The sequence below is a fragment of the Phoca vitulina genome, unplaced genomic scaffold, assembly GCF_004348235.1.
Source record: "Phoca vitulina isolate PV1807 unplaced genomic scaffold, GSC_HSeal_1.0 scaffold7, whole genome shotgun sequence".
Taxonomy (NCBI): Eukaryota; Metazoa; Chordata; class Mammalia; order Carnivora; family Phocidae; genus Phoca; species Phoca vitulina.
Genome location: NW_022589710.1, coordinates 17,676,733 through 17,820,911, shown reverse-complemented (window position 1 = coordinate 17,820,911; position 144,179 = coordinate 17,676,733). Strand labels below are relative to the sequence as shown.

Sequence of the window (144,179 nt, the reverse complement as noted above, 5' to 3'; positions counted from 1 at the left end):
TGAAGTTTCTCAAAGGCAAGCAAACGTAATTAACAACAGTTAAAAACAAAGGTAAAAAAATACTCCTAAAGATGTTTATATGCCTTGAAACAATTTTTCTCAAAAGGTGAACTTAAGACCAATACATTGGATCAGCTCACTTACCTGTTCACAATGCAAACATTTAGGCTCCCCAACAAGCCTACTGAAGCAGTCTTTGTGTGTGGGACCCCTGAACTCTGTTTTATACCTTTCTGGTGATTCCTAAGTATATTAAATTTGACAAATATTGACTAAAAAACAAAACATATTCTATTGTTGTCATACAAAACAAACCTATGTCCTCATCACTGATAGTTGGTTGAAAAAGAATTAATTTTCTCAGCCAAAAATGATCCAAATAGGTCTTTAAAATATCTCAGAATACCACTTCCAGAGACAAGCCATGATCTCTGCCCTCTATGAATTCTGATTCTTTCAATTTATGAACTTTATGGGAATATACCGCTCTGCGAATTCCTTCTGGGACAGACAAGAGTATACCGCCTGACTTCTTCTCTTTTTATGGCAGTCACCTTTTCACAACCCTGCTTTCATTTGACTGAATGCTACAGGAAAATTTTCAGAGGTACAATATGCTCTTAGACCAAGTAGTTTTTAGAACTGGCATTTAAAAGGGGAGAGACTAAAACTATGGAAAACTATGGAAACTTGGTTTCAGTTCCAACTTTTCTGTCAATTAATGTAACCTTGGGGAAGATCACTTAACCCTTCTCATCCCAAATTTGCAACATGAAACAGCTAGACTAGAATATCCCAAATGTCCCCTCCACTTCTAACAGTCTATGATTCTAAATAAAATGGTTTAAATAAACTAATTCTGTTAAGCAAATGGGGGTTGTTTTCTCTATATTCTTAAAACATCTCACAAAAGAAAATTCTTTTAGGATGATTTATATTAGAAACTTTCGATACAGACTTTTTCAGGTGTCTCCTTTTTAAGCAACATATTTATATCCAGTTACTGCTTGGGCTAGGTAACTAGTGGAACTTTCCTTGGAGCTGAAGGTGCTGAATTTCTCCAATAACCACATCTCTGTTCACATGAAGTTCAAGGTGGCAACCTCACAGCTATATACCACAATACAAGGTTTACAGTGGATTGAGGTCCTTTTTTAAAAATAATTTTGTATGCCTTCAGATTAAAAATCCCTCCAATAATCCAGGCATGGAGCTCTTCAAAGGACAAAATTTTAGCCAACTTTTCCACACATGAGGGAAATTGGGCTATACTTTTCTCGTTTTATGAATAATTTATCATCTTTACTACCACTGCAATTTGGATCTCAAAGTACAATTTGGGAAATAGTTACTTGTTTTTCAGTTCCCTAAAAGTTAATTGCAAGATTATTCTAATTCTTTGTTTAAAAGATGCCTAGAGACCTAGAGAACTCCTTATAACACTCTGGGGCCACTGCTGCAGGATCAGTGCTGTGCGCCAGGGCCTCACCCCCACCCCAGCCCCGCGACAACTCCTCCACCATAGAAGACATGAACAAATACAGCAACATAGAACTAGAGGGATTCTCAGAGAAATCCAAGATCAACACCAGTAAGAGTCAGCAGAATGACAGTAAAATGTTTACTGGAGGCTTGAGCTGGGATAAAAGCAAGGAAGATCTGACTGAATATTTGTCTCAATTTGGGGAATTTGTAGACTGCACAATTAAAACAGATGCAGTGACTGGAAGAGCAAGAGGATTTGGATTGGTGCTTTTCAAAGATGCTGCTAGTGTTGATGAGGTTTTGGAACTGAAAGAACACAAACTGGATGGCAAATTGATAGCCCCAAAGGGACCAAAGCTTTCAAAGGGAAAGAATCCCCCCAAAAGGTTTTTGTGGGTGGGTTGAGCCCAGATACTTCCGAAGAACAAATTAAAGAATATTTTGGAGCCTTCGGAGAAATTGAAAATATTGAACTTTCCATGGATACAAAAACAAATTAAAGAAGAGGATTTTGTTTTATCACATATACAGATGAAGAGCCAGTAAAGAAATTGTTAAAAAGCAAATATCATCAAATTGGTTCTGGAAAGTGTGAAATCAAAATTGCACAACCTAGAGAGGTTTATAAGCATCAACAGCAATAACAAAAAGGAGGAAGAAGTGCTGCAGCTGGTGGACCAAGTGGTACTGGGGTGGTGGGCAAGGTCAGGGCCAAAACTGGAACCAAGGATTTAATAATTATTATGATCAAGGATATGGAAATTACAATAGTGCCTATGGTGGTGATCAAAACTATAGTGGCTATGGCAGCTGTGATTATACCCAGTAGTGATACTGGGTATAACTATGGGAACTATGGATATGGACAAGGATATGCCGACTGCAGTGGCCAACAGAGCACTTATGGGTCTCAAGGGCGTGGGAATCACCAAAACAATTACCAGCCATGCTAAAGGAGCATGTTGGAGAAAACAGGAGGAGATTGCTAAAGTTAACCCATCTTGTAGGATGACACTGAAGATTGGTCTTCTGTGGATCTAAGGTGATTGTTTTGTAAGACTTTCTAGTGTACAAGACACAACTTTATCCATCTGTATATAGCTGCCAATTAGTTCTCTTTGTTTTTACTTGGTCTTTTGCTCTCTGTGTTATGACTAGATGTGGATTTGTGTTTATACAAATTTTATTTATATGATTTAATGTTAAACCTCAATGCTTCCTTATGTGATTGTTCAAAAATTTAAAAAATAAAAGATGCCTAGATAATCATGACAGGCTTTTTAATGATTTACTTTCTTTATATGAGCATTCAAATTTATTTATTTTTACCTACATTTTGGTAAGTTTGCTATATATATATATATATATATATTCTCATTTAGAAATTAACATTTTCATCATGATTGGTTAGTCATGTTATCTAGTCTTGGGACTTCCATAAATTCACTAAAAAATGAATAATCATGGGCCTTTAGACTAGACTAAATGGGGAAAACTGAACTAGAAAGCATGGAGCCTTCTCTGCAGAGGTTATACTTGTGTAGGGGGTCTCAGTTTCAACTTCTTGCCTCCAGCAAACAGTCTTTATCCCCTATCTTTGCATATGTTTAGAATCTTTCGGTTAACTCCTTCCTCTCTCACCCAGGACTGCTGTGTCATTGGTTTACGTGCTCAGCACTTGGGTTCTCAGCACTTTCTTCGTTGCTAGCACTGATTCTTCTCCTAATTTTCTTTTAAGTGCAGAACATTATTTTAAACATTGCTCCATGTTACCCAATATTCCCAGCTTTTTGAAACAGAGACATGTGCTTTATCTTTTTGTAAAGTGTACATATAAAATTTTACATATATTTATACAAATTATGCACTTACATATATACACTAAAATGGAGAAAGATACACACAAGCCTGTTTGAGTATAGATTATCGAGGAGAAAACTTGAAGATAAACATGAGATGGTGACTGTATCTGAGATATTACACTTTTACATTATTTAAACTGTTTATAAACAGGAATACTTATTGAAATCTTAACAGAATTTAAATATAATCAATGCAGGCATACAGTTTTATAAAATCAGACTATAAGTACACTGAAGAGGAAATGTGTGAATGCCCCAATTTAAAGGCAATATTTTAGTTATGTTTCATAAAATAATCATACTTCACAAGGAATGTAGAGATCATGAAATATAATATATTCAGAACTGTGATTCACAGTTTTAATAATTCTGGTGGAGACTAAGAAAGATCAATAGATATTTGTCCCATTCCCTTTCAATTAGCATAACCCCATTTATACTCCCCCCACCCCCAGGCCTTCTATCATATACTACCTAAACAATAAGATTATGGCTAAACTGGAGCTTGAAAATCATTTAGGTAGACCAATGTTAGAAGATACTTTTTTTCGGGTGCCTGGGTGGCTCAGTCGTTAAGCATCTGCCTTCGGCTCAGGTCATGATCCCAGGATCCTGGGATCGAGCCCCACATCGGGCTCCCTCCTCGGGGGGAAGCCTGCTTCTCCCTCTCCCACTCCCCCTGCTTGTGTTCCTGCTCTCGCTATCTCTGTCTCTGTCAAATAAATAAATAAAAAATAAAATCTTAAAAAAAAAAAAAAGAAGAAGATATTCTTTTTCTCTTTGGTCTTATATTTCTATTCTACTTTGACCACAAGATCTGTTTTCCATATAATATATATTTCTGGGAAAGTCTGACTATGTCCCCATATTTCTCCACAGCAAAACCATGAATACAAATGAACATTTTATGTATTTATATTGTTGTGCTCATAAGTCTAATTTTTAAAATTTTCCGACTTTAGTAATCATTCTAATAATTATAAGTAGAAAGCAGTTGATCAAAACATTTTTTCCCTCTAAATGCTTATGACTTAAGGAGACAAATTTAATTTCTTCAAATATAAATAAACTTCAAACCAACATTATGCTGCCAATCATCTTCCAAATAATAGTGAAGAGGAATAGGGAATTTGTTTGTGTGTAGTGGGAGGCACGGGAAGGGGATAGCAAAAGGGACTGTTAAGTAATACGGCTTCTCACCATCCCTAGAAGGATTTAGTGATGCAAAGGTAGGAACAGTCATTCTTACCATCTATGCATCATCACAAAAACATGTTATACATATCCTGTTGGTTCTGTGTTTTTTTTGTTTTTTCCTGAAGAACTCTAATACATGGTTGTTTCCTGGTTGCTCAGAGAAGTAGAAGTGCTCCTGCAGCGAGTTACAGGATATAAAACAACCCAATGTGAATTCCATTGGCATCCTTTTGGGGATCACTTGGTTGCAGTCTTACAAACGTCTACAGGGTTGTAAGGTATTTATTCACCATACTGATTAATCAAATTAAAGTTACATAGGCATTGAGGTGTTGAACTATCCAAGAACTAGTGATGTAGTAATGAGTTTCAAGCATATGGCAAAATACAAATCAGCATTTACATATCAAACAATTAGTAGTGTTTAAGGAAGAACTGCCAAATTGTTATTAGTTTCATCTAGTTATTTTATAATTAAACCATATGATTCAAATACTTTAGGTCACAAATGAGGAAATGAATTAAAAAAAACTCATTGCAAAATGTGATCTACTATAGCTCCTTAAGAGTGAGAGATGGTGTAATACAGATAATTTGTGAAAAATAACTGTAATTATTTTTGTATCCATGTACCTTCATTTGTGCTTCTTTCCACGAAAAAGTATTGTCTATTTTCTAACCCCTTGAGGTTGGGCTTCAGTTTTCTCTCTCAAAACTCTGACTACCAACTGAACAAGTTCCAGCTAGCCCATTGGGTAAAGAGAAACTCTTGGAGGAGAAATCCTGAGGCCTTCTTAAACATCTTAGCCAACCCCAACTAACCTAGCAGCTGACTAAAGAAGCATGAGAACACAGCTGAGATCACAATGGCCTGGCTGAGCCAAACACAAATTGCCAATCTATGGAATAGTATGATAAACAAATTTTTTTTTACTTTATTCCATTAAGTTTTTGCTCAGTTATTGTACACAATTATCAATGGCAATAGGTGTCTGAGATAGAGGGATTTTTCCACTGACCTGGTAATATTATGCAGCCATAAAAAAGAATGAGATCATGTCATTTGCAACAACATGGATGGACCTTAGGGTATTATGCCAAGAAAAATAAGTCAGACTGAGAAAGATAAATACCATATGATTTCACTCATATGTGGAACCTAAAAAATAACTGAATAAACAAACCAAAAGCAGAATCAGACCAATAAATACAGAGAACAGACTGATAATATTATGGCAACCTGTTTTGTAAAACCTTTTTTATCATCAAATAAGCTCATCTTTGATCACATTTTCTATAATTTGCCAATTTTCTTTTATATGATTATATGGACTATAAAATATCTGTTTCCTAACTACTATAAATAGGAATTTTTCTTGCAAAATGCATTCTTCAACCATCTTATCCATCTTAGCTTCTGTATCTATTTTCTCTTTCTCTCTCTCCATTTTGCTGTAATTTTTTTCACATGCTTCCCATACCTTTGAATAATTGTTATATAAAGTTAATTCATTAGTTAATTTGTAATTCAATTTGTTAATAGAATTATCAGTTCAAATTAGTTTGTTCATTGTATATTGAGTCCTTCTAAATGCACAGTAATAGTGTGGGGGATGCCTTTTTCCTTCTAACCTCTGGTTAACAAGGACTTTTTCTTATTACCAGGTCAGTGGAAAAATCCCCTGTATATCAGATACCTATTGCCAGAGGGGAGGGAGGAGGAGGATAGGCAAAATGGGTGAAAGGTAATGGGAGATACAGGCCTCCAGTTATGGAATGAATAAGTCATGGGAATAAGACCATGAGAATATGGTCAATGATACTGTAATAGTGTTGTATGGTGGCAAGTGCTAGCTACACTTGTGGTGAGCAGAGCACAACGTATAGAGTAGTTCAATCACTATGTTGTACACTTAAAACTGATCTAACATTGTGTGTCAACTACTCAAAAAGGAAATTAAAAAAGATATTGCATTATTTTATGAGTGCCTTTAACATCGGGACTAGTAACAGAAGCAATATTAAAATAGTTGTAGGGTTTCAATTAGGAAGCCTTCTAACATAACCATGGTAATATTCTTCTGGAAATTCTAATTGACTCCATATTAGATAAAAAAAAATAGAAGTATAAATATTGGAAAAGAATAGAAATCATATGATTATTTTCAGATAATATGATTAAATATTTGGAAACATTAGAGAATCAACAAATCAACTATTATAATCAGCACAAAATTCAGGAAGGCAACTGCAGACAAATTAATGTACCAAAGTTTGTAACATTTATATATACAAATACAAACTACTTAGAAAATATATTAAAAATTTCATGGTAATATTAGGTGACATTAGACAGGCCCTGTTTTAAGTGCTTTACATAACTCATAGGTCTTATAATAAATATTCTTATTATCCTCAATTTGCAGGTGAGGAGACTGAGGCTCAGAGAGTTAAATGGGCCATCACCACATAACTATTCAGGTGGCAATAAGATCCTGATCCCAAGCTGACTGATTCTAGAATCTATTTCCTAAACTTCCTACACTCTCCCCTGATCTCAACCACAGAGGCAACACAAAATATGCAATGCCAAAGCCAAACGTAATAACTTTTCAGGATTCATCAAGAAAAAAATAAAGTGGTCATAAGAGGATAACTGGAAACATGGAAGGCAGACACCATATTACTTTTGTCTATTTTCCTATCCTTATAATTAGCACAGTGCTGGGCACACTTATTAAGCACTTAGTAAATGTTAGTGAATATATAAACTGATAACATTTGATATTGTAGCAATGTAGGAAAACAAGCATTCTCATTTGCTGTTGGTGAGGTGTACATTTGCATAACTTTTTAAAGGAAAATTTTACATTAACGTTTATAATTGAAAATGTGTGTACTCTTTGACCAGGAAATCCTCTGTTTACAATTTTATTCTACATAATATTCTATACGATGTAAGAATGCCTTTGCAACAAAGAACTGAAAACTTGATAAATCATGCCTTAAAAACAGAGGTTTGTGTTTTCCACATATAATTGGACATAGGCGATGTTTGCCGTTGGTGAAGCAGTTTTGCAAACTAGTTCTGAGGCTCTATCATTCTTTTCTGACATCCTTAGCATCTTGTGTCTTTCTCCCTCTACTTGTTTCATTATGGTTTCAATATGCCAAACTCTGCTCCAAGTACCAAGTCTGCTTTCCAGAGAGGAAGAAGGGAAAAGGAGAGCAGCAATACACTCTCTTCCCACACCTGTCACTTCTATTAGAGACTAAGCTATCTTTCCAAGTAGCTCCCCAACAGGTCTATATGGTCTGTGTTTAGAAATGAGTTACTCTAGGGGCGCCTGGGTGGCTCAGTCGTTAAGCGTCTGCCTTCAGCTCAGGTCATGATCCCAGGGTCCTGGGATCGAGCCCCGCATCGGGCTCCCTGCTCGGCGGGAGGCCTGCTTCTCTCTCTCCCACTTACCCTGCTTGTGTTCTCTCTCTGGCTGTCTCTCCCTGTCAAATAAATTAAAAAAAAAAAAAAAAGAAAAGAAATGAGTTACTCTAAATGCAGGAATTTACCTGGCTTCCAGTTCCCAGTTGATACTGTCTACTAGGCTCTCACAATCAATGCTGGAATACATATGTAAAATAGCTAGCCCTGTGCCATCTACAGGATAAGAAAAAAGCTAGAAAAACATCTTGGTAACTATTGATAGGAGATCAATGATCATGTGGCCATATACAGAGAAGGATGGAGAAGGAAGAAGTAGGAGAAGCCCCTTAATCACACCCTTTAGATTTTGGGTGAAGCGTTGCAATAGCTGACTTTTTTTTTTAAGATTTTATTTATTTATTTGAGAGAGTGAGTGAGTGAGCATGAGCGGGGCGGGGAGGGGCAGAGGGAAAGGAAGAAGCAGACTCCCCACTGAGCAGGAAGCCCACTGAGAAGGAGCCTGGGCTCTATCCCAAGACCCTGGGATTAGGACCTGAGACCAAGGCAGATGCTTAACTGACTGAGCCACCCTGGCACCCCGCAGTAGCTGATCTTACCTCTCTTTGTTATGATGATAGGAAAAAGGCTAAAATTAGGAGAATACAGTAAGATATTGAAAAGCATAAATGATATTCTCATACTCATTCTGCTCTATTTTCTGTTAAACTGAAGACTCCACATTTTAACTCTCAAGACCGCAAACATCAAAAATATCTCTGAAGAATCTGGGAGCCAGTATGGTCCGGCCCCTGGTATACTGCACAAAGACCCAGTGTCACAAGCTACTGAACATGGGGAACGGATACCACTAAATAAAACACTGATACATATATTTCTTTTTCTCTCATCTTCCATCTTCTTCACCCCAAAATTACTTTTTTTTTTTTTGGTTAGCCAGGATTTTTAGGTTAACATGCTTGCCTGTCTGTACATTCACATTTTCAAGTATTTATTACTTCAATATTTATAAACTAAAAAGAACAAAGAAATCTACAATGTTCTATTGCTGCTTAAAAAAAGAATAAAGCTTTTCTTCCTATCTATAAATATTCTAACCCAAACTGAACTAGTCATAGAAAGATAGATTCCTAAGTCCATATTCTAGCATCATAAATTGATGGTAATCTGAGGCATGGTCCATTAGATGTGATTTATGCTTCTCATTAAATATAGCTATAGCAATATATTTTTTTTTGCAAAGAACAGTTAATAGTAAACAAGTTTACTCTGATGAAATTTAGATTCTCTATAAATAACACTTCTAGGGGACTTCAGCACTTCTGCTTCTGTAATGCTAATTAGTAGACCAACTCATGGTATGTTTTGAAATATCTAACAAACAACTTGTTTAATATTCTTTGTCACAAACTAAAGCAATGCAAAGAAGTTATAAAAAGCTGTTTAAAATCTCTTTAAAATCCTGAAATCAAAAGAGGCTAGGTTTGAGGGAAATACAAACAAATGTTTCTGAAATATAACATTTTCTTTCGTTTTTTTTAATGAATAACATGATCCTAACAGTAGTCATGCCTGAAAATTGCAGGTATTTTCCACAAGGAAAATTTAGCTGACTATAGAGTCATACTTACATAGTGTGGTATATTATGTTATGATTCAGAAAATATTCATCCTTCTTCGCCCCTTCTATAGAAGTATTTTATTTCTCCACCCCGTGGATGTTGCATTTGGTTATGTGACTCACTTTGGCCAAAAGAATGTTAGGAGCTATGACATATGGATACATCCAAGCAGAGACTTATCTGTCCTTGCATGGATTGGTTTGTTCTCTCTTATGCTCCCGTGCACAGACATGAGAATTTCACTTCCTAGGTAAGGTATGATCTTTCAGTTTGGATCTAAATATCAATTTAGAGCTAACTCACATCTTGGAGGCAAACCTCATTGAACCACTACAGCTTAGCAGAGTCAAGCCAAGATGCAGCTGATCCATAAGCCCAAGAGCACAAAATAAATGGTTGTGCCTTTAAACCACCTATTTTCTAGGTTGTTTGTTATGCAACATTGCTACAACCAAAAGATAACTTACACAAACATATAAGGGAAACATATATAGTCAAAATCACTTTTGTAAATTTTTCAATCTTTTATTCCTAAAATGTTTTTTAGGAATAAAAATTGAAACACATGTAGTTTTGTGTAAACACCTCTATAATATGTCCAGATAAATGCACATTTCAAAAATATGTAAAATAACGTGTATGCAAACTATAATTTTATACCACTACATTTTAAACATCAGAAATGCATATCCTATGGAAGAAACTTAAAGTGATAGCCATTGAAGAATAGCATGACTTCTGTCTCATGAATACTCCTGGACATGTATTCATCTAGTAGGATTGCTTCCCTAATAAATGGCTATTTTCCTCTTTTCCTCTTTTTTTTTTTTTTTTTTGCCTGAGTGTGCATCAAAACTCCTCTAAATAATTCAACACCCACATGAGATCAATATATATGAACTAATATTTTCCTCATGTTTTGTGATTCTTAACAAAAACTATGTACACATTTAATTATGCAATCATAGTTTTATTAAATGGTATTACTGTCAAGAATTATAATCCATGTGCAATTCAATTTTAGATTTTATTCCTAAAAATAGTTTGGTCATATTTCATAGTGATCTGTATACACAATATAATTTCAATCAAAATCACTATATGATAGTTCATGAAACTAACAAGGTGATTCTGATATTTTTATAAGGTTTAAGAGTAAGAAGAAAACAGACCTAAGAATTACATAGCCACTCAAAATGAGCAAGTTGCTGGTAGAGGGACTCCGTATAGGATATAGAGATATTATGAAGATCCAGTAAGAAAATGTGGTATTGGCACAGAGCAATAAAATAGTAAATGGTTTAAAACCAAATCCTTTCATATATGTAAATTTGGTTCAACAGAGAATCCATTGTAGATCAGAAGGAAAGGATGAATTATTCAATAAATTTTGCTGGGTAAATTGGTTATCCATAAAGAAAAAAAAATAATTGGAATCTCTCTCTATTTTGTCATACAACTTCAGATGGATTTAAAAAGTGAATATGGAAGACTATTTTTTTGTGTTTATAAGAAAATATAACATTTTAATGACAAAATTATCATAAAAGGTATCAATCAGGGCAATGTAAGCTAAACAATTTCCAGAGCTCAAACAGGGCACAGAGATACTTAAGCTCCAGCCAGCCAAAGCTGGGAGTGGAGATTCTTACTGATCACCTGAGACATTCAATAGAGCAAGTGCACACATGTATCACACAGGAGTAGCAGAGCTAAACTACCACAGAAATAAAGCTAGGGCAGGGACAGATCTGGAGTAGCTTTACTCTAGGGGTAATTTTTGCCATTTTTACCCTTTGCACCCATAGTTTATTATTCTGTAGATACTCCAAGGAAACCCTATGCACATTTCTGGAATTCTTTTCCTGCATAGCTTTCTCTTTTGGGGAACACTGTCTCACAACATCTAGCTCCCTGAGCCAACTTTGGCTGTGATCTCAAGTTTCCTCACCTCAACAGCACCACCCCCTGGAATTCCCCTCTACAGTAGTCTTGAGTGTGCTCCTAGGAAGAAAACCAGGGCAGTCACTTGGCCCACTTCAATCGCCATCTTTCTCTCAGAGGTCACCGTTCTTCACAGACTATTGTCCAGTGCCCAAAAACTTTTGTTTCACATACTTCATATGGTTTTTCAACTGTTTCTGGTGGTAGAGAAAACTAAATTTTTACAATGATTATTTCCTCTGAAGGAAAAGTAAGGCGAGGTTTATGTAACTGATCTAATAATAGTCATTTGATGATGGGTTTATGAATGTATTTTTATTTTCTAAACTCCTATATCATGCACATAAACACACACACTTATATACTCATACACTGTTTTATCAAATATTACAAAATGTGAAAGCCTAGAGGCAGGATAACAAGTTTGATAATTGCCACATATAGGAGAGAGAACACTGATTTGGCAGCCTAATGAAGGTGGAGGTGATACATATGACTAATTTCATGACCTGCTTTAAGGGCAGTTTCAAGATTGGCCAGTAAGATAATGGAGAAAGAGTTTAGAGAAAGAAAACTACAGGCTTCTGCCCCCAAGAAATAGGGTTAATGTTTGTGCTTTTGCAAATTTATGAAAGATTAAGCCATGCACAGATTTGAAAAGGGAATCAATCAATACTTGGATTTTGACATAAGAGTTTGCCATGCTCATAAGACTTTAAAGTAGAGATATTTTGAGTGAGGTTGGGGTAAAGAATTAATTTGGAAGTATTTGTGCATAAATGTGATTTAAATCTAAACACTGAGAGAAAATCATCTAAGGAATAAGAATAATGATGTAGTCAGAGCTCTTGTGCACTCTTCCATACAGAGTTTCTGTAGCGTGAGGAGTTAGGAAAACAAAAACAAAAACAAAAACAAAACCTGAAAAGCAGGGGGCCATATAGAAGAAAAACTAGGAGAATGTGATACAGTGTAAGTTTTTTTTAAAGATTTATTTATTTGAGAGAGAGAGTGAGTGAGAGAGAGAGCACAAACCATGGGGAGAAGCAGAGGGAGAAGCAGGCTTCCTGCTGAGCAGGGAGCCCGATGTGGGACTCGAGCCCAGGACCCTGGGATCATGGCCTGAGCTGAAGGTAGATGCTTAACCGACTGAGCCACCCAGGCCCCCGATACATTGGAAATTTGAAGAAAGAGAAGAAGTTGCTAAGCAGTTATCTCAGAAAATAGATAATAAGGAAAGATGAGGAAACTAAATAAACTAGACCCCATTCTATGCCAATCGTTTTGACAAAAAAAAAAAAAAAAAAAAAGCCCAATAAGACATTTGACTGAAGTGCCAAACCTGTTTAAATGTGATAATAGAACTAGTAAGACAAGACAAAAATTGAGTGTTTTGGAAACCATGTAATTTATTATGTATATTAGAGTTTAATTTTGTAAACATAATAATTTATCACTGATGGTGCTTAAATTTATTTATTTATCATCTGGAGCTTTGTAAAGGAGCCAATTATTCACAGAGACAGGCTCCATGCATTATTATATAACTTTTTCGTTATAATGTAACTTTGTAAAATGGAGTCAGTCATTCAGATTGTCAACTTATTCTCCAACATAAAATCTATTTCCCTTGGTAGTGCTAATAATAACACAACAGTTCTCCTAGGGAGACAAACAGATTGTGCAAAGTCATTTACTTCTGCCTCTATTAAAGGATGCTACAACAACTGTTATCTCCTACCTGAAATATCCTAAAGGAAAAGTTTTAATTTTAAAGTCTAAAGCAACATTCCATCTTTTTTATCTACACACAGGTATTGTTCATGCTCTCAAGAGCCTCTTTATTTTGGTTTACTGGAACAACGACTAAAATTTATGAATTTCCAAATAAAGTTCATGCCTTTCGGTGGTCAATCTACATGACTATTTGAAATGTTCATCACAATGAACAATAAGAGGGCTTTGTTCTAAGCAAGTAGAAATTTACTTTCACTCATTATAGTGTTACACTCATTCCAACTAAAATGTTAGCTCTTTAGTGCTTTTTCTGTTTTAAAGGCTTTTAACGAGGTGATCTTACAAGGACTTAAAAATCAAAAAGGAAGAATTATATAAAAGATGGTGAGCTCCATGAGGCGCCTGGGTAGCTCAGTTGGTTGAGCGTCTGCCCTTGGCTCAGGTTGTGATGGCAGGGTCCTGGGATGGAGCCCTGCTTCATCGGGCTCGCTGCTCAGCAGGGAGTCTGCTTCTCTCTTTCCCCCTGCCCCTCCACCCCGCCCATGTTCTCTCTCTTACGCTCATTCTCTCTCTCAAATAAATAAATAAAATCTAAAAAAAAAAAAAAAAAATGATTGGGAGCTCCTGAAAGAAAAATAAAAAGACTGGACATCTGAGATAACTAGCCTGATTGGTGAGGGTCTTTCCCAGTCAAAGCCAGGGAGAGGTGACTATTTTTTCAAATGTGCAAACACAAATGCAAAGCAACAAAGAACATGAAAATCTGGAAAACACAACACAATCAAATGGACAAAATAAATCTCTATTTACCAAGCCTAAGGAATTAGAGATCTAGGAATTACTGACAAAGAATTAAAAATAAGTATCAACTCAGTGATTTCCAAGAGAACACTGATTAAAATACCAAGTAAAATCAGGAAAATGATATATGAACAAAATGAGAGTATTGATAAAGAGAAACAATTAAAAAGAACAAAGCAGAAATTCTGTTTTATTTTCTATGAAATGATAACCAAAGGAGAACAAGGGTGACTATATTTATCAGACAAAACAGACTTTAAGTTAAATATTCTCACAAAAGACAAAGAAGGCTATTATATAACTATGAAAGAGCCAGTTCATCAAGAATATAACAATCATAAATATATATGCACTAATATCCAAGCAACAAGTATGTAAAGCAAATATTCACATATCTGAGAGGAGAAATAGATAGCAGTGCAGTAATAGTAAGAGACTATTACCCTATTTTCGACAGTATATAGCACATTCAGATAGAAAATCAATATAGAACAGTGAACTTGTACACCACCACAGCCCAAACAGACCTAATTGATATATACAGAATATTCTACCCAACAGCAGCAGAATACACATTCTTCTCAAATACATATGGAACATTCTCTGATAGATCACATGTTACGTGACAAAATAAGTCGAAATAAATTTAAGATGATTGAAATACCAAACATCTTCTCTGACTACAATGGAATGAAACTAGACATCAATAACAGGAGGAAAACTGGAAAAGTCACCAGTATGTGGAAATTAAACAGCACATTTTTTCAGCAACAATTATGTTAGTGTAGTTCTGCCACAACCTTGATTTTAGCCCTGCAAGACCCATATCAGTTTTTTGACTTGTAGAACATTTGTTTTAAGCCTCCAAATCTGTGACTATTTGTTACAGCAGTAATAATAAACTAGTACAGAGTAACTACCCATTTATTGCCAAATTCCCATTTTATAGAAAAATTTCTCTAGTGAACCTGGCATACTATCTCACTGCAGTCTGAGTCTTCACCATATAAAAACTGAGAAAGCTCACATGATTTATTAGGTCCCATCATAGAAGGATAGGATCTTTTATTTAAGAGTTTTATTGGGAAAAAGATATGTTCTTTTTAAGAGCTTTAATTTCCAAATTTCCTATGTATTATAAAATAAAAACAACAGTAAGATTCTTTATTCTAAAAATCAATGTACCAGAGAATGGAGGACCTAATTCTATTTTGGCAAATCCTCTAGCCAAAGTCCACTGAACCATCCCATTACCAAAATAGGTCAGTGTGGTCTTTTTGCAGATGCTTATGCATATGGTACATATATAATGTACTGAGAACCTCAGAAGCAGCTTTTGGAACCATTCCATATAAAAATGGATGATTGTATATTCCATATTTAAGGTTCATAACCAAGAACTTCACTTATATCTTTACCCAATCACTATAGGACATTGCAGCTGGTGAAAACAAAAATGGAACTTTGTCTTGAAAATTTATCATTGCCCAATGTCTTGCATGAAAATACTTCATGGGGTTTACCAAAATGTAGAATCACTGCAGAATAATGTATGGCATAACATGCTTTAGAACATCCTCAAGCAGTTTAGAAGAGTAAGTCCAATAGGAAACCAGTGCAATCTTCCTACTGTGTGGGAGACTTTTCCATTGCTAGGCTCCCGCAATTTGGGTAACTTCCCTCTGCCTCCTGTAGTACCTGGTAGCCAACAGCATCCACCACCTGTCAGCTTTCATCAACAACTCTTTCAGAGTGCCTCTGATAAGTTATATACCCTTGAACTGCTTTCTCTCATAACCTAAATGTGAACTTGCATCAATTTGCACTGGTGCAGCACCATGGTGACTTCTCTTTCAGTGAGTCATGGTTGTACCTTCAGCATCACTGTCTAGATCTCAGCATGGGGTAGGGAGCTCTTCATTGGGCCTTCTCCAAGCCCTAGTGTAGTGAATGCTCTTTATTTTTTTTTTTAAAGATTATTTATTTATTTATTTGACAGAGAGAGACACAGCGAGAGCAGGAACACAAGCAGGGGGAGTGGGAGAGGGAGAAGCAGGCTTCCCGCGGAGCAGGGAGCCCGATGTGGGGCTCCATCCCAGGACCCTGGGATCATGACCTGAGCTGAAGGCAGACGCTTAACGACTGAGCCACCCAGGCGCCCCAGTGAATGCTCTTTAAATCTGCTGTTTCTGTATTCTTTAGATGTTTCTTTTCTTCTAACTAGTCAATTCATTATTACTCTAGTTCCCTGTTAATATTAACAATTCTATATACATATATGTTCTATATATTCTATTTTATGTGTGTGTGTGTGTATAGATATATAATTTTCTCTCTCTCTCTCTATATATATATATTACTAGGTAGTTTCTGTTTCAATTGGATCAGAACTAAAAAATCATCCCAGTGGTTAGCACACCCTAGGGGCTCAACTAATATTAGTTGAACAAGTAAATGGATGAATGAGGAATGCTCACTAATTTTCAAACCACCAGTGGAGGGGATGGGGAAAACAATAGCAACAACAGTAACAACACTACCACCACCAACAACAGCAAATCTTTTGGGCAATGGTTCATTGACAGCTTGGGCAATGTAAATGTAGCATGTTGCACAAATTCATAGCTATTTCTGAATAGGACCAAGGAAATCAGAGACTGATAACATAATGCTTCTTTTCAGACAGATTTGGCAATAATCTCAGTTGATTTGTGAGTAGAACTTCTACCAGGTGAAAACCTGGCATGAAAAATTATACCTTTGGAAGGGTCATCTTTAGTTCTAGATTAAAACCACTAAACCAGCACAATCACTGAAACTGATCTGGGGTGAAAATGCTTATTTAACTACACCTAACAAATTATGTTTGAATAAGTTTTTACTGATTTTTTTCTTCTGTGCTATTTGAAGTGCAAACTCAAATTCTGTTCAGAATTTCTGAAGTATTCAGCTAGTTGGCTTTAACCACAAAAGTTATCTGGGCATAGAGAGGCCTCCTGATATTTCCAAATGAATGGAATCTGTTTGCATACTTGTTGGCCACAGGCTCTTGAAAAGAGAGGAATCTTTAGCCTCCCATAGAGTTAAATGCTTTGTTCTTCAGTGTCATTTTGCAGCATAGTACATTTTGAAAATTCTGTCTCTAACTGTATTGAACAGTGGTTGATCAAGGTATATCCCGCCAGTTTGTTTATAAATATTTAAGGGTAAAATTTTCTAAATAAAGTGACAAGATACAAGAGAAATACAAGAGAAAAAGATGAGACAAATGTATTGTGTATTTAAAATAAAAGATGAAGTCTCTTCAGTATATTAAAGATTGATAGGTAATATCAATAGTTAAAATCATATGATTATAGAACAAATCACAATAAGGACTCAGTAATGACTGAGGTTGGTGAGGCCTAAACTATAAAACTGTTGATTGCCAAAAAAAAGAAAAACAACATAAAATTGTTGATTGCTTTTATTTCATATCTTTCCCTTTTCAAGGACTCTTTTTTTTTTTTTTTTTGAAAGAAATTATTTATTTATTTGACAGAGACAGAGATAGCGAGAGCAGGAACACAAGCAGAGGGAGTGGGAGAGGGAGAGCAGGCTTCCCGCCGAGGAGGGAGCCCGATGTGGGACTCGATCCCAGGACCCTGGGATCATCACCTGAGCTAAAGGCAGTTGCTTAACGACTGAACCACCCAGGCGCCCCTGAGAGAGAGACTCTTAAGCAGCCTCCACACTCAGCACAGAGCCAGTTGAGGGGTTCCATGTGGGCCTCAATCTCAGGATCCTGAGATCATGACCTGAGCCAAAATCAAGAGTTGGACACTAAACCAACTGAGCCACCCAGGCGCCCCTCCCTTTTCAGTTTTACGTTAGCTTGCTGGTAACAGGTTTCCTTCACTATCAGAGAGTAGAGCACTCCTATGAAAACTTCCATAAGCAAAAATGGCGTAAAGCAAAGAAGCAGTTACCGCTAATTTATATGGAAAAATTTTTGAACATTCTCAGATCCCCAAAAATAACCTCTCTTAGGCTTTTCTGATACTTTAGGACACATATTACTAATGGATCCACAAAATAAATTGAGATAAAGCACAGGTGCTCATAGACACAGTTCAAAGCTATGGCAGCTTGATGCCGAGATACTGAGTGTAGTTCCTAGAGAGAGAGCTTGGGAGAGCCACACTCACTGCTCAGGGCGCACACTGCCTCCAGAACGGCTCACTACAAAACAAACACTGACCTCTATTTTTCATTTCCTCTTTTTTTCATAAAAGCAAACTCCTCTTTGGATTTCTTTGGTTAGCAAAAAAAAAAAAAAAAAAAGGTGCTAATGTAAGCCTTTTGCAAGTGTGAAGTGGCATAACATGAACTTCCAAAAGTAGGGAAGAGCTGTGTAGAGATTACTGTTTTCCATTGTCTTGGGACATTACTAATAGTTCAATATGAGATATGACATCTACTGGTTAAAGGTTTCTAAAAAGAGTCTAAAGAGAAAAACATGAAGGCATTGAGAATGTAGGGGGGGAAAGTTCAAAGAACAGAGGAAAAGAAAAGTAGAGCTATAGAGGAAAAGAAAATAATTGCATTTCTAATTAAGAGTTGACATCAAGCTCACACCATGCAGGATGCTTCCATAATTGAAAATCATCTAAAATCTATGCATGATTTTCATTTTTAAGTTACATATCTTAGACATGTGGAGAATCACCTGACATACTTTTAAACACTGTAGTAAACTGGCTTTTGCCATGTATAGATTCCTCATTCCCCTTAAGGTGGGATATTTGAAATAAATATTTTCTTTCAATAAGAAATGGACTTTTTTGTCCCCTGAGTCAATCAAAATTTGTATAAATTCAGAAGAGAGGACATTTCTCATTAAATGTACATTTTATATTCATATTTTAGGAAAGCACTCAATTTTTTACTGCCACAGATATCTTTTGAAGGGCTAAGAGACACAATTTTTATGTTTACTCTTACAACTATATTACAGCAAGGAAGGATGTAAGAAGGGGATTATTAGAAAAAAATGTTATTCAAGATGGCAGAAATATATATATATATATATTGTATGATTTACAAAGTTCTGAGCTAAGTAGAGTAGTTAAAGTCTAGAAATTTTTTCTCCCATTGTTACTTTCAACTATGATCATTAAATCTCTATTTCCTGATCTACAAAAATATATCTGGATGAACTCACAGGTTATTAGTCACTCCCTCACATTAAATATAAAAAAAAATATATGTTTAAAACCCCAGTCTCACTGTTGATTTAATCCTATGAAGTCCACCCCACTCACGCATACCCAGGTTGGTTTCTTACAGTAGCTGAAGTAGAAAGAGAGCATTGGCCACTCTTTCACTTCTCTTCTTCCTACCCCAGCGCACAGCATAGGAAGAGGGTGGGTATCATGGTCTGATTTTGAGATACAGTCTTCCTCTCTGTTTTGAAGATTCTTACCACTCTGGGATTGAGGTTGAGATGAGCAAAAGAAGAGGCAAGTAACTTCATTTACAATCTGTTCATTTTGCTTTGGTAACAAGGTATCTATGTTTTCACTCCTGCTTGTGTTGCTTATGTCTCCTACTAGTGGCTTCAGCCCACAATGTCCATGAATTTCTAGGAACAATGTTTAGCTTTACTCTGTTCCTTCTCTCTGTGGGGAGCTCTTTATAATGGAGCAGTTCTGTCTAAATATGGCTTCAGGAGTTGTCCATTATAAACCATCTCTGGGTTGTGTGCCACTTACACTGGTGCAGCCGACCCTTGAGCATTCCCATGAGCCATCTCCAACCTCTATGCCCAAAAATGGAGCCAAAGGACCACTAAGTAGTTCTCACTGCCTTCTTCCCAGAGATGCTATAGATTCTTCTTGTTCCTCTGCTTTAGGCTTCTATCTCAAGCTACACTGCCTTAAAAAAAAATGCACTAAACACCAAGTCCAGGAACATGTGTCAGGTTACCCAAAGTGCTCCCTTAGAGCAGCATAAGGAAGATTCTGAGATTCAATGCTCACTTATCTTCCAGTGAGAAAATGAGATACCAGTCTCCTACCTTGCAGAAACCTCCAATTTCTATGTCTCTAAGGTGAGTCTCTACCTATAAATTCTTACTCTGCTTGGTGAGGAAAGAATCTCACTTCTTTCCCAAATAAGCAGGGTAAGTAAAACCACTTTATTTCTCATCAGTGGTAATCTAGCACTTTCTCTCTATACTTCCCCTCCATAGTGCTTTGATTACATATCCTAGTGGGGAGTAGGGTGGAGTAGGAGAGTGAGGAGAAAAGGAGTTCACTGTGAAAGACATGGTTTAGTCTGGTTTTGTAAGCCTCAGAGATAGTGTCTGGCTCTATTGATGAGTGGACTTCTAAAAAGTATGTGGCATTGAGTATTCATTGCTTACGACTATGGACTTTAGTGCTATTTTGCAGGGCATCAGGAAAATTCTCCATTCAATATCTGTCACATACATATCCCTTCAACTTAGGCTAGGTTAAATGTTTTTTAAATGTGTGACTTCTGTTGTCACTGGTCTCTATGCTGTCTTTCCTGCCTTGGTGAGTGGTAACTTCACTTTACATTTTTTCTGGCCAATTTAGAATTATCAACCCTTCCAATTTTCTTATACTTCACGTCAAAATTAATCAGAAGATACTCTCAGCTGTACCTTGACCATGTCCAGAAACTGAAGAACTCTGACCTGGAATACCTGTCCTACATTGGTTTAAGCTATCTTTTTTTTTTTTTTTTTTGGTTTAAGCTATCTTTAACTCTCTTCTGAATTATTGCAATAGCCTCCTAACCAGCCTGGTTGCTGAAGCTCTAGCTTTCCATCCTTCAGCCAATTCTCTGCAAAGCTAATAGAGTAATTCTTTTAAGTCGTAAATCTCATATTTTACTTCATTAATGTATTTTTAAATCCTCCGGGGATTTCCAATGTACTTCAGAGTGAATCTAAGGCCATTAGAGTCTGTCTCCCTGCCCTACTAAGCTCTTTGCTATTCCTTAAATGGTTGGCACATTCTAGCTTCAGGACGTTTGCACTAACTCATCTTTTGATTTGGAATTATATCTCCACAGATATATACATGACTCATTTCCACAATATCCTCCAATATCACCATCAATATCAAACCATTACTGATTCCCTTACTTAAAATTTTAATTCTACCTTACCATCTTCATTCCTAACCTTTATCACTATTTTATTTTTCTCTATAGGACTGATTATCTCAAGGCTCCTTATTTGCTTAGCACAAGGAATGTTACTTATTAATGACTGCTTAGTAAACAATTACCAAATCTCAGTGGCATCTAACAATCCAATTTTCTTTTTCATGTGTCTGGGGTCAGCTGTAAATTGGCTTTCTTGCTTACTTTTGGTTGCCACTTATGTTCTGGTCTACTATGAGTTTTTGTTGGAGACATAACATGGAAGCTAACTGAAAGAAATTTTTCTTTGCAATGACAAGTGATCTAAGAAGTCATAGTTTCTAAAAGGTGTACATACTGACTTCAGACATACATTTTGAGCATCTATTTGCATTATATCTACTAACATCCCATTGTCCAAATTAACCTCATGTGATTTAGACCAAATTCAAGGGTGGGGAGATACATATGGAGATGCACACACTCTGTCTATGGAGACAAAAGAGTGTATTTTTAAAAATTATTTAATATATCACATATATGCAGATAGAATTTAACCAATTGCAATAGGTGAAAATATTTAGATCCCATAATTATAAAAATATTTTACCTTCTAGTATATTAACCAAACTTTATACAATTAAATCAGACAAATATAAGGAATTTTAAGTTCCTACTAAAGTTTCTAATGAGACTTCTTTTGACCCTGTCATTGGTACTTGCTGTCAAAGGATACATGGGATTTAGAAGAGTGAAAGAAAAGACAGAAGAAAGTCTTCAGCAAGCAAGTTAGTTAAGCAAAGGTTCAGAGGAATAAAAACTTCAAATAGTATCTAAGTTTTCCTTTAGTCTTACTCCCCAAATAATTCAGTCCAAAACTGTTAGATAAGACTGGCAGGCACAGGCTTTGCAGGAGCCCCAGTAGGGGAAGGATGTCTACGTGGGAGAGAAAAACCATATGTTAAGATTACTTTTGAGAATAATCCATCCCGGCTTTTTAGTTCTATTTTCCTTACTACTTCTTCTTTCTCACCCATGTTACTTGACTAAATGTCAACGTTTCCTGATAAATTTGCTTGTTGCACCTTATCATTTTATATATTCTCTGGTTCATCATTTTGCTTTTTGCTTTAATGTTACTCTTTCTCTGTGTCTATATGAAAGCCTACGTGAACCCTACCTTAGGAAGTCCCTTGATATCCAGAATATTCACAAAGATGGAATTTTTTTTGATTCTCAGTGTTCTGAATGTAAACAGCCAACCTCATGATGTGAGAACCTCAAAATGCAAGTATATGTTAAATTCTTCTACCAAAATATTTCATTAATTGAGCTAGTAACTCTCCTACAAGGCAACTCAACTGCAGGATGATTATATAGGCTGCTGGTCAGAGTAAGAGGTGGCTGTTTTGAGGTCCAACAATGTTTGCTAGTCTAATCATTAAGTTGTAGTAAAATAATTTGGTACAAATTACATTATCCATTCATAAGGAATCCTTCACAAAAGGGTTGTAGCCATGCCAGACAGTACAAATCTTCTAAAGTTGGCAGAGTAACTGCCAGGTACATTTTCACTTCAGAACCTTAACAAACAGATACTGTATCCCACATTCTACAATTCCCTAGGATTGAAATATTCCCTGTTTCTCCTGTTTCCCCCATGACACTTCCCATACATATTTTGTGTGAGAGAGAAATCATAGCTATATTTCTTCAGAATGTATTAGTTTAAACTTACCCTTATTTTATTTTTAGTATATGCCCTAAATTTACTTGCACTATTAAAAATGAAGACACATTAATGAATATATGAACACAAAAAATAGTTACTTTTGCCCATAGATCATACAAAGAGATTATAAGTACATTATTTAAAATTACTTGATACTGATAATAAAATTTGATTATATTCTAATTTTAGAGGGGTGTAATGAAAAGTACTGAAGAGGATGCAGGGATGTTAATTGCAATTTGATCTCTGTCTCCAAAGAACCAATGTTTTATGGGTCAGAGGCATTTTAAGACTTCTTGTCCAATTTTATAAATTTTATAATAATAAAGATCAAAGAGGATAAGTTACTTACCCTAGAGTAATATGCTCATTGTTTTGATTCCCAGACTTTCTACTATACTACTTATGTCATTAAATAGTTGTGTTTTTCATATGGGTCCTAATTCCTAATCTTTAGCTTAAAAGATAAAATCTAATTTAATTTTATTGTCTTTCTTAAAGTATTTGCTATACTTGATGTCTTCCTAGAGTGCATTCAGCATATCACTGCTTATAGATTTATATAAATAAATCCTTATTGATTTTTCTGTGTGATGGGGTATGCAATTTGTATCATCTTTCTTAGGTTGCTTTATTTATTTCCTTCCCCTTTATCAATTTTCTGAGAGAAAAAACATTTCCCATCTGGGTTGGAAAACCTCTCCAGTTACATGCCTAATCCCTATCACTTTTCTTTAGGTTCACTATACTATTCTTAAATTTGTCTTATGAAATATCATTCATAACATCTTGAATATAGTAGCTTCTGGAGTAGTTGTTTAATACATTCCTGTTTTAGAGGATTTTTACTTTAATAGGTAGAAGTGAAACAAGTAGCAATCTCAACTCTCCCGCATATTCGCCATCATTTTCATATTAAGCATATAAGACCAGACATTTTTTTATTATTTTATTTTTTTGAGACCAGGAATTTTAAATTGTAATAATTTTAAATTGTAATAAAGTTTCCTAGAACAGCAGAGTAAAACTGTCTCTTAAACTAAATGTTATTTCCTGACTAACTACTAATCAGTGGGATTTCATAAATTTAAATTTCATTCTGGTAAAATATTCATAAAACCATATGTTATAAAATGTTATCCTATGAAACATGAGAATATTTAGAAATAGGAAAAAGTGACCTGTGCTGTCAGCCAGAAAAAAAAAAAAGACCCAAAGATTTCTCTTTCATTATCCCTTCAACAGCTAATAAGCTAAGATTTATATAGATCATAGCACAATAGAATTTCAAGACAAAAAATAACACTAATCAGTACAAACTCTCAAGTTACTGGTAAGGAATATGAAAACTAGAGAGGTAAAATACCAATAATATTAACAAAAAAAAACTATTGAAAACTAGTGTTTATTGAACACATAACACAATTACACACTTAGCTTGTATTATTTTATATACAGAATAATCTTTGAAGTAGTCACTTTATTAAAAAAGAACTACACATTAACATAGTGGAAGAATTAGAAACTGGGTTTTCAGAATCTCAGCATAGTGTCACTTTTAACTCACTAGTTTACATACTAATTATAAATATTTTTGAATCATTAAAATATTTTGCTAGTTTCTGTGGATTGCATGAGGCATTTATGCTTAATATAAATAGCCTATGTTATATTAAAAGTAAAACAAAACCATGATCTACTATAGGTTTGATTTACAAATACAAAACCATAATGACTAAATCTTCCTTCTAATGAATTTAGTGGAAGAAAAGGATTCTCATGATTACCATTCAAGCTTACAGAAAATCTATCCTACACTCAGCTCAGGCACAGACACAAACATTTCTGAAAAATATTATAAAGTTATGACCCAGTAAGAAAATGCTCTTAAAAACAAAAAACAAAAACAAAAAGCCTCTTCCAGATATTCATGACTGCCTCATACCAATGATATTTTAATTAACCATGGAATAATTTGGCAACTGGTAATTTTGGAAGTGTGAAATGCAGGTATTTTTGACTGAAGCCAGTGAATTATACTAATTTATTTATCTAAGAGAAAAACTACATCCTAAAACCCATAGTTAAATTTAATTTAGAGTTCTGTGATGTGCTAAAAATAAGAAAAAAGATAGGATATAAAATAACATTTCTAAAAATTCAAAGCAGAGCTTTTAGATTTCATTTACTTCCATTAAACTTATATGAAGCAAGACTTATTCTTGTAGTTTTATATCTACCAAATCAATTTTAGTAGTTTACAGTAAGTCTTTATTTTCTCAAAGATAAATCTAAAAGACAAAATTCACATGAAACATGATATACTTTGGGTAATTACCATTGAAATGATTTATACATCCATGTACTGGTTTAACATTGTTTGATGAAATCTATAAACACTAGAGTATGATAAACATAGTGTATGCGTACTATGGAAAGAGGGATATTGGAAAGAATTGGGTGTCTGTGGGGGATCTTACAGAGGTGAAATAGAGTCTCTACCTTCAAGCAGCTTACATTAAAGAGGGTGTGTTAAAATAACTATGCAGGTAACAATTATACAAGTTAAAGAGCAACATCTGGAATAAGAAACTATGGCATAATACAAAAAAACAAAAACAAAAACAAAAACAAAAAACCGAAACCAAAGCAAAAAAAAAAACCCACAAAACTGTAGAGATAAGAAAGTCTCCCTCACATCCTTAGCAGCTCTAGAATTTTTTTGTAGGAAGAACTTAGCGGTGGACCTCTGTGTGCTCAAGGAAGATGATAAGGCAAGGGCGGGTTGGAGGCTTACCTTAGAGATATGCTTTCTATAGCAACAGTGACAGGTATCTCAAGGAATTGCAGATATCTGAGGAAATGACAGGGAAGAATATGGTGATGGGAAACAAAAGGTAATATTTTAGGAGAAATCATTTCACAGAGACGTAGAGATATAAGAAGTGCTCTATTAACAAAAGAAATTAGTTTCTTCCATTTGGGAAAAATATGAAGCAGGCCTAATCCTAACTTTTTCAGGATTTTGCATGAGATTACCAAAAGAGATTTACATATCATATATCCAGATATATAAATGTATAAATGTTATAAATGCATAAATTTTATTACTATTAAATATGCTCTATTCTTGTCCCTTGATAAATTTACCTGATGTTTTATGTAACAGTGTGTTAGATAGATTTACTTATTGCATGCCTCTTTTTTCATGGAAGCAGGGAAGGAAGAGCCATTTACTAATCCTGGCCCATACTGAGTCTTACTTTGCCCCATAGGAATCTCACATCCATGTGTGTGGACATAGCTCACATGAGTAAACTCCATCCAAACCCTCACTATTTGAGTTCAGGGGTACCCAGACCAGCAGTAATTATGACCTTTGGGAAGATAAATCTGTGGAAGACAACTGAGAAGATGCTAGACATTGAGCTGAAATGAAATGAAAATATTAGGAATATTCTCTTGCCCATACCCCAAAAAAAATGACTGGATAAGAGCTAGAAATTATAGATGAAGAAGCTTAGATATTCTGGTAAAGATACAACCAACCTGATTCAGAGACAAGTGTACAAATGTTAGCACATTCAGTATAATTCTGGAAAAATCAAGTGTTTGTGACTTTAATATAGAAGTAAGTTTATACCACCTATGAGGTGTCACTGATTATCAGTCATTTTTTCTCATATTTTTTAGCAATTAACCATCACACTTATTTTGAATTAAATATAATTGATGAATATTAAATAAGTAATTATTTTCTGAAACAATGTATCTGAAATGTTGCAATAAAATCATCCTTATTGCTTATAAATTTACAGTTAATAAATTATTTTTGTTTTATTAAAAAATCCTTAAAGTAAGGTTAAGTATCTTATTAAATATCTTCCATTTTCATGGGAATATAGTTAACTTCTAAGTCCTAGAAATACACACTAACTTAAAAACTTTTCTTAGAAAAGCCACTTTTAGAGATGCATCTATAAGATACATTGCCACAAGTTATAACTCAAACACAAATTCTTGGTTCATTTTTTATACATTTGTATAGTTAGTAGCACAGCATAAAGAATCAGGTAGATTTGAATTCCTATCTACAACTGGACACATTCTAGTTGTGTGATCTTGGGCAAGTAACAGTCTATATATCAGAGATTGTTAACTAGTCTTCAGAGTCTTTGGGGTCCCTGGGTGGCTCAATCATTAAGTGTCTGCCTTCAGCTTAGGTCATGATCTCAGGGTCCTGGGATTGAGCCCCACATCGGGCTCCCTGCTCTGCAGGAAGCCTGCTTCTCCCTCTCCCACTCCTCCTGCTTGTGTTCCCTCTCTCACTGTGTCTCACTCTGTCAAATAAATAAATAAAATCTTAAAAAAAAAAAAAAAACCTAGTCTTCACAGTCCATTCTCTTCTTCTCTATACTACATATGTATCAAAGGACATGATTAGACTATATTTAATATGCCCCACCCCTCAGGATAAACAGAGCCGCCTGTGGGAAAGAGCACAGCTTGGACACTGGCTGCCTAACTTGCTTACACCAAGCCCCACACCCACTGCACTCTGGCAGGACTGCCCTTCTTGGTCAAGTCTGCCTCTGTCCCAGGCATGGCAGGCCCCTCCCCCAGAAGACCAGCACAAACCCTGCCCACACCATGTCTTCTGACCAGAGGGTTCTGCAGGTCCTCAGTTCTGGTGGAGTTGGTGTCAGGTCTCATTTCACAAGCAGACTGGAGCACACCTAGTTAAAACTCACCACATTCAGACCAGGGACCAAACACTGCCCACAGCAGGCAAGGAGAGCCTCTGCAGATGGCTGGCCTGAATGACAGAGAAGCCACAACACAACAGCAGAGCACATGCAGCACACACTAGAGACACTCCCTGAATTGCCAGGCCCTGGGCACTCCATGACTTCTTCATAATGTCATTACTTTCAGGAGCAGAAGACATAACTGGATTTTCTAACAGAGAGAAGGCAGAGACTTAGACAAAATGCCAAAACAGAGGAATTTACTGCAAATGAAAGAACAAAATAAAACCACGGACAGAGATCTAAGTGAAACAGATTTAAGTAACATACCTGATGGAGAATTTAAAGCAACAATCATATGGATATTCACTGGGCTTGAGGAAAGAAGATATCAGTAAGACCCCTACTACATAGATAAAAGAGTTAGAACTGATCAGAGATGAAGAATGCAATAAACAAGGTTGGAAGCAGGCTTGATGCAATGAACAGCAGGCTGGAGGAAGCAGGGGAATGAATTCATGACCCAGAGGACAAAATAATGGAAAATAATGAAGTTGAACAAAAGAGAGAAAGAAGAATACGCAACATGAGAATACACTAAGGGAACTCAGTGACTCCATCAAACATAATAATATTAGTATTATAAGAGTTTCAGAAGAAGAGAGAGAGAAGGGGACAGAAAATTTATCTGAAGAAACAATAGCTAAAAACTTGTAATTAATTATTGTAATTATATTTATAAAATATAGTGATAAAGAGAAAAGTCTTAAACAGAAACACAAAAGTCAGTAATTTACAAGGGAAGACCTGTAAGGCCAGCAGGAGATTTTAACAGAAAATTGGCAAGCCAGAAGGGAGTTGCGTGATATATTCAGTATGCTGAATGGGAAAAATTTGAAGTAAAAAATATAATATCCAGCAAGGCTATCACTCAGAATAGAAGGAGAAATAAAGAGTTTCCCAGACAAACAAACACTAAAGGAACTCATGACCATTAAAGCATCCCTACAAGAAATAGTAAAAGGGATCTGAATACAAAGGAGAGACCAAAAGTGGCAAAGACAACAAAGGATCAGAGAAAATATCTAGAAACAATGACAAAACAAGTAGTTAAATGGCAATAAATACGTATCTATCAATAATTACTTTGAATGTAAATAGATTAAACTCTCCAATCAAAAGAGGTGTCAAAATGGATTAAAGGAATGAGAGCCATCTATATGCTGCCTACAAGAAACTCATTGTAGACCTAAGGACACCTGCAGATTGAAAGTGAGGGGAATGGGGAACCATTTATCACACAAATGGATGTCAAATGAAAGCCAGAGAAGCAGGGGCGTCTGGGTGGTGTGAAAAATGCTGGTGGTAGGGGCGCCTGGGTGGCTCAGTTGGTTAAGCGTCTGCCTTCCACTCAGGTCATGATCCCAGGGTCCTGGAATTGGATCGAGCCCCAAGTTGGACTCCCTGCTCAGTGGGGAGCTAGATTCTCCCTCTCCCTCTGCCTCTGCCTCTGCCTCTCTCCCTGGCTTGTGCTCTCTCTCTCTCTCTCTCTCTCAAATAAATAAATAAATAAAAATCTTAAAAAAAGGTCAGAGTAGCAATACTTATATTGGACAAACTAGACTTTAAGACAAAGACTGTAACATGAGACAAAAAAAGGGTATTATATAATCATAAAGAGGACAATCCAACAAGAAGATATAACCATCGTAAATATTTGTGTTAAGATCTTTGTCTGTACCTAGGAATAAACCTAAACAAAGAAGTGAAATGCTCTGAAAACTATAAAACACTAGTGAAAGAAATTGAAGATCACACAAAGATATGGGAAGATATTCCATGGTCATGGATTGGAAGAACAAATATTATTAAATGTCCATACAAGCCAAAGCAATCTACACAGTTAATGCAATCCCCATCAAAATACCACCAGCAATTTTCTTTTTTCTTTTTTTTTTTTTTAAGATTTTATTTATTCATTTGACAGAGAGATACAGCAAGAGAGGGAACACAAGCAGGGGGAGTGGGAGAAGGAGAAGCAGGCTTCCTGCGGAGCAGGGAGCCCAACATGGGGCTCGATCCCAGGACGCTGGGATCATGACTTGAGCCAAAGGCAGACGCTTAATGACTGAGCCACCCAGGCGCCCCTACCACCAGCATTTTTCACAGAGCTAGAACAAACAAACCTAAAATTTGTACAGAACCACAAAATACCTCAAATAGCCAAAGCACCTTGAAAAAGAAAAGCAAAGCTGGAGGCCTCATAATTCTGGACTTCTAAGTTTTATTATCAAGCCATAGTGATCAAAACAGTATGGTATTGGCACAGAAACAGTCATATAGATCAATGAAACAGAATAGAAAACCCAGAAAAGAATCCACAACTATATGCTCAATTAATCTTTGACAAAGCAGGAAAGAATGTCTAATGGGAAAAAGACAGTCTCTTCAAAAAATGATGTGGGAAAATTGGATAGCCACATGCAGAAGAATGAAGCTGGACCACTTTCTTACCATACACAGAGATAAATTCAAATTGAATGAAAGACCTAAATGTGAGATGGGAAATCATCAAAATCCTAGAAGAGACACAGGCAGTAACCTCTTTGACATCAGCCATAGCAATTTCTTTCTAGATATGCCTCCTGAGGCAAGGGAAGTGAAAGCAAAAATGAACCATTGGGACTTCATCAAAATAAAAATCTTCTGCACAGTGAAGGAAACCACCAACAGTACTAAAAGGTAACCTACAGAATGGGAGAAGATATTTGCAAGTGACATATCTGATAAAGGGATAGTATTCAAAATCTATAAAGAACTTATCAAACCCAACACCCCAAAAATAAATAATCCAGTTAAGAAATGGGCAGGAGACATGAATAGACATTTTTCCAAAGAAGACATCCAGATGGCTAAGAGACACATGAAAAGATGCTAAACATCACTCATCATCAGGGAAATACAAATCAAAACTCCAGTGACATACCACCTCACACCTGTCAGAATGGCTAAAACGAACAACATAGAAAACAACAGGCGTTGGTGAGGATGTTGAGAAAGGGGAACCCTCTTAAACTGTTGGTGGGAATGCAAACTGGTGCAGCCACTCTGGAAAACAGTATGGAGGCTACTGAAAAAGTGCCAAATAGAACTACCCTATGATCTAGCAATTTCACTACTAGGAATTCACCAAAAGAATACAAAAGCACTGATTTGAAAGGGCACATGCACCCCAATGTTTATAGTAGCATTATCATCAATAGCTAAATTATGGAAAGAGCCCAAATGCCCACCGACTGATGAATGGATTAAGAAGAGGTGGTGTGTGTGTATGTGTGTGTGTATGTGTGTGTGTGTGTGTGTGTGTGTGTGTGTGTATAATGGAATATTACTCAGCCACTAAAAGAATGAAATCTTACCATTTGTGCCAACATGGATGGAGCTAGAAAGTATTATGTTAAGTGAAAAAAGTCAGTCAGAGAAAGACAAATAGCATATGATTTTATTCATATGTGAAATTTAGGAAACAAAATAGATGAACATATGAAAAAGAGAGAGAGAGGCAAACCAGGAGGCAAACCTGTCCAGTGGGGAGTCTGCTTCTCCCTCTGCCCCTTACCCCCCACCTCCCAGCTCATGCTCTCTCTCGCTCACAATCTACACCCCACTCTCTCTCTTTCTCAAATGAATAAATAAAATCTTTAAAAAAATAAAATAACTTTTGATACCTGCAATTGAGTATCAACTAAAAGCAAGGTCTGGATCATCAATATTTGCTGTCTTAGAATATTTCCATCAAAATAAGGAGTTTAAAAATTTGGTTTGTTGCTTCTGACTGCACTGGAGAAAGGGGGGAAAGAATAATATACTATCAAATTTATCAAATTTCTTTGCCAGAAAGCAAAAAATCTGAAGTACTACTACAAAATAAGTGTCTATGTGTAAAGTAGGCTGCTTTATGAATACAAACTATCAACAATATTTTTTTCAATCAACAATGTCAGTGGGAGAATTGAATTACTTTTTATTATCTATATAAAAAGATGATCAAAAATTGTAAAGTGAAACATCCTAGGAAGGTAGATATCAAGCAGTTAATTAATGAACATATTGTTTTATTATTCTGAATTCTGTGGTTTTTTGGTATTTTCAACTTTAATATATTTGTTGTGATTTCTTTTATCATTTTAACTAAATATTCATTTTCATAACTACTATATTATTGGTAATTTTATATTCCTTTTCTTAATGTGGACCCCAAAAATTATATCACCTTCAGGCCTCCATAAAATCTGTATTTATTCTTTTCTATGCATGTATATGAAAGAATGAGAACTAAAGAAACAGAGTATGGTAAAGTGTAAAATCATGCCCTAGACTGAGTTTGAAACTCATTCCTATCGTTTATTAGCTGTGATACCAACAAGTGATGTAACCTTCTTGTACTTGAATTCCCTCGTCTGCACACTGAGGATAACAACAAAAACTTATAGTATCAAGCTGTAGCAAAGATTATATGGAGTGTTTAGAACAGAAATGCCTAGCATACGTGAATATTTTCTGGAATTCCAGGATTAGTGGGAATTCTCTGCAGCATATTTATTGATATGAAATAGAATATCTTTTATAGATCCATGTCTTATATTAAAAAATCTAATAGAAAAAAATAATAAAAAATGATAAAGTAACGATAATACAGTATTTTTATTCTGGAATTCTGAGAAATCTGAAAGGAGCTATTATGAACTATTTTCCACATTTGCTTGCATGTTCTTACAGCCAATAGAAATCCTCACAAAATAGGATTTCAAATATTTTGGTGGAAAAATGCAAGCAATTAACTTCAAACGATGACACAGTGGACTGACATCGATACCATGTTCTTTTCTGTTAAATACAATTATTGCTATATATTTTTCATTTTAATTGTGTGCCATGCCTGAGATTACCTTTGGTGTTCATGTCTCTATTCTAATATAGCAAATTTGCTATTTCAAGTACTGATATTATATGAAATGAAAATTATATATTGGAACTGTGACAATAGCATTGGGATATAGACAATACATTAAGATAGAAAATAATCTTATTCTGAATAATTACAAACTACACATTCCTTTTGGAGTAGGAAAAAGTGGACTTTAGGGGAAAAATGTGAAAACTACACAAATGAATAATTCAATTGAACTTTACTCTTAAAGATTGATTGATTGATTGGTGAGAGAGAGAGAGGGAGAGAACAAGCAGAAGGGCAGAGGTAGAGGGAAAGAGAGTATTAAGCAGACTCTGTGCTGAGCACAGAGCCTGATGTGGGGTTCGATCTCACCACCCTGAGATCATGACTTGCGCAGAAACCAAGAGTCGAAAGGTTAACCAACTACCACCCAGGCGCCCCTATCCTTCTAATTTTGGAATATATGTTATTCTTAAAAGATTACTTCGAATAAATTGAAAGCTATAATAAAACTAGATTACTATCCCAATGATGTTATTTTAGCAAATTAGAGCAACTTGAAAATGTCAATTAATATAAAAATACTAGATTTATAATTCAGAAAAGTGATATTTTCAAAACTACATTTTAATCCTAGATGCTTGTACAAACAATATGAATTGTTATATATTTTTAATTAACTAAATAATTAATTTACTAATGAATTTATTTATTATACTGGGGGGAGAGAGAGAGAGAGAGAGAGCCAGAGAGCAACAGAGGGAGAGGGAGAAGCAGGTTTCCCGCTGAGCAGGAAGACCCACATGGGGCTCAACCCCAGGACCATGGGATCATGACCTGAGCTCTAGGCAGACACTTAACCACCCAGGTGCCCCTGAATTGTAATATTATAAGAGTAATGCTAATAATAAATACACAAAAATTAGCTAAGATATAAAATCTAAGGTCAATTGATATTTTGATTGAATATATGTCTTTCTTTTTTGTAGAAACATTTTTCTGGAGAGTAGAACCCCTAAATGTGCAAGACAACTAAATCTGAAAAGACACAGTGTGCCCTCAGGATGGGAATTCTATTAATCCTTTGTATTGGCCCTCTTGCCATTACTTCACTCCCTCTTTTTAACTAGAAACTAATTACTTGAGAAACATGCCAATATTGATAAAACATAATTTCACAGTATAAAATTAATTCTTACATTTTACTCTGAACTACATTTATTCACAATAATTTTCAAAATTTTACTACCTATCAAAATTCTTTATATAAAATTAAATATATATAAAATGTAAAATATGCAAAATATAAAATTCCATATATATGTATGATGTATGTATGTATATATAAATGACCCCCCCACATATATATTTCTGCACCATACTATATTTGGATAACACTTTTAATTCCTAGAATATCAATGATATGTTTACAATGAATGTAACTTGAACTATCATTCCTTTTTTCCCCGATGGGAAAATAAGAAGCAATGAAAACTAAATCTTTTCCTTTTTTCTCTTTCCCACATGATAAAAATGGAAATATATTGCTGCCTTTAATAAACTTGGATAAGATTAAATGCTCTTTAGAAAGCATTGATAGTTTCTTACATTCTGTGTTTTTATGTACAATTAAAATCACCATCAAGTTTACAAAACTCACTGTCATTTCATTAATGACAGCTCTGGATTAAAATTATGGATTTGGTGGCAGGTGTGAGACTTTAAGACAATTTTGTAGAAATTTCTTTCATTTTTTAATTATCATAAATTCTCAAATAATGATCTAATGAACTTAAATAAATCATTGTGAATTGTGTAAGACTGTTGAATCACAGACCTATACCTCTGAAACAAATAATATAGTATATGTTAAAAAAAAAAAAAAAAGATAGTAGGAAGGGAAAAATGAAGGTGGGGAACCGGAGGGGGAAATGAATCATGAGAGACTATGGACTCTGAGAAACAAATTGAGGGTTTTAGAGGGGAGGGGGTTGGGGGGATGGGTTAGCCTGGTGATGGGTATTAAAGAGGGCACGTACTGCATGGAGCACTGGGTGTTATACGCAAACAATGAATCATGGAACACTACATCAAAAACTAATGATGTAATGTATGGTGATTAACAAAACATAATAAAAAAAAAAGTATACTTAGCAAAATATCCAGCAATTTCACTACTAATTATATAGCCATGAGAAATAAAAAAAATTGCTTTGTAATTAAAAACCTTATAATAATAACTGTGTTATATTGTGGTTTAAAAAAAAGAGAATCACTCAAAAATTCTAGCTTGTGGTTTTCCTTTTCATGCTTTAATTTTCAATGTTAGAGATATGATTTATATGCCCAAACTGACAATGTATTTACTTTGTATTCTTTCTAAAATTACTTATCACATATTACCTCAATAATTTGATATAATTATGCATATTCTAAGTGTTCTGTGATCCAGAAAGAATTTTAAATATGCTTACAGAAATTATTAATAGTGTTGGAAAGCAGCTATTTTATATGTAAATACTACTAGATTTTTTTGTTTAGAACTTCTTTTAACCATCAAATCATAAGTATATGAATTTTATTTCATTGTTTTTTTTTCTTCCCTTAGCTTTTTCTTTCTTTTATCAAAGCCATTTTTAGTGCCTACTTTGTGACCAACACTCTAACAGGCGTTATCTGCCCTTCATCTATTCATAGTCAGGCTGGACAAATATATAAAATAATCAGTATTCATACATACCTCCATAAAGCATAATTATAACAGGATCTAATTATAAGTCTATAAAATATGTACCTGTCTTTTTAGATATAAAGACATAAAGGGCACAAATAATACTGCATTATCCGAACTGAACTGAAGTTAGACAATATCTTATGCATGGGAGAATGGCAAATAGAACTAGGTATACACACGAAAAATACAAATCTTCACATGGAAATTATAAAGATCAAATTGTCAAATGAATATAAAAATACTATATTCCTGGGGCGCCTGGGTGGCTCAGTCGTTAAGCGTCTGCCTTCAGCTCAGGTCATGATCCCAGGGTCCTGGGATTGAGCCCCACATCGGGCTCCCTGCTCTGCGGGAAGTCTGCTTCTCCCTCTCCCACTCCCCCTGCTTGTGTTCCCTCTCTCACTGTGTCTCTCTCTGTAAAATAAATAAATAAAATCTTTAAAAAAAAATACTATATTCCTATTCATTATCATATGATTAGGAGGAATGATTATAGCTAATTAACTTTGAATTTACCCACTTAACCATCCTGTTTTCATTTTGCCCATTTGACATCTGTTTGTAGCTATTTACAAACATGTCACTTTCCAAGGCTGACCAATCTCATGGTATGACTGTACAATAACAGAACGGCAACATAAAAGGAGAAACATTCAGTATACATCATAGAAGACTTAAGTTTTTGATAATATCTAATAAAGTAGATTGTTAATCTCTTTCTGAGCACTGAAGTTAAATTGGAGGAAAGAATGTTTTATTGAAAGGAGATAGCAACCTTTGTCATCAGGGAGTCATAAGTTTGTATTGAGGCTTTTTCCTAGCTACTTTCCACTTTTGCTACTTTGGATATGTTTTTAAATGGCAGGATTCAGATTTTTCTTTATAGAATTAAGAAAGCAACTCACCCAATTGTTGAGAGTACTATATGAGATAGATACATGTATAATATATAACACTGATGTGAAAAATGAATGATTTTAAAAGTATATAGTGCTGAATATAGTGCAGGACACATTCTAGGCATCCAACACCTTTTTATTTCATTTTATCTCCCAACATATATTAGGAAAAAAACATTCAACATTATCAATGTAAAAATGTTAGAAAAAAATGAATGAAATAAGGAGTTCATTGTTTTTGTGGGCAGAATGCTACTACCCCTAACTGATTTCCTTTTTTTTTTTTTTTAAGAGAGTGGGTGGGGGGTGTCAGGGGCAGAGGGAGGGAGAGGGAGAATCTTAAGCAGACTCCACACCCAGTGAGGAGCCCAATGCAGTCTGGATCTCAGGATCCTGAGATCATGACCTGAGCCAAAATCAAGAGTCAGAGGTTTAACAGATTGAGCCACCAGGCGCCCCATGATTTACTTTTTGTTCAGATAGTCTGGTGTTCTCTCAGGCATATTTTGGTCTAAAATATTTGCATCCTATAAGAGAGAGAGAGAGAGAAGCATACCAAGAAACAGATTCTTAACTATAGAGAACAAACTGGTGGTTACCAGAGGGGAGGGAGGTGGAGGGATAAATAGGGGTTGGGGATTAAGGAGGGCACTTGCTGTGAGGAGAACCTGGTATTGTATGGAAATGTTGAATCACTATAATGTACCCCTGAAACTAATATAACACTGTATGTTAACTAACTGGAATTAAAATTAAAACTTAAAAAAAAAGAGCGGTATAACTCTAATGCGTGCCTGTGATTTTGTTACTTATTTGCATTTATAGTATTTAAGTCAAACTAGATGTTCAAACATATTGAAATTATCTAAAAATCTTAATTTTTTTTTCTGGCATTAGTTCTAAAGCTTAATGTGGCTAAATGATCTGTGGAAATGACAGATTTGCCACAAAAATATTACTATACTAAATACCAACATCTTAAATACCTTATGGCAAGTCTTAAAGAAAGGTAACATAATCTGTTTTTTAAAAAAGCATAATTAAATATAATGTTAATACAGGCATTCAATGAACTTTTAATCTTTTCTTAAGGAATAGAGTAGTCTAGGTAGAGGAGGAAAATTTATTTGATTTTCAAAAATAATCATGTATGTGTGCTATCTTACAAATGCATCAATTATTACTGTCAAGGGTAAAAGGAAGATTGGACCATCATTTTGGTATTTCTCACATGTTATTTAGCGGGAAATCGGAGTTTACAAAATAAGATGATTAAGAATATCTAACTGCTGCTTTCAGAAACAATCATGATAATAATAGTTAACATTTGTCACTTACAACATACCCAACTCTAGGCTAAACATTTTACATGGCTTATCTTAGTTAACTCCCCCAACACCCTGGGATGCAAATCTCTAGTATTATGTTGATATTATATAGTAGGAAACTGAAGAGTAATTATCCCAACTGCCATGGCTAATAGAATTAAAATTCAAAAAAGGACAGATTAGAAGAGTTTAATTAGGAAATTTGTGTGCCTTGCTTTGTATTCACAAGTAAGTTACATTCTGAACTTATATAGAGAAAGACAACAGAATAACCAGTTTTGTAGACAAATAAATATGTGAATGTGGTCCAGTTTACATGGTGTTTATTTATCCTACAATATCCCAAACTAGTTTCTTGACCTGTCATGATTTTGTAAAACTAACTTGGAAATAAGCATATTCTTTTCCTGTTAATTTTATTTGTTAACCAATTTGCAATGCAGAGTCATTCAGTCATTTAAAAGTATTTACTGTATATTTTAAATGAAATACTGACAGAAAATCCCTTCCTCTATGAGAACATTATGCTGTTTGAAGTGGACTAGATGAAGTGGTGCTAATTAAACATCTGGCATTCACCCTCACTTCACTGTTTTTGCTTATCCAAACAACATTTTGGAAAGGGAATTGAGTACTTTAAAAGATTGATGAGTAGAAGTACCATCCAAAAGCATGAGCATTTCATTTCAATGAAATTTTAATATAAATTTTAAGTTACCATCATTATTAATCAGACTAATTTGCAAGGTTTTGCCTTTTTTTGTACAAAAACATAAATAGATTTCAAATAGAGCTGTAACTCATTAAGCTGAAACTATTACCTTTGTAAGAAGAGGCAAAAGTTATTTGTAAAATAATAGCCTATGTTCTTCCTTTTAGGACTGTATAACATTAGAAATAGAGCACATGAGACTCTTTATCCATGTATGGGTATGTTTAGCATATGCATAACATAGAGATCCTATAAACTTTAATCAGTAAGTAGTATGGCCAAATATGCATGTTAAAGATTTAACACACAAAAATTTATTTTCAGAGTGTGACAAATTATTTAGATAAAATCATAACCTCTTGGATCATGACATGGTACTGGAAAATTAAGTTTCCTTTAGCTTTATTGTCTGGTGTGTGATTTTATTTTATTTATTTTTTTTAAGATTTTATTTATTTATTTGTTGGAGAGAGAGGGAGAGAGAGCACAAGTAGGGGGAGTGGCAGAGGGAGAAGGAGAAGCAGACTCCCTGCTGAGCAGGGAGCCTGATGCAGGGATCCATGCAGGGCTGGATCCCAGGACCCTGAGATCATGACTTGAGCCAAAGGCAGACGCTTAACTAACTGAGCCACCCAGGTGCCCCTGGTGTGTGATTTTAAATCAGCTAATTAGTGAGATCTCTTAACTATTGGTTCTGAACCAAATGAATATAGAGAAAGGAGTCCAGAATGGTAGATTAGACATAGGGATGCCTAAAATATATCTTCTTATAAATGAACATAAGGTATCCCTCTGGCCTTTGCCCTACAGGGCACAGGATTTGGAAAGTCAAGCCTGGGCTGTATTTTAGCCCTTAGTGGCCTCTGAACAAGATGCCTTGGTGGAGGGCAAAATGGCACAAAATATGTGACTGCCCTGCTTTGTCCTAAGACCAACATGGACCTTCTAGTACTCCCAAACCCTTGATAAATGAACTCCCAAACCCTTGATAAATGAACTTCTACTACTACAACTGTCACAAATAGAGCAGTTAGGAAAATGCAATTTTCCTTAGGTCTTAGGACAAAGCAGGGCAGTCACATATTATTTCCATTCTGCAAGAATGGAAATAATAACAAATGCTGTTTTAGGAAGGCAGATCTTAGTGAATGAAATGGAAGAAGAGTCTGAACCCCAGAGGTCAATGTATTTCAGGTGCACTACAGGTACAAGCATTTCTCTAACCTGAGGAGGAGCAGGTTAGGGATGTGGAGAAAAATTAAGGTAAGTAATAATCTTTCAATATTGTTCCTTAAAGGGGAGTGCAATTAATTATCTCTCTGTGGAAAAAAAAAATGCACATAAGTATCTCTCTACCAGGAATGAGAACATGCAAATATAGAGAGTGACAAGATTTCCCTTAAAAAAGCCATAGTTTCAAGTAAACAATACACCTTTTAATTAAATAGAAGAAATGTATTATCATTGTTATTACAGACAATTAGTTTAAAATAAGCTATCTGGGGGCGCCTGGGTAGTTCAGTCAGTTAAGCATGTGACTTCAAGCCAGGTCATGATTTTGGGATCCTGGGATTGAACCCTCCTCTCCAGCAGGGAGTCTGCTTTTCCCTCTCCCTCTGCCCCTCCACACGCTCATGCTTGCATTCTCTCTCTCTCCCTGATAAATAAATAAAATCATTAAAAAATAAAAATAAATAAAATAAGGTATCTGAAAAAGATAAAGTATTAGGATATAGTAAAACACTCTATAGGTTAATCTTTATTGACAAAATAATTTTATAGAAAGGATAGTGACCTTTCATTGATATATGTGCTAGTTAATAAATCATTCTTAAGAATTCATTGCAAACTGCAAACCCATCGTTCTGGCATTCATTCAATAAATTTTTCTTGTGCATAAATATTGTGTGTGTTTTGTGCTAGTCCTAGGTAATTCACAGATATGATTTATAGCCTATGTCTTCAAAGAGCTTATATTCAAATACAGGAAGACAGACAAGTTGATAATTACCAGAGGATGTCTTAAGTGTTTTGATGGAAATAAATCAGTGTAAGAGAGAATATAAGTGGAGCATTCAAGAGAGACTACCTATCAGAAGTTTGAGTTGACTTGACTGGTTTCTCTGCTCTGGGTTTTACAAGACCCACACCAGGGTGTTGACCTTTAGGGCTCTTATCAAGAGGCTCTGGCAAGAATCTGCTTCTAAGCTCATTCTGGTTGGCAGAATCCAGTTTCTCATGATTCTGAGACTGAGGTACCATTTCTTTGTTGTCTGTCACTTTGTTCCTCTATACTGCCTACATTCCTTCTCGAATTTTCCATGTCAACCCCATCAGCAATGGAAGGTTCAGTTCCTCTCAAGCTTTGAATCTCTCTAATTTCCCCCTTCTACCTCCTTTCATCTGCATCTCTCTTCTGTCTTCTCTTTTTCCTTTAAAAATTCATGTGATTAGATTGGGGCCACCATGATAATCCAGGATAATCTCCCTATTTTAAGATCAGCTGAATGATAACCTAGTCTCTTCATAGCAGTATGTAGATTAGTGTTTGATTGAAGAGCCAGAGAATGATCTTGGGGGGATATATTTACTATTCTAACTGGCACAGAAGGTCATTTTTTGCATGTGAAATCAACTTCATCTTAAAGGGAAATAATTCTGTGCACAGAAGTAACAGAACCAACTCCACATTTTAGAAAGATCACTAGGACAGCAGTGTACAGTTTGAAAAATTAGGGGGGAAGGACTGGAGGCTTCCAAGAGACCAGCTAGAATGCTCATTAAGTAATTAAGTTTAAAGGTAAGTGAGCAGGATCATAAGACAATAAGAGTAAGAAGATATCAGAGGGGATAAATTTTAATTGCACTAAGAAAGTAAAATATGCTGTACTTTGTTCCTTATTGTACATAAGAGAATAGATTCAAGAATAACTGTCATTTTTGGTTTAAGTAACTAGATCAATAAGATTAACATTTACTAAATGTGAGTAACACCCAGAGGAAGAACAGACTTCAGTAAAAATGAAATATTGTATTCAGGTTTAGAGAAAATGGATTCATTCTTGTTTAGAAATACTGATTTTCATATGCCTACAGGATTGGACAACTTCTAATCTGTTACCAGACACATAAGATTTGAACATAAAAAGTGGACTGAAATTACTACAAAGATTTGTGAGGAATCAGCGATTGGTACTTCAGAAAATGTATATCCACTGAGAATAGAAATCACAATTATAGGGTGCCTGCCTGGCTCAGTTGGTAGAGCATGTGACTCTTGATCTTGGGGTTGTGAGTTTGAGCCCCATGTTGGTGAAGAAATTACTGAAAAAATCTTTTTAAAAAATCAAAATTATAATTTTCTGAAGCATTAGCAGTAGAGAGAAAATGAATCAAATAGAGAATGGACATGGTAGAGCATGAGAAATGAAAAAAAGTATAGCTTGGGAATATTATGTAAACATTAGAAAATATGGGGTGCCTGGGTGATGCAATTGGTTAAGCGTCCAACTCTTGGTTTTGACTCAGGTCGTGATCTCAGGGTCTTGGGATTGAGTCCCACATTGGGCACTCAGCATGGAGTCTGCTTAACATTCTCTCTCCCTCTCCCTCCACCCCTTACCCCTGCACTTGTGCTTTCTCTCTAAAACAAATAAATAAATCTTAAAAAAGAAAATACTAGCATTTTGTAAAAGTAAAACATGTAACATATAAAATCATCGAGAGAGATAATTTAATTAAAACAGAACTGCTCAGCAGAGGGTATATAATTCTCTATTTGTGTTGATAGGAAGGGGATTATATCAAAGATATTCCCCAAATACTGTAGAATAGGAAAGGAGTCACTTTTCATTATTTTCATGTCCATTTAAAACAAAAACATAAGCACTTGCATTATTTTGAAAATGTTATATAACAAGGAGGGATATATGTACATCCCTATGCTTAAATTATCTATTGAAGTACTCATGTATTAAAAGAATATTTGCTGACATGAGACAAATTCATGATCTATACTAATAAAAAATGTATGAACAAGATTAGTGTACAGTGTGAACTTTGTGAGATGTAATACACACAACAAATACAAAAATGTTTTTGAAATGATTTCCCTAGTTTTTATTTTTAAAATATATTCCTTTTAAAAATAGGGAAAAAAACACTAATCTTAATTAAAAGTGAGGCAAAATATATGCAATATAAGGTAATACGTGAAAAAGAGAATTACACAGATGGTATAATGTACCCGAGAAAATGGGAGGAGATGAGATTCAGACAACAATTGCAGTTATGGCTGTCTATAGCAGTAACATCTCTTCTACTAAAATGGGAAGGAAGGCTATAAGGATGATTGATGATGCTGATAAATTTGGAGGTGGAAGGCCTGGGAGCCATTATGTTCTCTATTAGGTAGGACTTAAGGTATTTAGCTGAGTGTGATGGGGAACATGACCAGAACAAGGGCTTTGAGGAATGTGTAGTGATGTTTAGAAATAGCCACTGTATGGGCTGGTAGAGGATGGTGATTAGGGGAAAAGTACTAATTGCCTGTTGAGAGTTTTATAAATTTTCAAGAACCATGATAGAAATATAGTAATTAAGACCACTTGAAAATGATGTAAGAATAGACAAAACAGTGGCATATAATAAAAAGTCCAGAAACAGACCCATACACATAAATATCTTACAAGAAGTGCCACTGTACAATGGGTACAGTTAGGCTTTTTGATAAATAATATTAGGACAGGTAGTTATCTATAGCTTAAAAAATGAAACTAGATCAATTCTAGGGATATCAAAAACTTAAATTTGAGAGAAAAGCTATAGAGAATTTAGCTATTATTATGGAAGAATATTTTCCTAACTTCAGGGTAGAAAATGATTTATTAATTTAATTTAAGTATAATTAATAGAAAATAAGCTCTGTAGATTTTAAATGTTCAATATGTTCTGATCATGATATACACGTGTGCAATTATTACAACAATAAAAGTATAAGATACTGTCATCACTGCAGAATGTTTGCCTGGGCCTACCAGTTCCCAGTATCTACTCTGATTAGCAACCACTTTCTGATCTCAATCATTATAGATTAGTGTAGTCTTGACTTAATATAAATGGAGTTGTAAATTATGTAACCATGTGTGTCCAGCTTCTTTTGTGGCAGCTATTTATTCTTTTTTATTGCTGGTTAATATTCCATCATACAAACATACCATGATTTATCAATCCACTCCTTTTGAATTGTAAAGGACTACAATTCTTTTGTGAACAAATATTTTTATTTCTCTTGGGTAAAACTAGGAATAAATTCTTGAGTCAAAGGAATTGAGATGTAATACTACATTAAGCAGTTTTCCAAAATGAATGACAGGTTTATACTCCCACTAACAATATATGAAAGGCCCAGGTAATCTACATCCTTGTAAAAAGTTGGTATTGCCTATATTTCTTTAAATTTTAGGCTTTTTGATTAGTTTATAACTGCTTCTCATTTTAATTTTAACTTACATTTACCTGGTAGCACTGTTGCATTGCACATCGCACCATACGTTAATATCCTCTTTTGAGATGTATAAAATATGTGCCATTTCTTTTCTTATGGGTTTACAGGGGTTCCTTATGTATGTGATACTAGATTTTTGAAAGATACATATATTGCAAGTATGAGACTTGTCTTTGCATTTTCTTATCTCTGTTGTCCATTTTACTGTGGTTAGTGTAAAATCCCTGTTTGATCATTTCTAAATTTGGCCCATCTTTAAGTGTCCTGCTGTTGACTCTTCTCTGAACTGTGGTATACATTTTCTTGCCTTATTTTGGGTGTCTTGTAATCTTTGATTTTAAAATGGGCATTTAGTATAAAAATAACAGTAGAGAACAGTGTCAATAATATTTACCTCCACAAAAGAGTATGCATTCTTTCCTCTTAGATCACTATAGTGGGAGCTGAATCCAAAGGATCTGTAGATAAACTAAATACAGATTTTGTTTATGCTTTAGTTTTATATAGCTCACCACTGGATTCAGTTTTTTGAACACGGAATCTGTACCCAGTGAATAGTTCCTGGAATTGGAGCTCTTCTCTAATTCCAGTGTTCTGCTTTATAGCTGAACTGGCAACTTCTGAACTGTGACTGATCTCTCCCTGATCTGAAGACTGGTTACCAAGTGTTGAGGATACTATGGGGTTTCTCTGCTCCTCAGTTGCCATCTCCACTGTCTGTGCCTTGAAATACCTTGTTCAGCTCTGTTGTTTCTCCCCAACTTTAGCAAGCCAGCTGTTCTATACTTTATCAAGACCATGAATGTCTCATATGTTTTCCTTCACAACCTTCCCACCTTGCAGGTTTTGAAGGACTTGTCAGAGATCCTACTTGGCTCAGACTGCTTTAGTTTTTATTTTTTGTCCACCCCACTTGAGAAAAATGTGGTGGCTTGGCACAGAGTTACTTTGTGTGTGGGATCTCTCCACATTTTCTGAGGTTTGGTTTATTTAGGGTTCTTTGTGTCTTCCATTTTTTTTCTTAATGGGTTTCAAAATTCTGATGTTTAATTTATCCTATTTTTTTAATTACTTATTTTTCAAAATTTTGTTTGTTGCATTGGTCATCTTTTTATTATTCTTTGAACTATAAATGTATAGTACAAATTCTATATGAAATACATATTTCATATTATAAAATGGATAATAGGAGTTTATAACTCAGGCAATTGTTACTTAGATATTCATTAGCTGCACAAATAATAAATGCAATAAGAGGCACTGTTACTCAAAAAAAAAAAAATGGAATTCAATGCATTTGCAGTTGTAGACTTAGTAAGAACATGTCAGTTTCCTTCAGGTATTCTGCCATCACATTCTATTTTCTCCCTAACTTGAACCAATTGAAATCTATCTGAAGATCCATCCATAATGGACTATATAGAATCAAGTCATTTCTTTAGATAAAAGACCTGTAAAAAGCTTTAGCCCCAAAAATGGAAATTCACCATCAAGAACTCTTTAATACTAATTAGTTAAAAATTTTAAACAATTTTCAAATTTTGTGCTTTCTGACCTGTACTCTGAAAACTATAAAACACTGATGCAAGATGGACACCTGGGTTGCTCAGTTGGTTAAGCAGCTGATTTTGGCTCAGGTCATGGGATTGAGCCCTGCCTTGGGCTCCATGTTTAGTGAGGAGTCGACTTGTCCCTCTTCCTCTGCTGCTCCCCCAGCTCATGCTCTCAATAAATAAATAAATAAATACACAGATGAAAAAAATTGAAGACCACACAAAATATGGAAAAACATTCCATACTCATGGATTTCAAATATTAAAATGTCTGTAGTACCCAAAGCAATCTACACATTTAATGCAATCCCTACCAAATACCAATAGCATTTTTCACAGAACTAGAACAAACAATCCTCAAATTTGTATGGAAGCACTAAGACCCCAAATAGCCCAAGCAACCTTGAAAATGAAAAACAAATCTGGAGACATCACAATTCTAGACTTCAAGTTATATTACAAAGCTGTAGTGATCAAAACAGTATGGTACTGGTGCAAAAATAGACACATAGATCAATAGAACAGAATAGAAAAGCCAGAAATAAACCCACGACTACATAGACAATTAATCTTTGACAAGAAGGATAAATTATCCAATAGGTAAGGGACAGTCTTCAACAAATGGTGTTGGGAAAACTGAACAGCAACATGAAGAATGAAATTGGACTACTTTCTTATACCATACACAAAAATGAATTCAAAATTGATCAAAGACCTAAATCTGAGACCTGAAACCATCAGACTCCTAGAGGAGAACACAGGCAGTAACTTTTTTTAACACTGGCTTTAACTACATCTTTCTAAATAGGTCTCCTGAGACAGGAAAACAAAAGCAAAAATAGACTACGTCAATATAAAAAGCTTCTGCACAGTGAAGGAAACAATCAACAAAACTAAAAGGCAACCTACAGAATGGGAGAAGATATTTGCAAATGATATATCTGATAAAGGGTTAGAACCCAAAATATATAAACATCTTATACAACTCAATGCCCAAAAAGCAAATAATACAATTTAAAAATGGGCAGAAGCATGAACAGACATTTCTCCAAAGAAGACATCCAGATGGCCAACAGACATGAAAAGATGATCATCATCACTTACCAGCAGGGAAATGTAAATCAAAACTACAATGAAATATCACCTCACACCTGTCAAAATAGCTAAAATCAACACAGGAAACAAAAGTGTTGGCGAGGATGTTGAGTAAGGGGAACCCCCATGCACTGCTGGTGGGAATGCAAACTGGTACAGCCACTGAGGAAGACAGTATGGAGCTTCCCCAAAAAGTTAAAAATACAATTACCCTATGATCCAGCAACAGCACTACTGGTTATTTACCCAAAGAATATAAAAACAGTAATTCAAATGGATACATGCACCCTGAAGTTTATAGCAGCATTATTTACAATAGCCAGATTATGGAAAAAGCCCAAGTGTCCATTTATTGATGAATGGATAAAGAAGAGGTGATACACACACACACACACACACACACACACACACACACACACACTGGAATATTACTCAGACATAAAAAAGAATGAAATCTTGTCATTTGCAAAGATGTGGATGGAGCTAAGGTGTATAATGCTAAGCGAAATAAGTCAGAAAACAAATACCATATGATTTCACTCATATGTGTAATTTAAGAACAAAGGAAATGAGCAAAGGGGAAAAAAACCAGAAAGAAATCAAGAAAGAGACTTTTAACTAGAGAGAACAAACTGATGGTTAACAGAGAGGGTGGGATGGGATAAATAGGTGATGGGGATTAAGGAGTGTACCTGTCATGATGAGCACAGGGTGATGTATGGAAGTGTTGAATCACTATATTGTACACCTGAAACTAATACTGTATGTTAACTAACTGGAATTAAAATAATTTTTTTTTTATTTTTTTAAGATTTTATTTATTTGACAAAGAGAGAGAGAGAGCACAAGCAAGGGGGAATGGCAGAGCGAGAGGAAGAAGCAGGCTCTCCTCTGAACAGGGAGCCCGATGTGGGGCTCTATCCCAGGACCCTGGGATCATGACCTGAGCGGAAGGCAGACACTTAACTACTGAGCCACCCAGGCACCCCCCCTTTTCAAATAAAAACTTAAAAAAAAATGTTTGTGCTTTCTTTTTTTTTTTTTTTTTTTTTGTCTTAAGATACAGGATTCTATTAAATACTATTGGTATTCTATCTCTCTGGACCATTTTCTTTGCCAAACTTTGTCTGATAAATACAGGAACTTACCCTAACTCCATTCCAGTTGCTGAGATTTTTCATATACAAAATGTGTTTGTTGATGCTAAGTTCCTTCTTGTTTTAATTCTCATAATCATTTATTACAAGATTCAAGATTACTGTACCCTTGACTTTGTTACCAGGTTTGGGGTGCTTAATGTTAACTGCTTTACTAAACACACCCAAGTTGTGTCGGGCTTTCTTTTTAGAATGTGAAGAATGGTTATACTTTCCATGTCATACTATCTAAGTCTTCTCGTAGTACAGAATCAAAATTTAAGTTCTTATTTCTGTCACCAATATTCTTAGAGGTAAATATCCTTGCCTCTTATCTGTTGGTAATGAATCTGATTCTATTTAACCTTGATTGCCAGTGATTTGCTAGATTTCTCTTCAATAATTTAAAATCTCTACCCTAAACAGTTGTTTATAGGAATTAAATAGTTGTTTATAGGAAGAAATTGTATTTTTATTTTTAGTAGTTTGTACTGTTAAATTCATCCTTGGCAATATAAATATAACACTGAAAATACAAGACAAGTTTGTCTACACTGTCTAGGTGACATACTAATGAGTAAGTTATCTATGTATGGAAGGAGTAATCGCTTCCACTGGCATTCAAAAGGAACATATTATCCAAAACAAAATAAATTCTATGTATTTCTACCTTGTGTGTAACATGACAGGAAGAAGGGAAAATAACATTCATTGAGGGATTACTCCCATGTGAAAGTCATTGGTAAAAGTCTCTTGATATTCGTCATCTCATTCTGTCCTTGCAAAAAATATTGTGTACATTTTATAGTCATTTACTACTTGCCAAGGTAAAACGTGGATAACGTTAAGAAAGTTCTATTTAAATTATATAATAATTTGGTTGGAAATAGGGTGGCTAATAGTTTACAATGTTTCTTGGCCTGGTTTCAACAACTTGGAGGCACGGTTGTCAATGTGATGCTTACCAGAGGCCATGCAGCTCAGATCTTTCTAGAAGATCAAAAATAGTAGACATTAAAAGCCAATATGCTACCCTCCATATGTGCACCACAAGTCTGAACTCTCCTTTTCTCACATATGAGCTGGTTATTATAATGTTTCCTTACGAAAGAGATGTTTCCACTTTTTCACATCAATTAGTTTTACTACCTTTTAAAGGTTGGTAAAAACCAGAGATGAACGTCAGGAATTATTTCAGATCTCTCCTTCCTCAGTGCTTCTGGAAAGAATCAATATTTTGCCTATGAATATAATATGTGAGCGTTTGTATTTACATCTGAATTTATGCATCTCCCCCCCCCCCTTTTTTTTTAACTTGTGGTCTACAGCTGTGTAAATATACAGAGGTTTAATCTAAATGGTAATACAATCTGCCCACATGAAGTCTGATTAGGCTATTCAGAGTAACTCAGACAAAAATGCTTAAAAAGGAAATTTTTTTTTTTTTTTTAAAGATTTTATTTATTTGACAGAGAGACACAGTGAGAGCAGGATCACAAGCAGGGGGAGAGAGAGAGGGAGAAACAGGCTTCCCGCGGAGCAGGGAGCCCGATGCGGGGCTCGATCCCAGGACCCTGGGATCATGACCTGAGCCGAAGGCAGACGCTTAACGACTGAGCCACCCAGGCGCCCCTTAAAAAGGAAATTTAAGCGGGCAAATGACACCTGACTAAATGATTAGTTCTCTGGAATATCCATCGTGGAAAGGGCATGTACATCTTCAATAGTTACTGCTATTTTTTTTTAATATTTTATTTATTTATTTGATAGAGAGAGACACAGCGAGAGAGGGAACACAAGTAGGGGGAGTGGGAGAGGGAGAAGCAGGCTTCCCGCGGAGCAGGGAGCCCGATGCGGGGCTCGATCCCAGGACCCTGGGATCATGACCTGAGCTGAAGGCAGACGCTTAACAACTGAGCCACGCAGGCGCCCCCCTAGTTACTGCTATTTTAAAATATCAAATGGGATAAGCTAAATGAGAAACTGTTTTTAAACACTTTTTTTTAATATTCTTGATGTTTACTAATTTAAACCACTTGCTTCTTCTAATTGAAAATAATTCAGATTTCTAAGAAATATTGGTTGTATTTCATTTCATTTTTAGGCATTCCCTAGAAACTATCACTAGCCTTATGCTTCCAAATGTTTACCTAATTGAAGTCCTCTCATAAGTGGCCTTGTTTAAATCTCTCCAAATTGTGCTAGACTGCACACTTAATTTAGTTATTCGAGTGTGATCTTTTGGAAAACAGTAACTCCATAATTGATGATAATTACTACACAAAAAACTCAAAATTCAAGCTATTTAGGTTTTAAAAAACACATGTACCTTAAACTGATTAGATCAGAAGTTGCCAAGCTTTCAGTGATGGTGTAACTTAAGATGATGATGTGCACTCTGTGCTGAGAACCATCTGCTGGCACGTCTTCTCATTTTTAAAGACATTTTCAATGAGAGTCTTTTTATACTTTACCAGTCCTCTTTTAAAACTAAAGATCCCCAGAAAGAACATTACAACTTAACCTATCACTGCAAAAGAGGAAGTCTGTTTTTTTTCTCCCCATCCCCCTCCAAGTTTTTCTGAACAGAGGAGAAAATCCTAAATCATGGCCCCTTGAACATGTGGTGGGGCCAGTGCATGTTAAAAGTTCACATATTTATCTATCCATAGATGTTCTCTACTCTTTCTTCCTTTTGCTCTTCCTCATCCTTCCTGTCTACTGACCTTACGACTTGCTCATCAGTGGTTTCAGTTACTATCCCAGCTAGTGTTATGGTTTAAATTTGGCTAATGAAGAGTATATGGTCTCACTTAGACTGTTACCCACGTTGTCTGACCCAATTCAACGTTTAGCGCTGGTGTATCTGTCGTTGAAGCACTTTGTTTTTCTGTAGTTCCTATTCCTTACATATAAAGGTCTCAGGAAAGTAATTGGTCAGGTTGTTTTTGTTTTGATTTTTGGTAGAAAACAACTACCACCACATGTTTCAAATTTTCTTCCTCAAGCTCTCTCATGATGCCTCTGCTGGGAGAAACTATGCAGATACTTGCCTTTCTAGAGAGGCTAAGAATATTTTTTTTTTTTTTTTTTTCACCGTTCCATTGTATTAGATGAAAAGCAAGACTAAAATATGAATTTGCAATGAACATGCCAATGTGCAAAAAGTTTTGTTGTGGGCAGGGCAAGATACAGATATCTTTATGTTAAATCCCACTGATAGCCTTAACGTATTAATATTATCTCACAACATATGGACAGGGCATAGCACTTGGGAGCAAAACTGTATTCTTATTTATCCCATTGTGAAATGTGTTCCTGGTCATATACTGAAACATGATGAAAATAATCCTCAGTTATGTTGTGAATTTCAAGTACATTCAACTACAAGTGGGTATTTTTAATGGATAAAGGAAAATAAGAGTTCTTGTATATAGGTCTACATCATTTTCACTGAAAAATATGGGAAATAAAAGTCCTAATGAAAACATAATTCTTAAATCAAGGAATAAACAGGAAAATGAGAAAACAATGTTCCTTAGTGCTAGTCTTAGAGCTAGGATATTTGCTTAAAGGAAAATAATGTTTTGCAGTTAAAATAGTAAAGCTTGCTGTATAAATGTAAACTTAAGAATGACTCCATGAATAAAGTCGAGGCGTGGAAGAATAGTAGAAATGTTCAGGCTTTGAGATTAGTTGTTTCAATCTCACATCATTCTTTTTAATTCAGTATCAATTAAAATACTTCTCTACACTATGTCCATATTTAAACAGAGTTAACAATGAAATGATTATGCCTTTTTGTCTTTTTTAAGGTATTTTACTAAACTTATTTTAAAAGTTGGGATAGGAAAGAAGGGTATTCTCCCACTCATTGTAGGTAATGGGAAGGGTATGAGCACCTAGAGAGAATTAAAGGAGAAGAATACATTGAGTGAATATTTGAATAAAGCCCAGAAGGGGATTGGAATAAAAAAAATCAATGAGTGAACCCTGAAATGTGTAGTAAGGAAACCAATGATAAGAACTATTAAGGAAAGTCCCATTTACTGCAATAACTAGTCTTATGGATAAATGAACATTTAAACATATTTGAGATATACACATGAGGGACATATTTGAAACAAACATATATGGAATTTTACCATAAAAGGCTTCCTAACATGCTGGTCATTACTTGGTTTCTAATGCTGTGCAAGTGGCTGAAGATTGGTGAAATTTATAATCAGACATAGGCAGTCATTTGTTCGAGCACTGGCATGGCCCCAACTTTAAAAGGGAAATGTTATTTTTCTTTCCTCTCACTATTATGTGTTTATTCTGTAACATTATCAAAATTTTATTGAGTATGACGGGGATGAGGTCAGTGGAAGATTATGATTCATACATGTTTCTGGTTCCTCCAGGAAAATTCCATTACAAATGCTACAGCAACTACCCCCTTAACCAATGTCTTCCTGGCTCAATAAGAATCCTAAAATTAAAAGGGGTTAAAAGTAAAAAGTTTACTTTTCCCATAATTACTCCTCAATTGAGGGCATAACTGGAGCAATGAGCTGACTGACTTTGGAGTCATGTACTTCCCTATACCTGAAAGGGATCTAAAAAGAGGAATGATATTACTCTGATTGGATGTAGGAATGAGATCAATCCTAGGACCAAAGAAAAGCAATCAAAATGTCACCTGTAATATAGAGAAAGACTCCATTGCTAATGTTTGAGTTCTAAGAGTTTTCAAGTTCCCACATTTGTACAATCTGAAAAGAAGACCCATTTTCCTTTCTCCCCTTGGTATCTCTCAAAATTTCAAATCACACGAGATTCATTTCAAGTACATTCCACTACAAGTGGGTATTTTTAACGGATAAAGGAAAACATTCAACTACAAGTGGGTATTTTTAACGGATAAAGGAAAATAAGAGTTCCTGTATATAGGTCTACATCATTTTCACTTATGGATAAATGAACATTTAAACATATTTGAGATACACACATGAGGGACATTACTATTAGGTCATTTGGAAGATAAGGGTGATAGTAAAGAAATTATATGAAAAGGAGAGAATTGGTGGAATACCTAACATACCTATAAATATCACACACAAATGTGTAACATATACATACATATATACAATCTCAGATGCTTAACATAAATATAAATACATATATAAAAAATCTGACATTATAAGATGTAAGTCTAGTTTGCTTCTTCACAGAGCAACCACATTGAAAACAAATAGAAAGCAGAAAAATCATCCTGTCAAAACTTATGGATAAAGTTAGGTTTTAATATGATTAGACTTCCTAAAGATGTATTTAGAGAGAGAGTGAGCATGAGAGCGGGGTGGGGGAGGGGCAGAGGGAGAGAATCCTCAAGCAGACTCCCTGCTGAGCATGGAACCAGAGGCCCATCTATCTCATGACCCATGAGATCATGACCTGAGCTGAAACCAAGAATCCAATGCTTAACTGACTGAGCCACCCATGGACCCCATGATTAGGCTTTTATTGTTTTTAATTTGTGTGTATTTTGCTTATTCATCTAGATCATTTCTAGAACTTTCAGTGCTTTCTTCTTAAAATATTGTTTAAAGCAACAGTAAATCTGCAAAATGTTTTGGGGAGTCTGGGAGTTCATCTTTCTGTGTTTTGTACTGGGGAGGAAAAATGCTCAGCAGGACAAATGTTGAAGGCAATATAAAATCTTTTTTCTTTGTGATTTTCTTCCATTACTGGCCCATAGATACTAGTAAATATACAGTTGCAGAAAACCCAATGGTTTTAACTTCTCCCCCACCCTCTCCCACACAAAACTAGTATGACTCTGAGAGGGCATTATGTACTTCAGTATTTTAAAACTGTTAAAACCTAAGAAGAAAAAAAAAAAAAAAAAACAGCAAAAACATGTTTCTTAAGCTTACAAGTGTTTGGGTGTGACAGTACTGATTTTTTTTTTTTTTTTTACATCACAGTAACTATAATGTCTGAATTCAGTTTGACAGTTGATTTTCCCCAGGCATCCCACTTTTGCATTCATCATATAGTGTTGTGCAGCATAAATAAAACCCTGCATTTAGAAACAAGTAAACAGAAGAAGCTGGGCTTGTAATAAAAATTTAAACAGAAATTGTCAACCAATTATCTACAGATGCTTTTTCTACCCCCAATTTGACATGGATTGAAGTGTAAAAATATTTGCCCATTAATTTTGAGTTTTTATTTGCCACAACTGAATTCTGATTTTGATTTCTTTCTTCAACTTTAAAAAGTTATATACAGATATAGATATGGATATGGATTTAACATGAAGATTAAAAATTAGATATAAAGATAATGGTGGAAGTAGAGACAGAGAGACAGAGATATGAGTTCTTGCCCTCTTGCTAGAGGATCTTTGATCATGTACTCACATCAATGATTAATGTTAATCTGGCTCAGCATTTCAAGGATGCAGATAGTTCAGGAAAGAACAAATTTCTGGGACTGATTTTTTAATTCTACCTTTTCATTTTACTGTAAACAACAGGTATTAGCGAAGTGTAAATAGGAAAGTGTTATTATTACTTTAAAATTATTTTTTATTAGCAACATAGCTTTCCAAGCAGCTTATGCCAAATAATACATATTATTTTGCACGTTTACCTAGCCATGAAAAATGTAAGCCCTAAGACCAAGTAAATCCAGCATTACTCAATTATTAAATAGTGAAAACAAACCAGTTTACATAAAACATTATCCTTTCAGATTTTAAGTATATCTGATATTGATATCAAGGATATCTTAAAATGCTAAACATCTTAAACATTTAAAAATGGCCAGCATAATTTGGGTATATATTACACATAGATTTTTTTATAATCATTTTTAAAATATCAATTTTATGGAGTTAAAATATAGATAAATAGATGTTTGACTATATTTTGCATTTCTCCCTTTGGACTGTAATAAAGTTCCCTTACAACTATGTTTTGTAATTTTTTCCTAAATATGCAAATTTTTAACAGTACCCAGAAAATACGCAGATCTACTCACACTAAATGGGTTACAACATATTTTACTGAGTATCTAAGGGAGAAAACACTAGCTTTTCTTTAAAGGTTTTTTTTTTTTTTTATTTATTTGACAGAGAGAAAGACAGCCAGAGAGGGAACACAAGCAGGGGGAGTGGGAGAGGGAGAAGCAGGCTTCCCGCGGAGCAGGGAGCCCGATGTGGGGCTCGATCCCAGGACTCTGGGATCATGACCTGAGCCGAAGGCAGACGCTTAACGACTGAGCCACCCAGGTGCCCCAAAAAAACACTAGCTTTTCTTGAGCAAAATCTAGAAGGGATAAAATGAAAAGGGTATATGGGTGGAAAGAGAAAGAGAAATCAGCCAGTAAGAGGAAGGGAGCTTGAAATATAATGTGGAGTAGGGTATGCAGTTAAATTATTCGCATGCTGACCTATAATCTTCTCACTGACTCCCTAGCTCTGTGAATCATGGATTACTTATTCTCAACTGTTCTGCATCCCTCCACAGAGGAAGATAATATTTTCCAATTATATTGAACTCAGGTATGGTCATGTGACTCGGTTTATTTTGGACAATGCAATAGGAGCAAAATGATGCATCATTTCTGACTAGATGTTATACAAACCAGGGTGTGCTTCATTCACATCTATTCCCTTCTGCCATTTGAAATGTTCTTTAGGAACAATAGGTAGGAGCAATTCTGACAGCTTGTATCCAGGGGAAAAAAAAAAAGACATGTAAAAGAACAGCAGCTGACCCAAGATGGGCATTCAGCATGAATTAGAAATGATTTTGTTGTTATAAACCACTGAAGTTGTAGGATCACTTTCTCCTGAACATAACCTATGATAAAGAACACAAAGACCTGATGTATATTCTGTTTATTAGTGTGTATGCTTGCTTGTTTCATTAGTTGAAATCAACTAAAGAGGCTGAGTACCAATTTTCTGGCAAAAAAATGGTAGGCAAAACATGTATAGCATAAGCAGGAAGAGGAGATGATCTATAAACCAAATATGTAGAAGAGCAGAGAATCCGAAATAAGCCTTAGAGCCTAAGTCCCTCCACGACTGACAGAATTAGAAAGGAATGGGAAGTTTTGCAATTCACAGAATAGCAACTGGAATCATTCTAAGTAGTGAAGGCCCTGATATAATGTTGGCTAGGTAAATTATTAATCTATTATTTAAATAATTATTTCAGCTTTATTCGGATGAAAATATTTCTGGAAAATCTCCAAAAAAATCCTCACAATTACAGTTTCATATCAGTCATTTTCTTCTGGTATCTGGTATGAATGTCTGATTATCTAAACATCCATTACTAAACCATCTTTCCTTGTTAGTAAAATTAGTAGTTTATAATACTTATAGCATTTGTTTATTCCCTCTGGTAGAATATTTGTAACAGACTGTCTGGGCATCAATAAATATGTTAAGTTTAAGGTGTTCTTTTAGAATTACAGGTAAGCTTACTAAAAACTTTTGGTATCATCGATGTTACATTTATAATCCTTAGAGAAGATGCAAAATGTAAAAAAAGAACAACAAAAATAAAAACCTTTGTTCTCTTTAGGAAGAAATTGTATAATTTGTTTTAACTTCTTTAACCTTATAAAAATATTTTGTAAACATGTGAAAATGATACAAATGGGATATAAATCCAGAGAAATTTAGATAAGCTATTAGTAGAAAAGTATCCAGTTATCATTATTTATTTTTATTTGTTCATTGGTCTCATGTATAAAATGAAATTTTATCTTAAACATATCAAATTATAGCATATATATTCCCTATAGTGCTCTTTGAAGCACCAAGAAGGATATTAAAGAACATTTTAAAGAATATTTATAGCCAATCACAAAGTTTAACTAAAATTAGATATAGTTGGTGATAGGATGGATTTCTCTACATACATTGTTTACAGCAAATTATAACTACTAAGCATACTCTGTGCTACACCATGTTCTGGTAACGGTTAAATCAAAAATATGTAGCCCTAGAAGAGATCTCATAGATCAAGGAAGAAAATGGACGAAGAATAGTCTGAGATAACTTCATGAGTTTTGCTGAACATTGTGGAGGGGTCCATTATATAATGACCAAAGACAACTTGTCTCAGAATTGAATGAAATTTAGAAATACTAGGAAAATAATGCTTCATGGTGAAGTAGATGTAAATCTTCCAGAAAACAGAAATTTTGTAAAATAAGATTCAGATTTACATGTAACCATATTCAAGTTGAGGTGAGGACAATATAAGCAGAGACTTTAGGAGGCAAGTGAAAATCTAAGCTTGAAATAAAGGAAATCTTTGAAGAAGGAATGGAATGTTCAACTTGATCACCATAAAATTATCTTTGGTGGGGATCCATGGAAAGTCAATTTATACCTGTTGGGTAATGTGCCTATTAAGGAGTAAATATTCAACTGACTTTTTAAAATACATTTCTATTTAACTCCGAGCATCCTCCTCGTTCTTATTTTTCCAACCTTGTTTAAAAACCTCACTATCACCATTTCAATTGCTTCTCCAATTCTAAAAATTTACCTTTCCAAATAGAATGGTATTCACAATAGCATACAGTTTCCAAGTTTTGTTACAAAATGTGGCTTTGCCCAAATTTCACAGTGGCTGAAAATAGAACTTATATTTGGTAGTTCTGTGTGCTATCTAGAACAGTTTTGATTATAGAAAGGATTAACACCCATTCACCTGGAGAACATGTAAGTTAAAAATTAGCAAATATATTAACATATAATTAATAATATTAAAATGCCTTTAGCAATATTGCTTCCTAAAATAATCATTATGCTATTTTAAAATTTAAATAATTGGGGTGCCTGGGTGGCTCAGTCGTTAAGTGTCTGCCTTCGGCTCAGGTCATGATCCCAGAGTCCTAGGATCAAGCCCCACATCGGGCTCCCTGCTTGGCGGGAAGCCTGCTTCTCCCTCTCCCACTCCCCCTGCTTGTGTTTCTGCTCTCACTGTCTCTCTCTCTGTCAAATAAATAAAATCTTAAAAAAAAAAAAAATTAAAAAAAATTTAAAAAATTTTAAATAATTGTTATAGGAAGTTGGATGATTTTTTTATTGCTTACTCGATCTGTTAAAAGATAAATTTTAAATTTCAGTGAAAAGTTACATTGGAGATTTAAATATAAAAGTTAGCTAAAATCACAAGTACTTCGAAATCTCTTGTGCCATACAAGGTATATACTATAATTCTCAAATGAAAATTATTTCTATACTAACATTTCACATGTTTTCTGTATCATAATATGTTTTAGAACCACGGAGCCAATAAATCATGCTATAAATACTTGGTAAAATAGTCCATTTGTCCAAATATATACCTTTTATGTTTCTGACCATGTCTCTTTTGGAAAGTAAAGTACAGCGTTTGAGGTGATGGGGAATTTATTAAAGTTACGCAGGTTTTGTTATTGTTGGGCTATGCCAAGATTTTACTCTCCACTAAGCACCAAGCTCTCAAATTTTTATACCTTCTCACATATCTGATCTCCACTTGGATTTCCTATGAATTTTCTTGTAGTCTAATCACTGATAAGAAACCTTATCAGCCAGAATATTTGTAAGTTTCCTAAAGTATAAATTTAAGTGCAACTTAAGTTCCACAAAGATAATGTTTCTTAAACTCATGAAGCGTTTGGAAATAAATTGGGGGAAAAGTTCTTTTTCCCTGAGCATTTTCCCTTCTATATTCATATATCTATATCTATCTATCTATCATCTATCCCTGTATATTTAATTTTGTTGTGTTTCTTTGTTTTACTTCTTCTCTTTTCCTATCCTCCTCATTTTAAGTTTCCATTCATAATCTTAAAATTCTCCCTAAAGACCAGGATAAAAAAATCTGCCAAATCCTATAATTGCATCATTTTATTGATTTCTTTATTTAGTGCTCCTTAACTAGGAGCTGAAAAGGAATGAAAAGGAATGAAAGAAGCTATAGTGAACACATGTTTTACTGGCTGCTAAAAATCACATTATCCAAGGTGAGTTTGACTTTATTCTAATTGTTTCTATTGTTGCAATGGATATTTTGGAGCAAGACTAAAAAAAATTTTTGTGTTTCCAATTGTTAAGCACAATGTTGGTGCAATTAGTTTCTGGCAAAGTCTCCAGTTCTTCAATAATTGTTTTCTCTACTTTGTCCCAAATTCAAAACAGTTAATGGCAGGGCCTTGTCTTTTGTGTATACATGGATAAAGTGAGTGCCAAAAGGCAGGTGACTCTCACAATGGACAAGCTTACACATCAATGAGTCCTGTTAAGAACACCATTTTTGTCTCCTTGTATTTTTAAAAATTTTTTTAAAGATTTATTTATTTATTTATTTGACAGAGAGAGACACAGCAAGAGAGGGAACACAAGCAGAGGGGTTGCAGAGGGAGAAGCAGGCCTCCCGCCGAGCAAGGAGTCCGATGTGGGGCTCCATCCCAGGACTCTGGGATCATGACATGAGCCGAAGGCAGACGCTTAAACGACTGAGCCATCCAGGTGCCCTGTGTCTCCTTGTACTTTAGAAATACTTTACCAATGACGAAGTTATCTACGAGTGCTGGGTGGGGGGGATTGGGTGGGGTTAGGGTGCTGGGTAATAATGACCAGAAATTTGTGAGATAAAGTCTCTTGCTCGAGAACTTTTATATTGGTCTCTGCCCATGCATTTCTATGTTTTCTTTATTTTTACAATATCCATAATTGATCATTCTTCTTTAACTCAGAGACAAGATGCTTAAGGTCCTAATCATCTCTTACATGAACTTGCATACATTTGTGTTAACTAATCCTTCTTGTCCTAAATATTTTCTCTTCAATAGTTGCAAAGAATTCTGTCTTATTTATAGGTGAAGCAGATACAGTATTTACTCACAAACTTAATGAAAATGAATATTTGTAAAACCATAATAGGTGATTTGTGCTAGTTAGATAATGTAGATATTGCAAAATAATGATATAACATAGTGTATTTGTTATATATTATAAATATATAAATATAAATTCACAGATCAAATATAACTTCATATTTATGTAACATTATATCCCTATATTCCTGAAGCTATGTAAGTGTATGTGTGCATATATAAAACAATAATACGGAGTAAATTGTGTAACCTTTTATTATAATTTTGACATTTGTCTTCACACATTTTAGCAATTCCGCTTTTTATCATAGGCAATGGTTGTATTTTTCCTGAACAGGAATATGTTATTTCATTTAAAACTAAATCCAATTTGACATTTCTATGCACAAACCTATTCATGTGTTTATGGGATGTGCTGATCTTATTATGTCTGGGGCACCTGTCACCAAACAGTATCAGCAGCAGAAGTATATGAATCCCTGACTGGTAAGCACGGGACTCTGCCAGTCTAAATGTACTGTACCTGATGTCCAGAAGCCACCATCTGGGCAGCAAGGGCATGCCTCCAAATTCTTAGTATTGCAGACATTAACAGCCTCTTGAACTATAAGCTGACTCAGCAGCAGGAATATTAGCCCCTGGGAATAGAGGCAGGTGGCAACCATTTCCACCAAGCCATGTTTATGGAAGAAGTGCCTACATTCAAGTAATTTCTGAACCTGAGCCAAGAACTGCCCATTCCTTTTGCCGGCTAACCATTCACTATTCAGTCTCCTCACCTGCTGCATTCTCTTGAGAGCTATACAAGCAGTACTCACCAGCTGCCCTGCTGGAGATGGCTCTGCTCTGACACCAGAGAAAAGCTGGGCTAAGGAAGCAGTGAGTGTGAACAACCAAGTAAATCAGTGTAAAGGTAAACAACGGTTTTTTCCCTATTTTTGTTTTTGTTTTGTTTTGTTTTGTTTAGCTTTGTATTCTGATTGAAAGAAAGAAATGTATGCGATGGGCATGAGCAAAAGTCCTTTAGAACAGAATCTGTTTTTCAGGAGCTTTTTGCACACAAAAAAACCTAGCAGAGGCTAACTAGAATAACAATTTCCACATACTGTAGATATTCATTAAATAAAGTCAGTAAATACAGAGACTGACACTCATCAATTTTCTTTAAAGACTGTCCCTGTTTCTGCTAGCTTCTGTTTGCTTTCACTTGGTTCTTCCTGCCTTTTGCTTTTTTGTTTTTCCTGATTTCATAAAGATCAGGAGCTACCCTTTTCTTGCCCAGCAACAATCTCTGTTCTATTTCCTTGCTACATAAAGTATTGTTCATGGACCAACCAACCCTAACCTACTGAACCAAAGTCTGCATTTTTATCAAGACACCTATACTTTACCAATATATGTTAATGTTTGTTAATTATTCAGTGTCAGTAATTCTCAAGGCTGGGATCTCATTAGAATCACCTCAAGAATGTAAAAACTACTAATGCCTGAGACACCCTTCCAGATTTTGACTTAAATGGTCTGGGAAAGTGCCTCAGAATCAGTGTTTTTCAAAAGCCCCTAAGGTGATTCTAACTCACATTTGAGAAACAAACTATACTTGGATTCCTAAAATGTATTTTGAAAGCTTAACTTCTAAGCATACATTTGGGAGTTAAGTTCATACAGAATTGTAAAAATAATGTCCGGACCTAGAATAGAATTACAGGAAAGAGGAATTGATTTATGATAGAGGAAAATACCTTCCATAGATTGCAGAAGAATTGTACAAGGGGGTTTTTAACTACAAATTGTTATGTATGTTCAAAATCAACCATGCTGTAAGACTTTGATTTTGAGAAGACACATCACTTGGGTTAATATTAATTCTATGTAACTCATTAAGAACTATAAAAATAAGTGGATTTTTAAGCTAAACTTCTGTAGTGGTGATAATTTCTTAATCTTTAGTAAAACATTGTAAGGAGAAGTACATCATCATTATGTTTTCTTACTTGCCAATTATTATATGAGACCATGGCATTGTGTTTATTAAAAAATGAGATCACTCAGTCTGGGAAACAGGAAAAAAATCTATTAGAAATAGAATAGTTTTCCAAGAATTTGTTGGATTTGACTCTAAACAAACAACAATAATGTAATCAAATTCTAAAAGAGGAATGTACACAAATTAAGAGATTATGAAACAAAATATAAAACAGTACCACCATTCAATTATTTTATTTTACCTTGTGAAAACCTGGTATTTTTATAGCAAATATGAAAGAATTACTAAAATACATTATTTTATTTATTTATTTATTTATTTATTTATTTATTTGACAGAGAGAGAGAGACACAGTGAGAGAGGGAACACAAGCAGGGGGAGTGGGAGAGGGAGAAGCAGTCTTCCCGTGGAGCAGGGAGCCCGATGTGGGGCTTGATCCCAGGACACTGGGATCATGACCTGAGCCGAAGGCAGACGCTTAATGACTGAGCCACCCAGGCGCCCCTAAAATAAATTATTTTAAACTCATATAAAAGAGTATTTATCTAAGGTGGTACTAAAGAGATCAAAACTGTGTCCTTTTGAGAATCATTCATGAAGAAATATAAAGACAATGTGAAAAATGGATATTAGCATAAATGCTGTTAGGGCATATTTCCTTCATATTTAAAGAAATTTAAAAATACATTATTAGTCTCTATCATAAAGTTTACAGGTTTACAGATACTACTGACAGAAAATTAAAATAAAATTGCAAAATAAAATCTCGCACACTGCTGTGGGTTTAACTAATGTTGGATTATCCCAAGAAAATGATGAAATAGATCTACTGACCTTATGCCTAGTGTTTAAATCTATACTATAACATTTTCCTTGAACTCAAAATGTTGTCAAATGACATGATAAAAATAGTATTGATAATTTCCAAAATTTCATGTAAAGATAGTCACAAAGTACATTTCTGTAACTCCCCATGTAAACATGATTATATTTACAAATGCTGTGATTTTTACATGGTGCACAAAAGCATGTGTTTAAGCTGTAACTAATTCTTGTCAAGAAACAGATTTGTTGCTATGTAATTTGCTAAATTTTTTATATTTTCTTCATTACATATTCAGTCTTCAACAGCACAGTGTTTTCTTGAAAACCTCAGCTTTTGGCAGTTACTAATATAGTAATGGGTGAAAAATGAGAAGAGAATATTAATGAAGGTAATGCTTAGAAGAGCCACCTTCAGCAAATCTAGTAATGAGGTTTGTTAAGGCACTGAATTTACCCTGAGATTAATTTAACTTACTAGAAAATATGGTGTTACTTTTGAGAAAATACCCTTTCCAGGAAATGTAGCTGCTTAGAAACACAATTCTACTCCATTATAAGAAAAACAAGAAACTAATCATCAAACGAAATTATAGCTATAAAGCCTTTGTACATGCACTCAAAAATAATTTTTGAAAAACTACTGTATGCCAAGTACTGTTCAGAGTACTTAATAAAAATGCAACAAGGTACAAGTTCTAAGAAGCAAATATTCTCTCAGGGAACTAAAAAAATTACAAAATAATAAAAAGATTACAAAATGAGTTAATTTCAGAGAGTGATATATGAAGAAAATAAGATAGGTGATAATGCAAACATGCTACCCATGGACATCTAGGTTTGATTTGTGGTGTATCTTTCATCATTTGATAAAGATTCTGGGTTAATCCAGTGTTAGGCTATTACAAATAAAGATGCCAAAATTTCTGTGCATGTCTTATATGGACATATTTTTTTAAGATTGTATTTATTTATTTGAGACAGAGAGAGAGCACGAGCAGGGGGAGGGGCAGAGGGAGAAGCAGACTCCCCGCAGAGCAGGCAGCCCATCACAGGGCTCAATCCCAGGACCCTGGAATCATGACCAGAGCAGAAGGCAAACAATTAACCAACTGAGCCACCCAGGCACCCCTGGACATATGATTTCATTTCTTTTGGCTAAAACCTAAGAGTGGATGAGTGAGTCATATAATGAGAGTAACCAATATAAATTTGGCCTTAAGGATTATACTCTCAAAAGATATATAAGCAAAGCCTGAAGACAGAACGTGAAACAAGGCTTGAATGATCTGGTATAAATAAATATAAACAAAGTGTTCATAATATATTCAGATCATATTTCACGTTCTTTTTAAAGGAAAGATAAAGTACTTTCAGAAAAGGAACATAGACAGGTGTGGTCATTCAGACATGTGAGGGAACCAAGCCATCATCAGTACCCTACAGAGTCATCTCAAGGTGACTAATGGGAAATTACCTCTATAACTATAACATATATAGCAAAAATTATCTACATTTTAGTTTTATTTTGCATTTTATTTTAGTGATAGGTAAATTATTTATAAAAGATTTCAACATTTACTTAATTATTTTAAACCTTGAACTGTGAATTTCCCTGCCAAGGAATTTAAACTGAATATACATTATTACTCTAATTCTTATCATGGTTAGCATTTTCATCGATCAGATATTATTCGTTAAGGGGAAACATCAGCCTTTCTAAGCATCAAACGGAAGAGCACTATAGGAGAAAGAAGGTAATTTTAATAGGAATAGATACAGAATGCAATAGAGATTCCAATATTGAAAACTTTATACTATATTTAGTGGAAAAGGTCTTTGCTATTTACATGCTATGTTGAAGATCTAAATACCATTTTGGAAGAAGTAGTAGTAAAGAGCCTGAAAACGTGTTCTTGATGGACAGTTTGTTGTCAAGAATAGATTGGGGAGCCTACTGTATAACAAAAGAAAAAGACTTTGGGCATTTAGGGAAGATTTTTTTTTTTTTTAATTAACCAGTATTCAAGTGTTCTAAGAAGTTATCTCATTGAGAGTCCAATATTTTCTTTTATATTCAACTTGATATATTGAGTTTCATGCATTCTAAGGAGTACATAGTTCCTGATAAAAAACAAACAAACAAAAAGGCTTTCATGTTGATTTGTTTCAGTTCTTAGCTTTCTCTCCATGGGAAGACGTCTTGAGCCAATTAGGCCTGTTAAGTTTATTGAGAAATGAAACATAGGTGATTCTGCAATAGGCCTTGAGAATCAAATTAATGCTACAGTTTGATATGCATGTGAAATCATATCCACTGTGTAGATTTAAAGTTTGCTACCTCATCGACATTTGCCGAATTACAAGATCATTCTGCAAAAACCATCAGGGAGCCTTAAAAGAAACAAAACAAAACAAAACAACAACAAAAAGCTGTGCCTGAATTCTTTAACAGACTTTTATTCCAAACAGCTTATAATACAGTATTACTTCAGATCATCCTTTTTAAATTAAGAAACGACAGGAAAAATACTTTAAAATATCTCATATTTTGATATGTGTAATTCAAAAGAAATTTCATCAATATTACATTCAGAGAAAATAGACTTAAATCTTGCTTATTCTATAGCAAAACATATATTAAAAGTCTATTGAAAACTTAATTTTGATACTATAGGAATCATAGAAACATAGCTTTTCCAAAAATCAAACTGGGTAAAATTTAATAACAAATAGGGTTATAAAGATCACATTAAAAATAGAGATGATTTTTAGAATCATTTTATAGTAAATTTTAGAGTAAAAAGTAACAGAAATTAATGAATAATGCATCACAATGGTTAAAAATACTTAATATTTAAAGCAGGAATGACTGAGATATCAATAAAGCTACTGAAAAAAATTATGATTCACAGAAGTAGCTTCAATTTGCAAAATGAAATTGAAAAATTCATTTTGTTGCAATAAATTATGAATAAGGAACTTATGTCTTAAGGTGTAATTTTCTATTTTCTGTGTGTATGTTCATATATAGAATTAGAAATCAGATACTAAGTAAATACTACAAATATGGCATGTCTTGTATTCATTTAAATTATTCAAGGAAAAAAGTATAGATACATGGTATAACTTTTTAAAAATTATGTTCCGTTGTCAAGCCAATAACTCACACAGCATGGTTGGAAAGTGGGCCTCAATATTCTCCTTGTAAATAAACCAAGGCCCAGCATTCATATCTCAACATAGTTTTGTTATTCTTTACCTGTTATCACTGAATAGAGCTTCTTGTGAATTGAAAAAAAATAGTGTTTCTCTTTGGCAAATAGTCCAAAAGATTAAGGAAAAAAAAAAGGGGGGGAGTGAAGAATGCTAAGAAAATATTGGTTCTTAGGAAGATAATAGTATGATATACCTTGAAGATGGAACGTCCTTAACGTACCCAGAGATATTTCACAACGATGGCCTCAATAAGGAGAGCATATGCTATTATTTTCAAATAATAAAAATTATGAAGGAATCTACCAAGTATTAAAATTACTCACAGATAACAGATGAAACATTAGTAAAAGCTGAAAAAACATTAATCATATAATAAGAGTATATGCACATGGACAGTTGAATCAATATGACTATAATTTTGGGAAAAATACAGATCTTAGACACCCCCATGAAGTTTTAGCTAGAGATGAGGTCACTGAAGTGAACATCACTTTGAGTAAATGTTGATTTGGATAGTATTAAGGGACATATTTCTTTAAACTCAAAATATAAAGGGAATGGCATTAATTTAGCTATGTGTCACAAAATTATTTCCAACAGATCTAAGCATACCCATAGGCAAAATGGGTTATCACTGGAATAAATGTTCAAATCAATGAAAATAACCTTATAGAATGTAATGATGTCTTGAACATATATTAAAAGAAAGAGGGGAGGGGAATGTCAGGATTTAATTTGGGAAATGACATTTTCATCAGCTACAATCTATTAATTAAATGAAACAGGCATGGAATAATATTGGCCTTAGATTTCTATAGAGTAATTTTCAGAGTATGATATTTGTAAAAGACAGCTACCAGTCATTTTTATTTAAGAAAAACCCCATGACAGGCATAAATTATTCCTTACTGGTACTCTCGACCAGTCAGAAAGGAAGGAATACTGTGCCACCTGGATGAAATCATCCGTGTTCTATGGCTACTAAGTTTCATTATGAGACTCATTCAAATAATTGATTGTTCCACATTTTTAGCTCATTAATTTTCAGATATGTAGATATAAAAGTTTATAGTTAGTAATACTAAAGTCACTCTAAAATGCCTACCATTAACTCTATTTAAAATGCTTTAATCTCTTAAAATTATATCCTATTTTTTATTTATAGGCCCATTAACTATATGTTTATTGTTTAATGGGGGGGATTGTAAGTACATGATTTGGGAAATTTGGTTTTTGGAAATGTCTATAGAGTCAAATATACCCTGATAAAAAGTTCTTTAACCAAGTGAGTTCAGTGAATTGGGGGTAAAGTGAAAGATAAGAAACCTGGGGAATATTCAAAATAGGGGAGATTAAGGTGGCACAGTCAGTGGGTTCAGCATCTGACTCTTGGTTTCAGCTCAGGTCGTGATCTGAGGGTCCTGAGATCAAGCCCTGCGTGGGGCTCCACACTCGGTGGGGAATCTGCTTAAGATTCTCTCTCCCTCTCCCTCTGCCCTTCCTGCTTTTTTATATGAAAAGCACAACCTTAAAATTTAGGCTTTAATACCATCTCTGTATTTAAAGGATCCATGCTGGACACTTACCTGATGATTTAAGTTCTGAGAAGTTGGGAGCAAAATAAAATTCCTTAACTATAGCTACAAAATACATGTGCATCTGAACGAAAGGAGAACAAGTTGTCTGAAAACGAAAAGTGGCATTATTGTCAGCAATTAGTGTTAATTTTGAAAGCAAGTTTTCATTTGAGTTCACATTTTTTTAATGGCATATTCTGCCAAGTCCAACATTCTTGCCTACAGCTTTATGTGTCAAATATTGCCAAGTGCAAGCTAAGTTCAAAAAAAAAAAAAAAAAAAGGAACTATCCCCTGCCTCAAGATGCCGTGAATATGGTTCTTGACTTCACAGAGAGCTGACTGAAAGGATTTCAACTCAATGACTTACCTCTCCATGTCACTTAGGGCTAGAGCTAAGCTGTAGCTCACTTAGTTTCTTTGAAAATGAGATGTGACTATTGGTGTATAAAATGTGTCACTTCAAATAAAGTTTTCAAAATAAAATACTGGTAGCCTTCCAAAATGATGGCATTAAAAAAATACTATGTCTTTTTAAAAGCTGAAGTACACCAATTTAATCTGAAAAATCAGACCCCTACTTTTGCATAAGGCCAACAATTTTAAGACAAGTGCTTTCTGAAATATCCTACTAGTTTTAAGCATAATTTTTCTAGAATTTCTAAGACATACAATTATAAAGTAATTATTAGAGAACTATATGAAATCTACTTGTGATTACAATTGAGAGATTCATTCATTTTGGATACAAACAAAATAATGTAACCCAAGCTGAAATAAGTAATGTATAAAAGTAATGAAGTCAGGGAGAGATCAACCAAACTAATATGGACAGGTTTTTGTCAATGCTTATTCTCACAGATAATAGGGTACAGGGCCTAATTAAAAACCACTGTCTCTTGCTTAACTATACAGATATTCATACTGCCTCTGTTAGATTCCTTTGGCTAACTTAAATAAGAAGCAGCTTCATTTCATGCTTGTAGCAACATGTGTTAACAACAACAACAAAAACAACAAAGCAAAAAACAAACAAACAAAAAAAACAGAGGTGGAAAGAGCCTGAGGTTAGATGAAATTAAAAAACTCAGCATAAATGGAGCAAAAGCACATAAGAAAAATATAATCCCTCCAAGATCTTGAAATCACCAAAATTTTCACAGGGTTTTCCCCAGCACATGAGATAGAAACTTTTATTATTGCACCCAGTGGAGTAGTACATATTACTACTGAGGGAAAGAGGCACCTCAGAAGTCTGGAAATTTGAGAGGTGTCCGGGAAGTTGGTACTTAGGCGGAAGTATTTGGAAGGAGTCCAAAAAATACTGGAGCCACATGAGCATCTCTGCAAATTTGCTCTTCTATAACATATGGACCAGCTTTTACTTTCCACTACAATCGAACCTCAGCTTGTGCATAGTTTTAAATTGCCACAGCTCCATTCATCATCTCAATGACACATGAATTTTGACAGATCCTTGCTGCTACCTAACTTTTTTTTAAGTGAACCAAACCCTTGTTCTCACAAAAGAGCATTTGACGAAGTCAACACGTTTGGTATTCATCTCTGGTATACAGAGTGTAGGCAAAAAGGCAAGATCACTTGTTGAAATATTGTCCCCCAGGACCACTTCTTAGGAGCAACTATGGGTGGGGAAGGATCATTTATAAAAACGTACAATTGAAGAAGCAATAGCTAGTATCTATAGCTATAACCCATAATAATTTTTAATTAAAGTTTTTTTTGTTTGTTTGTTTGTTTTTGTAAAATTCCAGAAACTCTTCAAACAATGTTGGATTTGGAAGTGTTTTTCTTTTTTGTTTTTGTTTTTCTGGAGAGCCTGAGGTGAATTTTTTTTTTAAGATTTTATTTATTTATTTGACAGAGAGAGACACAGCGAGAGAGGGAACACAAGCAGGGGGAGTGGGAGAGGGAGAAGCAGGCTTCCCGCGGAGCAGGGAGCCCAGTGCGGGGCTCCATCCCAGGACCCTGGGATCATGACCTGAGACGAAGGCAGACCCTTAACGACTGAGCCACCCAGGCACCCCTGAGTATGAAATTTTGAAGAAATTGCTCATGAATCTGGAGATTCAAAAACAAAAGCAGTATAGGACTAATTACCCATTTGGTTTTCAATCAGGTTTATGATGACTTCTGAGGGTGATTTAAGTAAGAAAGAACAAAGACTAATATTACACAAGTTTATAATAAAGCACCTATATTACTTCCTACTCTACTATTACTCTTTTCCTGATCAGTACTGAATCTAAAATCATCAGGGACTGGAACAAGGCCAGAAAGCAGACCTGTCCGGATCATGAATCTTTAGGCAAAATTAATCTTTTATGTGGAAAAATAAAAACTCTTACAAAAAACTGTTCATAAGGGGGCGCCTGGGTGGCTCAGTTGGTTAAGCGACTGCCTTCGGCTCAGGTCATGATCCTGGAGTCCTGGGATCGAGTCCCGCATCGGGCTCCCTGCTCTGCAGGGAGTCTGCTCCTCCCTCTGAACCTCCCCCCTCTCATGTGCTCTCATTCTCTCTCTCAAATAAATAAATAAAACCTTTAAAAAAAAAAAATGTTTAAAAAAAAACTGTTCATAAGGAAAAATTTTCGCAAAAAAAAATTGCTTTATTGATCAAAGAAGACCATTCAGGATATTCACTATTCATTATATTCTTAGATTATATGAATAAAATGCAATAGCACCCATACTGCCAAATTATATATACCATTGAAACCATGAAATAAACTTTTTATCTAGTTTTTTTTTAAACTGCAGTGTTTTGGTTTGAATATAACTGAAATTATTATATGTGGTTAGAGTGAATAAAGGAGAACTATTGTGATCACATGAGTCTAAGAATAAAATTTAAGAAATCTTTAAGTATGTAGAAGAAATCATTAATTAACTACCTGGCAGTAGCTGTTCTATTCTCAGACTCTCCAAGAATAACTGATGACCATGCCATCATCTTCTCTATAATCGGCCACCTTCCCACTTGACCTTCCTCACCTCTGCTCATATGCCAGGCTGAAACGATAGGAAGAACATCTGGGCATCTTGCCTACCAAAAGTCTCCAGGGCTCTTGTTGCTGCTCTGAGCTTAATCTTTATTTAACCTTGGTATTAATGATGAAGGATTGTCTCTCTGTCAGCAGTTCTCCACCTACAGTGCACTTTTGTCACTAGTTCCCAATTTCAACACTTAAGGATCAGGAAGCAAGGCTTTGCCAACCTATGTAATTATTCGGTTTTCTGCCTCAAATTCCCTTAGAGCTTCATCTATTGACCTTAAATATGAGATCAAGTCAGATTCTCCTTGTGCATAAGATACTCCCTTGGCATCAATTTTGCACTATCGGAAGCTGCCTTAACTTACAGCATTTCAACATGTCTCTTATCAAATCATACTTCAAAAGTTATGAATGTTTCAACTTTCTAAAATGCTGATGGCTCATTTCAAAAGGCTTAGAGCACAGAAAACTCTTACTGTTTCAGTTGAACCATCAGCTTATTTAATAACATATATTTTCAAAACAAGAATGAGACAAACAAAGCCTCTCTGGTGCATGTACCATAAAGTTTAGGTATCAGATACATTTCTACAAACATAAACAATGTAGAAGCTAAGAAAAGTGCTAACAGGGGAAAAATAAGGAGGCATCTTGGTGAATCACTTTTTGCAGATACTGGAATTTGTTGGGTATTCTTCAGTGAGATGTGAATACATGCTGGGTATTGCAGCTCATGTACAGAAATAAAATTTCTATTAGTAAGCATTTAAGAAAACTAAAGATGGTTAAAAAATTCTAAAAAGTGAAAAAAATCTGTAACAAAGTTGTAAATAATTGTATATAGTCATGTTTTTTCTCATTATGTTAACAGCCAGAACATCAGCTGGAAGAATAAACAGCACTAGGGTGTGTTTACCTTGGGCAGAGTTCATATCCGATCAGCAATAATAAGAGCCTCTGAGAAAATAATTGTTTCATGCCAGATAACTCATAAGTGTCAGACTGCTTACACCCAGACATAAGAGCCATAACCTCTATTGATTAATGTCAGTTCACATTATCACCATCAGTTAAACAACAGCTATTTTCAGATTCATGCATATTAACGAAGTGAAATGAAAAATGTTTCTGACCTGAATTTCCATAACAATAATATAAACACATGGGCCTTTATATTGAAGGGTTATGACAAGTTGGAAAAACACATGGGGAGGATGTGATCACAGAAGTGTCAGCTGGGATAAAAATGATGAAAGAGATCAATCTACTACACTCATGTCAGGCTGTAAAGTTACCTCCAAATACTTCTCTGAAATACCTTATCTTCTCTTCATCCAAATCACACACATTCTCATTCTCCTAGAACAGAACCATTGACTCTCTACCTGTAGTTCAGTACTTATTTTAGTCCCTCAAAGATCTGCTACTTATCCTAACCTTTTTTCCTCCAGATTTGGCTACTGGCTCTTAGACAATTTTTTCTGGAAGTCTACTCTACTAGACTCAGTTCATTTTTTATTAAATGATTTCTGCCTGATTCAGCTACTAATCCTTCAAGACCACCTAATCCACTCTCTTCATAAGTAAATGGCCACACCAAGCCAGTCTCTCAAAAATGGTTAGTAATTCACACACAGCACTTGACAGGAAATTAGAAAAGGAATAGAGAATTCTGAGAACTGGTAGAGCTGTGGCCTATTTGATCACTTGCTGATAGTGGGTTTGCTGTGATTGTGAACTGATTTGGGTCCAGAGGGTTCTTAGGCTTTGTGTCCCAATCTGTATCACAGATTTTCATAACAAGTATGGGTAGGAACTTGCTTTGGTCTTTCTAAAGTGTCACATGCATAAAGAACAATACTGAATTAACATTGGTGCACCAAAAGCTAAACTCCAGATGCCTAACCCTATCCCCATCTTAGAAAATTTGGCACTGTATAGCCTCCTTAGAATATAGATGTTACCTAAAGAAAAAGAGGAGTGGCATTTGCATTTAGTTTCCAAATGTATTGAAATTTAATTTGGGCCAATGAGAAGCATTGAAAGGATTTACCAATTGAAAAGAAGTTTTGTCACTGGCATACTTATCTTTCCAAACTGAGATTTATACTCCTTCTAAATCAATAACAATTAGTAGATATAACTTTGTAATCATTATATTTTCCTTGCTTTTGAAATTGCATTGGATCTTTGATGTTATTTTTCACAATAAAATCCATTTTGAAAATTAAGGCAACTTTTCACTTACTGTTTTTTCATTTACAAATATGATTTTTCTGGATATATACCAGAGAGACTTCAAACCTATTGGATTGATGTTTATGACTTCCAAGATCTGGTTCAAGGTAAATTTCCAGGTACATACTTATTATAATCCTACACTAATTCCTCTTAGGCTAACCACTTTCTTGTTCAGCTTTTGCCCAACCTCTTTCTTTAATGGTGAATACACTTCCTTCACTTTCAAAAACATGGAATTCTTATTTTCAAGGCACAAAGGTAACGATGCGTGGGGCACCTGGGTGATCAGTTGGTTAAGTGACCGACTGTTGATTTTGTCTCAGGTCATGATCTCAGGGTTGTGAGATTGAGCCCCGCATCAGGCTCCATGCTGAGTGCGGAGTCGGCTTGAGGTTCTCTCTCTCCCTCTTCCTCTGCCCCTCCCTCTGCTCTCCCTCTTTCCTTCTAAAATGAATAAATAAAAATCTTAAAAAAAACGGTAATGATGCTAGAGTTAAGAAATACATGCATTTACGCATGCAAGCACAGCTATATCTGTCCCTATGCAAATCTCTCTCTCCACAAGTTTAAACTGTACTTTAAATTACAATCCAAATCTTCCTTATTTATGCTAGCCTTCTTGGGTACTTAGTAACCCCTTTCTCTGAGGATGAAAAACTTGGCTCTCATTACCTTCAGTATGTTTCCTTATTTGCTCAATCTTTGAAAATACATAAAATAATTTTGAAATTTCCAACACATACCTCCAAATAAACACAAGTTTCAAACTAGAGTTCAGTATTTATGTACAGTACTTTGTATTCTTTAGCTTAGAGTATATAATCAAAATACCATTTTCCATTGTTACTTTTTTCCAAACTGTTAGTGATTTTACTCCTCACCTCCTGCATTGTGATTAGGTGATTCATCTGTTACTGTTTATACTGCATGTGGGTCCTGTTATGGGTTGGATTGTGCGTCCTCCAAATTCTGTCCCCCTTCATACGTTGAAGCCCTAACCCTGGTTACCTCAGACTATTTGGAGATAGGATTTTTAAAGAAGTGATTAAATTAGAGGGAGGCTGTTAGAGTGAGCCTTAATCCAACCTGAGTAAAGTCCTTATAAGCAGCAGCAGTGTGGACACTGGGGTGCATGCGTACAGAGAGAAGACCACATGAGGACACGGTGAAAGGTGTCTGTCTGCAAGCCAAGGAGAGAGGCCTTTGGAGAAACCAAACCTTCCTACACCTTGATCTTGGACTTCTAGCTTTCAGAACTGTGAGAAAATAAATTTCTGTTGTTTAAGCCACCAGTGGCATTTAGTTATGATAGCCCTACCAGACTAATACTGGTCTCCCCAAACTAATACTAGCACGCTAAAGCAAACTAAGCTTGTTTAATTTTAATTGCGTATTTAAGTATGTGACACAGTAATATAAAATTTGTTTATAAAATCAACTCTCTTTTGAACCTACAGTGGCAGTTTTTTCACTAGTCTCTCTGTAAATTTGGGGAGCAATTAGAGAATGCTGACAGACTGAGCTGTCCCTCAGATGGTCTTTAAAGCAGTGCCATGGATTCTTTGCTACAACAGTCTTGAGGTCTCCATGATTGCCAACCCAGAGTGTACAGCTTCTCTAGAATTTCACCAGGAGGGACATGACCCCTTTTGTTTCACCCTGAAGTTTTTACCAGTACGACCCATAAAAGTTGGATTTTGTTTAGTGTAAGTTATTTAGCATTGTTCAGATTAATAATAGTTGTCAACCACTGTCAATGAAAAAGTTTATACAGGTAATGGGGATAAGCAAGTAATTCTAGGGACTTCATCAGAAAACGTTTTAATAATCTGATTTACAGAGCACAGTCACAAAGGCCTTTAATTTTGGAAACTTTTATATTTTCCCACTGTCCAAGTTACCAATAATAGAAGTGATCTCTCTTCTTAGTTAATCTCTAGTCAAAGAACAGCTCAGGGAACAGGAAGCCCTGTGCAGGGTAGGTTGTACAAGCTTAGAAAGTCCAATCTGAAGGATATGATCTCCAAGTTCAGTGGAATGAGTAGCAATATCCATGTGTGATATTAATTAACAAGCAGTTATAACTGAGGAAACTTGCCAAATATCTTCTATGTTTATTATAAATTTGAAATGCTATTTATTTTTTCGATTTAGTATGAATCAGTCATCAAGACTCTAAATAATATACCAAGAAGGAGTATTTTGAGGATTTGGGGAGTGATTTTAAGTTGGAATGACTTCACCATAATTCTATTAACATCCACTATTTTAAACTCAACTTTTGGTGATGATTTTAAAACATAAGGTTTCATGTTTCTGACACACAGCAAGCACCCAACTCTTACATTACTTCTTAAACGACAATATTTACCTCATGTGATTTTTATACACAAGAGCAATAATGCATATAAAGTGCTTAAAAACAATGCTGGTGCATAGTAAACATTAAATAAACAGTAAGGATTAAAAATATGTTTTATAAATTATATAGGTGCTTAAGTACATTGTGTATGCTCCATAAGAAAAGAGAACTTTTAAGAATTACAATTTTCCCCTATGGAGTTGAAATTTTAGAAGTGCAGTGCTTAATTTCGTAGATAATTTGTATTGCTTTTCAGAAAGCTGTTAAACAGATTATAGGCATGCTTTCTTTATGAAATAATCATATTTCTCTATACAAATTTGTCATCTAAACTACTGAAAACTAAGGGAACTCAAAGTTTATCTTGCGGTATAAAAAATAATACCCCAATTTTCTTACCTGTTAATAATCTTCAAATATTAGAGAGAGTAATTTCATCTTTATAGACTACGTCCATTACTATACTCACTATATATATTTTATATATATATATGTATAGTATATATATATATATATATATATACAGTAACATCTCTTTTTAATTTCTTAAGCAGAATTAAATTTCAGACATAGATACACATATTCACTTGGGGTCAAAAACATGAATGAAAATTTAAAAAAATGACTTTGTGAACCTTCGAAAACATACTATACATCCCAATATTATTTAGGCTTGATAGCAATCTAAAGAAGATAACAAGCTAAGGGACACCTATCTTCAAATAAAAATTACAATTAAGAAATAAAGACGGCACTCTATTGCACTGTGGCAGGGAAATACTCTTTCCTTTCCAACAATGTGAACCAAAGCTGTGTACTTCCAAAATTCACATTTAGCAACATTATCATGGTTAGTGTCAACTCAGCAGCACAATAATCTGACAGGGTCCTTAAAAAAAGGGCTGGAAGTGGATGATTGATATGACAGCAATTTGCTAAATTTCAAATAGTGACATGATTATTGGTCTGGAAAAAAGTGCTAATAAGGGGCCTGCTATTTGACTCCAGCACCTTATTTTCAGTGATCTGTGGTTGGATGCATCGTAAGCCTCATACAATGATGAACATTGTGGTACATTTATGAATAAAATAACTAAAAAGTCAAAACCAGACCCATTAAGCAAAGTGACTTTAGAGGCTAAAGTGCTAAATCAAATGAAAAGATCTTATTTGGATTAAAAAAATAGCATTAAATGGGAGTGAAGCTGTCCTATGAAAGAATGAGACTAAGCACAAGAATATAATAGGCACTAATCGTTGCTTTTATAAAAATCAAAGACATCTTGTATCTGTGTAGATTTTGCTATGATGCTAACATAAAATGCAAATTGAACCTGACTTTAAAAAAATAAGTGTAACGCTAAATATAAGAGAGCAAAAAAAATAAGGAAAACATTTCAATAGTTTAATTGACAATCACATTTATTATTCCAGTTGGATAAATACAATAACTTAATGGAAATGCTGAAAGAAAGTTTTTACAGGTTTTTAAACGAATTTAAAGCAAAAATGCCAACATCATAACTTTATACCTGATATTCTACATATCTGTTGAGCTTTGTATGAAGTAGTAATTTATCTTTCAGCTTTGACTTTAATTTCAAGTGATGTTAACTGAAAAGATACTCTCAACAATTAAACAGAATTTAAATGTTTATTGCAGAAGGGAACTTGCTTTTCTATAAATGTAAAGAGTAAAAAAATAGATTTAAATGCCATAATTTTTTTTCTAAAGTAGGTAAATATACAATAAAATACTTTATTATTGGATTGAAATTAGTATTTATAGGTATACAAGTTTTACAATGGTGACCTATTGTTTATAAAGGAAAGTGAGTTGTTATGAGCAATTTAAATTCAATACCCAAGATCTTATTATTAATTAGTACTTTTAATGTATTCTACTTTTCTTTCCTTGTTTATTGCTTTGTAGAGTGTACATTTTTATCATTTTTACAAATGAGGAATGGATACCTTAATAAATGCATTAGAGTTAATCAAAATACCTATTTTACAAAGCTACATATACGTAATTTCTTATACAGCAATGTTGGGATGGTTAACTTTATGTGTCAAGTTGACCGGCCAACAATTACCCAGGTTAAATATCATTCCTGGGTGTGTCAGTATAGGTGTTTCATGATGAGATAGGTAAATTGGTCGATTCAGTAGAATGTCCTCCCCAATGTGAGTGGGCAGCATCTAATCCATTAAGTGTTTAAGTAAAACAAAAAGTAGACAAAGGAGGAACTCACCCCTTTTTTCATCTTGCTTGATTATTGAGCTGGGACATGCATCTTCTGCTGCCCCTGTGCTCTTCATTCTGAGACATTCACATCTAGACTTGTAATCTACACCATTGTGTTCCCTAGGTTTCCAGTTTGCAGAGGGCAGACTGTGGGACTTCTCAGCTTCCATAACTGCATAAGCCAATTCTTTATAATAAATCTCTTCAAATATAATTAATGAAAATCACTAATAAAAATATTTAAATCTCTCTAGTAATCTTGGACCCTGGTATATCTCTCTATATGTAAATATTCAGATATGATATGTAAAGTTTCTGCTTTTCTTGTAAGCCAAATACAGTAGGATCTAATGAATATATATCTTTTTTTTAAAGATTTATTTATTTGCAAGAGAGAGAGGCCATTTTCCTTTCCTCCAAAGGAAAATGGCCAATTAGCATATGAAAAGATGCTCAACATCATATGATTAGAGAAATGAAAATCAAAACAATGAGATGCCAATTCACACCCACTGATGGCTATGATCAAAAAGACAATAACTAGTGTCCATGAAGATGTGCAGAAATCAGAACGCTTGTATGTTACTAGTGGAAATGTAAAAAAATTATCGTCACTTTGGAAGAGTTTGGAAATTGCTCAATAACATAATGTAGTTACCATACTACTGTTACTACAGTTGACCCCAAAATTCCACTTTAAGGTAGATATACTAGGTATATGCCACATTAAAACATATGACTGTAGAAAACTTTGGATATGAATGTTCAGCATTATTTGTAATAGCCAAAGGGTTTAAACAATCCAAGTATTCATCAACTGATGAATAGATTAACAAAATGTGGATATCTCTATATTATAAGTTGAATCGTGTTCCCATAAAGATATGTTGAAATCTCAACCCCAGTTACCTGTGAATGTGACTTTATTTTGAAAGAGAGCCTTTGCAGATTTGTCCAAGTAAATATGAGGCCATTTTGAGGTCTTGATGCAATATAATAGGTGTCCTTATAAGAGAGAAAAACACTGTAAAAATAGAGGCACATAAGGAGAAGGCCATATGATGACAGAGGCCAAGATTGCAAGCTTTCCCTGTAAGCCAAATGAAATCAAGGATCTACAGACAACAGAAGCTAGGGCAAGGGGCAAGGAAAAAGTCTACACAGGGTCTCAGAAGGACCATGACCTTGCTGATACATTGAATTCAGATATCTAACCTCCAGAACTGTGAGAGAATACATCTCCTTTGTTTTAAATCCAGTACTTAATTATAGCAGTCTTAGGAAACTAATATAATGTATACTGTATCATACAATAGAATATCCAGCCAGAGAAAGAAATGCTGTGCTGATACATAGAACATGTATGAACCTTGGAACAAGCCAGATGCAAAGGGGCAAATATTGAATGATACCACTTAAATATTTGGAACAGACAAATCCATAGAGACAGACAGATTAGTGGTTGCCAGGAGCTGGAAGAAAGGAGGAAAGGAGAGTAACTTGCTAATTGATATAAGATTTATTTTAAGGGTGATAAAATTATTCAGTAATTAGATATTGGTGATGACTGTACAATTTTATGAATATACTTAAAACTACAGTAATTTATATTTTAAAAGTGACTATTATGATATGTGAATTATATCACAATTAAAAACTAATAAGGGATAAAGCAAAATGTCTCAAATAGTCAGGGTAACTCCCTCCTGACAGAAACCAAATGGCTTAATATGTTTATAATCTAAAGAATTTACTGAGACCTCTCACTTAAGCAAGACTTCTGTGCAATATTTGAGCTCATCTTGGAGCCCATTGAAATATTTGTTATTAAAAAATCTACTTGAAACATCTCTCCTAGATTTCTGTATTATTTATAACTCTCATTCCATAGTAATCAAGTTCCTTCCAGTGCTTATCCTTAACTGAAATTTGACTTTCTTCAAAGATAGTACTTCCACTGCTACGTAATGTGGAAATGAGCATGTTCATACTCACATGCTGAAGTTCTTGGGGTAGAAAGAAGCTTTCTGTTTTCCTAGTTACTGTAACCATGTCCAAAGTATTACTGTTACTGGCTCATATATATAAAACCCAAGCTCCTCTGACAAAGTTCTTTCCTTCAGTTAATTCTCCCTGATATCACATTTTCATGGTTGGTTACAAATTGTCTTTGCACTTTCCACAGTTCTTTGAATGGTCAACTTCATATCTTCTCCTGGCATAGACACCCTTATTAAACTAATTAAGTCTTCCCAGTCTGTACCTTAAAATTAATAGGAAGGAATATGATTCTTTCTAGGTTTACCTAATGAAATTTACTTCAAGAATCATTTTTTTCCTGTTTAGGATCTTCATCACATCTACTTTATATCTTTGCTCATATCACAAATATGACAAGGGTTCCCAAAATATGGCTCCAGTTTTAAGAGCTCCAGCAACAATTCTCAAAAAGGGGGGGCATGGATTTACAATTATCCCTAGTGGCACCACAATATATATTTTTTTTAATTAAATGTGAGACTTAGTGCTGAGACTGAGATTTAAACACAGGTTAAAGTGACTATAAACCCTGTGCTCCATTTGACTAAATGTTCCTTAAATAATTTATTCAGCCATATTTGAGTGTAAGAAATAGAGACTCCTCAAACTAACTCAAGTAAGGGCTTTTTTATTTTTCAGGGTAAATATAAAATGTCACAGATACGTGATCTTAATCTAATGAAAATTTAAGTGAAAATATGATTCATGCAATTGTAGCTGCAAGTTAATGTTGAATTCAAGTGACTCTAGGGGCCTCATCAGAGGTCCTTCAGTCTAGAGATCTGCCGATGATCCATCAGCTAGTTCAAAATGGCTACTCCTATCATCTGCACCTATAAAACTTCATTGGTAAATGGTACATCATGGTCCCTAAAAGATTATATATTGTATTTATACACTTTGGCTAGTCCTTTTTCTACATGGTTTTTGTTACAAATCTAAGAACAATTGATTGAAGTCCTATTATAGAGTAACTTTACATATGCATATGGAATATTTGCCCTTGGGTCAGTTTTAAACCTTTGAACTGTTACCAGTTTTCTCTGTTACCAAAAGGAGGACAGTAAGGGTTGTGAGTGAAGCAACAAACCTTAGAAGATGGTATAAACAGCAAAGTTACCCTGCATGACATAATTAGTAACTTTACTTATTCTTGAATGCCATACCCAAATATTCTTTTCCCTAAATACATAGCTTCAAATGCTTCATAGCTAAAATATTCCAACTCTCAAATTGAGAATATCAAAATCTCTCTTTTCTTCCTTACTGGGAAATCTTCAAAGCCATATCATAAATTTTATCTATCTTTTAAATTCCTTGATGGCAGTGTTCACAACCCTGGTTAGCACATTACCATAACCTGGGGAGATATCAAAATCACTCATGTTTGGGCCCCATCCCAAACCTATTAAATTAGAATTTCTTTGGGTAGAGCATAGATACTGATATATTTTAAAATTTCCCTTGACAATACAGATCTATAATCATTACACAGGGTCAATCTCGAAGTCCATAATCCCAAGTGATGACCATTTACTAAAACGTCTATAATGACTTATTCCAGGGTTATATTTTTTCTTAACGGTGGCCAACCGAACCACCACAGAGTGGCATATATATAGATGTGGAGCAAAAACAGAATTACACTGGTTCAGTTTGAGCTCCAACATGCACAGAGCTTGATCTCATCACTCCCATTCTTAGAAAAATTAAAAGCTATACAAGCTAAAAATCAAGGGTTTTTCTTGGAGAGTTCAGCAAACTGAGGTTGTAAGGGCACACGACTGCTAGAAAACTGGGAAAGACAAGTGCATCCAGAGAGATAGAATAAGGTGGGTCCAATTACCCAGAGTGGGAATGAGGCCTCTATCTTGCCTGTGCTAGCAAGGTAGAAGGAGAGGGCAAAAATGGCATTTGCCAGTGGCCCCATCCCCTAAAAAAGTCCCAACTAGTCCCTGTCCCTCTAGAAGATAGTTTAAGATAAGCAAATAAATTTCCTTCACATACAGTCCAGTCACTTCTCAAATTGCTGCCTTTGTTGTGGGTCCCAGAATAAGTGAGTCTGCATGTAAGCCCCTCAAAAGGAGTATCTTAGATACTCACAGCCCTCAGGGTCTTGGCCTTGATTTTTGGTGATGAGATTTTTAGATACGATATTGAAAGCATGATCTACAAAAGGAAAAAATAAGTTGGACTTTATTAAAATTACTTATTATTACTAATAGTAAAAGGCATTGTTAAGAGAATGGAAAAAAATTCATGGATTGGGAGAAAATATTTACAAAACACATATCTGAAAAAGGACTTGAATCTTAAATATACAAAGAACTCCTAAAACTCAACAATTAGAAAATAAACAACACAATTTAAAAATGAGCAATATGTTTAAATAAATACCTCACAAAAATACATATATAGATGGCAAAAAAAGATGTAAAGATGCTCCAAGTAATTTGTTATTAAGTAAAAGCAAATTTAAAATGCATCTGATACAACTACATTCCTATTAGTACAATTAACTTTTTTCAGAGTGAAAGAACACTTTATGATTAATTTTTTTAAGATTTTATTTATTTGAGAGAGAGCGAGAAAGAGAGGGAGCAAGCCTGAGCAGGGGGAGGGGCAGAGGGAGAGACGGAGAAGCAGATTCCCCGCTGAGCAGTGAGCCTGACTTGGGGCTTGATCCTCAGACCCTGAGATTATGACCTGAGCCAAAGTCAGATGCTTAGCCAAATGAACCACTCAGGTGCCCTCTTTATGATTATTATATTTTTTAAGTTGACAATACCAATTGATAGAATACTGAGCAATGGGATGATTCATTCATTGCCCGTGGGATTACAAAATGGTACAGTCATTACGTGGATACTTTCATTCATTATTTTATTTATGATCCAGAACTTAAACACATATCTAGTTACTTGCCCAACTGATTTGCAAACAGGTCATACCAAAACCTTCACAGGAATGCTTATAGGCGTTTTATTCATAATTGCCAATAACTAGAAGCAACCATTATGTCCTTCATATGTGAACTGTGGCACCTCCACTCAATAGAATACTACTCTGCAATTAAAATAAATTAAGTATTAAGCCATTCAGAACAGGAATTGATGTTAAATGCATATTGCTATGTGAAGAAAATAGTCCGAAAATACTGCATAATGCAAATTCAAATCTTAGTTTCTAATACCAGTCACCAGTAAAAGAAACCACCTTTCCTTAAGAGAACTGCCTCCTCCTAGGGCTAGAGCATGGAATATACAACACGAGCCTGAGATATCTTGCAATGCCAGAAAATAAGACAGTGCTTGGGAAAAACAAAACAAAACAAAATGATGGAGGTTTGTCAAAGGAACACAAGAGCCAGATGAAAGAGTTCCCAGTGGCCAAAGCTAGAACAATTTGAGAAGCACAATAAAGTAGTACTGCATTATAAGCCAAAGTATAAAAAATATCCATGAGTTCATACTGATATAAATAAATGCTTGAATACATACATAAGTGAGAGATAATAGATAAGCCTTCTAAATAATTTCTGTAGAAACCTTGCCCTCAAGGAAGTGTGGTCTGTGTACTTCCTTCCAAGAGTACAGAATGGAAAGGAGGTATGAATAGAGTAACTTTACAGTACAAAAATCTGACAAAAGGTACTTCACACTACCATGTGATCATGGTCAACATCAACAGTAACAAGTCATGTTGACAGAAAGCATGTACCTTTGATATGTTGTAAAGAGATGGATACTTAACCTCCACAGTCTTCTTTTCAAGAACCATAACACTCATGTAATAATAAGGCAAACATTAGACAAATTCCAAATGAGAAATACTTTATGAAATACCTGCTTAGTTCACCTCAAAATTATAAAGGTCATCAAAAACAACAAAAGTTTGAGAAACTGTCACAGCCTAGAGGAGCCAAAGGAGACGTGAATACTAAACATAATGCAGGATCCTGGTAGTATCTTGGAACAGAAAAGAATACAATAGTAACTGTAAAATCTGAATAAAATAGGGACTTTTTTAAATAGCACTGTATCAATCTTATTTCATTAGTTGTGACAAATGCGCCACCCTAATGTAACAAATAGGCAAACTATGAAGGTTATTTGAGAATTCTCTGTATTATCTTTGCAACATTTCTGTAAATCTATAACTATTCTATTATAAAAAAAGGTTATTAGATTATGTGATTGGTGATCAACTATGACTGATAAAATACTGGCAACTAGGAGGATTCGCTCTTGATTACTAAACTACTACAGATTGGCACCTTTGATTAAAGATTGGGAAAAGCTCCTCAATATGATAGCCTCTAGGTTCTTTACCCACAAATATGTGGAATTAAAAATAATCAAAATATAGCTTTGTATTTCTTCTGTTTAGGTAACAACAACTCCCAGAAACATATCTTACTGAACGCTGTTTTGGAGGATATGATCTAGAACTGAGAACAAATTGAGGACAACTGGAATAACCTGCGGGGACTGTTGGGCATACTAAATAGCATTTTCCCAGCCAGTTACATGAAGAATAGTGAGGCCTGTTTTACAAGTCAACAGAATAATGGAGAAGAGAATCATGAAAAATCAATGGACAAACATACATTATATTTTTAAATACAGTGACCCCCATCCAGTGGTTAACTTGGCTTTATGGGGTTAACTTAGCCTGTCAAGCTCTCCATATTTCACCAGATAACTCAACCCCTCATTGGGAAGGAATAAATAAGGGGTATATAGTCACCTGGAATTGTTTCCTCCGATACTATACATTCCTGACCCTGAAGCAAATCCCCTCACTGAAAAAATGAGGACAGGAGCTAAAGAGATTGGTGACCACTAATGTATCAGCATGCCACACTTGAAATAGTCATCCTGTTTTTCTTTTGTATAATCTGTATTTCTTTTGGTAAAATGTTCAATAAAATGATGTGTAAAATATTTGAGGAGGGGATAACCATTGATATATTGATCTCAGTGTGAACTAAACATAGGCTTTTGAACGTTACATTGATTTCCTGGAAATATATGAGCATGACCTTAATGTTCATGGGAATATCATGGTTTCTGATAAACTAAAGCCAAAACACCAGAGGATGTCTATGCCCAACAATGTAAAAAAATTTCAATAATCATCACTGATCTTACAGGACTCCTAAGGAAGTATAGGGAGTGTCTACCAATAAGTGTACTTCCCTCTCACCATATACATTCCCCATTAATTCATCTTCTCAGAACCTTTGTCACAATCGGCCTATGCCTGAGAATGCTGAGGAAATGCGAGAATGCTTATTATAACAATGTTGTTGGACAGCTCTTAATCTATATTTCTTTACAATCTTTTTCAAAGACTATTTTCATTATGGAAAGTGCTTTCTGGATTGGACAGTGGAGCCCCTGCCAGAACTCAATCACATGGCCCCAACTGCAAGTTGGCTCAGAAATGTGGAAGTACATATGAATAATCAATGAGTGTTCATTGTTTCCAAAACAGACTTCAAGATGCAGAGTCATTATATGGCTAGATGTTTCCTAATTGGGTTTTATCAAGGAAACTAAGATCAGCAGTATCTGCTTATTCTCCCTTCGCTAAAGTCCAAAAATGCAACCAATCCAATATACAATTCTTAGATGTGTAATCACTTTTAAATTAACCTTTGATTTTAACTATGCAGTTCAATAAAGTCTACTCCCAGGGCTTGAACTTCCATGTACATGTAACATTGCAGAGATCAACAAATCCCTAACTCTAGCTCACCCATTCCAAAGCTTGAAGTTCACCTACTGTGGTTCACCTACTGGATATCTCCACCTAGAGGTCCAAAATATGCTTCAAAATCAGCATGTCCAACAATAATCAAATCATTCTCTTACCCTTGCACCTATCCCTTTCCCTTTGTTTTTCATCTTATTAAATGATATTAACAGTTTCCTAGTTGTTCAAGCCAAGACCTGAACATCCTTGTTATTTCTTCATTTTTTCCCTCTCTCTGTCCTTCCCCCATTAAATCAATTAGGAAGGCTGACTGATTTTTAGCTTATTGTATCTTTTTTCCATCTATATTTCTCCATCCCCATGCCTCAACTCTAGTTCAGGTCAATAGTGTCTCTTTCTTTGGTTGAATGATCTCCAATCCATTTCTTATACAACATTGTGACCTTAATAAAAGACTAATCTATATCAGTTTCTTACTTAATGGGAGTCAAAGATTCCTATTATCCTTAAATGAATTTCAAAATACTTAATGTTTATAAATTACTGCAAGGTCTGTCCCTTGTCTATCTCTCCAGCCTTGTCTCATATATTTCAGTCATTACTGACCTTCCTCCCTTCTCTCTTTCCTCTTGCATCTACTATCCATACATATTATTTCCACACTTAAATGATTCTGCTTCCCTCACCCCCTTTCACTCTCAACATTTGTCAGGCTAATTTCTATCATTGCTTCAAGTCTCACCTTAACTATCATTGTTCCCAGAAAGCCTTATTTCATTCATTTATACTAGATAGGTATTTTACCTATGCATTTCTATAATCCTTCTATTATAGATCTAAAGTATATTTAGTTATACTTGTCTACTCAAATGTTTACCTTGTTCACTATTCTTAACATTGAATATTATTTAATTTTAATCTCAATTTTAACTTAATTTTATTATTTCATTTTAATTTTGATGTTATATTTTCTCTAATGTCATAATATTCTCATTTGTTGAAGAGCTGTAGTACATTGAACAACTCCTGAATATATACTGTTGGACAGCCTCTTTTATCTATATCTGTATCTATATTGATATCGATATCTATATCTATATCTATACCTATCTATCTATATATATATATGCAGTATAAGTGACAAGCATCACTGAAAAAAAAACTTTACAGAGTATTCATATTAACTGCTCTAAAAAGTCTTCCTAATTATTACCACTTTAAAATTGCCGTGTCAGGACAAATAAAAATTAATGTGTCCCATATGATCAATAATTCTGAAAAATGAACTTTACCTTATCAGTGTTTGTGTACAAGTGGGAAAACAAAACACAATATGAATCCTATCTTTGAAATTGCCACTCAGAAAATATAACAATGGGAAATTGTACCTACTATATTTTCTAGAATATAAATGGAAAGAGTTTTTGTAAAATGTGGTCCATGTTCTGCCTAGTTAATCAATGTAAATTTTATGAATATTTATAATGCTATATATCCATCCCAATAGTTTCTTTGACAAACTTTTAAAAATATTTTAACACAGGGGTCCCTGGGTGGCTTAGGCGGTTAAGCATCCGACTCTTGATTTCAGCTCAGGTCATGATCTCAGGGTTGTGGAATCCAGCCCCGTACTGGGGTCTGTGCTCAGCATGGAATCTGCTTGTCCCTGTCACTCTGCTCCCCACCCCCCTGCTCTCTCTCTCTTTCTAAAGTAAATAAATAAATAAATAAATAAATAAATAAAATCTTAAAATATATATTTTAATATGAAAAACTCTCAGATACATTGTGTTGTGTAATGTTCATGGTACCATGTAGCTGTCAAATGAGATCCTATTTCTAAATATATCTTGAAGAGATTGAAGGGAAGGAAAATAGGAAGAATTGGATGATAAAATCATTTCTAGAGGAAGAATGATAGGTATTTGCCATGTGACTTTATAAAATGTTTGCTGCAGATGTGAAAGTTGGGATTAAAAAAGACATATTAACATGCTCAATGCAGCCTGATTGGCAGGAGCACCTGAATTTCCAGGTAAGATGGGTTTGGATCCTGCCACAAGTCCTCTGTGAAACTAAGTGTCCTCTCATTATTTGTCAATAATTCCCTTTTGATTGCTATTTTCTGTTTATGCCTTGCCATGAGTTTTAGCTTTCTCTGGACTATCATAGTCCATCTGTGTGCAGGCATCTAGTGCCAACCCAATTTTGTGGCATTAACATTAATGTACACCATAAATAATACTGCTGAAAAGAAATATCGTTGGTTGGAGATTCAAGTATAACTATAGGAGATACTATATGACAGCACTCTACAGTAGATTGTTTTCAAATGGCACTCAGTTCTCAGCTCTTAAGAAAGGTCTTCAGGGGGCACCTTGGTGGCTCAGTCCTTAAGTGTCTGCCTTCGGCTCAGGTCATGATCCCAGGGTCCTGGGATCGAGCCCCACATCGGGTTCCCTGCTCGGCGGAAAGCCTGCTTCTCCCTCTCCCACTCCCCCTGCTTGTGTTCCCTCTCTCGCTGTGTCTCTCTCTGTCAAATAAATAAACAAAATCTTAAAAAAAAAAAAAAAAAAGAAAGGTCTTCAGGGGCGCCTGGGTGGCTCAGTCGTTAAGTGTCTGCCTTCAGCTCACGTCATGATCCCAGGGTCCTGGGATCAAGCCCCGCATCAGGCTCCCTGCTCTGCGGGAAGCCTACTTCTCCCTCTTCCACTCCCCCTGCTTGTGTTCCCTCTCTCGCTGTGTCTCAGTCAAATAAATAAATAAAATCTTAAAAAAAAAAAAAAAAAAAAGGTCTTCAGCTTCATCAATCAACACAGGCACCAGCCTTCTTCTCTTTTCTTCCCATTTGTCAATTTTATTTTTTTCATTTTTTATCTGTTACATGCCTAGATGCCCATTTACTGTTTACTAGACAACTTAACTGAACATTTTACAATCTCCTCATATCTCATGTCCGTGCACCCTCAGCCTATATCCCTAAGGAACTTAAAAATACTTCCCTAACCAAAAGGAGTTACTTAACAAAAACAAACTTTGATGTGAACTAGTTTGAGTTCTTACTCCCAGTAAACTAACTTTTTCCAGTGGGCACATTTTTTTTTTCCTTTTTCTTTTTTTAAGATTTATTTATTTATTTATTTATTTATTTATTTATTTATTTGAGAGAGAGAGAGAGAGAGAGCTAACTTGAGCAGGGGGGAGAGGCAGAGGGAGAGGGAGAGGGAGAAGTAGACTCCCTGCTAAGCAGGGAACCAGATGCAGGGCTCAAACTCAGGACCCTGAGATAATGACCTGAGCCAAAGGCAGACACTTAACTGATTGAGCCACCCAGGCACCCCAGAGTGGGCACACTTCTTAACTGTGCTTTCCACCCGTAAGTAAATTAATTACAAGAAACACTTCTCAATACTGTTAATTTCTGTCTACCAGTATTTATCATAATGCTTGGCAGACAGTTGATGCTTTAAAAATGTTGGGAAGATGGAAGGAAGGATGAATACTTAATTAATAAGAAAGGTATTAATAAAATGTCCCTGGGGATATCAGAGACATTTATTCAGTATAAAAAATATGGTACATTCTAGTTGCAGTCTTTCTAGGAATCAGAGAAAATGAGAATGGCAATTTGGCTAATATTTATGTAGCTGCAGCATAGATTGTATCTTTGTAATGAATACTATCATAATCGGAACAGTACTTTCATTGCTTATCTAGATCCAGCTCAGTTTTTATGCTGATTTTTAATACTCCATGTAGAGTGCTTCCATTAAAATATAAAAGACGTGTGAGACTTTATTTTGGAAGTTTAGGTAATGCTTCCTTTTGATAGTCAACTGTAGGTTTCTGAAGTCCTTTTGTTATCATTATACTTAACTGCTGATTGCACGTAGAGGACAATTTTAAACAAATTAGTAACCAACTGCCTTTCTAAAATCAGTTCCTCCTAATATGCTTATGAATATTGCTCTTGTTGAATTGTGGAACTCTTAGATTCTCCAATTGTCTGCACTAGTCTTAGGAGATTTACTCTCCCATACTTAACCTTCATTTCCTACGCCTGCAGTTATTTCACATCTTTGTGTTTAAACTGAACATATGGGTCTGGTTCCTCTTGGTCAACCTTGCCCCACTGTTTCCTCACCTCCCAAATCTACTTTCTTATACACATCTTCTCCTCATCTGTCTTCTATCTCTAACCACAATTTTTATGCAATAACTCCCTACTTTTCATTTCCCTTTCCTTTCTCTGTACTCTTTTTTCTTCTTACTTCTCTTATTTTTCTACATTCATTTATATTTACTCTTGTCTAAATTTTTAACTTTTTCCTACTTAATTGATTTTGGTAGATATTTTCCCCTTCACAAATAAAGACCATCTAATAGTTGTGGCAGAAGTGGTTCTACACATTCTATTGATTAGAAATGAAATTACTTTATGTCATATAGATTGAGAAATTAAAAGGAAAAAGGAATCATCTCGTAGGCATAATATAATACATACTACAACCTGTTTTTAATAATCTTTGGTGCACAATTCTTGTCAATTCATTGATTACAAAGTAATGTGTGATTAAAAAAGTGTAAGTTGAAAAAGTTATACATTTAAATTCACAATATAAAACCTTTAGCAAATGTTGATGATATAATCTATCAAATTATGAAAACAATTAAATGATTATAATAATGGGCGCCTGGGTAGCTAGGTCAGTTAAGCATCCAACTCTTGATTTCAGCTCAGGTCATGATCTCATGGGTCATAGGATCCAGCCCTGCATGGGGCTCCATGCTCAGTGGGGAGTCCACTTGAATTCTTGCTCCCTCTGTCCCTCCCCCAACTCACACATAACCCGTGCAGTCGCTCTAAAATAAATAAATCTTTAAAAATAAATGGTTATAATAAAACACTGTGGTTCCTAATAGATAGTTTGATAATGTTAGGAAAATAGAGTTTGATGCTTATATTATTGATAATAAATTAACAACACTACTATTCTACTTAAGAAAATCTTGGAGTTCTCAGAATTTTATATATAGAAGGTGGGAATGCTCTGTGTTTCATTATGAAAGCAGACAGGCACAACTACTTTAGAACCACCAAGTAAGGTATTTATCTTGTAAAAATACCAAATGCTGCATAAACTTGTTCTAGATAATACTAGGAGAAAAACATTAAAATATCTATGTACTCTTGGAGAAAGCTTTGATTTATGAGAGGTTCTATGAAATTGCCTTCTTCATATCAAGAACACAAATGACCATGCCCATTTCAGAAGGACATTCTCAAGGGAATTGTAATTCATTGTTATAGTTGAATACATTACTGCATAATGCATACTTTTGAGCTTAAAATATTATAGATACTAAACAAAACTGCATCCCATTTCAACTAAAATCCACTTAACTGATTACTCTTCTTAAATATATTTTTTTATCAAAAACATTTTTATTTCTGTATGTGTAGACAAAGATGTCACTGTAATCTTTAACCTTACTATTCCTTAAGACACCAACTTAGGGACAGCAACGTTGGAGAAAAACAAAATATTCTCATTCTAGATGTTGTTTGACACAATTATGTAACCATTTGGTTAGGACATGTTATTTATGAGCCCTAATATCACAAACATAAGAAAGTCATGAGCTTGGAAGATTTTCTTTAATAGTGTATGAATATTACTTATAACAGAAAAGTTTATAATAATTAATTTGCATAGAATCTGATTTTTAACATAATGGATAACGTAATAACAGCAGAGGGAAGTTTACCCAGAGAGAAATTTAGCACATTTTTTCCTCATCTGTCTTTCACGACATTAAGCGTTTTCAGAAAATGATTCTAACTTAAAACAAAAGTGTCTAGCAAAGCCAAAGGCCTACCATATGTGGTTTACTATTCTAAGAATATCTATATACAAAAAGGGTAAAACAAGAGACACTTGATAGTTTTCACCATGAAGTTCTCTAATTGGTCCCTCTACTGCCTGATGCAACTCATCTTTTCTTTTTTCTTTTCTTTTTTTGTTTTCTTTCTTTTTTTTTTTTTTTTAGAGAGAGAGAGCACTTGCAGGTGCACACATGCCACAAGCCTGAGGGCAGGGGGGAAGGGACAGAGGGAGACGTACAGAAAGAATCTTTAGCAGGCTCCATGCCCAGCACAGAGCCCAATGTGGGGCTCAATCTCATGACCTTGAGATCATGACCTGAAGCTAATATCGAGTCAGACACTTAAACCACTGAGCCACCCAGGTGCCCCTCATTTTCTTGATTTAAGTAAATCAAGCTTTACTAATTAAAACCAATGTTTATTAAAATAAATGTAGAGTATCATGGATTTATTTTGTCATTTAACGGTAGTACAAAAGATTAAATGTTAAAATCCATATTAAGACCGGTTTTTGCTTTAGTTTACTATGAATTTTACCTCATTCTCACAACCGTCTCCTAACTGCAGGCATACAGTTTAAAGAAAAAACACCAATGAAAAACAGAGAAATCATGTGATATTCATAAAGCTGACAGAGCTAAAAGGCAAATCAGCCCATTTGAGGCGAAGTGAATCTCCTTCAGAGTCTTATACAGGAAAGTGCATATTTCAACTTTTTTAGTAAATGTCACAGTATTTATATTAATGCTACATATTTTTCTACCATCATACTCCTACCTTCCAAAAAATCTAGACCTATTTTAGCATCTTTTTCTTTAATAAATGTGTTAAGTGGCAATAATACATATTTAATGAGGGTGATTTAAGTTTCAACCAAAAATTTTTAAAAGGAGGAATCATATTGTTTTCACTAGAAATACAATGAGGTTAGAAGCTAGCAATTGATATTATCCTCTATTTTAACTGAATTAATTCAGTTATTTCCACTGAAACTACTGTATCTAATCTCTGGAGCATAGCAACTGCTGGTTACAGCAAAACTGAATCTTTTACCTTTTGTAGAAAAATCTTGGTGGGTTATATATTTTAAAATAAAATTAAGGGTATTATGCTGAGCGAAATAAGTCAAACAGAGAAAGACATGTATCATATGACCTCACTGATATGAGGAATTCTTAATCTCAGGAAACAAACTGAGGGTTGCTGGAGTGGGGGGTGGGGTGGGAGGGATGGGGTGACTGGGCGATGGACACTGGGGAGGGTATGTGTTCTGGTAAGCGCTGTGAATTGTGCAAGACTGTTGAATCTCAGATCTGTACCTCTGAAACAAATAATGCAATATATGTTAAGAAAGAAAAAAAGAAGAAGAAGAATGTAGCAGGAGGGGAAGAATGAAGGGGGGGGAAATGGGAGGGGGAGAAGAACCATGAGAGACAATGGACTCTGAAAAACAAACTGAGGGTTCTAGAGGGGAGGGGGGTGGGAGGATGGGTTAGCCTGGTGATGGGTATTGAGGAGGGCACGTTCTGCATGGAGCACTGGGTGTTATGCACAAACAATGAATCATGGAACACTATATCTAAAACTAATGATGTAATGGATGGGGATTAACATAACAATAAAAAATTAAAAAAAAATGCTTTGTTTCTAGTTGCCACATTCAATTCATTTGGTGACTTGAAAAGTTATTTAAAAAAAAAAAAAAAGCTGGGAAACAACTTTGGTATACAACGACTAGGAAGATAAATGAAGAAAGTAAATGGACATGTTCCATTTGACTGTGGAATCACATATATGTGTTTGACCAGCAGAAAGCATCAATTTAAAACTGTGTATCAATGATGACTTTTAGGAGAAGGAAGGGAAAAATGAAGGGGGCAGAAATCAGAGGGGGAGATGAACCATGAGAGACTATGGACTCTGAGAAACAAACTGAAGATGTTAGAGGGGAGGGGGCTGGGAGGATGGGTTAACCCAGTGATGGGTATTAAGGAGGGCATGTATTGCATGGAGCACTGGGTGTTATATGAAAACAATGAATCATGGAACACTACATCAAAAACTAATGATGTACTGTATAGTGACTAACATAACATAATAAAATAAAATTTAAAAAAATGATGACTTTTAGGAGGAAGAATTTGACAGAAACCCAAAAGAAAAACTGAAACTACAATGGCTTTTCTCTGAGTTATAACTATTGCTGTTCAACTGCAATGTGTTTAGTTCAGTGATACTGAGGATAAAATCTAAAATCAAATAATTTTAATCAGAAACTAGTCTTTACAAATTTCTCCATAGTGAAATATCAGGTCATTCCCAATAGAAATGGGGTTGTTCAGCTGCCTCAACTAAATTGTGTTGTTTGCTTTAAGTTTTAATTCTATAAAATATTCTAACTTAAAAGTTTGAGTTGATACATTTTTAATGTATATAATATTGTCCCAAGCCTTTTTTTTTGGTACTTAATTTTCCATAAAGTGTATATGACTATTTGCATGTTCCTTTGGCAGTAGGTACCCTTTAAATGATGAGATAATATCTCAACTTTATGACAAATACATGCCACATATCTCATAAACCTATTTTTTAAGTGATCATTCTTTTCCCCGGATGCCTATAGTGATTATTGCTTTCAGCACCATTTTGATTCTTTCTGTCCTTGATTTTAACTAATCAAGTTTATAAATTACCTAACTTACTAAAACAATTGAAATCATTAAGGAATCATTTACTCCTATATACTTTATGTAAAATATAACCATATCAGGATATCTTGCTAAGTATATTGTACACAATACATAATTTCTAACTATGTATGCTTATGTTTTATCTTCATATTCAAACACCAAACCTCAGTGGTGATAGGGACTAGCATTTTGCATATTTACTTGAAAAAATTATTTTGCAATAACTATTTTTCCATACTTTATTTTTATAAATTTTTATAATTGAAAAGCTAAGTTACCACTGCTCTTAAGTTTTTATATTTTACTGAGCTTTCCCCTAAATATAATTCTCATCATTGTTGCCACAATTATTCAATTAAGTAAAACAGAGCTGTACAACTATGAGGGAATTCAGAATTTCAAAAATCCATATCAGATCAAGAATCTGGTTGGATTGAAACGATGGTAGAAATTTGTAGAAGAGAATTGCATTTATTCCTTTTGGCCCACACTTACAACTGTTTCTATTGGCATAAAATTTTATATACTAGGTTATATATTTCTTTCATTAAAGTATGGGGGTTAATTCTATATTTTAAATAGGTCTATTTACTTTTAATAATGTAAGGGTAAGAACCTTGGATTCTCAACCTTGGGTCTGAATTCTATTAGTCCATGAAACCATTAAGTGTTCATTTCACAGGGATGAGGATATCTTCTCTGCCAAAATTAAGTAGATAGTAAAAAGATCAGTGACTGCCAGAGGTTATGTAAGCCGGATGGAGGGATGAATAGGTGGAGTACAAAGGATTTTTTATAGCAGTGAAAATACTCTGTAAGATATCATAATGGTGATACAAGTCATTATTTATTTGTCCAAGCCCATAGAATATACAACACCAAGAGTGAATCCTGATGTAAACTGTGTATGATTATGATGTTTCTCTGTAGGTTCATCAATCATAACAAATATACTACTCTTTGAGGATACTGATAATGGGGAAAACTGTGCATGTGCAGAGGTAGGAAGTATATAGGGAATCTCTATAACTTTCCCTCAATTTTGCTGTGAAATTTAAATTCCTCTAAAAAAAATCTTTTTTTAAAAAGACAAAAAACGATATCAGACAAAAAAGAAAACAAGATAGGCTGAGGCAGAATAGACTTATCTAATCAAGTAAATCTATAGTCCAACTGCTCTGACTTACATTAATATATAAATACTCCAAAGTATGCACTCAGATGCACTGCTCTGTTTAATTAATGGTATAAACAGATTTTTGTTTTCAGGAAGAAGTTTGTGATCCGAATGGGTCATTACCATTATCCTAAGAGATTACTATTTCAAAATGTGTCTTTTATCATACCCCCAAAAATGCATGTCTATAGTAGGTACTGATTAAAATTATTTTGCATTAAATAGAAAAAAAACCTCTATCTTCATAATGCTAAAATTATTTCATTAAAAGAAATATTATTGAATCTCATATATGTGCCAAACTCTTTTCTACTAAATAGATATGTATGTTTTGAATTAATGAAGTACTGCCTTTGATATTTATTAGAATAGTTAGCTACTCGTGTCTTTATGAGCATCATATTAAACTGTAGGCCTCAAATCAAAAGCCAGTTAACTTTTATGCTATAAACAACTTAACACTAGAACTTTCTTCTTTTCCCACACTTGCCTTCTACATTATAAGGCAGTAGAATCTAAGGCTGAAAATTCTGAATAGAAGCTTATGAAATGCTCCCTGGAGAGAGAACAGTTTCTTACATTTAGCAGCATCTGTGTTGTTTTAATTTGTAACAGGCCATTCATAGCAACTTTGTAATTATTTCCTTAAAATTTAAATAACTTACAGTTTTATATCTATTTTAATTCCATTTAACTCATGGAGGATGGAGTGGGAGGGAAACTAATTACTTCATGTAGTTTATACTAACAAAAATTATTGACTTTTATTTCCTTTAATATTCCTAGAGAGTATATTTAAAGCACGCACTTAAGACAAGTAACAACATTCCATCTATATCTCTACAGACTGATATCATTCATCACTTAACTTATTCCATTACCTTCCTTCTTAAAATTGAAAAAAAAAAGCAAATAAATAGGCAAATATAAACTACTTGGACATACCTTCTTTTTTAATTTTGTTATTTTTCATTCCTTTCCCTTATATTTCTACCTTCTTGAGAGAAGTGTTTATTTTTAAGATATTCACTGTCTCTATTCTCAACCAAATAAAATCAATTTGCTTCTAATATTTAAAAAAAAAATCAGTTTAATCGGGGGCAGGTGTTAAGAACACTGTGATATCCTGGTTGTGGAATACTATACTTTCACTGTTTTTTGATCTGGTATTTCTGGAGTGGTATACACAAACTCTCTCATTTTCATAACTTTTCCTTCTATAACACCAATCTTTTTAACCCTTCTCTCTCTCCTCCCACCCCCACCTAACCTGCCCCATTTGTTTTCTCTTCCTGCAAGGGTAAGTGCTGGAGTATGAAAGAATTTTGTTGCAAATATGTACATAAAGTTCACAGATGTCTCTATCTTTCTCTCAAAAACTGTTAATTTAAGGTTTTATTCATGGTACCAGTTCTGTTTTGTTTTTTATGTTGTCCTATTTCTTGCTCTCTTCTCAAGATATCTTTACTCTTCATTTTTTCCTACTTCCTCCTTTGTGTTTTTTTCCATTCCTCTTTACTCTTATATACATCCTAGCAAATCTCATTTCAGTGACTTCAGCTACCAATTATATTTTAGAATATTTCCACATCACTATCATGAAATCTAAATTATATCTTGACCTCTATATCACCTGCTCTATATCTTGAAATTAACAAATTTAAAGCAGATATTACACTCTCTCTCCATCTATATTCTTTTTTTATAAAGATTTATGTATTTATTTGAGGGGGGAGGGACAGTGGGAGAGGGAGAGAGTCTTAAGCAGACTCTGGACTGCAAGGCTTGATCTCATGACCCTGAGATAACGACCTGAGCCAAAACCAAGAGTCGGAAGCTTAACCGATTTTGCCACCCAGGTGCCCCTCTCTCCATCTATATTCTCCATTTTCTATTCAGAGAATGAAGTTGACATCATCCAAGGGACCAAAGCCAGAAGATGAGGAATCATTTCCATCTCCCTAATTCCTAAAGGCCTATGGTATTATAAGTCATGCCTCAATTATAATGCCCAATTTTCCCATTTCTTCACAACTGTAGGATGCTCCTTCAATGCAGAACCATCAAAGAAATGAATGATGAACTCATTCTATGGACTCCAGAGAGCCTGACGTACAATAGAATAATCCAATGCCATTTATTAGCTTTAGCTGTGAGTGCAGGGGCAAGGTCATTTCTTAAAGTGTCATACAAATAAAATTGGAGGATGTTGAATAAAATTGCAACCAAACACAAAGATGATATAAAAAAATGGAGATTTAAAAATGAGACCAAACAAAAGGAGTCCAAAAAACGAAAATACAGGAAAAAAAGAGAGTATTAGAATGAGCAAGAGGTAATGAGTCTAAAGAGGAAATCATGTGGAACAGTTTTTCTTATGTGAGGAAACTAAAATTTTACATCATGGAAATAAATTATTTTATTTTATTTTATTATTTTTTTATTATTATGTTATGTTAATCACCATACATTACATCATTAGTTTTTGATGTAGTGTTCCATGATTCATTGTTTGCATATAACACTCAGTGCTCCATGCAGAACGTGCCCTCTTTAATACCCATCACCAGGCTAACCCATCCCCCCCACCCCCCTCCCGTCTAGAACCCTCAGTTTGTTTCTCAGAGTCCATAGTCTCTCATGGTTCGTCTCCCACTCCGATTTCCACCCCCTTCATTCTTCCCTTCCTGCTATCTTCTTTTTTTTTTTTAACATATAATGTATTATTTGTTTCAGAGTTACAGGTCTGTGATTCAGCAGTCTTAACACAATTCACAGTGCTCACCATAGCACATACCCTCCCCAATGTCTATCACCCAACTGCCCCATCCCTCCCATCCCCCACCACTCCAGCAACCCTCAGTTTGTTTCCTGAGATTAAGAATTCCTCATATCAGTGAGGTCATATGATACATGTCTTTCTCTGTTTGACTTATTTCACTCAGCATAATACCCTCCAGTTCCATCCACGTTGTTGCAAATGGCAAGATTTCAAGGCTGCATAATAGTCCATTGTGTGTGTGTGTGTGTGTGTATATATATATATATATATATATATATATATATACCACATCTTCTTTATCCATTCATCTGTTGATGGACATCTTGGCTCTTTCCATAGTTTGGCTATTGTGGACATTGCTGCTATAAACATCGGGGTGAACGTACCCCTTCGGATCCCTACATTTGTATCTTTGGGGTAAATACCCAGTAGTGCAATTGCTGCACCGTATGGTAGCTCTATTTTCAACTTTTTGAGGAACCTCCATATTGTTTTCCAGAGTGGCTGCACCAGCTTGCATTCCCACCAACAGTGTAGGAGGGTTTAAAAGGACAATATGGCCACCTAGGAACAGAATGTTAATCTGTGTCTCCTTAACTTCCTCCTTGGATTTTTGCAACAGGTTTCTGAGTGATAGCTTTTTTCCTACTCTGCTTTATGTTGCTTTAGGAGTAATAGATGTAAGAGAAAACATTTTTATCTTATAATTTTTGTTTCAAAATCCATTGTATATTGCTCTTTTTTACTCAAAATAAATACTGATATCCCCTTTATACTTTAGAGTAGTCCTTCATGATCTGGAAGCTATCGACCACTGAAATTCGTCACCTGTCATATTTTCCACTTGGAACTTAACCTTAATTATATTAAAATAATTCCATCTCTCTAAAATGCCATACTTTTTCAAGTTACATTTCTTAGTATATGTTTGATACTTCAGTCGTAGAGGGTCTCAACGCACAATTCCTTCAAATAATACCTTATTTCTTTGGGGGGGTAGATAAATAATGAATGCAATATTTTATTGAAATACTTATCTGACTATATTTTAGTTGTTACTATTTGTTTTGCTTACAAATGTAAGCTTTTGGTTATTATTTATCTCTATTTTGCAATGTCAAAAACTACTCCCTACACAGTACCTAGAAAACGGCAGGTACTCAGTAATTGTTTATTTCATTTCAACTGTAAGTGGAATTATAAACAAGTTATAGGAGATATAATAAAATATCTATAATATAAAGACATAAGAGAATAATTGAAAAATTATAACTTGCCCTGCCTATTTATATAGGCAGCAATATAAAGAGCCAGGGCTATATATTTTCTCCATTTCTCAAACTCTTCATTCTTTAGAAAGAACTAAAATTTATAGTATCCTAAAGTTCCATAAATCAGTAAATCACATTACATAAAAATAAAAATTAGCCTTAAATGGTCTTTTATTTTTTCTTTTTTTTTTAAATTTAAAGATTTTATTTCTTTATTTGACAGAGAGACACAGCGAGAGAGGGAACACAAGCGGTCGTTGGGGGGGAGAGGAAGAAGCAGATTCCTCGCTGAGCAAGGAGCCCGATGCGGGGCTCCATCCCAGGACCCTGGGATCATGACCTGAGCCAAAGGCAGACACTTAACGACTGAGCCACCCAGGGACCCCTTAAATGGTCTTTTTTAAAACTTTTTTTTTTTTAATCTCCATCTTACATGTCTATACGTATTGCTAAGAGAAAGAACAAAAATGAAAAGTTTGAATCATTTCAATTAGCAATTTGGTCTTACATGGGAGGTGCATGGAAGACAATTTCTTATAATCTGTACCCTGTGATTATCATCTGGCTAATGAGATCAGAGTCGCTCATTAGCTAAAGAGATGTCAGTTGCTAATGAAATGTCAGTTGTTACCCTATCTTTCACTTACACTTTGTGTTTTGTTTTGGTTTTCTTTTTCTGGTAGCATTTAGGTTTTGTTTTTAGTATTTTTCAATTTTCTATCGTATATGTAAGTATGAATTGCCTTTTAATTATTTATTGGTGTTAATCAGTGAATTTTTATTCATTAACTTCTGAATGTTTTCTCTCAAATTCTCTTTATTATGTCTGGATCAGTATCTATCTACCTACCTACCTACCCACCCACCCACACATCCACCCTGGGCATTCTCATTTTAAACTCACCATATGTTTCTTTAAACTCACCATATGTTTCTTAACATCATATTCCCCATAAAAATATAAAGATTTATTTATATCTTTATTAATATAGCTTTATAATATAGTTTATAATCAGAAAGTGTGTTGCTTCTAGTTTTGTTCTTTCTCTAAATTACTTTGGTTATTCAGGGTCTTTTGTGGTTCTATGCAAATTTAGGATGGTTTTTTCTAGTTCTGTGAATAATGTCATTGGAATTTTGATAGGGAATGCATTAAATATATAGGTGGCTCTTTGTAGTATGGACATTTCAACAATATTAACTCTTCCAATTTATAAGTATAGGATATCTTACCATTTATTTGTGTCTTCCTCAATTTATTTCAGCAATGTCCTGTAGTTCTTTTTGTTTGTTTTATTTTTTAATATCCTATAGTTTTTGATTTTTAGATCTTTCAGTCCCTTGGTTAAATTGTTTCCTATCTCTTTGTTGGTCTTCTCTTGTTCTTCTATTTTTTCCTTATTTCATTAAATTGTTTATCTGTTTTCTCATGTAGCTCTCTGAGCATCTTTAGAACAACTACTTTGAATTATTTGTTGTGCAATTCTTACATTTCCATTTCCTTTGTATTAGTTACTGTAAGTTTACTGTATTCTTTCGGTGGAATTAAGTTTCCCTGATTTTTTTTGATCCCTGTAGTCTTGCATAAGCATCTACACATTTGAAGAAACAGTCTCCTCTTCCAGACTTTAGGGACTGACTTCAGTAAGGAAAGACCTCACCAACAGATGGGAGCATGCTGGAGTGTGTTGTGACCCCAGGTCTAGTGGCACCTGGCACCAAGTTCAGGAGTGTATAGCAGCTTTGCATCCTGTGGGGTGTGAAGTCTTGTTGGCACAGGCCACTGGAGTCTACAACATTAACAGCTGTGTGGTCCTTGCAAATGCTGCAGAGGGCCCACAGTGGCTGCAATGCTGTTGGATTCCTCAGCTGTGCTGCAAGGTTCAGCAGCTAGGGACCAGGGCAGGTAGTGGTGGTGGTCAGGGCAGGATGGCGTGTACAACCTGGGCTGTGGGGACCAGTAGTAGGTGCCTGTGTAGTGGCAGGATCAGTTTCAGACATACATGTGGTGGTAGGGGTCAGGGACAGAGAGAGTGTCTGAGCCAACTGTGTGTGCAATGACATCTACCAAGGCCTTGGCTGTTGGTATGCAGGACCATGGCTGCATAATCACTCCACAAGCATGCGTATGGCAGAAGATGGTGAAGAGACTCAGCCCAGTGGTATGCAAGTACATAGCTGGATGGGCTAGCCCCAAGGGCACTCCCAGTGGTGGGGGTCAGTCACAATCGTCTAGGCTGATGCCTTGCACTCACACAGCCACAGAAGCCTGAGATGGCTGCTGGTACAAATCCTACCTAGCAGAGGGCAGCAGAGTGGAGGGAGTGGACAGGGACTTAGATGGCTGGCATCAGCAAACACGAATACCTGTGGGGTAAAATCCAGAGGAATCTTCAAGGGGTCAGTAGCAGCTTTGCTGGCCGTTGGTTCTCAAGTAGTGAAAGTTGCTGGGCCCTTTGATGAGGTCACTGGGAATCAAGGTTTGTTAAATTCTACGTAGCTGGTATTGGCAGTCACTGCTCTTCTTTCTTGTGCCTAGCCACTTCCACTATGTCTCAGATTTGCTGGGCTTTGGGCAGGGTGAAACTGAAGCAGATTCTTTGTGCTATGCCCTGAAAGTCTGGGAAGCTGGTCATTCACCCCATTCTTCATTTCCTAGTGAGGGGCACTCTTTCTAGCTGGAGAGATCCTTCTTGGTTCTAGGCCAGAGAAGTCTGGCCTAGAGGATGGGATGATGTGGGCATCCCTCCTTTTTCGAGTGGTTATTCTAAGGTTTTTTATTCCACTGTGTTGCTAAAGTTTCTTAAGTGATTCCTAAACTCTCTCAGTGCCATTGCTTTTTGTAGATAGCTACTTAATTTTTGATCTTTGCTGGGGGACAGAAGCTGGGGTCTCCTACTTCATCTTGGTGACGTCATTCCTCTAAAATATTTTGCTTGAAGGTTTTTGACAGTAAAATTTACTTCCATGTTAAACCTATATACTTAGAGGTTAAAGTTTATTTTTCATCCATATTTATTATGTGGATAAAGCTCTTTGGCATCCCGAGTTTATCTTGGATGTCCCTTGACCTTTGTTGCCTCAGGTAAGCCTTCATCTTTATTTCTAGCTCCCGTGTCCTTTGAAATACTTAAAGCAAAAGTCCATCAGGGTTCAAAACATAATGTTAGATTATGAACCAGCTTTAGTATTTATCTGTCTTCATGTCTTTCAGCTTCTACTTTGTTTTTGGCCTGTGAGGACTTGCTACTTTTTGTCAGTTCTGCATTAAATTTGAAATACTATTTAAAATATTTTATTCTATGTATTTTAGTTGGCTTCAATGGGAGGTTTTTCAGTGTCTTTAATCCATAATACTACTAGAAAGAGACGTTTTATATCATCATTCATGCTCTTAATCACTTTATAGTTTCTGGCTCTGAAACTACAACACTGATTTCCCAAATTTGTTTTTCAGAATCCTTTAGCCAAGTTCCTTTTTCACAATGTCTCTAATTACAATAATTTGAATATATTATCTGTCCTTAATTCTTTCCACAGATAAAACATATACATTTTCCCCTTAAATACGAGCTATCAATCTGTGGTTATGTATTAAAAATATGAATACTTCATTGTATAATGATACCTAATTTCCTTCTCTTGTTTATTACGACAATTATGACATATGCTCATACATTTGACTGGGAATCCATTTCCTGTAGACCATCTCTTCCTAGTTTCTTGAGGTGTAGTCCTTTCCTTTGGCACTGCTGTACTTTAAACCACATGGGAGGAGATGACTAAATCCCAAACCAGGTGACCTCCACATCAAGCAATAGGACCCATGTGTCACAAACTAAGTAATTAAAATTCTCTTTTGGCAATTGATATTTTAAATAGTTACACATAGAGTCAAAAGACTTTTGAAGCAGAGTCATTGAGGTCTGTGCCCTAAAATAAGACCCAGAGGTGCCACAGTCACATGCCACTATTGAGCCGCTTTTAGTTCTGTTAGCAAAACAGTAACCTTTACTTAATTTTTTAAGTCAATTTATTCATAAGAACTCTATAATGTTGATGGGCACCTCATTCTAGAATGGCTTAAATTTGAAAAAAAAAAAAAAAAGAGAGGAAGAGAGAAAGGAAAGAAGAAAAGGCAGCAGGCAGGCATTTATTGACTCATATCTATGAAAAGTTGCAGACATGGATAGAGTCAGGGCCTCAAATTATGGTAGTGTAACACATAATTTTTCTCTTGGTAATAACCTTGTCGATATTGACTTCACTGTCTAGGCATGTCTATAAGCAGTCATCAAGAAATATGTCTACAGCTCCATTGTTCTGTCATGACCTAAATTTCAGATAGACAGAATGTATCTCTGCAGTTAATACCAAAAAAGATCCTGGAAAGATGTCATTAAAGAAAATAATTTGCACCCTAGAGCAAGGGTGAGGAGAAGCTCTGACAAAGTCTAGGTTATAAGACTGCCTGAGGAATGTAGTAGGTGAGATGAACATCACTCAAAATCACATGGGCTAATACAGTATAAGTAGTGGTTTTTCAAAAAAATAAGATAAGATAAAAATAGAGAAGGAGGCAAACCATAAGAGACTCTTAACTCTAGTAAACAAACTGAGGGTTGCTGCAGTAGAGGTGGAAGGGGATGGAGTAACTGGGTGATGGGCATTTAGGAGGGCACTTGATGTAATGAGCACTGGGTATTATATGCAACTGATGAATCACTAAATTCTACCCCAAAACTAATAACACATTATATTTTAACTAAATTGAATTTAAATAAAAATTGTTTAAAAAATCGAATTCAGATGGAAAGAGAAGCAATACAGTGTCAGCCAAACAATACAATGGCCATAATAGTAAACAAAAAAAAAACAAAACAAAAACTTCATATTCATTTGTATTTCTTCTGATATGCATCCTTGTGAATATATACACAACACTTTATCTCTAATTATATATATATATATTTTTTTAAAGATTTTATTTATTTATTTGACAGAGAGACACAGTGAGAGAGGGAACACAAGCAGGGGGAGTGGGAGAGAGAGAAGCAGGCTTCCCGCGGAGCAGGGAGCCCGATGCGGGGCTCGATCCCAGGACCCCGGGATCATGACCTGAGCCGAAGGCAGACGCTTAACGACTGAGCCACCCAGGCGCCCCTATCTCTAATTATATTTAACCACTAATTATTAAGTCCTTAATAATAAGGATTTAAAGTCCAAAATATGTTACATTCTAATTTACCCACACATGCTTTTTCTCAAGAGATTATCTGCCAATGAAGAAGCGTCATGAAATTTTATGTCATTAATTAAAAAGAAGACATAAGATAGTAACCAGTTGAATAGATCAACTGGAACATATAATTTAAGTATACAACACAATTCAATTTAGGAGCATGTTTTTATCCTTGTATCTAGAGGGTAGTATGTTTTAATCAACAAACCTGGCATTGACTATCGTGAATTTATGTTTGAAAAGAATGTTGCTATGTGCAGCTCATGCTAGTGATAATTTTTTTCAATGATTTGTTTAAAGTTATTTGTTGTGTTCAATTTTCCGAATGAAAAATTTGAATCAATTTATTTTCTTGTTTTAATTATTAACTGAGAAAACTCTGTCTTGAATCATGTCCGGCCATATCTATACCTATATCTCTATCTCTATCTTTATCTATGTATCTATCTATCTATGTATCTATCTACCTACCTACCTACCTACCTATCATCTATATCATTACCTACCTAACTTTCCCTGTATAATCAGAGTGGGAATTAATATATAGATGAAAGTATGTGTGTTTTGGAAACAGATGGGCTTATCTTTGAAGACTGAATCATCATTTAAAATTGTGTCATGTTGGGCAGGAAATGTAACCATGGCTCGGTTTCTTCATCTGTAAAATGAAAATCATAACACCTATCAGAGTTTTCAGAATAAATTGGATAGAATATTTAAAATACCTAAATTATTAAAATTTGTTTCCTTTCTTTAACTCATTATTAAATCCTTCCCCCTTATTTTCACACATAAATGCTCAACAGTACAAAGTTCAACTGCAAAAGATTGCTCATCATTACCTATAGATTCTGGTCTCTATGACTTAGATCAAGATAGTAACGCACAGAGAGTACAGAGAAAACTCTTGTTCCTCCTTCAAGGGACAGCTTAAAAGTGTTTATGTAGCATTTTCATTACTACCCTTCAAAATTGAATTAATCACTTTCCCCTTTGTCCTCCATAACCATCTTTGAGCACTTATCACATTCTTGTGTGTATTATAATTATGCTTATAAATCTCTGCCTCATTCAGCATATCAAATCACTAGAAGAACAAGAGTTATAGGAAATAACTAGGGAACACACATGTTATTTATGAGCATTAACTATAATTTTGTTTCTGTGTCCTCCCATAAAATCCTCCAATAAAAAAGAGTAATTTTTTTTATCATTCTCAATATGTGACAGAAAAACTTTTAGTACTGTGCTGAGTATACGGAGAACGTTCAATACAGTGAGTTACTATTTACTGGTCAGTAGAGCCTATTGGAGGTGGCATAGCTTAACATTTAGGAGATGAGACTCTGGAATCTAGATTTGAATCTCGGTTTCTCCATTTTCTGAAAGTGTGGAGTTGCCTCATTTGTAAAATGAGATAATAATACCATCCACCTCATAGGGTTATCATGAAAATCCAATGAGTAATTTATTCAATAATTGCAATGACATTAGAAGAATACCTGAAACATAGTAAACCCATAATAAATAAAAAATACCTAAGAGTTAAGCTTCTGGAATCAAATTGCTTATTTGAGGTGGTGCTCTATCTTCTCTATCTGGGTAAAATTGTGGCAGTTATTTAGCCTCTCTAAACCATTTTTTTCTCATCTACAATATGTGAATGCTATGCCATATTTAACTGGGAGTATCAATTGAGATGATGCTTGTGTAGGGTCCATAGAAAAGCGAGCTCTGAATACATAAGAGTTACTACCATCATTTGCCATTTAAAATATTTCTGAACTGCTCCATATTATTTATTTTTGCCACTGGACCCTTGGAGTAGACACTCTATATCATTGTGTTCTATCTTCCAGCTAACAGAGTATGACATAAATTCTAAGAAATAAGATCTCTTTTGGAATATCTAACTATTAATATCTGAAATTTAGCTACTCAAAGGCATATTTTCATAATTACCTCTGTTCAATGTAATTAAGGTAAGGCACTTTAGGCTAAACAAATTCCTAGAAGAGGCACTATTTTCTCACCATTAGTCACCAGAAAACAGTATATCCTTATATCCAAAGTATAATCCTTAAGTACAATCAACACTCTAACACCTTAAGGGTAAGTGTATGGGAGCAGCAAGTTCCCCTTTCAGTTATGTCAGATTAATGTCTAGGAAAGAAATAAAAAATAAAAATATAAATAATTTTGATATATCAAAATTAAATTCTTAAATTAATCTGTACTAATGCTGGCAGTTAAACAGAGTTCAGTTGCCAATCAAGATTCACAGAACCCAAGAGAATATTGTTTACAAACATGCAGTTTATTGCAGAAAAAAACCATGAAATAGCAGTAGTATTAATGAAAGGACATGAATCACAACCAATGGCTGCCTCATAATGAGAAGTTTGAACTGACCTGGTGTGATTCTCAATTGCCTTATCTCTGTAAAGACTGGACAGATGTTTTTCTCTCTCAAATCAAGAATCACTGACATGGGCCTGTAACATCCTGGAACCAGGACAGGACTCTTTGTACCCTGCTGGCCACTTGGCATATTGTTTTTATGTAACCAGTGCCAAAAGCAAAGCCCTCTGGGAATCTTACAAGGACCAGGTGCAACTCATGAATCTCACTGTTATCAATAAACAATGCTGATAAATTGGTTCAAATTACCCCAAATTCTTTGGCAACTTGGCTAAAAGGCAGTATTATTAACCAGTCTATTTGGAGAAAAATACTTTAGTATAATAAAGGGCAAGGGGAAAATAGTATTATAAAAGTTCAGGAAAATCAATTGGAAGATAATCAAAACTCAATAGACAAATGGGATGTGTAGTACATACATATTCAGAAAAGAATAAACACAGCAAGAGAGTATTCAAATTCACAAAAATTAAGTAAATCAACACATCAATTTTGCTCTCTTATTAATTTTTATCACCTTTCAAAAAATAAAGTTTACAAATATTAATATGATCAGTAAGAATTAAATGGGACAGGCATTCTCATACCCTGCTGATGGGATTACAAATTGATATGAGTCAATTAGCCTGAATTTAGTAACCGATATCCCCCCATTAGCTGTATGGCTCAAACATCTGTCTAGAATGGAAATTAGAACTTTAAATTATGCTGTTCTATAACTTTAAAGGTTTTTACTATTTCTTTGAACGTGTCAAATATAAGTTTAAAAAAATCTTCTAGATAGTTAAATAGATTTATCTTCCTTCATTTGGTAAAGCAAATATGAATGATATGTATATTTTAGGGTTTCCTCGTATGTAAGACATCTCTCATACAAAATGTTTACCCCTATAGGGCCTCATCATATATATTAAACAAATGGCATATTGATATCTTCTAAGACATTCACTTATGTTAACTTTATATTTAGGTTTAGTACCTATTTGAGGGAAACTGTAATATTATTCGTATTTCAAATCAGGAGACTCATATTCTCATATTGGTTTTGTCCCGAGCTTGTTATATATTATAACTGACTCTTCCAGTCACTTCAACAGTGAATTCAAAATTCTTTTGCAATTTCCAGACTCTGATCCTTCTTCCTTCCTCTTTCTCTCCACCTCGCCTGCTTCCCTGAGAAAACAGAATCCTCACAATAGAAAACACCTCAGCTTTCTCAGTCCACACCCATGTGCACCTGCACAGTTCTCTACTTCTTGGTGGCTGGCTCCCAGGCAGGTCCTCTGACCTTCTGGGGGATTTATAACCATTGAGTCTCCCTGATCTCTCATACACATTCCTAATTTCCCATTTAAATCTTACCTTCCCTTTACTATTTACATAACTAAAAATCAAACAGAAGTTTCCTACCTCTTTACTTTTCTCTTTGAATAGTCTACCACTCTACCATTTCATAGCAAAACTCTTTGAAAAATATTCCTATTTATTACCTATTATTACGGAATAAAAATAGTGAAAGACACTTGTTAAAAACATGGTAAGGAAGACTTAATTCAAGGTGGTAGGCATGATGGGAATAGGTATAGGGAACACTGCCGTGAATTTTCGCAGTGTGGGGGAGAGATTGGGCTTAACTCTGAGGACAGTGTGGGCAAGTGTAAATTTGTAGCCAAAGAACGGGGTGGGGGGTCAGTAGATGGAAAATTACTAAGAGTAAACATCAGGGGTTGGGGCAACTTTGGCTAAATAGACCTAAAAACATTCTTGCTAAAGACAGGCCAGGGTGGTCAGATATCAGCTGGAGGATAATGGAACCTGATCAGATATCAAGGGGAAGCATTCCAGCTAAACTGACTTAGCAAGAATTCTTGCTAAACCTGAATTTTAAAAGGTAGTGCACAGATGCCAAGAAGAAGATTCAGGAGCCTGAGTAAAGTTTTGCCAAGCAAAGGATTTTGTCACTATCTCCTTATGGTCACCTCATAAGAACTCCCCTAATAACTTCCATCTACAGTTTGCTCCATCAATCTACAGAAATCACTCTTTATAACGACAAAAATGACCTACATGTATGCAAATCTGACATAAACATAATGGACATTTTTTACTTCTTATTCATTTTATTTTCTCTTTGTTGAAAGACTTTCCTCCCTTTATCTTTTTTGGATTTTCTGTCTGGAAACTATTTCTGTGCCTCACAGTACTATTTTTATTCTTTTATTTTTATCCTTCCTATTATCAGAGTTATTCAAAGCTCAACTCTATGTCAATTTCCTTAGTATAGTTCATTCTCTATGGCTACAATTACATTCTATGTGCAAATGTATATCATACACTTGTATTTCTAGATTACTTCTCTCCTTTAATACTCCCTGGTACATAATAATTGCTATATTAGAATTTTCTAGTATTGTTGATATCTGATTACTTTTAAGAGGCTCTCCTGAGTGGGAGGCCAACAGAAGCAGCGAGAGACATTGGAAAAAGCTCTACAAGAACAGATCAAAGGACAGAGGGTATTTTTTTCTACTTCAGAATAATTATGTTACCTTACACAAGTAATTCAGCTTCTACTGACCTTATCTGTTCCCTTATCTATATGCAAATGCAGGATCTGCATTATTAAATAATCTTTAAGGTCCCTCCAACTCTGAAGTTTTATTATTCAATTTCAACTTGGCTGGCTCAATGATCTTGATATTGATACCGGTAAGTCGCAAGTCACCTTTTATTATAAAATATTATAATGCATGGTATTTATATGGATAAAAGGAAATGCATTTATGGCTCATGAGGTAGTTTATAATAGCATTTATGATTCTAAAGGTATACTTAGACATGGACTTGTTAAGACATTGTAGAAAGAAAGAAGTTTAGAAAGATAAAAGAAAAAGCCAGTGAATTAGGATAAAGAAATTAAACAAATAAAAATATACACAAAACTAAGGCCCAGTATAATAGAAAACAAACTATAGAGCTAGGGGTCATAAAACAGAGAGAAGATGAAAATACTAGGAACAAGTTAGGAAAATACTAGGAACAAGGTAGGAAGGTGTTCACTCACACGAGTGAAGAAGGGATGCAGAGAAAGATCCTTCCCTTGTGTGTGCCTATGCCAGAAGTAAGGACTGAGCATCCTAAAAAGACAATTGATAATAAAGTTTCTCATTTCACAATATACTCTAAGATAGTTCTGAAACACTACAGAATGGAATCTCCCGGTTGATTCCAAAAGGAGTAAAGAATACTCTTTAACCACTCTTTAACACCAGTACCTTCCAAGTCATTGTTCCATGCCCTGAATTTTTTTTCTCCAGGCCCTTTAATCAAGATTTTCTATACCAAACTCCAACTAAAAATAAGACATATAACTGCTTCCATGCATATATAACTATCCATTAAATTTACAACCTAAACAACAAACCTAAAAGATCAGTGAATTTAATAAATGAGTCACCATCATTTTTATAATATTGAATAATGAAGATGCAGTACACTAAATTGAGAGACGTAAGTAGACAAATTTAGAACTAAAAATCTAGTTCAAAATGCTCATTTCTTTCATTAATTCATTAATAGTTGTGTTGGATAAACAAATGTGCTAGTCATTAAGATTACAAATATGGGAATTACATAGTTTTGCCCTCAAAAAGTAGGGTTTAGTAGAGAACATCAATATGAAACAAGCTATTACATTGTGATACATTGTGGATGTACACAAGAAAAATAGTGAGAATCAGTAGGGATAGGCAGGGAGAGATAGGAGTCCCCTGACTAGGCTCTGAGGGTATTTCAGGTATGCAGACACTGAGACAAAACAAAGACCGAGATCAGGAAAATTTAGACCACCCAATCCCAACTATTAGGGTTGAAATGTTTTTTCTAATAATTGCATTGTAACCACAGAAAATAAAATAACCACAAAAATTGATCAGGCCTCAGAGGAAAAGTTCACTGTAAAGATTAACCAGACCTAGCAGTACATATCTATAGGTCATAGATGTCACAGAAACAAAAACTCTCATACAATCTGTGTCATGTCTAGTTCTAGGCCACTGACCTAACCACCTAACCACTGGCAAGTTTCCTGGTAAAGTCCTAATAAAAGGCCAGAGATGAAAAGCCTTCATTGGCAACCTGGTCAGGACCCCTCTCACTCCTGAGAGCTTTTTCTTGTATCCTTGCTTAATAAAACTCTATTGCTTTGCTCACTCTCTTTGTCTGCGAGATTCATTCTTCGACTCCGCGAGACAAGAACCTTGCTCTCCTGCTTCAAGAACACAATGTTTCAAGAGATTTAACAAAGGAAATGTGACCTTAAGAATCATTCTTCCAAATCAGGCGGATGGATGCAAAGTGAAAGAGATTGTGAGATTGTGGTGAACGTTTTAGGAAAAGGGAATAGTGGTTGTTGAGAGACAGAGCTATGACACTGAATAGGATATTCCTGAAATAGTAAAAGTAAGTTTGAATACTAGTTTCCCAGTGCTGCAAAACAAATTACTACAAATTTACTACTTAAAACAACAATAATTTATTGTCTCTCTGATTTTCTGCACCAGGAGTCTGGCACATTTTAGCTGTGTTTTACGCCTAGGGTTTCACAAGGCTGAAATCGGGTATCATTCAGTTGTGTTCACATCTAGAGGCTCAAGTAGGGAAAGATAGACTTCTGACCTTCCTTACTTTCCTGGCAGGATTCAGCTGCTTCCTGTTTTAAGACTCAAAGTCCTATTTTCTTGCTGGCTGTTGGTCAGGAATCACTCTTGGCTGCTAGACACAGCTCTCAGGTCCTTGCTTCCTGGCCCTTCCAGTGCTCAGATTAGGTCAGGAACACCAGGGCAATTTTCTTTATTAACTCAAAGTCAACTGATAAATAACCTAATCGCAGGACTGATATTGCTTATTCACAGATGCTGCCTGCCTGTACAAGACATTCACACCAGGCGACCCGAATCTTGGAGGCCATCTTGGAATTCCTGCTACCATAGGCTGGATTTTAAGAAGTAAAGTAATAGGATGGTAGTGGTGAGTAGCAACAGAATGATCTGTTTTTAATACTCAATTGATGATTTTAGGCACCTTTGAGGATATTCAATGCCATAATAAAAATCTTGGGTATTATTTTGTGGGTAATATGGAAATTCTCTGAAATATTTAAAAATAAAATGATATTATAAAGATGCATGTTACAAAGATAGCTTTGGTGGATTAGAGGAAGCTGCACTGAATTTAGGCAGAAGTAGAAAGAGACAAACCAGAATTAATGAGGGTTATAATAATCTAGGTTAGGGCTTCTCACCAGGTGAAATATTTCCCCAGAAAGGATATTTGGGATATCTGCAGTAATATATTTGATTGTCAAACGGTTGGGTGGTGCTAGTGGGGAAACTTCTGAATGCAAAAAATGACCATCTGAGACCACAGATTACGATCCTGAGTCCCAGAAAACTTGGAACATACCATAGGGAATTCATGTGATCAAAAAGTTTGAGAGGTGCATGGGTAGCTCAGTTGGTTAAGCGTCCGACTCTTGATTTAGGCTCAGGTCACGATGTCAGGGTCGTGGGATCAAGCCCTACATCAGGCTCCATACTCAGCAGGGAGTCTGCTTGAGGATTTTCTCTCTCCCTCTGCCCCTCCCCCTGCTCTCTCTCTCTCTCTCTAATAAATAAATAAATCTTAAAAAAAAAAGGTTACTTGAAATTGAGTCTATATGATACTTTGATTTATGAAAACTATAAAATATATTTTTACTTTATTTTAATATACACTAACATTTTCAGAAAAGCAAGCCGTTTGTATAGAATGAGAAACATGCATTTTATTTTGTTTGCAACTGTATAATAAGTGGTACATAATTTTGGAAATTATGTCTTCAATGGCAGCACTGCTCATGATATTTCAGTTGCCAATTCAACATCTTTGTAATAGTCTGTCACTGATTATGATTCATCACTGTGTTGTTCTTCAACACTCATGTACTAAAAATGCATCATTTTATTATAAGTTCATTTCCTTTTGTTTTTCCTTTATGTTAGTGTTAGTATATTACATTAGTATTTTTAAATTGTTTTATAGGTTACAATAAATTTTGTTCAGAAGAGCAGAGCAAGTATCAAAAACTTGTTATAAAAATGGAGTTTCAGTCTGACAGAGCCAAGAATCACTGATTTAGCTTACAGCAAATACTTGAAATGGGGCAATAGTGGTATGAATGCAAAAGAAAGACTTTGAGTTAAGCACAGACAGTTCAACTTACTGATTTTTAGGTTGAGCAGTGAAGGACTATGGGGGATGTTGTGAAAGCCCACCCATAAACCCATGGCCTGTATCTAATAAGTCACATTCAGCTACTATAAATATTTCCTATACATTCAGTTAACACCTGTCTCTTAGCTTCTCTGTCTGGGGAATTTCTCTAGTCTGTAAAAAAGTCAGTCCAAATTAAATACGATTTGATGGAAAAATAGTTAAGCTTTCTCAACCCTCAGTGGGACACTTCTGAGATACATCCTATCCAATTGTAAAGGGTCCTCAGTTGTCCACAGTGTAACCTGCTCCATAGTGCATGCTTTATTAGATTTTTTCCCATCACTGTATAATTGTCCTACTCCCCACTCCTGCTCTCTAGGATTATTTCCAAATAAAATTCCTCCACCAAACTTCCCGCCCCCCCAGGTCTGTTTGGGATAGGAGTGTGGGTGGAGACCCAGGCTAAGGCAAAGAAAAATCATATATAAAAGAACTTTAAAACTTTGTAATCCTGTTCTTCTGCCTCAACAACATTTTCCTCAGTAACTTGCATGGCTTGCTCCCTCCCCCATTTAAGCTTTTGCTCAAATATCACTCTATTGATGAATATTTCCTAACTACCCTATTTAAATGCTATCTTACTAAGTATTGCTAAATGGTTCCAATTATTTTGCCTTAAAATATATATATGGATGAAATTTGCTATAAGAAATTGATTAACACAAATATGAGGCTAAGAAGTCCCAAGGTCTCGGCAGGCTAGAGAGCCAAGAGAACCAACAATATAATTCCAGGGCAAGTCTGAAGTCTTGAGAACAGAAAAGCTAGTTCTAGTACAAGTCTGAGTCCAAAAGCAGAAGAAGACTGATGTTCTAGCTTTAAGACAATTGGGCAGAGAGAGAATTCTCCCTCAGGCTTGTTGCTATATTCAAGTCTTCAAAACATTGGACAAGGCCCACTCACTTTGGAAAGGCAATCTGCTACATTCAGTCTACATATTCAAATGAAACATCCCCAGAGACACACCCAGAATAATATTTAATCAATTATTTGGGCACCCATGGCCCAGTTAAGCTGACAAATAAAATTGATCACCATAAGTCCACCTCTTGTCAACTTCACACCCATATGTACCTTATTAAATCATACATCATTTCCAAATAAATACAATAACAAGGTCATAATTTTGCCTCATGTGATGCAACTATCCTGCATACAACCAAAAACACACTAACCTCTTCCTCAGAAGAGAAGGTAAAGTCCTAGAGTGATGCTTACACTTTTTCTTGCTATCCTATATCTTAAATACTAATAATTAAAATAATAATACTGAAATATTATGACAAAGTCAATACATGCTATGTTATAGGATATGTGATAAGAGAGAAAAGAAAATGAAGATATTATGATAAATATCTGTACACACACAAACATACTCATAATAAAATAAGAAGAAAGAAGTGTTCTCGACAACTACAGTCTTTGCTTCTGTAATTGGCCACTTGGTATTTTTAACTACTTTCTTCTCATTCTGTATTTCCTTTTCCACCAGTAAACATCTCAGCTACTTGTCTTTCTTTACCTGATGATGTGACCCAACTGTCATTCTTGAAGAGTCTGAGCCATTAGTCGTCCTGCCTGGATTGCGCCATTAGAGTTTTACATTGACCTTAATCATGGGGTATGGTAATACCTTATTGTTGATTTCAAGTTAACAGCCTACCTTTACAACTTAAGGAATTAGAAAAAGAACAACTAACCCAGAACTAGTAAAAGGAAAGGAATAATAAAGATTAGAGATAAATGAAATAGAGACTAGAAAAACATTGATTTTCACTAGAAAATCAATGAAACCAAAGGTTGATTTTCAAAAACAAATCAACAATTGACAAATCTTTAGTCAAAATGACTAAGAAAAAAGAGAAGGTTAAAATTACTAAGATTAAAAATGCAAGTGGGGACATTTCTTACCCATTCTTCAGAAATAAAAAGGATTGTAAGAACGTACTCTGAAAAAACTGTAGGCCAACTGTCTTAGGCTGCTATGGCAAAATATTATAGACTGTGTGGCTAGCAACAAGAAATTTATTTCTCACAGTTCTGGAGGGTGGGAAGTTTAAGATCAGGTGCCAGCTAATTCAGTGTCCAGTGAGGAATTACTTTCTGGTTCATAATCAGCCATATTTTTGCTGTGTCCTCAGATGGTGGAAGGGACAAGGCACAAATTTCCTAAGTGAGGGCTCTGCCTTTATGAGTTAATCACCTCTTGGGGCCCCATCTCCAAATATTATCTCACAGTGAAATAGATTTCAACACATGAATAGTTGTGGGGGTTGGGGGCATACATATTTACTCTATAGCACCAATATTTTGAATAACTTAGTTTAAATGGAAAATTCCTAGAAATAGGTAACCCTCCATGATTAAATCACAGAGAAATTTTAAAAAATCTGAATAGACCTGTAATTAGTAAAGAGAATGAATAAGTAATCAGAAACCTCCCAACAACAACAACAAAAGGCTTGAACCTGATGACTTCACTGGTGAATTCTACCAAATATTTAAAAAAAGAACTAACAATTCTCCAACTTTTCAAAAAAATTGAAGAGGAAGAAACATTTCATAACTTATTTCATGAGGCCAGTATTACTCTGATATTAAAGCCAAAGAAACATCCCCAAAAGAAAACTACAAATATCCCTTACAAACACTGATGCAAAAATCCTCAACAAATTACTAGCAAACCGAATTCAGCAGCATATAAAAATGCTTATACATATAACATGACCAATTGGAATTTATCTCTAGAATGCAAGGACGTTTCAGCATTTGAAAATCAATCAATGTGGGCGCCTGGGTGGCTTAGTCGTTAAGCGTCTGCCTTCGGCTCAGGTCATGATCTCAGGGTCCTGGGATCGAGCCTCACATCGGGCTCCCTGCTCAGCGGGAAGCCTGCTTCTCCCTCTCCCACTCCCCCTGCTTGTGTTCCCTCTCTCGCTGTGTCTCTCTCTGTCAAGGAAATAAATAAAATCTTTAAAAAAAAAAAAAAGAAAGAAAAAAGAAAATCAATCAATGTAATATGCTTCATGGACAGAATAAAGGGAAAAGAAAACAAACATGATTATCTCAGTTGATGCAGAAAGAGCATTCAACAAAATTCAACACAATTTATGATAAAAATACTCAACAAACTGGGAGAAGCAAATCACCTCAACATAATAGCAGCCATATGTGACAAGCCCACAGTTAATAGAGTATTCAATGATGAAAGACTGAAATATTTCCTCTATGATCAGGAACAAGACAAGGATGCCTACTTTCACCATTTCTATTCAACATAGTACTGGAAGTCCGAGCCAGATACTTAAGCAGGAAAAAAAAAAAAAGGAATCCAAATTGGAAAGGAAGAAGTAAAATTATGTTTGCAGATGGTATGATTTTATATGTAGTAAACTCTATATAAAATTTCCACAAAAATTTCTAGAATAAACAAATTCAGCAAATAGTGGTAGGATACAAAGTCAACACACAAAAATCAGCTGAAATTTTATAGGCTAATAATGAACAATCTAAAAAGGAAATTAAGAAAACAATTCCATTTACAATGGCATCAAAAATTATAAACTACTTAGGAATTAGTTTCGCTAAGAAAGTGAAAAACTTGTAAACACTACAAAACATGGCTGAAAAAAATTAAAGACATAAATAAATGAAAACACATTCCATATTCAGAGATTGGAAAGCTTAATTTTATTAAGATGTCAATACAACTCAAAGCTATCTACAGATTTAGTGCAATCCCCATCAAAATTCCAATGAAGTATTTTGAAAAAATGGAAAATTCCATACTAAAATTCATATGAAAACTCAAGGGGCTATGAATAACAAAAGCAATCTTGAAAAACAAGAACAAAGCTTGAGGCTTCACATTTCCTGATTTCAAACTATATTACAAAACTATAGAAATGAAACAGTATGGTATAGGAATAAAGACAGACCTATAGATCAGTAGAACAGAACAGTGAGGCCAGAAATAAACCCTCACAAATACAGTCAAATGATTTTCAACAAGGGTGCCAAGATCATTCAGTGAGGGAAAGGACAGTCTTTTCAACATATGATGATGGAAAAAGTGGATATCCATATACAAAAAAATGAAGTTAGACCCTTACCTAACATCATATTAAAAAAGAAAACAAAAAACCTCAAAATGGATAAAAGACCTAAACATAAAGTTAAAATTATAAAACTCTTAGAAGAAAATATAAGGCAAAACATTTACTTTGATTGGATTTGGTAGTGATACCAAAGACCCAGGAAACAAAAGAAAAAAAAATAGTAAAATTAGATTTCATAGAAAGTAAAAAAAAAAAAAAAGTATCAAAGACACTATCAACAGAGCAAAAAGAAAACCCGTAGAATGGGAGAAAATATTGGCAAATCATAATATCTTAATGACTTAATATCCAGAATATATAAGGAACTCCTAAAATTCAACAAAAAACCAAACAACCAAATTCAAAATGGGCAAAGGATTTAAATAGACATATCTGGAATGATGATTTATGAATGGACAAATAAGCATATGAAAATATGCTTTGACATCACTAATCATTAGGGAAATGTAAATTAAAGCTATAATGATACCACCTTAGACCCATTAGGATGGCTATTATCAAAAAAACAATAATAAAACCCAGATAATAACAAGGGTTGGTACAATATAGAGAAATTGCATTCTTGTGCACTGTTGGTGGGGATATAAAATAGTTGCTATAAAAAAGAATATGAAGTTCCCCAGAAAAAAATTAAAAATAAAATTACCATATGATTCAACATTTCCACTTCTAGGTATATACTCAAAAGAATAAAAAACAGGGTCTTAAAAAGATATACATCTACCAGTGTTTATAGCAGCATTATTCACAATAGCTAAAGCATGGAATCAAGCCAAGTATTCATGGACAGGTGAATGGATAAACAAAATAAAATGTATACATACAATGGAATATTGTTCAGCCTTAAAAAAGAAGGCAATCCTGACATGTTACCACATGGATGAAACTTGAGAACATTATGTTAAATAATATCAGTTAATCACAAAGATAATATGGTATGATTACACTTATTTGAGGCATTTAGAATAGTCAAAATCATAGAGACAAAATATAGACTGGTTGTTGACAGAAGCTGAGTGGAAGGTGGATTGGAAAGTTAATTTTTAGTGGGTATAGGGTTTCAGTTTTGCAAAATGGAAGAGTTGAGTTAGTGGATGGCAGTGATGGTTGCACAATACTGATGGACTTAATACACTGAACTTAAAAATGGTGAAAATGATTAATTTTATGTTACTGCATTTTACCGATTTTATATTACTATATTTTACCACAATAAGAAAAAAAAGGAAAACATTTAAAAAGGCTTACTGACAGTAGGGGGGGAGCACTCTGGCTAGAAATGTAATTTGACTTAAACTACAGAAAAATAGTTACTTTGCTGCTTCTGGTGCTTCTGAAACTTTATTTTTTTGGTGAATTCCATAAGTCTTTGGACTTCTAACTGTGGGGTGAATTTAAGATCTAGTTTGCCCCAGAGCGGCAAACTCAGTTAGTTTATGCTTGGTTATCCTTGTATCAAGTATAAATATTAATAGAATCCCTTTCTAAAATTATTTAAGGACACTTACTGAATGGAGCACTGGGTGTTATACGTAAACAATGAATCATGGAACACTACATCAAAAACTAATGATGTAATGAATGGTGACTAACATAATAAAATAAAATAAAATTAAAATTAAAATAAAATAAAATTATTTAATGATATGTTCACACTGAGTAATGGACTTTCTCCATCATTTAGAAGGAGAAACGAAATTCTGCCTAATAATATATTATATTGTTTACACTGAAGAGATTGTATGTAGATTTTGCTATATTTAGGAAAATTTATATTCTTTCATATGGATTCACAGATATAGTATTCAACTTTATGTGTGCAAACATACACATACATCTGATTCACTAGGTCTTGAGCTTGATATTGTATGTTAATACAAACCCCAATGTGATTCTGATATTGATCATCTGTTTTCAGAAAGGTAACTTAGACTGGCTCTGTTTCTGACTTCACCTGTATTTAGCAGGTGTAAGTATATGTGTATTTACGTGTTATTATTGTAATTATGCATTTGTTTTGTTTAAAGATTTAATTGCTTATTTATTTGAGAGAGAGAGTGTGTGTGTGTGTGCGCGCGCACGCACGCACGTATGCACGAGTGGGGGTAGGGGCAGAGAGAGGGAGAGTGAATGGATCCCACAACCTCTAGATCATGACCTGAGCCAAAACCAAGAGTTGCCTGCTTAACCATCTGAGCCACCCAGGTACCCCTGTAATTATGCATTTATTAATCAGAAAAAAAAATCCACATTCTTTATTCTCATACTGATTAGAAAACATCTAGAAGTATTAAATTGTGACTTAAAGCCTAACCTGGAGTATTTTACTGAATGTTTTCCCTCTATATCATTTTCCTCATTTTTCTGGCAATAATCTAGAGTGAATAATAAGGGGAGAAGGAAGGCCTGTGTTCTTGACACAATATTCCAGGCATGTTAATACGGTTTCACCTGGTTACATTTTAGTGGGGGGAAATCACTCCAAAAGAGAGCAGTGGACTAAACATGGAAGTTAGAGAACTAGGTTCTGCCTGTTATCTTCTAATGCTTTAAAAAGTTTAATACTTATAAGTGTATTTTTTCGTTGTTTTGAGCAGGATGGACAGTTAAGTGTACACTTTATTTTTTAGATGAAATAATAAAATTAGAATTGAGATAGATAATAGAAATAAATATGTGAAGGAGTTTAGATAATAGTGGAATTGAGCACTTTTGTGGCTCCTGTCCACCTTACGGAGCCTACTCTGAGAAATGCTCCAAACTCACTATTGCACACTCTTTAGCCATGTTTGTGTTATGTAAAGTTTTCCCTCTGCATTCCTGTTCATTCTTACAAATATATGTACACAGAGTAAACAGAGGAAGGGGTACATCTCTATCCAGGGTGACTAAATCTACGAGTTAAGCTTATCTAACTCATGTCTTGCTGCATGACTGAACATACTCAAAATTATGTTCTAATGGAACATTCTCACCTACTCTATTTTTAACTAAATGCCCCCTTTTACTATCTTCATAAATTATTGTATATGTTATTACAAATTCTAAGCTCATATTTTCCCAGCATCTTGAATGGAAATTTTTTTTATTGATTAAACTATCAGAAGGGAGGGGCTGGAAATTATTTATGGCCTTCATTATAGGCAATGTAGTTCCTACATAGAGTGTGGCAATTTAGTAACCTGAGCAGAGTGAACAGAGGGAAAGAGAACATAAATATTTGTCACTTCTGGCCTCTCTGGAAGAGTTAAATTCCAATGGTGAGGCTTGAATTCTGATTACAGTCATTTGAAAATGAGATCACAAATATAAAATAGTTTTCTAATAATGCAAATAGTCTGAAAGTATTAAAATGAAAGTAGTAGTAATTATAAGCAATTATATGTAGTTATAAATGATCTATAAATTAAAAATTTTACTAGACTCTTAATTAATTTCCCTGATTCTCTTTTAATTACAAAACTGAGTCCTTTAACATTACTTAGTCCTCTGGCTCATGAACATATCTTTCCATTTGTTTAGGTATTCTTTAATATCTTTCAGTAATATACTAATCTTAAGTCAAATTTACACCTAAGCATTACATATTTTCATTGCCTTTTAAAATTGTATTGTTTTAGTAATTTCAACTTGTAATTTTTCATTGCTAGTTGATTAAAATACAATTCTATTTTGATACTGATCTCATATCCTACAACTTTCTTTTCTTATTAATTTTACTGTCAACATTTAAAATTCCATTTTATTTTCTACATAGGCTATCATGCCATCTATATACAAAGACAGTTTTCTTCTTCCTTTCCAAAATAGATACGCCGCTTTTTCTTGCCTAACTGCACTGGCTAAAACTTTCAGCCCAGTGTTTTATTGTTTGTGCTTTTGTGGACATATCAGATAAATAACTGCCTGATCCAAGGACATGAAGATTTGTTTCTGTGCTTTCTTCTAGGTGGTTTATAGTTTTATTTCTTACCTTTTAGTTTATTACCCAATTCAAGTTAAATATTGTGTATGATTTGAAGTAGGGTTCAAAATTTATACTTTTGCATGTAGATTTCCTCAATCCTTTTTATTTTAATCTATTTGTGTTATATTTAATGTTTGTTTTCTAGTTGTCATCATATATTTGGGTCTTACTTTTTCATCCAACTGAAAATCTCTGTCATTTATTTGAAGTGTTGAGAACATTTACAATGTTTGTGATCACTTATATGTTTGGATTTAAATCTACCAACTTGCTTTTTTAAAAAAAAAAAAACTATTTGTACAATCTATAATTTATTTTGCCTCTTTAAAAAAATTGGCCTTCTTTTTGACTGAGATTTTTTTATTGATTAATTTTATCTCCTCTTTAGTCATATTAACAAAACCATCCAATTATGTCTTAGTAAAAAAAACATTCTTATTTAAGCTATGTAAGTAATAATATTGCCATTAAGGTAAGAATACTCAGTGAGAGTTTCCAACCTTTGGAGAGGTTAGACAGGGAGAATAAGGTATTATTTGAAATGCTTAACTTCAGTTTACAAAAGCAGAGTCTGGTCAATTTTGAGTTATAGATATCTTGAAAGAGAAAGTTATTCCTTATCTATCCAAAAAAAAAAAAGAACATTAAAATACAAATCATATTCCAGACAAAAATCATAATTACCCCTCATTAGTTCATTTGGTCCCATGCAATTGTTTTTTTACTTCATTTTGGGTTTACAATCTTATAAATCCATTTGCTTCTTGATTAGAATTCTGGAAATTCCAGTTCATCACCCTGGTATAGCCCCAAAGTTGTTTAAGTGAGGCAAAATACTGGGCAAATTCCTTTTCCACAAAGCTTTGAGATAGTCCTTGGTTGAATATGAATCAGTACAACCTGTGGCTGATTAAAAGTGCTTTCAGGGAAGCATCACATTAAAGCAAAATCTATCTGTTGGTGACAAAATGATGTGGTGACTTTAAATGACTGTGGTTAACTTATTGATGATAAATTTCAAAAGAGGAATATCTGATGAAAGTTCACAGCAAGAATAGTGCAACTGACAAATTTGGTTGATTCTATGGCAACTAAAACAAAGATAATGAAGTTAGTCCAAAAAACATTTTAAAAAACTATCTGTGAACATAATGATTGACTTGATTTTCAAAAGCGGATATTCAAAAAGTTGATAAATGTAATCTTTACAGAGAAAAAAAATCCTCAGCTATATATAATAAATAATAATCCACAGTCATAACATGACATGGATATACTAAGCATATAGTTAGAATATATCAAGAATATATCAAACCAAATTACAGATTCAGTAAGTGTAGAGATCCTGAACATTTGTATATCAGTAAAACTCCATAGGTAGGTGATATGAATCCCCATTCGAAAATTACTGGTGTAAAAAATGTTAAATTTAAGCCAAGGAAGTAAAGTTGCATTCAATTTAAAATTTTAGAAAATAACTGAAATGATGACTTTTTTTTGGTTTTTTGTTACTTATATCAGGCAAAGCAGCTCTAAGACTGACTACAGTCATCATGGACAGAGAGGAAATCAACAATTGTCTAGGAAACTGCCATACAGCATTCAAGGTCTGATTTATATTACATTTTCTTTTATTTTATATTTCTCTATATTACATTTTAGCATACTAACAAATTTAATCTAGGGCAGGTTAAGCTTCTCATCTGACTTGACAACACCTCCCATGAAATTCATTAGTAATAATCTATAATATAAAAGAAAATAAATAGGAAACAAAGGAAACAACCCACCAAATTAATCTAATTTTACCAAGATTCTCACATATTTCATAGCTTTTCAAACTCAGGTGTTGTCATATTGCCAATCAAGGCAGATATAATTCCTTTTTAAATTTTGCTTTTATTATGCTCTTTTCACGTTCTGCAACAGACTAACAATTTATTTCAGTCCAATCCAGGAATACACAAGGTCAGAACTAATATAACAATATTACTAAGATGGTATTAACATACAAAATATTTATCATTGTTATATTCAAATTAATCAACAACTAAGCACTCTAAAATATTGAAATTTTATTTTCTAATAAAGTAAATATCAATATTTGTAATGTACAAAGAAACCTCCCAAGGTTCTCAAAAAAACATGAAGAGAACAAAGAGCTAGGGAGACACAAAGAGAACAAAACAAAACAACTCACTTTTTTCAGAACAAAATACTTTCTCCTATGAATAGAAAAACTTAGTTATATTTCTCTAAAACTGGTGCTTCTAAGTATAGTCTAAACTCCATATTACTTATAACTTTTTAGCCAAAGTAACTAAGAGAAAACTGGGATGGGCTGCACTATCAGACAGCAGCCTTTTGCAGCAAATTTGCAGAGCTCAGGGAAACACAAAGCACAGCTCTCTACAGCCAGACGCATCATTTATAAAGTTCTCAAAGAGGCAGAAATGAATATTCATTACATACCTAAAGATACAGTCTTTCTGTAGCATACTAAATTAAAAGACAGAAGTATATAAAATCAAATTAGGCTTAAAGTATATAAAATTAAATTATAGCATCCTCTTATTTAGAAATAATCTAGGTAACTAATAAATATCCATTAAATCAGGTTACTATCAGTCCAAGTTTGTAGGTTACCTAAAGTTCTTTGAAATTATCTTCCAGCTGGCACACTACAAAATATACTTACTATTGTAATAGTTTGCCAGAATAATGATTCAATTTGGTTTATAATTTTTACACTTCTCATTATCATAAACATTAAGTAGAAGTAATGCTAGCTTACTGAATCAATAAACCTGTATAAGGTTAGAGAGAAATACCTAAGTAAAATAAAAATTTATGTGTATGTTATACTTAAAACTGATAAATCAAAAGTGTAGCTTTCTTACAGAAGAGTGTAATTTGTGCAAATTATAAAAGAGCTATTATAGCATTACAGGAAAATAAACAAAAGCATAACTGCTTTCATTAAACCAAAAATATTAAGCTAATATGGTTTGCCAAAGATTTACCTTAATTATGTGAATTTGAATTCTTAAAGATTTTCAAGTTGGTTTCTTAAAGGGTACTTTTTTAAATCTAGAGAACTAAAAGTCTTAAGGTTCAATTTCCTAACTTTCAAAACAAAAAAAAGAAATTGGGAATATTAGATTTATGTAAGGTCTATTATCTCTAAGCCAATTAGAGTATAGCTCCTTTATGAGATTTTATAATCTAATTTAGTGTTACCATCTAGAGGTAGGAAATATTATACATTTAATAAGTGGTAAAGACTTCTCTGAATTATAGACACACAAATGTACATGTAGTCACATATCAGGGCTTAGGAGTTCAATTCTAAAATCCCATCCCTGGGTCAATAATAAACACAGATATACAAAACCCACAGGTCAAAGATCTGTTCTCTTCCCAGTAGGGACACATACTTATTGATTTGTGCTCAAAACAGACAAATGGTAAAGAATAACAAACCAGATTATCTGCTGTCTCTTGCCCATAAAGCTAAGAACTCCACAAACCATTCATCTGCTTATGGAAATTAACTAATTGATAGAGCACAAAACCAAATTCCCAATGGGGGATAACTTATTGGCTAGAAACAAACAAAGAAATAGAAGAAACCAGCACCAAAATCAAGTCAATAGTCAAAAATAATCAGAACCAAATTCTTTCCCTGCTTTAGGTGAGCAAGACTTGGAAGCCCAAGATCTCTTCCTTCAGTCCCAGGTCACTAGCCAAGAAAGGAGCAAAAAGGCATTTTTATCTAGGTAGAATAAATGAGCACTTGAAAAGGAGGTCTGTCTGATCATGAGTCATGGCATGGAAATTAAGGGAAAAATGCACTGGACAATTAAGAAGGCTATTTTATTTAGGCTATTTCAATTGGGAGGAAGTTCATTTTTTCAGAAAAGTGTCTCAGAAAAAAGGGAGCCTTAGGTTTTACAGAGGCAGTTAAACAAGGGAGTCATGAAGAAGGGGACAATGGGGAAAGGTGGTCCCTTGCAGTTAATTGTGTTTCCAAAGATAAAGTGGTGAGGAATTCCTCAACCATCATGCTTTCCAGATGCACAGAAATCAAACTTCAACACTATTAAGAGTAGGCATGCGTTCTCTCTCCATTCCTGCTTCTTGACTAGGAAACTCTCAAGGAAGTGACCAAGATTTTAAAGTACCTCTCAGCTGGTCTAAACTTTAGACAGTTTCCTTGCTGACCATAGCCCCGACCTTCCTTTTCTAAGAGCACTTACTTTAGAAAATTTGTAATTTCAAAGTCTTTATCTGCCTCCTTAAAATATATATAAATCTCCTTAGAAGCCTCTTGACATTTTTAGGACCCAGAAAATGTTTCTCAAGGACCCGGAAAAATCATGTCTTTGTAATGTAAACATCAAAGTATATTGTATCCTGTCTCCTGGTCTCTGTGGGAGGGTAGGAACCGATGAGCACCAATTAGCAAACACAAATGGCCTAATCACAGAGAAAAATATTTTCAGACTCAGGAATAACTCCTATTAATTCCCATTAACTCCTATTAACTCACAAGTAACAAACCACTGATCAACATGATGTACTTAAGTACTCCTTAAGTACTTTTCTAAGAGCTCATCCCAGTGCTGAGAATGCCTGAGCTTTGTTTTTTGTAGTGTGGAGTTGAGTTCAAGTCTCTCTTCCCAATTGAAATAACCCTGAATAAAGTCTTTTTTGCCTGTTTAACTTTGGTGCAATTTTTTGCTTTGACAGAAGTGAGCTAGGCAGTTGTAAAGCTCATGTCACTTTGTTCATCTCTCAAGAATCACTGTCGTTCATTGCCTGAAGTACAATATCTGCTTGAAGCAGAAATATGCCACAGAAATTAGTTTCAATTATTAAGAGAAAAAGAAGTATCAAATGAGAACAAATATATTAAATTAGGCTGGAAGCTCATTGGTTGGATTCTTTCAATACAATTTTTAATAGGTTGAATAGATTTAGTCCATAGCATAAGAAAAAATAATTGAAAATAATCTAAAATGTTTAGGTCTTTTTTTGTTCAGATAATTACACTAATGTTAAATCTGTGAATAAAAAAAAAAAAAAGGCTTCTCTTCCTGCAATCCTCTGATTGTATCAAGTTCTTTCAGCTTTTATGTGCCTCACCATGCCAATTTCTCGCTCTGAAACTATTTTCAGCTCTTCAAACTGATAGTCTCAAACTTGACTTTTAAGATTTCATTGTCAAAGGACTTTGAGATCACATATAGCTTTGTCTCCAGTAATTCAAGTTGGGAATAATTAGAAAACGAGAGCTAGAACTTTGGAACATCAAAGGACAAAGCTGAAATGACAGATCAGGAGCAGAGGTAGAGATAAAAGGCCGATGAGACAAAGCCAAACCCCTCAGAATTATTTGCCACAGTCTCAAAAGGAACTGAGCTAAAACCTGTAAGACATTAAAGGATTGAAGTTAAAAATGATATGCCATATTCTAATAGGTAAATTCTTACATAAAATCGTCATGGGCAGAATTAAGATTAAATTGTATAACTGTACAATTGAATGGAAAATGTGGGTTAAGATTTCTCTGGTACACCAAGATTTGTTTAAATATGGATTTGAGCAATAGCATAGAGAAATTAAATCTAAAAAAACAAAAAACAAAAACCTCAACTCAAGAGAAAAATGTTACAAGCATTCTTTGAAATTAGAGTTTTAAAATAGCAAGAAATTTTGAATAGAAATTATTTGATACTAATTAATGGGACTTGTAAGTCACCAACTTTAATATTTTATAATATATAAAATAATACCAAATTATTTTCATAAATTTATTTTAATCTCTCTTTCTCATGAGGGTTTTAAGATCTTTAATCAGGGCATTTTTGTACATTATGGGACCAAAAAGAGACACTTTTTTTTTTTTTTTTCTGTGTGCATATGATTTAATGGGCACCCTCTGCAGAACATGAACTTGTTTTGAACAGGAATAATTATTAATCATCTAATCTATTTCCAATGGCTAACCTAATGCCTTATCTACAGTGGAAATATAGTAAGTATTCAATAATTTCAGTGACTCAAACTTATAAGCAAAAAATGTGCACATATATGTTCAACACAGCATCAGTGATAAAAGCTAAAACAACAAAATGAGAGTTCCTATGGGTGAAATAGTTTTCACATTCTAGAACATCTGTTAAGTGTATATAATACATATGTTAAGACTGGATTTATGAAAATTACACAGGAACATGGATAATCATAATATTATGCAAAGAATTGTGAAAAATTTCTTTATATTAAATTTTCTTTATATTAAAATATTTTTATTTTTAAAAATTTCTTAAATCATGTTTAAGAACACATATCTTACCACAAATGAATTAAAATCACAATATCAAAGGGATGAAAAACAAGGAAAAATACATATGATAGTATCTCAGTAGTCGTCACTAAGCCAAACTTATAACCAGCAGATTGTAGAATTAAAAATCAAAGTTGTACGGTATGGAAATACAGCAGAGACATAACAAGCTTCAGCTATTTTGCTTTTTCTTGTTTTGTTTTTTTGTTTTTTTAATTTTATTACATTTCAACGTCTTAAAAAAAATATATCCAAACACTGTGGGAAATGTACTCTCTTCCCTAAATGTGCACATGTACAAAAGGCCTTTGGTTGTCATTTGGTTATAGAGTAAATAGAATGTGTGGGTTATTTAAAGAATGAAACAGTTCAGTGAACAACAACAAATTAGAATTTGTAAAGTATACCTAGGGGCCATCAACAGCCTTTTATTGTAATTTTTATCGTCTTTTTTTCAGTGTCCTCCAACAACTACAGAATAGTGCTGGGGCTAGACAGGAAGTATTTGACTTTCTGTGTCACAATTCTTCTCCTTTATTCTCGCTGACTCTATTAACAAACTCATCTATACATTCTTCCTATAATACTTTCTGATAAAACATTCTTCTTCATGTATCCTCTTTATCCCAATCTATAGCCATGGTTCCTATTAGAATGGACAAATTATCATCATTCTCTGATTTTCTTTTTTCCAAGAAAACAAGCAATTTTCCTTTTCTTTTGGGAACTGGGCTTTGTCCCTATGGTAACAAAACTGATATTAAATATAAAAAAAATACATTTTAAATATCTGGTTGAGAAAACACCTACTGTACCTTTTTAGCTTTATGCTTTCAACACTTTAAGATTATAGAGAATTATTGTGATTTTCATACTTTTCTAAAGAGAGTCACATAAAACCTGTTTAGCCTCAACCAAGAGTACAAAGCAACAACAAATGTTTACCTTCTTTATGTTGTCAGGTTGTATATTGGATATTTCTATGTTTCCTTAGTGTTTGCTGAAAATATGATATTCTGTGACTAAGTCATATCCATCTGCATCTCTAGGAACTAAAATCTAAAAGCAGCCACTATATTCACACCAACCACAAAACAACTAGATATTAAGCCAGCAACTTAACTGGATCAAATAAGAAGAAATGATGCAGGATAACCCATTTGAAAATTAGCATTATACCTTGCAATATTTGCAAATTAAAATAAATGATCCAGTACATTAAACATATTATACACTTACCTTGTGAATCTCATGTGTAATTCTTGAATCATGGAAAGAAATATTTTCAAATATAAAGTAAAACTATTTTAATGGACTTTTTTAATTTTTAATTTTTCTTGTTTTTATCAACTAGAAAACCCTGATACTTAATTTCTTCAAATGGCCTTAAAGCTTAATGAAACTTCTCACCATGTATATGTTTAAACATAAAGATATCCACAACGGAGGATAACTTAAAATACATAATTTTATATAAATTTTCATTCATACTATATATATGCAATGTCAAAATAATCTTAAAGAGTAAATTCATGATTCAGACACATATATGTCAACCATTCCATTTTACTTATTAATTATTAAGGAAATCAGTAAGCTGTTTTAAAAAATGATTCAAAGTAGAAGGCAAAGAGCAGGCATATTTGTAGGCAATTCAGAATGCAAAATTGGCTTATTCTACAAATGTGTTCATGAATTATTTCTTAAACAAGGAGGGATGAGAAAGAATGGCCTGCTTCCATCAAGGATGCCAAAGAAATGGGAACCAACAAAAATATCCAGGCATCAAACCAAAGAGTTAATAGCCCAGGAACACAATGGAAAGAGAGTGGAGTTCAGACTCCCATGCTGACTTACCACATCTTCGCAGCTGAAAGGACAAGGGACCTCTGTGAGTACTGCACTTGGTGGAGGGCTGGGGTCTGTGGTCACAGGCAGTGCAGACTGGGTGAGTCTTAGTGGGACTTCCATTATCTGTGGAAAAAAGAATAACCACATGAGAATAAGAAAGTCTATTTATTCAGAACTTGCTATCGTAAGGGAGTTAGTCACCATCACTTGTGTTTGGTACAGCCTCAAAATCAGGCAATGGAATGGGAAACATTTAGAAAAAATAGAAATCTTCAGGTATGTCCTAAAGCTTGGAAGCCATTGGGATAGGAAAGCTATAAGCAGGCTAACTAGAAGTGGAACATCCTACGTGAGTATTAATGTCTATCACTTATTTCAATTAATTAAAAATTGTTGGCATATATCTAAAAGTATTTTGTCCATTTAAAAGTCTGTCTATATATATATGTATATGTGTGCATATGCACATATTTATGAGTGTATACATATATTTTAACCATTAAAATTGTTGCTTTTTATTTCCCACTAGAGTTTTCAAAGAGAAAGTCAGCATGTAAATTTAAGTTTCATGTTCTTACTGAATGATTTCTTCTTTCCTTTGATCCAAATACTTTTTACCCATGTCTTTAAACTAGTTAGTCTGAGTTTGGAAGACAGGATGGGGAAAGATTTGAACTTTGCCAGCTGGGTAGTTGCTGTTGTTATTTTTTGTTTAGGTAAGAATTAAAGGTATTCATATAATGTGAAATAATTTTCCTTACAATTTTCTATTATTTGTTTCTATAATGGAATTCCAGGAGTATAATTTGTGCTACCGAGATTCAGAAAAAAAAAAAATGTGCAATAATAATTAAGTAATGACAATGATAGCTCTCAGCTATGAAAAGGCATACTCTGTGCCTGTGACTATTCTAAGTGCATTTGATTTTCTCATTCCATCCTCACAAGAACAATGAGAACTATTGTCATCATTCCTGCTTTACAGACAATAAAGATGACTAAGAGTTGTAGAGATTGCCTTTAGTCTCCCACTAGTCTTGGAGCCTGAATATGAATCCAAGTATCTAGCTTGTGTGCTGAACCATTCTAGCACATTGCTACTTTATAAGAAGGTAGTAAAAAACAGTACTGTTTCCATGGGCCTGTATTTTACTTTGTTTTGTACTGAAATAAAAGTTTGTTTCCATCAATAAAAAATAACAGAACTCATAATCAAAACATGTTAATCAAAAAAATGCATACACTTGTTAAAAATTCAGTACAAGAAAATGTAAGTAATTGATACCTACAATAATGATTCACATATAATTCATTCTGAAATTCTCAAAATACTATCCCTTAGGAGATAGTATGGCAAAGTGAGAACACAGAATTTAGAGTAATAATTAACCTTTAAAGGACACTTAACTACATGCTAGTCTTTTTACTAAAAAATTTCCTTTGCTATGTCTCATGTAATGTTCATACTTACCCTATGAAGCAAACACTAGGGTTGGCCCATACAGGTAAGGACCAAGAAAGAGAAGTAAGCTAAATGAAGTCATAGAGCTGTTATCCGCAAAGTTATGACTCAATCCAGGGTTGATTCCAAAACTTATATCTTCTGGGGAGATCTGGGGTTAACTTCAGTCTAGTCACGTATTCAAATGACTAACCTAGGCAATTAGTTTTCCTCAGACTCAATTGTTCTCTCCTGTGACATAATATCTCTTTCAAAAAATATTTTTTTAAGGACTATAAACTTTAATGTCCCTGTCCTGTAATAGAAAGCCTTAAATAAGTGGTAGACATTAATATTTATTAATATTCTTTGGCACAGTGATTAACATTAAGTATGTTTATTTCATTTGTATTGAATAGTCTATAATGTTTCCTTGCAGATTAATAGTAACCAATGACCAAGACAGCCTTAATATGCCTCTCAGCTTGACAAAACTTTAGACAGGATCTTTTCCTTTTAGATAGAGACAGTAGGTCCCTGACCTCTTTTCTTAGAGCATTTACTTTAGAACATTTGTAATTGTGAATTCTTTCTCTGCCTCAGTGAAATATATGTAAATCTCTCAGCCTTTTGCCAGTTTTACAACACAGAAAATGTCTTTCCTAAGGACCTGGGAACTACCTCTTTGAAATGTAAACATGGACAGAGATAGCACCTCTATCTCCCAGCCTCTGAGAGATGTAGGGGTTTAATTTCTATGGGTGTAAATCAGCAAACACAGATGGCCTAATCACAGGGAAAAACATCTGCAAGCTCAGGAATAACACATCCATTGATTAACCATTCCCCAATGCCCCACCTAAATGTCCTCCAATACTTTTTCATTAGCTTGCCTCAGTGCTAAATTTTCTACCCCAACACCAGGCTTATTATTTTTTTTTTCTTAGTGAAGTCAAGTTCAGTCTCCCTCCCCGATTGCAGTAATATCAGAATAAAATCAATTTATTTTCCTCCTCAGGTGCTTTTTTTTTTTTTTTTTTTAACACCTAGAAGCTATTTTAATGTGATGCTTACCTATAAAACAACTTCAATACAAAGACTTTTACCTAATTACTAGTATGTGAGGTGAAATACACCTTGAAAAACAGATACATCCTCTGTGAGGATCATTGTTTAGAGGCTGGAGCTTCAACGTAGACAGATAAAAATGGGAATCGTCTTTGCAGCACATTGGTGTTATTGCATTTTAGGACCTTCGTCAGAAGTCACAAGCTCTAAGGTGTTTTCTAGAGTGATAAAATATTTAATAGAAGTAAGAAAAAGAGGCACAGGAGACCTCAGCAGCTCTTTTGCCCTTTGAAATACATTGCTCGCCTGAAAGCTTTTAGCTTAATACCCTTTTCTAGTAAAAACTATAATTCATTTTCTAAAAGCCGAAGAATTTCACTGGATCTGTAAAACTTCTTTTCATCTTTGTTCAAGGTCCAAGACCTGATCTAATATAAAACCATCACTTTGCATGCACAGGGTGATAATGTGAGGGACAAGGTATTACAATAATGTCATTTTCACTATCAACTAACAATCAACAAATCTTCAGTGTTAAAAGGACAGCAGTAACTTGGTCAATTACCTCCCAATTCTGTGCACTGATGTGAAGAAATCTGGGATGAGCATATCACTGACCTTATGAGGTTACTCTCCCATGAATTGTTTAATGATTATCTTCACAGAGTGATAGTATCCCTGGGTCATCCATTTCATTTTTTCTTAAATAAAAGCTAAAGCTCATGGACTGGCCAAATTCTGTCACTAAAACGGGCTCTCCAGAATGGAGACTCACATTCTCAAAGCCACACTTGTGAATGGTAGTTAATTTTTCTTCTAGCATTCTTTATTTTCACTGGTCTTTGATACCACTTAAGAACCAAGAAAAATGACTAAATATTGAGCTTGTTTTTGAAGAAAAGTATTTTTGTCATCCTGCAAATTTTGGAATGACAACAAAAAATAATTAACTATATGAATATTTACTTTGACTTTTCAAACTAATTAATAAATTCTATGTTAACAATTTTTAATGTGCTGACACTAGTTTAAAATGTTCATTGACTTATATTCATATTTAATTATCTTAAAAGTCATAATAGGTTGGTTGAGATTTCCATTTTGAAAATTTATCTTTTCAAAATCAAAGTAATGCATTAAGCATCTACTATATGACAGCAGTTAGGCATGCATTATCTAATTTAATATTCAACAACTCTATGAGATAATTACTATTTTTATTCATCTCTTGTATGTAAGGAAACAGAGTCACAGTAGATGTGTATAGCACAGTTGCCCCAGGTAGTGAGCATCAGAGCTGGAGTTTGGAACTGACCCAGTTCTACCTAATAACAAAAGTGCTTTCTGCATCTCAGGAAAAAAAAAAAATGTTTACATAGCATTTCCATTTAGTTTGAAAGAAGACAATACTGTCATTTCTTCTCTTTCTTGGTATGACCATCCAATTAGTGATACTAATTTGGGTCCTTGGCATTCCTATCAACCCCCCACTGATTTGAAATGTTTTTTATAATGGAAATATATTGACTGAGATCATCTTTATTATGGACTGTCATGTTGATTCATATGATACTTTTTGATGAAGTATACAGTCCGGGCTGTTTGATGGAAATAGCTAAGTATTCACCAAATATTTGATAGTAATAACCTCACAATGATCAAAAGGGGAAGATGGGGTGTCTGCTCTTATCCCAGACAGGACTGAAAGGCCACCTTTAAGTCAGCAATTTGTACATGATAAATGAATTTTCTCATGGTGACTATATGTTTGTAAAAGAATTATTTCAGATGACAGGGGGATATTTTCCCTTCAAGAAATAATCTGACATACATAAGGCCAGAGAAGATCTAATGGCACAACCATAAAAGTAGTCAATTATGAAGAGAGCTTTCATGGGGGGATGGGACTAGTAAGACAGCTTCCACTATAGAGACCAGCATAATGTCATCTCCTGGTGATAGTCCTGAAATATGACTCAAGGTGGGCAGTGTAGGGGCTTCAAACTAAGAGTCAGTATGATGAGATAGTAATAGGATAACCATAATTTGTCAGGTAAATTGAAATACCTATGAGATTGAAAGGAGAGAGTGTGAACAATTAAGTTGGAATAACTGGGATAAGCCAGCACTTGTACCAGGACATAACATCTCTGAATACTTTGGAATTTGAAGCCATAGAATAATAAGTATAAATTTCAATTCTAATATTGCTCCCTATGAATTCTGATAAGTTAACTTAATTACTGTGCACTTAATTCCTTATGCACATAATGAGAATAACTAACCTCAGGGTATTTATGCAGGTTAAATATGTTAATGTGCACATGGTGCCTAGGACCTGGTGAGTAGCTCAGGCCTCAGTGTGTATGGATCCGTATTTCTGTTTTAATGAAGTGGACCTTGAACACTGAAGGCCTAGGTTTCACTATCTGCTGTGCTAAATACTAGTTGTATAACCTTGGATTAATGATGCTGCCCTCATTTACTTATCTATAAAACCGGGATAAAGTAGTATGATTTTGGGGTTGCTGGGTGGCTCAGTCGGTTGGGTGTCTGCCTTAGGCTCAGGTCATCGTCTCGGGGTCGTGGGATCAAGCCCCACGTTGGGGGGTCCCTGCTCAGCAGGGAGTCTGCTTCTCCCTCTCCCTCTGCAACCTGCTCGTGCTCTTTCTCTGTCTTGCCCTGTCTGTCTCAAGTAAATAAATAAAATCTTTAAAAAAAAAAGTAGTATAATTTACCTTAGAGATTATATTATGAGGATTAAATAAGTACACACACACTCACAATATTTAGTAGAGTTTGTTATCCATAGTTAACATTATATTATTGCTAATATTATTAATTGAAATTCTTTACAGTATTTTTAGTTACTACAATGGCACACTGGCCTTCTTTCAGTGTTTTGGTTACAAGAAGATAACAAGGATTAAAAAAAAGGAATCTTAACATTTGCTATGACGTGGATGGAACTAGAAGGTATTATGCTAAGCGAAATAAGTCAATCAGAGAAAGACATGTATCATATGATCTCACTGATATGAGGAATTCTTAATCTCAGGGAACAAACTGAGCATTGCTGGAGTGGTGGGGGGGTGGGAGGGATGGGGTGGCTAGGTGATACACACTGGGGAGGGTATGTGCTATGGTGAGCACTGTGAATTGTGTAAGACTGTTGAACCACAAACCTGTACCTCTGAAACAAATAATCTATTACATGTTAAAAAAAAAAAAGAAGAAGAAGAATAGTAGGAAGGGACAAATGAAGGGGGGGAAATCAGAGGGGGAGATGAACCATGAGAGACGATGGACTCTGAAAAACAAACTGAGGGTTCCAGAGGGGAGGAGGCTGGGGGGATGGGTTAGCCTGGTGATGGGTATTAAAGAGGGCACGTATTGAATGGAGCACTGGGTGTTACATGCAAACAATGAATCATGGAACACTACATCAAAAACTATGCTGTAATGTATGGTGATTAACATAACATAATAAAATAAAATTTAAAACAATGAGAAAAAAAGGAAGAAAGAAAAAATGTCATTAAAATGAAAACCATTAATTAATCATATCTGAGTAGAGAATAATGCTTTGATTTACATATAGTGTAAAATGAATAACACAATAGGTTCAGCTAACTGTACTCATTAAACTTATAAAGTATGCCAATTATTTCCCACAGTATAATTCCTTCCCCCTCCCACTCTCTCCCTCTTTGCTCCTCCTCCCGACTCACACTTGCTCTCCCTCTCTAAAAGAAATAAATAAAGTCTTTAAAATGTTTATACTACCCAAAGCAGTCTACAGATTCAATGCAAAATCCCTATCAGAATTCCAATGTCATTTTTCACAGAAATAGAACAAACAAACCCAAAATTTGTAAAAGACCTCAAACAGGCAAAGCAATCTTGAGAAAGAAGAACAAAGCTAAAGTCATCATATTTCCTGATTTCAAACTATATTACAAAACTACAATAATCCAAACAGTATGGTATTGGCATAAGAACAGATACATAAATCAATGGAACAAAACTCAATAGCCCAGAAATAAGCCCAAACATATGTGGTCAATTAACTTATGACAAAGGAGCCAAAATTATACAATGCAGAAAGGATAGCCCCTTCAATAAATGGTGTTTCGGAAAAATGGGCAGCCATATGCAAGAGGATGAGAGTGGACCACTATCTTATAACCATACATCAAAATCAACTCAAAATGTATTAAACACTTGAATGTAAGACCTGAAACTGTGAAACTCCTAGGAGAAAACATAGTGAATAAACACCCTGACTTTGGTCATTGCAATGATTTTTGACTTGACACCAAAAGTAAAAATAACAAAAGCAAAAATAAACAAGTGGGGATAAAAATCTTCTATACAACAAAGGAAACCATCAACAAAATGAAAAGCAAACTATAAAATAACAGAAAATATTTTGAAATTACGTATCTGACAAGAGGTTAATATCCACAATATATAAAGTACTCATACAACTCAACACTAAAAATAATAATTATTATTCAGTTAAAAATGGGCAGAGGACGTGAATAGACATTTTTCTTAAAAAGACATACAAATGGCCAAAAGACATGTGAAAAGATGTTCAACATCACTAATCAGGGAAATGCAAATCAAAACTATAATGAAATATAATCTTACACCTGTCAGAATGACTAGAATCAAAAAGACACATAATAACAACTTTTGGCAAGAATGTCGAGAAAAAGGAACCCTCATGCACTGTTGGTAGGATTGTAAATTTGTTCAGCTACTCTGGAAAACAGCATGGAGGGTCCTTAAAAAATTAAAAACAGAATTACCATATGATCCAGTAATTCCACACTGGGATTTATCCAAAGAAAATGAAAAGTCTAACTTGAAAAGATATATGCTCTAGGGGCGCCTGGGTGGCTCAGTTGTTAAGCAACTGCCTTCGGCTCAGGTCATGGTCCCAGGGTCCTGGGATCGAGTCCCATATCGGGCTCTCTGCTCCGCGGGAAGCCTGCTTCTCCCTCTCCCACTCCCCCTTGCTTGTGTTCCCTCTCTCACTGTGTCTCTCTCTGTCAAATAAATAAATAAAATCTTTAAAAAAAAAAAAAAAAAAAAAAAAAAAGAAAAGATATATGCTCCCCTATTTATTTTATTTATTTACTGCAGCATTATTTACAATAGCCAAGACATGAAAGCAATCCCAGTGTCCACCCACAGATGAATGGCTAAGGAAGATGTGGTATATATTGGTATATATACCCAATGGAATATTACTTAGCCATAATAAAAGAATGAAATCTTGCCACCTGAAACAACATGGATGAACACAGAGGTATAATGCTAAGTGAAATAAGGCAGTCAGAGAAAGACAAATATGATTTCACTCATATGTGGAATTTAAGAAACAAAACAAATGAGCAAAGGAAAAAAGAGACAAAGAAGAAAATAGACTCTTAAATACAGAACACTGGTGGTTGCCAGAGGGAAGAATATTAGGGGGATGGGTGAAATAGATAAAGGAGACTGAGTACTCTTATTGTGATGAGCACTGAGTAATACAGAGAATTGTGGACTCATTATGTTGTACATCTGAAATTATTAACACTATATGTTAATTATACTTTATTTACAAAATTAGGCAGAGGAAATAAATAGCTTACTTCCAAAGAAGACATACAAATAGCCAACCGGTACATGAAAATAGTTCAACATTACTAATCATCAGGAAAATGCAAATCGAAACCATGATGAGTTATCATCTCACAAGTATTAAGATGGCTATTATCAAAAAGACAAGAAATAACAAATGTTAATGGGGATGTGGAGAAAGGGGAACCATTATGCACTGTTGATGAGAATGTAAACTGGTACAGCCACTAAGGAAAACAGTATGGAGTCTTCTCAGCAAATTAAAAACAGATCTTTCATATGATCCAGCAATTCCATGTCTGAGCATATACCCAATGGAAATGGCATCATTATCTCTAAGATATATTATATTCCCGTATTCACAGCACCATCATTCACGATAAACAAGGTATGAAAACAATCTAGGTGTCCATCATGGATGAGTGAATAGAGAAAATACACAATGAAATATTATTCAGCTTTTAAAGAAGGAAATCCTGTCATTTGAGACAAAATAGATCATAGATGAATCTGGAGGGCTTTATGAGTAAGAGAGGTAAGCCAGTCAGAGAATGACAAATAGGGCACACAGTATCACCTATGTCCGAAATCTTAAAAAAAAAAAAAAAAAAAAATCAGAATCATAGAAACAGAGAATAAAAAAGTGGTTGCTAAGGAGGAGACTGGGTAGGGAAAACAGGGAGAGGGGGTAAAAGGGTATACATTTTCAGTTATAAGATGAATAGAGTGAGGATCTAATGTATAATATAACTATAGTTGATAACACCATTATATTAGCAAATTGAAATTTGTTAAGAAAGGGGCACCTGGGTAGCTCAGTCAGTTAGCTGGGTAGCTCAGGACTCTTGGTTTCTGCTCAAGTCATGATCTCATGGGTCATGGGATCGAGGCCCAAGTCAGACTCCATGCTCAGTAGGGAGTCTGCTTCAAGATTCTCTCCCTTTACCCCTCCCCACATTAGCACACACACTCTCTTTCTCTCTCTCAATTATTTATTTATTTATTTATTTATTTATTTATTTAAATAAACCTTTAAAGAAAAGAGAACTTTGCTAAGAGAGATCTTAAATTCTCATATATATAGTAGGAGACATGTTAATGAACTCAATGGGGAAATCTCTTCACAATTTTTAGCTTTATCAAATCATCATTGCATTAAATATCTTAGAAATATATTTGTTAATTATACCTTAATAAAATTGAAAAATTTTAAGAACAAAAAATTAAGCAAGTCAGACTTGGAAAAAAATCATCTATGTACATGCTTAAAGTAATAAATATGTCCTTAAGGAAACATGTATTCATTTATGATAATAAATCCCATCCATATGAATAGCATTATAACAAATGATAGATCAAATCAAGATACCTTTACTTTTATCCATGGCTTTGGTTATCTTAAAAAATAAAGATGTTTATTAGTAAAATGTCAGTGCAATGAAAGGAGGGCTTTCCTAGCCTATTATAAAGAATGAATAAATGACATTTTTTTCTGACTTGTGTTTTCCAAGGCCTACTTTTGGAGGGCTACCAGCCCTCCTGAATTGAGTTACATCATTTTACTATGCAGACTTAAAGCAATTAAATGCAGATTGCTATTTGCTATCATAGTAAGTGAAATATAATCAAGTCACATTTAAAAATGAGGTAGCGTTAGAGGAAGAGTTAGTGTTTATACTCTGTGCATCTCCTGAGAATAGACCAGGTAAATTGAGTAGCTAGTTATTACTGTGAGCTTCACGTATCACACAAGAGACCTAAAGATGAAAAAGCAGACTTTGTAAATCTTACTGGGTAGTGGTAATTCCTAGGTTTGTAAAGAAACCAGTGAACAGGGGTCCAAATAATGGGATATATTAGAAAAGAATTTTGAGAAAAAACACATTAATGAATAGATGCACATATAAGAGCTGTAATTTCTAGGTCTTAGTTTTATAATTTGAAGAATGAAGTGATTGGTGTAGATGCTACTAGCTTTTCTACCAATTCTATAATTCTATAAATTAAGAAGAATTTAATGAATGAAATGGTGGCTAAGAAATCCAAGAAATTTTATGGAATATAAAAAAATTTATGAAAAGTCAATATTTTTGTATATACTCTAATTCAATACAATATTAGTTATTTTCTTTCTTTTTTTTTTTAAGATTTTATTTATTTATTTGACAGAGAGAGACACAGCGAGAGAGGGAACACAAGCAGGGGGAGTGGGAGAGGAAAAACAGGCTTCCCGCGGAGCAGGGAGCCTGATGTGGGGCTCGATCCCAGGACCCTGGGATCATGACCTGAGCCAAAGGCAGATGCTTAAAGACTGAGCCACCCAGGCGCCCCTAATATTAGTTATTTTCTGATGGTATATAAATGATCATTTAATTACTCAAGGTCAGTCAAAAGGGGATTGACAACTTAAAGTGAATTATAAAAATGTTTAACATAAAATTATAACCACAAAATATTAGAAATACTGTGAAAGTCTAACTAGATGAATTCTAGTAAAACCTGTAGACGTTCAACTAAATCTTTTAAAAGAATATACAATAACTATTTTTTGTATTCTACTGTTCTGAAATTCCATTTCCAAGGATGACAGAAAATGACATGTAAGGCCTGTGTTCTTATAACACGAGTAATTTGACAAAATAAAAGCCATACTTTGAAAGGCTATCAAAGGAAGTAGAAAACAAGAGCAAGGAAGCCTTAATGAATTAAATTCTAAAGAGAGATAATTAAATTCTAGAGAGCTCTTCCTTATAGAAGATCAGAGGGTCCTAAAGTTGTGTACCACATACGGAGTGGAAAGGTGGGCAGTGTACCATGGACTGAGTAACTACACAGGGATGAAGGGAATCAAGCAGGTCTTGGATCTCATTATGGAATTGTAAAATTGAGTGCAGTCTGTAAAAGCCCCAAACACAAGAGCAGACTCCTTGGTCCAATAATCTCTATCCCAACCACATTAAAAAAAAAAAAAATAATAATAATAATAAAAAGCTGCAAAAGAGCACCTAGTAAGGAGGGGGAAAGGGCAGGTAACACTCTTCCAAATTAATTACTAACGGGATTATAAAGGCCATCACTGAGGGATTGGGAGTTGGTATAATTACAAGGGAACTGTATCTAATTAAATTTGAAATCCCGAACCAGCTGACCTTGACTGTAGAAGGAGTGAAAATGATTAGTACCCTCTTCCATCCACACACACACTAACACCCAGAGATGAAAGGGCCTAAGCTTTCTGGAAAATAAAACACAATTATGTTTCCGTTTCCAATGAACTTTTACATACAATGTATGAAATACAATTAAAATTGTAGATCGGGAATTTAGGGGATGTATGGATACTCATAAAATATATCATTAAATGTAATCTCTAAAATAAAAAATAGGTAAGCATAACAGCACATTAGATATTTAGAATAAAGAGTCAATAAACTTGAAGACTGTATATTTGGAAAATAGGATTTTTTTTTTTTTTAATTAAAGTAGAGAGAGTGGGAAAAAACAGACAGACCGACAGAAAAACTCAAACCAGAGAATGTGTCCAACTGGAAAGCCTTCAACCATCCATTTTCCTTGGTAACCTCTAATCCACAAAATGCAATTTCCTCAATTTGCATGCACTATGACATCTACTTATGAGAATTTCTAGTGGAGTACTCTCTTGGTCCACATATCACATTCTTGTTTATTTTTTTCTGTATGTAACTTACTTGCTGGTACAATATACAAAGTCTGCTAATTATCTGAAAGTATTTGTGACAGGCAGCCTAGCAGATAGCTCCCAATGACCCCCAACTGCAGGGGAGGATTTCTAATGTAATCTCTTCCCTTAGGATGCAAACTGTGCCTAGGGACCTATTTCTAAGAAACAGAATATGGCAAAAGTGATGGAATGCCATTTCTGACATTAGGTTACAATAATACTGTGACTTCTATCATGCTAACCCTTTCTCTTTTTCGCTCCCTCAGTAGTTCTCAGGAAAGCCTGCTGATATGTTGTGAGCTGGTTGAAGAAGAGGCTTATGCGGCAAGAAACTGGTATCACTGACCAATGGCTATCAAGGAACCAAGGCCTATCAGCAGCCATGTAAATAAGTCTGGTTGTGATTTCTCCACCAGTGGTGTCTTAGGATACTTGCAGCCTTGTCAGAGATCCTAAACCAGCACTAAGCCCTGCCAACTCAGGCCCAGATTCCTAACCTACAGGAATTATGAGACAATAAATGCTTGTTATTTGAAGCTGCAATTCTGGGGGATAATGGTGATAGAGAAGTAGGTAAGTGGAAGTGAAGTGCCCCCATAACAAATGCCTAAAAATGTAAGTGAAGGCAAGAGGGATATTGAGAATCATGTAAGAGGAAACCTAAGTTGACTTAAACAGACTGTTAGTAGAAATCTGATTTTGAGGATGCTATCTAAAAAGGAAGCAATCAAAATGGCTAAAAAGGAAGTAGGGGAAATGTCATCAGAAACTAAAAAAAGAAAAAAAAAAGGGTGATCCCTTTGTGATGAAGTGGCAAAGAGCTTAATTAAACTGCTGCCTGCAGTTGTGTGAAAGTTTAAAATATGCCTAATGAACTTGGTGATCTAGCTAAGGGGACTTCCAAGCAAAGCATTGAAAGTGCTGTCTCATTTCTTCTTGCTACTTAATGTAACATGTCCTTAAATGGCTCTTTTATTTATTTATTTTTTTAATTTTTTTTTTTTTTAAGATTTTATTTATTTATTTGAGAGAGAGAGAATGAGAGACAGAGAGCACGAGAGGGAAGAGGGCCAGAGGGAGAAGCAGACCCCCCACTGAGCAGGGAGCCCGATGCGGGACTCGATCCCAGGACTCCAGGATCATGACCTGAGCCGAAGGCAGTCACTTAACCAACTGAGCCACCCAGGCACCCTTAAATGGCTCTTTTAGACCTGAAGAATTTTACCTCTCTGGAACAGAAACAGGATTCTTTCAAAGTCTACCCAACCACTATGTATGCATATAAACATGCAACAAATTAGCTTTTTTTTTTTTTTTCTAATGTGCTGTACTACTCTAGTTTCTGTACCTATTAGTTTAGATTTTTTGGAAGCAATATTCCATTCCAACAATCAATGAACTCTGAGTGGTTATTTTTTGATATGGAATGAAGTAATGGAATCTAAGCAACATCTGTGATGAGACAGTGAACTTAAATGGACTTTGAATTAGAAAACTATACTCAACACATAAAAAGAAAACAACTAAAATTAAAGTTTCCTTTATAAATCTATTGATTTCCAAGGTTCAATTTTGAAGAAAGAGAAAGATAAGCAATTATGGGTCCAATTAGAAATTTTTTGTCAAATCACCTCACTAAATGGCCACTGTCTCTCTAGCACACCAGCATCTTTCCTTCCTCAGATAAATCTTCATTTGGGTCCTAAGCAATTCACTTAACCTTTCTAGGCCTCAGAGTGTCCCGCACAATAATAGTTTCATAGCACTGTTGTTTAATCAACATATTATTAGTGATCACACTTTGCACTAAAATTTGGCGAAGAGTAGGAACCGAGTAAAGTCAATTGACTATGAATCCATATAACTGCTGAGATATTGAGATGGGGAAATCTTATTTCTTCAGATGAGTCATAAATTTACATAGTTTTTCCACTAATTCACTGACCTGAATTTCCTTTAGCAAAATAAAAACAGACCTAATAACCTCATTTAAAAGTTCCCTCTAGTATTAAGGAGGGCACTTGTAATGAGGACTGGGTATTATATGTAAGTGAAGAATCACTAAATTCTACTCCTGAAACCAGTATCACACTATATGTTAACTAACTAGAATTTAAATAAAACTTAAAAGTAAAGAGAATTATCCAATGTTATCTGAAAAAATAAAAAAAATAAAATAAAATAGAAGTCCCCTCTACCCTGAATCCTCTTTCACTTCTTCTAGATCCCCCTTATCTGGCTCTACTTTTTATTTTTACCTATAGATTTCATCATCTACTAATTTAAGTTTACTTGTGCATTATGATTATTTGCTGTTATCTAACTCTTCTATAAAGTGAATCCATTTTGATGAGTGCAGGATCTTTGTCTGTTTTGCTCAGTGATGTAGTCCAAGTACCCAGAAACATACTTTACACACAATTAATATTCAATAAATAAATTTCAAAAGATGAATAAGTAATTCTCCAATTGTTTCCTAAGAGCTAATAATTGTTTAACATATGTTCTCTAAGAACTTAAAGAAATTCAGTACCTCTCAACCAACCAACTGGACCTAACTAATTATCTATCCTAAATCCTGTTTCATGATTTAGTTTGTAGAGAAAATCTTGGAAACTAAAGAAGGGTCCTGACTACACTGTGGCTAGAAATTTATACAAGCTTAGATATCTTAACAGTATTTGTTCTTCCAATCCATGAGTATGAAATGTTTTTTCCATTTCTTTTTGTCATCTTCAATTTCTTTCATCAGTGTTTCATAATTATCAGAGTACAGATCTTTTACCTCTTTGTTTAGGTTTATTCCTAGGTATCTTATGCTTTTTGTTGCAATTATAAATGGGATTGATTCCTTGATTTCTCTTTCTGCTGCTTCATTATTGGTGTATAGAAATTCAACAGATTTCTGTACATTGATTTTGTACACTGTGACTTTACTGAATTCATGTACCAGTTCTAGCAAATTTTTTTGGTGGAGTCTTTTGGGTTTTCTATATAGAGTATCATGTCATTGGGAAATAGTGAAAGTTTGACTTCTTCCTTGACGATTTGGATGCCTTTTATTGCTTTTTGTTGTCTTATAATTGTGGCTAGGACTTCTAGTACAAATAACAGTGGTGAGAATGGACATCCTTGTCTTGTTCCTGACTATAGAGAAAAAGTTCACAGTTTTTCCCCATTGCGATAATACCCAAAGTAATCTACATATTTAATGCAATACCTATCAAAATACCAACAGCATTTTTTACAGAGCAAAAACAAACAATCCAAATTGTGTATGGAACTACAAAAGACCCCAAATAGTGAAAGCAATCTTGAAATAGAAAAGCAAAGCTGGAGGCATCACAATTCTAGACTTCAAGTTATGTGACAAAGCTGTAGTGATCAAGACACTATGGTACTGTCACAAAAACAGTCACACAGATCAATAGAACAGAATAGAAAACCCAGAAATAAACCCACAACCACATGGTCAACCAAT

General features: G+C 34.6%; 1 long non-coding RNA gene and 1 pseudogene across 1 annotated transcript; both read left to right on the top strand.

The window, feature by feature from the left end:
* The first annotated feature begins 1,512 nt into the window (after nt 1-1,512).
* On the top strand, nt 1,513-2,438 carry LOC116632650 (annotated as a pseudogene).
* A 57,786-nt stretch (nt 2,439-60,224) lies between these two features.
* Nucleotides 60,225-122,245, top strand: LOC116632929. Its single transcript, XR_004299537.1, has 3 exons — nt 60,225-60,456; nt 111,160-111,274; nt 122,168-122,245. It is a non-coding gene; the product is annotated as an uncharacterized LOC116632929 (long non-coding RNA).
* Nucleotides 122,246-144,179: the final 21,934 nt, after the last annotated feature.